We start from the raw sequence: 121,896 nt of genomic DNA, 5'->3' as shown, positions 1-121,896 counted from the left end.
AACACTTTTTTATTTTCTCTTGTTATCACTTCCATCTGTTTCTTGTACAATGACAGGGTGTTCCCCACAATGACGGTCCAAAACTAACTTTGATGATCGTGAGTCACGCAGTTTTTTAACAAACGTATTAGAGGGACAATTGTTTGTGTTGTCCAATCCCACGCACAATGAATCGTTTTTGCTCACACGTTGGGCTTTTTACGCAGCTCTGACGCCCCTCCTAAGAAGCCTCAAAAAATGACATCACGTCCTGAGATTCCCACCGTCAGTGCAACTCCCCTCATAGAACTTTCTTCACTCTCTCTGCTGTTGTTGGGAAGGAGGAACATCAGGCGTTTTTAGTGGAACTATCAGAGTCTGTGATGAGAGCAAAGCTTTGTTAGATCACTTTTGCAAGGACTCGTCATTTTTTATTTAATCTGAACATACTTAAACTTCAAGGCAAGGACTTTTAACATTCCTACTTTTGGAATAATGTACTATTTTTGGATTTATCTACATCTGGAGTTTTAATTCAAAAAAATTAAGTAACCTTTTTTCAAACAACTATGGAGATTTTTTGGCAGATTCGCCTTTTTATTGCTTTTGTTTCCAGCATTAAGGTAAGACCATTTCTGTTTTAGTCCGGAGTCATTGTTGAAGCAGATTCCTTTAAGAAAAACTTCTTGGTTTAATTCACAGGTTATTGCCAAAGTGGTTGAACCTACAAAGCATCCAGGTAGTCCACACAAGTATTTACAGGCTGTGAAATAAACTTAAAATGACTCACATGACTCACAAGCTTGCAGCTGTTTGCTTCATTATCATTCATTTTACATCCTGAAGGCAGTGCCAGGGTTATACTTTCTGAGTTAAGACAGAGCTTGATATGGCGAAAAGCCCTAGTCTGGATGCTTGTTTATCCCACGACTTTCCCTTCAGGGCTGCGGGTGTTGGAATCAGCTTCACATTATTGGCCTCTGGATGCTGTGGATGGGATCCACGAACTGTGGGATCAGATTGGAAACAGACCAGGTTATGTTAATGGAACAAACCTATGTATGTTCGTATAGACAAAGCAGATGCATGCTTTTCTATATCAACCTTGCATGGTCTGTTCTGTGTCACTCCACTTTTCAGGGTGATAAAGTCCTCGTCTCAGAATGATTTTGGTTTGATAAATCGACTTGATTAATTCAGGATATTTGTTGTCATCATTGAAGTTGATGAGGGATCAGGTATAGACTTGAGAACGATGTGAGAAAGTCACACAAACGAATGAACCGCCGCTTCCGTGCACTCAGCTCAGCATCACTCTGTCTCATACCTGCAACACCACGTCCCTCCTTGTGTCTCTCTTTTGTCTCCTTTGTCATGTGTCCACTGTATATGGATGTGTATCACTGTTTCTCTCCATTGTCTTTGTCCAGCTCTCAGAATCCACAACCACACTGTGCTCCCTTCCTCCCATAACTCTTCCTATGTGTATACCAATGACTCTGCCTACACTAACATTTCTGCAACAGTAGGTGAGGATCAATTCCTTCATCCGTGTCCTTACATGTGTTTTCACTGTTCGAAACAGATATATGTTCATCCTCTTTATTCAGAAGAAAATGGAATAGCCATCCAGTCATTACACAAAGTGGGATGGTTGTTGAGGCAACTGATCTTAATATGCACATAAAATATAGATTAGAATCATGGGATTCGTGCATAGATATAAAAGTACTTCCACCCTGAAGTGCCATTACTGAACCACCTTATTAATTTATTATTTCATTAACATACATGTATTTTTTATTTAGTTATAAATAGTGCAAAGGTAATGAGCATGATTAAGGGATACTGCTAACGAAACTATGATAGAAATACAATTAACAAATTCCACATCTCCTGTGAGGGAACATCTCGGACAGTTTCCAGAGATTCATAATTTCATTAACTTATTGTATATTTAATTATAGATCGGTGTGGCCGGAAAGATCCGTTGTGTTGTTTCCATAATGTACTCACTAAGTCTTTTAACAATATCGTAGATAGATAACTAAATACTATTTTTTTTTCTTATTTAAAATGATGGAATTGTTACTGCAATAATATACTCTGACAAAACATTATTTAGGTTTTTTTCATCTGGCCAAACTCAATTCACTGGATTTACATTACATTTTAGAAAACTGAGCATCCCAGCATGCATTGGGGGACTAAAGGTTTCCACTGACCTACTCAGTTAAAAAATGGTTTCAAAATGATTTAAGGGTTATTTAAGTGAAGTAATTTAATCTTTTAAATATGGAGAATCTTTTGTTAAAAAATAATTGCTATTTTTGTGTGTGTGGTGGTTTGAACCATAAGTAAAAGATTTGTTCAAGGAAAGGCGCAAAATATTTGATCTTAAAGTTGATATATTGCATGTTCACGCAACTTTATCTTGTCATATCAAACCTTGCGTAAGCAGAATTTCATTGTGTTTTAATTGAACATATCTGATCAAATTTAATATCATAAAAAAAACTGAAAATGTATTTATTAATATTATATTTTATTCAATACTCAATACTTCTTCCTCGATCTACCAGTCAATCACAAAAATAGTGTGAGTAACAAATCATTTAAAGAAAGAAAAGTTATTCACAATTCATTCACTCATTAGTCTTGTAAAATCTGGCATTTTTAGTCTTTTTTCTTTGTTGAGGTGTTTTTTTATGTTAATTTAAGTACATCTACAGATTATGGCAGAAACCTCAAGAGAGCCAGACTCACAGAGGCCAAAGAACACTACTGTATTTAATATATTTATATATTACAACCTGTCAAAACTTACTATCAACATATCAAAAGTTATATTATATAATGTCACTCATTTTTTATTAAAATATTTTAATCTCTATAGGTAAGTATAATACCAGGGTTCTTAGTTCAAACAGGGCTTTTTGCGATGTAACCTCAGGAAATATGTCTTCCCTATGTTTATGAATACATTTTTGTATGTCTCATACACAAAGCAAACATATAAAGACAAGTTTGTTCGATAATAAAAACATGATTGACGGAGACTCGTCATGTCTATTGTTTTCCTTTCCACACATGTAGAACTACACAAAGACATCTCACCAAACTTTTCTTTCTATCAAGTGGAGTTCAGCTGCTCGTATAAAAAATCCTGTTATTGTTTAATTTAATTATTATTTCATTAATATATTGGAACAAATTGATCTTTCCTAGCAATCAAATTAAATTAATTCTCATGAGCTCCATGTGGCCAAATACAACACATGACTCACTATTTTTAATTAGATTTCTTATGAGCGCAAAGGACCCTTGGTGCCTAAGTACATAATGATGTCAATGACTCTTGCAGACATTGTTGAAGGAATGGTGAACAAGGGCATCTTCCTCAACGGAGATAATGGTGGCACTTTCCTACACTTCGGAAACTACCAGAACTCTTGCATCAGTGACCCGAGCTTATGCGGCCCAGAGGGTGAGTGACTGGCTCGTATCATGACCAACATTTCTTCCACGACTGAATTTCTTTTCCCCTTTCCCTCCGCAGGAATTACCTTCTCTTTTTTTTGGAAGAACCACGAGGTCGCCCAGGCACGCTTTGCTGTTGCCTCTGGAGGAAAAGTCATCTCTAATGGCTTCTCTGTCTACACGAATCCCCAAGGAGGATATGTGGATTTTTACACTCGAGGCAACAACCACAGATGGAAGGCAGAGATTGAAGTACCAGGTAACGTTTTGATGTTTTCACCATGATGGAGAAAAGTGTTCCAATTATCTGCATGATGTTTTGACCAATGAAATGTTCATTTTGTATACCAGAGGAAGGAACAGCTGAGCCCAAAATTACTGCAACAATAGAATCTGGTACTGAAGGCCAAAAAGAAGGGTCTGGCTCTTAGTAAGACAGTTCGAGGAACTTGGTCGTTCAGGAGTGATTAGAACCAGAGCATCTTCTCACTAAGGTGGTGTGTGGTTTTGGATTTTATGCTTTTTGGGCATGTCTTGGACACACTGAAGATGTAGCGTCACTTGGTTGTCCAAGAATAGCATCAGTTTCTGACATTTCTAGCACTGATTAAGAGTGCAATCTTGCTCTAACATTCTTTTTAAAAAGATCATTTTTTTAGGTGAGCATTTTAGGGAAGGTCCTTACCAATACTTGTCCACTAATGTGTACCCACTGCGAGTACAACCATTGTCGTCCCGCCTCTAACTGAAGTATTACTTATTAGGCCAGTTCCTAACTAGCACACATGTACGATCTGCCCTGTTACTTCATCTGCTTGTAAAATCTAGCCACTTGTAGTAAGACTTTACCACTGTCAATCTGCAAGTATAAGTGTGTTATTGTGATTATCTTTTTTCCGTGGGTGCGTGTTTGGTAATTAGAATTTAAAGGAAGAAAACGCTTCTTTAGTCATGAAAGTGTAAGTTATGTCAAGGCTTTATACCTGTAATAAGGGCATTTAAACTAACAATTCCTGAGAGCCAGATTAATGGAAGGATGTCCTGCAAGTGGGTCGGTCAACCCCTCTACTTCCATTCCCTGTAGAATGTTAGCCAACAGATTTAAAATAGATTCAGGAAAGTATAAATAAATTAGCATTAGGGTTGAAATAGGAATAGCTAAGTTCTCCTTGTTGATGGTGAACACATCCTGACACAACAAGCGCATGGAAATTCTTTGGGCATTTGCTTTTCTTGGGCATTTTTCTGTCCATTTGTTGTTAAATCATATTTTTCTGTATCAACTTTGCGTCGCTCTGAGAGGGCGACGTTGCATTATCCAAACTGGCGCTCATCGGCTTACCGTATAAAAGCTGCCTTTGCCGAAAAGTGAGGCAAAGTGGAACTGTTTTTGATAACACGTTTATTTTTTATGGGAGAATGGGCTAAAGGACAGTCCAAATAGCTTGAGGGACCGGATCTGGCCTGCTCGCCTTAAGTGTAATAGCTGTGCTGTTAAAAAACTTAACAAAAGAAATAAAGCTATTGTAGTAAAAGTAATTGTTACTATTTTTGAGGAAGAGATTGGCTGCTTAAGAAACAAATGGAGAAAATGTGGAAAATATAAAAAACCTGATAATCTAGATGCTAGAGTGATTTGATCCATTTTTTTGTGATGATAAATTACACACCATAATGAGAAATAGCTATACTGATTTTCTTCAGAATAAGATTATTAGATTGATTTATTATCTCTGTATGAAGTGAATTTATGATTGCATACAAAGTACTTAATTTACTTGATTGTTGACTGATTTTGAACCATCTTCCCTTCTATTGGATGTGGAAACAACTATTAAATATTGTATTCAAATCAGCCGTGTCCATCTACGCCAACTTCGACCCAGAAATACACAGAATAATGTCCCAAACCAAAGTGTAGATTTAATCTCTCAATATATCCCTGGTCTGCCCAGATGTCTCGTCTTATATGGAAAAAGCATTGTCACGAACAAATATAAAGAAAAATGCTCACAGCTAAAAGGGCTAATAAGGAATGTCTTGGCTTGACGTAGGAAAGCTATCGTGTAAGCTTTGGAGAGACTTGTAATGAGGTTTAAGTAATCCCTGCGCCCTCACAGATCAGACAGGTTTTTCCCTTGCTTTTAAAATATGACTCTGACCCAAACTCCTCTCTGCGCTCTCAGACAGCTACGACCCAAAATCTCTTGTGTTTAATTTAGTCCCTTAACTGCAAGGAGGCTCAATAAATCCTGAAAGAAAGATCATGGACAGAAAAGGAAAGGTTGAATGTTGCAGAAGTTAACTTGACTCTTACTTTCTATTAACACTTAAACGGTGTGTGACTTGAGCAGACTTGTGAGCGCCGTTAACTGTCCAAATAAAACTATAAAACTATATATATATATATATATATATATATATATATATATGTATATATATGTATATATCTTTATTTTTTTATATTATACATTAATAGTAATCTGAATACAACCTTTAAAATTAATTTTGTGTTGCTTTTTTTCTGACTTCATTGACTTATTGTGATTTTTTTTCCTGTCCCACCAAATAATCTTAATTATGTTAAATGTATTTTTGAAAAATGCTGCTTTATTTATACTATTGAAAAATGTATATACAATAAAATGGCAAATTTACCTTTATTCTTAGCTTTATTTTTTAATGCAATGGGATATTTAATGTTTTAATTGAGTACTTTTGATGTAGTGTTTCCTCAATTTCTCATCATATTAAGGCTATTTTACTTCGTCCATTCGTTCCTCTGGCTTGACTCCACCTCACAAGAGACACAGAATAGTACGTTGCCTGACTATAGTCAGATATAATCATAAATATTGAGTACATGACATAGATTTTGTGTTGCAAATATTAACTGTGTAACTAAAGTGTGGAGTCCAATGATTGTAAAGGTTTGGCGTTGATCATTTGTAACTCAAGCAGAGCGAAGATTTACTCTAATGTTCTGCTCACAAATGGTGTGTGTCATGTTCTGTTTTAGCTTTAGCAACTTTAAATTGTGCACTTGGGTGGAGTAACTCAATTTAATTTGCCTGCGCTATGACTTGAGAATAAATGTCATCTGGTTCTCATACTGAAAGAAATTTCAGCTATACATGACAAGATGTCAAAATATGTTTCTATAGGTTCATACATGTGTGTTTTCTCCCACAGGCGTTAATACACTGTGACTGATGTTATAATGGACTCAAACTGTGACTAGTGTTTAGTTCATTCTGAAATTTCAAAGAGTGAAGATATTATGATGTGATGGGAACACTTTGTCACATGTGGTTTAAATTCTAACAACCCGGGCAGAAATATGTGCTCATTGTTTTCGCTCCCTGGCAAATACATTTCTTAGAATGTGTTTTCTTTTTGTCATGTGCACAATGGAGGACCATGTAATGTTAGCTTGTTCATTCAACAGAGGATGTGATGAAATAAGAAGCTGTTTGGTTTGAGATAAGTGGAGAGTAAAAAGACCCAGAAAAATCAAATAAACAAGTTTTTAAAAACACAGCCAAGCGAAAATGGTGCTAATCACATTGTATTTGTTGACTTATTTCTTTTGGAAAAGGGTAGACATCGATCCGGGAGCTGTTATCATGTGATTTCCATTACTATTTGAATTTTCATTTCTCCATGGAGAGCTGCATCATCATTAGGGATGTGTACTGATACCTGTTCGACAGAAAAGGAAGTAGCCTGGTAAACAAGCAACACAGATTTCTGGACCTCATTTTGGTTTCATTTTAGTATCAAAAACATGTACTTACAGATAGAGTCATATTAGTGATTAACAACCATTTCACTCTGGATCAGAAGCATAGACGTGTTCAGACCGCAATGGGAAAAAAAGCTTTCTGTTTCCCTCCCCTGTCTGCTTAGGATTACCTTTTATTCCACTGAGAGTTTTCGGCTCATTTTCAAAGACAGACAACAGAAATCCGCTGAACAGTGTCTATGTTTTTAAATTGTTACTCTGACCATAAATCCTGCACTTTATGTTTATTTAGTTTCACTGTTGTGTTTGAGTGTTTTGTAGCTGTTGCCTTCCTGTTTTTATTCAACTGTGATGTGTGCTGCTGCCTTTCTTGGCCAGGTCGCGCTTGTGTATGAGATCATTATCCTAATGGGTCTTTTATCTGGTTAAATAAAAGTTAAATAAAAAACAAAACAATAATAATATTTTAACATTTTGAACTTGACACACAAATGTACGCCGTCTCAGACACACACAATTAATACTGGTATCATTTTTATTACGATTGACACAAATAAAACCACGCGATATAAAGTGTTTTTTATTTTATTTTAATTTTTCAAAATGATTTAAATATCATTTCAAACTGTTTATGGGTACCCTTTAAGGACTGGCATCGCATACATGAAAAGTATTGGTATACAACATAAATAATCACATATAATTGTTATAGTAATTGATTGGAAGGCTAATGTCATGAGAAACATCCTGAAAAAAAGACTATGATTCTTAATCAGGAATGGCTGAAAGGTTTATGACCTAAAGTTTTTTTAACCCTTGTGTTGTCTCTTGGTCAAAGTAACCCGGTGCTTCGAAAAAACAAATGTATTTGTGGTATGCCTTGTGTTTTCTCTGGGTCAAGGTGAACGACCTTCCTGGCCTCCAGAAATACATATACAGCGGTTTGTTTTCGGGCCTCAGGGTCACATTGACCCAGACATAACACAAAGGTGCAAGGTCTTCTTTGCACACTCCAAAAAAATCAAATCGAAGCTGCACCAGATAATGATTGTAGATTCGACCTAGTTTACTAATTTTAAATTTCTCTTTTGAACAACTACGTAGAGTTTAACATCTGAGAGCTCCCATTGTTCCAAGGCGTGTTGAAGGGATTCCATATTTAAGTTGTCCAGGTGAAACAGTGATTACTCCCCAAATGAATGGGGAACTTTTGAAAGGTCATAAATGTTGCTAAAAATCCGAATACCCAGCCTAAGATAAGCAAAAGGTAAAAGATGGAGGAACTAAGAACCCAAAAGATGACAATTAGGTGAGTAATTGAGACAATTCAAATGACGGCTGCTTAGCTTTCTTTTCCCAGAAGGAAAGGGATTCAGTATAAAATGAAGGTTGGAGCATAATCTGTTTTATGTTTTAGTTACATATAAAATAACTACGAGTTATCTTAAAGAAACAGAAAAAATAATTTTGTGAGTAGTCTACTGAGAGGAGCTTGACTATAAAATGCCTTTGCATCAAAAGGCCTTTTTTGATTTTAGTTCCTATGATGAGATCTGTTTCACCAAGAGATGTTCCAGAAGGTGTTTGCCTCGTGTTAGATGATGGAGATCCAAAGTGAATCATCGATGGTCAATTTCTTCACCTTCAGCGCCGTTCTGGACCCACATCCTGTTCACGTGGAAGAAAGTGGACGGTCTGAAAGTCTACATCAACGGGACCTACACCGCTGGGGACCCGACCGGCAGCATTTCAAAAAGTGAAGGCGACACCAACCGTGATCTGGTCATCGGAACTTCCAACAGCAAAACCTATCGGCGCTACGTTACTGGGGCCTTCGATGAGTTTGTGATCTGGGAGCGGGCCCTTTCACCGCAAGAGATCTGGCTCTACTACAGCGCAGCGATGGGTAAGACATCTTTATTGTTCCCCTTTTTAAAAGGGGAAAATAATCTTCCTCCGTTTTAATCTGAGGAAATGAGGGGTTAAAAAGCAATTTCCCGTCCAAACTACATTCCACCCACAGCATTCGTGCATAACAACAAGATACAACTCCACGTCTCTCCATCAAGCGCTCCTGGCACAAACACCATTCCATGACCTTCCATGAAAAAAGTGCCATAATGCACATAGTTCTCCCTTATAAGTAAATTCTTGGTGTGCTGAGGCACAGATCACTTTGACTGAGTGTGACAGGGCGAAACATACAAATAACAAAACCCTTGACACACACATGTGCCGAAGCCGCCTCACTGGAAAGCGAGCCATAAAAGGGTGTGAATATTGGTGTGCAAGAATGGACAAATACGAAACACAGAGCAGGTCACTATTGTTGGTCACATGTAAAGGTATTAGCACAAAGTGCATCTTTTTAGGATGTCTTGTGCTTTTACCATCCTTATCAAGTTGTTTTTAAATATAAATACAGTCCATTTTTCTTTCTCTGTTGTTTGTTCTGGTAACTGCTGAAAATAGATGTAACATAAGTCCATATAAAGTCATTCCTCTTGTGTTTTTATTAAATGACAACAAGAACATAAATGTATAGTTGTGTTAAACAGAAAGAGTGGTTGACCTTTGATTTTTCTGACAACTTTAAGCTTTCTGTCTCATAAAATACTCGGCTGTCGGTTGATAAAACACAGCTTCGTTCCGCTAAAGATTTTTTGTGTTACTAAATAGTGCTGTTCATTACACCCGCCTCCTGGTTCTCAAGTAGAGGAACAAGGGGCAAGGAACGCAGCCAAATCCAAAAAATATGGGAACATAAATGAAGGGAGGAGCAAAATGTAGATCATGGAATATATTATTATGGGCTATAAGACTATAAAACCGAGCCTCGTAAATTTACAAATGAACTTGTTAGAAAATTCTTATAAGTTTAATACCCATATAATGATGTCCTTTTATGACAGCTATTGGCTTCACTCTAAGTGTATCTATATATATATCAAGTACTTGTTTTTCTGTGTGTATGTCTATCTATTTTTGTGTACTGTGTATGTGTGTGCATGTTTGAGTTTTTGTGTGTGACCGCTTGATCTTAATGTCTTATAGACTCCCAAACAACTCAAAAAATGTACTTAAAAATGGTCATTTAGGCTACTGACTTCTTGGTGAATGTTTTAAGAGGGAGAGCAACTCAATACTCTCAAAGCAATGGGTGCAGAAAGGGGGCTGAAGACCCACATAAAAATTCAAAAAGGCTCAATTTTAATCAAATAAAACCATATTTATTACATGCTTAGTAAGACATATTTCAAGAATTCCACCTACTTTTGGTAATTTTAAGGCCCATGATCCACATTAACTTACTCTCTTCTCCCACTCACATCAGTTTCCATCATCATTGAATTGTGTCAAATTGAATTCTCACAAAGGACTTTTTGACATGCAAAGTCTCGAGGAGAGGATATTTTTAAATTTCATTATCTGTGTTATTGGTAACTGCTGGAGTAGTCATGGTAAACTTAAAAATAAAAATACATCATGGTTGAAGGTTAATCAGAGTCTTTACGCCCTTATTAGTTTTGCGACTTTCATGACTCAAGAGACTAACATTTCAAGATAACACAGCATTTTAAAACAGTCACTGAACAGATTGATGGTTTTGAAATGTTAAGTTTGTCTCGCCAAAGACCACACCTGCTATTGTTCTCCATTTATTAATGCCATTGTTTGGTTAATTTAGTATAAATATTTTGTGGCAAACGCACTGTTACCCTGTGAAATCTTGAACAAAATGGTTGATATTATGACATACAGAGAGGCTTGATTTCACACGGCAATGTCTGAGTTTTTCTAGATTTACTGCTCAAAACTGCTCTTAGATACAACTAATACAAAACAAAAACACATATGCAACATTGGCTCTCCGCTCTTTTCAGGGTGGTCCTAAAATGACTCATTATTCTTCTACTTGTTTAGTCATGTATTTATGTTTCATGTTTCACGTCAATCATTTCCTTCTTGTTTATTCCCACATCAGATGTGAAGATAAATATATTCCCTTCTAATCCTCAAGTAATTATTCAAAAGTTTCGAAAAATCAAACTTTTTTTTTGTTTCTTCTAGGTGAAGCCATCACTTCCTCTACAACGCCCAGCACTTCCAAAGACCCCATTTTGACCACACCGACACTTGTGAGTCTTGTCTTAATCATTAAACATATTTTGTAAATAAGCCTTTTTTTGTGAAATAGTTTTTTCTTAAACCGTGAAAGGTTATTTCCAACCACTGCTGTGTAGGATTTAAGTTGAATGGATATAACGGACCACATGTGAATTCTGCACACGTGAGCTTTGAAGTTTAAAACAGATAAAGACGTAATTGGAGACACATGTCCGACACCTTGTGGAAAATGGCTCCCTGGAGGACATTAGACGGGAACAGTGAATCATTTATCTAGAGTTGCTCTCTTTAAGGCAGACTATCAGTCACCTTAAAACATCCTCCGGGGTAGAAGTCCTTGGTGAAGCGCTCTCCAGATAACAAGCTGATTCTGTTCGTGTTGTTTTGCTTCCATAGAGAGCTGTTGAAGTGAGTCCTCCTTTCATCGGCAGCCAACGAGATGAGGTCCAAAGCCCCCAGGACTCCGAGCCCCTGCCTGTTTTGAGCTTCCTAAAGGCATTGCCCAATAGAACAATACCTCACAACACTGCCAACAACCTGACTCAGGTATCCCACACATGCTTGTGCTTCTGGAGTCAATTTACTTTGGCCACCCCTGCTTAAAAGTTGCATGCGTTGTCACATCCATTTTTCCTCCACACAGGCTTTCCTCAAGAGTGTGGAAGAAGTTTTGTCCTCTCCAGGGTTACAAGAGGTAATGCAGTCCACAGTGTTGTTGTTGTACAATTCTGAAACATGAGCTAATGCTACGTATGCTATTTGGCGTAAAACTGTAATCCAAAGCATTTAAGAAATCCATGAGCTTCAGATTCCACCACCTCTTGGAACAAGTGGCGCCAACAGCAATAACACTCTCTAGCTTTATTATTCACTGTGCGATTAGCTCTGGAGAGCCAAATATAGGAGAACAAAACAGCTTACGATGAATTGTTCTGCAACACAATACCTTTTAGGTATATGTGTTGCATCCTGCCACAAAGGTTCCGGTCAAAGCTTTTGCCCATACAGTAAATTGAGATGATTCTTGGTGAGAAACCAGGTGAGTTAGATTCCGTCAGTGCTTCAAACGAAAAAACTTGCTTAAACAGATCAAATTTAAAGATTGACCAGTAAATCCATCAGTGATGACCTTTATCGAGTTCATTTCCTATACTTGTGTTGTGCTGCGTGAAGGTTGAAGAAAAATCTCTGTTAAGGTCTAAATGTTATTTGAATCAGTTAGTTACTATCAATAGCGATCCAACTCAATTTAGTTTCACCTTCTGGTTCTTTAAAGGTTTCTGCCTCAAGGACACCCCCCTCAGGATATTATAGAAAACTCAACATACAAAAACATATTAGAAATCATTGCAGTATTTTGTTGAACCTTTGATTAATGACAATATACAAAACCTTTACATTTTTCTTCCTTAATGTCCTCTTTTTATGTTCATGTTGTTTCCAAAACTAGTCTTTTATTTAGATCTAATGGACACATCTAATGGGTAAGACCTACTTTATTAACGTAGTTTCTTAAAGGCTAAAGTCTGATCCCAGTTTGCTTGAATTTTGCAAGGGGTATAATTCAAAACAGAAGCAAAGTGTTTAAGATATGCCTATTTAAAGTGTTCCACAGTTTGCAGCTCTTTGGAAGACATGAGGGCATGATGCCAATTTTTCCACCCAGCAAAACACATTTTAGTACCTGCTGCGTTTATGAAAAACAAACCAAAAAAAAAAAATCTGCATTCACCGAAGGCAGCCATAAATGAAACCTTCGTCATTTTCTTTCTCAGATAACAAAAGGTAAACAAATGACACATCTCATCTAGAAACACTAAATGACAAAAATAAATAATGACGATTCATGCTCATAATTATGGAGTTATATGTTTGACATGTTGTAAATATTACGGCAAAAATGCAATTATCCGCTCAGGGTGCGAACATTTGTGGAAGGCTTCTGAGAGTTCTTTCTTGAACTATTGGGTAATAGTACATGTCAAGAGGTCTGACAATGGATTTCAAATATGTGTACTCTGAGTTGAAAATTTGGCTTTTTTGTGTGTTTGGAAGGAACAGTCCACTCCTGTGGTCAGCGGCCTGATTGAGACAGTGGACAGAGTTATGGACCACATGGTGACCAACCTAGAGCCAAGCCCCAAATCCCTTATCTCTGTCAATGGAACATCATTTGTTGCAGGTCAATATTTTGCCTCTCAAGTGTGTTTTCTTAAACCTTTCTGTCATTTGTTCAATAAACACATTAATTCATGATCCATAGACTTTTCTATGATGAAAATACCACAGAACTACAACCTGCCTCACTATCGCTTCCCTACCCTCGGCAAGAACTACATATCCGTTCCCGGGGAGGCTTTCAACGTGCAGTGTAAGTACAAACAAACAAACCTTAAAGACGTTCTGTCCCGTTCCTGAAGTGATGTATATAACTGACCTTTGCATAAGCAGTCTTACTATTTGTGTGGACGCCTCACATTTGCGATGCACTGATTCTGCCAGGAGAAAATTGTCTGGCTGGGAAGCTCTTGTTAGTGGCTGATAATTTACTATTTAAGGATTTAAGACTGCTAACACAGCATAAAGTGTGGGACAAGAGTGCCTCAAGAGCTTTTGTGTTACTTTACTGCTCACTGTTGAAATCCAGCTATGGCTTTAATGTTGGCTGTTACTCTTTTATCAGGAGCCGAAACAGTGAAGAAGAGCGTTTTCCTCAATCATTAAAAAGGAGGTTAAGGAGGGAGAGCTTAATTTCAGTCGGCATTTAAACTATGTTTGACGGTGGGTTACATTCTCCCATTTGACCTGAAGTTTTACATTTTCGTACCACCCAATTAAATTAAAGTCATGCAGTATGCATTAGGGCAAATAGAGCTGTTAGACACAATAAAAAGTCACATTGCTTGTTTTTTGTTTTAAATGCGGCTTTACAGTTAACTCTCCTGTTACCTCAGGGTCAAGGTGACCTGAGGGTCCGAAAAAAAAGAGTTGGTTTTGGCCTCGGGGAACCTTGACCCTGATATAGCACAAGGGTTAAAATACCTTGCTTGATTTTACTCTATTTTTACAGGGGTATTACTTTTGATTGAGATAAGGATTTCTTTTTGAGTGTATTCATAATAATTCATAAGCGTGTAAAGTTTAGGATGTTAGCAGGAAAGGGAGTGTTCCTAGAAGTTATCTAAGCACCCAGAAGAATGTTTTAGGAACATATTTTAAGACGTCACTTGGCATCATGAGGGCTTTTGTTGTTGTAGTCATAGTACGTGGTCCAAAGGCTTTTGAAGAAAAAGGGTCCCACCATTCAGGATTTCCTTCCCTTTCTCTCTTTATCTCGGCGTGCTGATGTGGGAGCAACAAAAAAAAAAAAAGGATCACAGGTCAGATAGAGGCGAAGCCCTCCTGTTCAACTGGTGAAGTTATGTTGAGGTTTTCATAAGATTTCCTGACAACCACATGTTTCACAGCCTTGTCACTTTCACCAAGGTGCAACCGTACGACAGCACTATTAGTCAGCAAAGTGCTGTTAATTAACTTTCCTGCTTTGTGCATTTTGGCAGGAGTGTATGACATTCCCAACCTTCAGCTCATACCTTATCTTTTTTTCTTCTTCTCTTCTTCAGCTCAGACCACAATTGTTGGACTTTTTTATCACAACATGCACAACTACTACAAAGAGATCAGCCCTTTAAAGACCAGGTAACTATTATGTGATAATAATCAAGGCATTGATATGTCATAAGCACCTTTTCCATGACTCTATGAGAACAAGTGATGGGCTGATGAAGCTTCATGAAGCAGTGTTCCTTAAGAGCTCATTAGATGGCGCCCTAAGTTTCCAAAGGCCTGTGCAAAGCAATAGATAGTAGGTCGAAGAGTGCCATCTAGTGTGCTCTAAAAAAAAAAGGATACTGCTTCATTAAGCTTCATTAACACATCACATTGCAAATGCTGTTCCTCAGAGGCACCACTTAAAACTCTCTGCTAAACTGGTACACATCCTGCAATGGAACGTTTTGAGAAAAAAAAATCAAATCTCAAGAACTTACCGAACAAAAAAGTGGTGAATTATTTTGAACAGTCACCACACTATTTTGGTCTCGCCACACTGGAAAGGACATGTAAACAAATACGTTAATTGCGGCTATTAAAAAAGCATCAGGCCTCTGTCCATGTACTTCCTGTGCGGGAATGAGGCTCAGTGACACGAAGGCGCCCCAGTTTCCTCCAGGCTTATCTGTCCATGGGCCTATCTCACATCTCAGCACTCAGCCTCCTCTGACTGATACACCCTGCTATTAGGTCCATTCTCCACCCTTGTTCCCTTTTGATTTCGGACAGGAACTAGCTTGTTCCAGTATAAAAAATTTTAACAAAAAGTAAGAAAACATTCTATTAGTCATCAGCCTACAACTGCAATTATATTGTAACGTGCACTATTGGGAAGTTTTCTAAGGTCTAAGAATATTTTAATTGAATTATAAGAGGGACATGCTGGAAGATATCAGTCCATCAGAGAGTTGCAACTCGAAATTTAATTGACAAGAAAGTAAATATTCGAAAGTAAAATAATTAAAAAGAACTCCACAAACTTCACATGCTGTTCTCAATAGTTTTCTGAACTAAATTACCAGCTTTAATTGCCTGTGACAAATTTCCCCTCAGGATCAACGAGGCGTCTGACTTTAGGGAGCATAACATCCAGGTGGCGAGCTGCCTTATATCTCTAAAAGTTGAGCCGCAGCCAGCCCTGTCCATCAACCTCTCAGGAGAGCCGCTCATCAAAATCGTCCTCACACACGTCCTGGTAAGAACATCATTCCTAAGACTGTCTTCTGTTTGTAATTCTTGGGATATAGAGCATTTATGATTTCCATTCGGTGGGTGGGTTTTTTATCTCAAATAAGAGGAACTTGGTGGATGCTTCAGTCTTCTCACATTAAACCAATCAACCTCTATTTTTGGCCCTGTGTTATGTAAGTACCTATGACCAAGCAGTGCAGCTGGGCACCACTAGTGCTCAGAACAAAACCTGTTTTGGTTTTCATTAGCTTGCTCGGATTTTCCTCCATGGCACATGTGGCTTTCGAAAGCCCACTGATTATGGGCATTTAAAACGAGGGGCTCCAGGTCCTTTGAAGAAAACAATAACTTGCTTTTACGAACTGTTCTTTTTTCTTCTTCGTCCTGGTGAGGGTGTTGTTCCAGCTTTCCATGGGAAAAGAACACTAGAAGACATAATGTTCACTGCTATTTGATATTGATTGATTATTTATTTTTTTTGATTGACACTCGTTGGCGTATTAGTCAATCGTACAATAGCAACTGCTTTGATAAGATTTTTAAAACACCTACAGATGTAGTTTCATTCATTTTACTGCATCTGCAAAGAGAATTATTTTAATAATCGGGCTTTTCTTTCCTTTTATAAGCACATAAATGAAAACCATGCAGCTTTTTTATGAAACCATGGCAATCCTTGGGTCTTTGTTTTCATTTTCCGCGGTGGAATAAATGTTTATGCTTCACTTGTTTGGCTCAAGTTCCCGCGACGATGATGACTTTGTTTGTTTTAGCCGACACCATGGGAGAGTGGCTTTAATCGTCATTGTTGGTGAAGTGCTGGAGATGCTCAGCAGCTCCGCTCTCTGTGCAGTCAAATTGTTTCTATTTTTGTTGGATCCCAGTTACTGCTGATGTAAGGATAAATCAGGTTTCCTACATTCTTTCCTTTCCACCACATTGAAAAATGGGCTATTAGAGTTATTCCTAATGTGTGTTGATCCATGCCAGTGCTATCCCACTGAACTAAATTCGCAGAGCATTAAAATGATTTATACTCTTGAGAATTTGCTGGACATCATTGTTGGATGAGAGGCTATTTTGGGGGATTTTTACGTTTGGCAGCTGGTGAATACTTATCACCTCCCCTCGCGGCTCACCCAGTATGTGGCAGACTTTTCACGTCATAGTTTATGTTTCGCTTAATTACCTACACAAGTTAAACCTCCAGGACTGTTCGAGGACCTGGAGGATGTGATTTGCTACAGGATTCTTTATTTATCCACACAGTGCTATGACTTCATTAGAGGTTAGTGTAAAGACTAAACGTGTCTGAGGGGTAACATTTTTTTACTGGTTGCCATGGCGACAACTAAGTGAAGCAGGGTTAAGGAATTTTGAACTTTGACTTATTAGTTTGAACATTAAAATAATTCACTGCTATCTTTTAGGTGGATCAAGGCCACCCCTGAAATGTCATTCTCGGGTCTGCATGTCAATCAAATAATTTCTTTATCAAAAATTTCCAATATAAGTAAACGGAAAAATAAATCTTTATGGTAGCCTGGTTTTCATGAAAGTTTTGATCTAAGCATGGAACGCTTACTGTAGTAAGAATGTTAAAGTAACATGAATAATATTGATAGGTCTCCTCTTAGTATAACACAGTTCTTAGTTTGAAAATGGTAGTATCTTTTACCAGTTGACCATTTTGACCCTTCAGAGAGTTGAGGAGCTCTAGTATCTTGAAACCATAAAACCAAATAAAGAGTCTTAAAATAAGTTGCATTGATCTTCCCTGGTGAAGAGGTAGATGAGCCTGAGTCCAAATATGGCACTTTCTCCAACTATGGTAAGGACTTTTGCAAAAAGTTAAAAAACAGTTGGATACCAATTGGGAATAAAAGTGTCTGACCTCGTCTTCTTGGATAGTTTAAAGATCTTTAAAATCTATCACTGGTCAAGTCCAACCAGTACTGGTCTCCTCTAACTGTCCACCGAGATCACACAAGATCATGGAGCAACTTAACATGTACCCATAATTGGATGAGGGCACCTTGACTGATCCTGGCAACGAAGGCCCTTATGCAACAACTGCAGTATGTTCTGAATACCTTTCATTATGATAAGGATGATACTGTTTTTGGAATGTCAGTCTCTTATCAGTTGGATTGAACAAAGTGATCCACCCTGTTCTGCTAATCTGTAACCAGTAACCAAAGAGCTGTCTCGCCTGCAGTTGATACAAAACTCTGCAACCATACTTCTGCCCTGCTCTAGTAGAAGAACTCACTTTTCCCTGATTCTTAAAACTCTTCACTGGCTGCCAGTTTCTTTCAGGATCATTTTTTAAATTCAATACATTCAGAGCTTTTTATTTGTGCAGGCTTTTCCCTGATTTTCTGGGACTCCTGTGTTTGTCTCATGTGTCTTGATCTTTTTTAGTATCTATTTGAACTCTGTATTGTTTCTGATTGTTAAAGCGCTTTGTGACCCTGGTCTAGAAAGGCCCTTTACAAATAGCCATTGCTTGCTTACTTACTTACTTACAATTGAAGTGACTGGTCACATTTGTAACATTTAGGGATTCGTCAATCAAAACTGGATCAAGTTTGCTTGCAAATACAATACCTCAGACTCTGTTGTTACATTGTTTCCACTGTAAACTGACAACATTAAAACGACTGAAGATGAGGTCACAGCACCTGGTCCTCTTTATTTAAATGATTATTTTCTTCTAGTCAAATCAAGATGGGCGGAGAAGACAGAAGAGATTGTGGAAGCTGATAATATAACTTTAGATCACTGTAAGTTTTAGGTCTGTGAACTCAACTTTTTAAAGAGAAAAAAAAACAATCTTAAAGCATTGAGAACAGACTATGAAAAACAAGAAGGAATTGTAACGGGTAAGGTAAGGTAAGGTAAGGTAAAACTTTATTGATCCCTCAGGAGGTCTCCTTCGGGAAATTGTTTAAAAAATTGTTTAAGAAATTGGTATTGTGTCAAGTCACACACTGTCCCTTAGTTCTTTATCTGACTCCAAACAAAAGAGTCTGTATTGGATCCTTCATTTATTTCACCACCAACCTTGGCAGTGCTGGGAACAAATCAATGAGACTGTGTACGATGGTGTGGTTTATGTCTCAGAGACCTTGTACACTTGATTAATCGTTCCAAATGAGGTTGGAATCTTGAGGGGCTTCCCAGATCAATGGTTAACCATAAGTGACCTTGTCTGGGATAAATACAGAGGATTTTCAATTTAAAAGTGTTGGGTATGCTTTAAGAAGAGTAGAAGCTAACATGGTCACGCTCACCTATTTTCTTCTGTCTTCACTGATGGTTCGGAGTTTATGACTGATTTTTACGAGGAAAGCAGGTTTATAGGATACAGACGATTTGAAAAACAGACTCTGACCACAGAGACCAACTTTGCTGACTCATGAGTGTGATGGTTGTGTAGACCCATCATAGCTACAGTACTTAGACTTAGGTCAGTCTGTCAAACTGAGCCTGAGAAACCTGGGTGTTGTATTGGACAAAGACATGTCTCTAGTTCAACACTGCAGAAAACTGACCAGAAACTGTTTCCTTCAACTGAGAAAAATCTCTAAACTTAAGAAAAATGTTGTCACAACATGATCTGGAGCTTGTAATCTATGCTTTTGTGTCTTCTCGCCTCGACTATTGCAACAGTTTGTTAACAAGAAGGAGCTGTCTCACCTGCACTTGATTCAGAACTCTGCATCGAGAATTCGGTATTCAAGTAGAACAACTCACATTTCACCGATCCTTAAAACTCTTCACTGGCTTCCAGTTTCTTTCAGGATCAACTTTAAAATACTGGTTCTTACGTTCAGAGCTATTCATGGTCAGGCTCCTCCTTACATTAGTGATCTGATCCAGCCTTACACCCCAGCTCGGGCTCTGAGGTCTGTAAATCAGAATCTACTGATGGTTCCTGAACATGGTTCAGGACCAGAAGAGAGAAATCCTTCCAGGCCGTTGCTCCTAAGCTTTGGAACAATCTTCATCTCTCTTTGCGCTTGATGGATCTACTGACTCCTTCAAGAAACATCTTAAGACATTTTTATTCGTTCAGGATTTTCCCTGATTTTCTGGAACTCCTGTGTTGCTCCGGTGTTATCTTGGACTTTTAAGTATATATTGTATTGAGTATTGTTTTGATTGTTTAAGCGCTTTGTGACCCTGGTCTAGAAAAGCGCTCTATAAATATAATTTACTTACTTACTTACAGTGGAAGAACTTCAGAATTATGCCCTCCTTTTTCCCATTCTTGTAATGGTTGTAAACCATTACCTTTGTCAATTCTTTTGTGATTTATTTTTAAATATTAAATATATTCCACCATAGGAGAGTTTTTTAACAAGTTGTTGTTCTGTTGTTGTTTCTTTTTTCCTGGAATTTTCTAAAAGTTGTAGGGGTGGGCAAATTCATTTAATTTCGAGATGGTGTTTTTAATATATTTTTTTAAGATTTAATTACCAGATAACAGAGCTACAGAATCACTTCTCTAGTTGTCAAGTGTGTTTGTTTACTGTAGGAGACTCTTTTTTGATATATATATTTTTTATTATAAAAAGCCATTTCAGTCTTTCTTCACTCAAGAGAAAAATCCCCTTAAAGTTGTTGCAGCGATTTTCTTTTATTAAGCTGTATAAAATAACTTGTGACTATTTGACAAAGTTGAATAAAATGTAATATATATTCAACAAAAGTGCAATATAAATTGGTGACCTTTATTATGAAACAATACATTAAATTGACTCAAATTTGTGAAAAAAAAAGTTTTTCATAGGACTAACAATAATATATTTTTGTTTTTTACTGTTTCACAATGTTGATTATGTGAATATCAATATACTTTCAATTTTCACACAGTTCTTGTGTGAATGACTTCACAACCCCATTTTTAGTTTCAGCCTATTGAGAACGTCTTGAAAAAACAGAAATCTAACTTACTCATAAGAAAAAATTTTAACCAAACAACCAATAATTGTATTACAGTTACTACCTTTTTACAGATTTGTCATCTGTACCGTAATTTCAGTCATAAAATGTGTTTTTTTGGAGTAGAGTAGCATTCAACAAAATGCCAGTTTCATACTTATTTAGAACTCAATTGGACTGTTTGAGCAAAAGGTTTTCAAAATAAAGAGCACAATGGCTCACACTATCAGACTTCTGCCTGTACAGCACGTCTGAGTCCAGCAATCTTCTCGCTGAAGGGAGAACATAATTCCTCAGCTCCGTTTTACAATCTGGTTTCCGTTCAAGAATATGAAAAGAAAGAGGATGGGGGTTGTAAAACTTTTAACATGTCTAGACTTGTAGTTCCTTAATGAGGGACCAGATGATGGATTAATTGTTCCCAAATGTAAATGTAAACAAGTTAAAGGTTGTGTTAGGCAATAGCGGTTCTTTATCAAGTAGGAAATGGCAAGATTGATTTTTTTTTTCCCTCTCTGACACAATAATAGCTGATCTTTATTGCAAGTCTTTTTATAACTTACAGTATACGCCCAAGTCAGACTGTGTGGGCAAAACGCTTTCTCCTGGATCTCGCCCTCCTTTTCTCTGAGCCACCCACACCCATCCTTACTCCCACATACAAACACAAGTGATGTCAGCCAAAAACACTAATCAATTACAGATGGAGCACTGGCTATTTCTATTTCTCTCTTGCCAAAAGTGTTGGACAGTCTCTTTTTACAACTCCTCCCATTGTAGCCCCTCATTTTACAGACCATTCCATCCTTATGATCGCCACCTCTCGCTGTAAGATCCCCCTTCAACTCCAACAGTTCCTTTCATCGTGCAATAACAATAACTTTCAAAACATGTGGTCATAATTCACCCTGCTTTGGAAATGAAACCAATCAGGATGTTTTAGAAAAGAATGTCAAAATAGAATTAATCAAAAAGTGTGTTTTAAATGGCTGGTGAACAGCTGAGAAGGAAACGGATTAAGTACATTCGAACACGCATTTTGAGGCAGACCAGAAAAAGTCCCCTGACAGATTGTGTAGTTGAAATAGGAGATCCATGTGCGGAGGCTTAAGTAACTATGACCAAAAATTCAGAACAGCTTTACATTATGAACGCGCTTGGTTATTATTTGAATCTCCACAGAGGGGAAACCATACTTTTTATACGGTTTACAAGGGCAAGATGGCAAGTCTGCGTCAGTTTCTTTTCGTTTCATGCATCTACACCAGAAGTTTCAGACCTACAGCCGGCTTTGAGATGATACTCTGGGGCCCTCAATTTAATGTTTCCTTTGTTATGAGTGTGGGCTTAGCAAGGGACTCTATCTCTCTAAACTGTTGGATGGTTAAAAAAGATTAAACATTTTTTTATTTATTTAAAAGGGAAAAAATTCATAGCCCTAATTTGCTGTTACACCCCCAGGCCACCTGGTCAACGAGATATACAGCAAAACCTAAAATGTCCAATGATGTTTCAACAAAAAGTAAAAGTTAAGAAACATGTCAAACTGAAGTCTGTGTGAGACAACTATGTACTTTGAGGCGGATCTTTCATTGGTTTAACTCTCAGACAGTAATCAATTCTAGATTGATGTTTTGTTTTTTTTGTCTAATAAATGTAAATTTAGTAGTTGTGTAAGAAAACACTGATATACTTAAATATATTTATTTTTATTTGATTCGATAGTTATTTCACACTTTATTTTTTTTTTAAAGTCAGGTAATTGAGGACAAGAGGATACAGTAATCTCCAGCAGCTATTAGAGCTGATGCTTTCAGTAACGCTTGTTACCCATGTTATCCTAGGTCTCTAAGGTGACCCCAAGAACTGAAATCAATTGTAAATGTTTTCTCCTTTGTGTTGCTTTTAGACCAAGACGGACGACCCCCTTAGCTTACATATATACTATGCAGTGGTGGAGGTCATTCATCTTGACCCAAAAAAAAATTACATTTATTTTCAAGGCCTTTGGGTCACGTTGACCCTGAGATAACACAAGGGTTAAAACAAAGAAAGCAGTTATGACTTTGTCAAGAGTCTCTAAATACTTCAACACAAGAGTCAATTACTTGGGCATTACTAAAAGACATACAGTAGTTGTTTCAACATTGCAATGTATTGAAATATGTGTTATTGTTGCCCCTGTATCATGGTATGTATCATATTACCAGATTCTTCCCAATACACACCGCTGAAATATAGTGTGTTCACCTTAAGAAGGGTTCATAGAACTGTATTTGGCTAACCTTATTCACTAATCCTACAAATGATTATTGGCTGTGATCATTAAACATTAAACAGTGGACAGTTGACAAGGAAACAATACAATTTCTTTGAGCAAGCTTTAAACTGCTTAAACACCAGTTAATCAGATTTCGATGTTATTCCCAAAATCTAGAGGAAGTAGCTTCTGAAAGAAGAGTTTAAAAAAAAAAACTTTTGGATCTCTCTTGATGATTCAATTTTCTCTGGTTCATCTCTGTAGCATCTTGAGTCATTTTAGAAAACCCTGTGTGCCTTCGGAAAAAAAGCCAGAAACCAGAGAGAAATGGCTCTGACTCCAGATAAATGCTTGTGGGAATAAGTGCATGAACTCATGCCCTAGGAGCTCCCCACATGTAAGAAGATAAAGTTTCTGAGACTTCACCTTACGTTTTGCCTTACAACACGATCTTTAACCGATTGTCCCCAGATCTCGTCACACTCTCCGTGCCTATCAACACGTCTTTCTGTTTTGGAATCCCGCTGCAAAAACCGCAGCTGCACATCTTATTACATTTCCCCTGATGGAATGATCTCACTAGTGCTGTTTTGCTACATGGATTGTTACTTCACGGGGTCTTATGGAAGTTGTTTAACTGATTCCAAGTTCATATTTAAAGGCCACAACAATGACATCTGGGATCCATCTTCCACCGTGTAGTGTTGTGTGTGACGCTCTCGCCTGTCGACCTTAAGGTGATACAGTGGGCAGCTTCTTTCTCTGGGTTCCACGTTGAGCTGTGGTCTGTGTTCTCTGAGGCTTTTCAAATCATTCACTGGACCTCTGCGGGCCTCAGCCAGACACACATACAATGAAGTGTTTCCACATTTTTCTAAATTTAACAGATGACTCTTTACCAGTACTTTGTAAGGGCTTATATGCCTTATGCAGTGTGGCTAACCGTAGACAAGAAGCTTCAACAAATCGCAGAGCTTGTAGAGAGTAGAATTGTCGCTGCTTTAAAAAACTTTGACTCAGTGGTGAAAGAAAAGATCAACCATTGTCTTGTATATTTATAAAAGAAAGTGCCAAATGTGGGGATATAAGTCTTTTTTTTATTAACTAGCTGAAAGTGAAGTGTCCAAGTGGGGTGGGTCCAAGAGGAGTGTCAACAGGTTGATCAGAAAGAAAACAGGAAAAGCCAATAAGGAAAGCTAGGGAGTGATTGTGGTTGACATGAAGCAGGACTCACTGGTGACAGTTGCTGAGAGGAGATCACTGGACAAACTACTGTCCATCATGGATGATGACTGTCATCCTCTGAACACTGTCGTCAGTGAGCAGAGAAGCAGATGAAGTGCACGAATGCTCCTCCCCAGATGCAACACTAATAGACTCAAGGACTCATTCCTCGTGCTATTAGACTGTTTAATTCTGAGTTTGGGGGCAGGAGTGGAGCAAAAAGATGATGATATTCCATGTTAATCTTTGTATCCTTTTCTTTGCGTTATTTCCTTTGATGTATGTTCTTTGTATATGCATTTTGTTATTGTTTGCCCTTAGTTCATTTTATCTGCACCTTGTTCTTGTTCTTGTTTTTATGAAACTATCGCTATGCTTGGAACGTCAAACCCAGTTTCCCCAAGGAGATCTGGAGAGAAATTAATAAAGTCTATCTAATCTAATCTAAATTCGTTGGGTAAATCAGGTAGGTTTGCTCTACTAAAGGTCTGAAAAAATAGAAATAACTGAAATATAATGGATTACATAATGAATTTTAAAAACGGTATAATCCAAAAAAAACCTGAGAAGAATCACATACTGTAAGAATTTAATATATATTAAATATGGAATAAATGTATTGAAATTGAAGCCATTTTAGTTTCTCATGGGGTCTTCTTTCTCGCAATGGACCGTCCTACAATTGGTGAGAGACTGATTTGGAGTTCTAAAAATACAGTTTGTGCCATAGTTATTGGGAACTTTTGACTTTGATTCAGTATTCAGATATAATTAGGGTTTTAATTTTGGGGGTTTATTTTGTGATAGCTCTAAATGTCTAAGCTGTTGCAACTAAATGTTGAAATAGCCGAAATGGGGTCGGAAGATGAAGATGACGCTTGCCTCATCTATCCCTAACTGTCAAAACCTCAGGTTCAAGTTGACTCCTTGTAGCTCTCTGACTAGGGAAGTGAGAAAGACATGTGTTGTTGGATTTGGGAGCAGAAATCTCCACCACAGCCAGGATCGGGCATCAGCTCTGCCAGGACAAGGATTTCTGAGAGACACCGCAGAGCAAGAGAAGAGCTTGGATTTACACAAATTGCTGGGTTCTGTCTGTCATTTAAGATTTTGTGATGCATGAGAGTGTTTATTTTCCTTCCTCATCATTTTACCCAGAAAGCCATTAAACTGCAAAAAGACAAGGTCTGAATTGATTTGCCTGTTTTTTTCTTTTCTTTTTTTATTAAAGCATTAAAACCCATTTATCCACCAAGACAGCTAATCTCCGCGCTGATGGAAAGGTTTGTTTCCATCAGCAAGTCATCGAGAATCACCATCTGAAAAGCATTCACAGATTGTAGAACAAAACCGTCTCACTTCAAGAACTTAACTCCTTCACAGTTTCACATCTTTTCTCAAAGCTTCTTCTCTTTTCCCTTTTACAAGAAAATGTTTTTTATCTGACAGCTAAAATTCAAGATTCAGGACTTTCTTTTGTACAGACAACATTTGAGGAACCCTGCTGAAAAATTTGGATTCCATTCAATTACTAGAATAGAACATGATGATCATTGCGTCAGATCTTCAGATTTTATTGATTTTATTTTTTCTTCAATGTTTTTGTAAAATTAATATCTAAGCTGGCTTTTCCTTGCTGAATTAATTTGTTATTTCTCCATGACCGTCATTGTCCTTTATAACTTAATAATCATGCTTCACTAAAATAATGAAAACAGGAAAAGCCAATAAGGAAAGCTAGGGAGTGATTGTGTACTTTTTATTTATGTTGTTTTTTATTTGAAATTACTGGCTTATGAAGTACTTACCAAGAAGCGATTGTTAGAACAAATAAATTCTAGACAGATGGATGGATGGATGGATGGATGGATGGATGGATGGATGGATGGATGGATGGATGGATGGATGGATGGATGGATGGATGGATGGATGGATGGATGGATGGATGGATGGATGGATGGATGGATGGATGGATGGATGGATGGATGGATGGATGGATGGATGGATTTCTTCAAGAAACTATTATCGATGTTTAAAGCTTTTACTCTTTGGTATATGCATTGTGAAACAAGTCTTTTTCTTTCACTGTACCATTCTATGAGTATTAATATACCCCAACAGTAAGTATAAACTTGTTATTGTCATAATACTTGGCCTCCTCGCATTCGATTTCTAAAAAAGGAGCCAAATGGAAGCCAACACCAAAACAAAGTTTTAAATACACTCTCGATTTATAAATGAATGCTCAAATACTAACGCTTGTCCCCGGAGGCAACATCACTAAACCATAAATAAGGTTTTGTTCCACTTGCATGTGTGGAAAAGTGTTGGATGGAAAATTTTATATTTATAAGTAAGTATTATTCTTAAAAATGGCTTCTTAATATATTCACGGATAAACAAACTATTAATCCACAGTGGTGCGGTGGAACAATGAAGTTTCTGTTCTGCAGAAAAATCATGAGCCAAGATTGTTTTCGACCTGGGAAACACAGAGTTGATGTGAGGAGAGGTTTTAGATTAAAAAAAAGATTCACTGGACACTCAAGTAAACTGAACCATGTTCTATCAAGGTTTCTGCCTCAAGTATATGGGTATTTTTGCTTTGTTTTCAACTTTAAAATAGAGCTGTCACCTTTAAATAAATTGTCATCGATGTGAGTTTTCTGGGTCATTCGCAGCTAACTTTCTATGAGAAGTTTTGTTCTTATTAAAAGCTGATAGTGATCTGCATGCTTTGGCTGAATTTTCAAATGAACCTGGACTATTGTTGGAGTTGGTTCTGCAGATTTAAGAGAAAAAACAAGTCCAACTTTTAGATATTTATCCGACTTCTTCTCTGTCCCCGTGGAATTTACTTCCCTAATGTCATGAGCGTTATCTCTGACCGCGCGTGTCTATTCTCCCACTGAGGCTCAAATTGATTTCCAATGTGGCGTTTTGCTGGCCTTCTGTTGTTAATAAAGACTTGGAACCAGACCCGTTGGCTGGTGAGTCGCTGAGACCCCGGGGCCAGAGGGAACAACGGTGTGTGTGCTCTAAGATTGGCCAGAACTCTGAGTGCATTTTAACACTCTCCAGCGACTTTCAGGTTCCTTCACCTCCGCTTAAACATCCACTTGAAAACACTAACAGGGTGCAACACAAACAGACCCTTGCAAAGGCGAGGGTGGCCCGGCAGCACTTCTCACATGTGTGATTGGTCAGTGTGTATTCTAGCTCGTATCTGGTACATATCAGAGCCCGACGATTGCCGAGTGCTTTCCACAAGGTTTATATATACGTTGCTTAATGTGAACAATTAGTATTTTTTCACAGCACAGCAACAATAAAGAGGAGATCAGACACAAGAAAGGCTGAATTACAGTGTGCCAATTACAGTTTCCCTCATTCCATCTGCTTCTGTTTACACCCAACAAGAAATGTGAGTTGTTAAAGCTCTCGTGGGAGCAGTAAATTCACCAACATGGTGGCTTGTGGCTCCTCAAATTTGGCAGTGGGGCCGCGATGACGGGCTGTGTTCACGCAGTCTCAAAAGCATTTGTTCTGCCGGCTCTTACGGTATGAATTTCTCCATGTAGAGTACGTGACAGAGCGAGCGCGGAGATTCGGTTACACAGCAAAGTCGACATATTGTGCTTTGCTTTGTAATATGAATCAGCGTGTATGTGCCAGGAAAGACAGCCTGACTGTCAGTTTCAGTCTCCCGCTCACTTTTTCCAGAAGGAAATAGCGCAGACACCATCTAATCATGCTCTCTCCCAGTCTAAGAGAAGGAGGGATCGTACAAGAGTCGGTTTACACCCAAATCGCCAATCAAGTTGTTGTTTTCTTCGCTACATAAACAGAGGAATGATTTGACCGTTCTCCGGGGATGATCTCTGGTTACCGACGCTTGCTCTCGAGTTATTAACCCGCTGACCGTAGGGAATGGAAACGACTTGGAAAAGATGATGTGTAATTTAATTAGACTATGAAAAAGAGTTGGGATTCAAACCCAGAGATGGAATCACGGCCACACAGTTTTGTCCTTAAGTATGACCACCGGCTTTTTGAGTTGCCTCGGAAGATAAATGGTTGAAGCGCTTCCTCTTCATTTCTCTTCATTTTCAATTTTCTAGAGTACAGTAGTTTCTAACATCTGAATGCAATGTTGGAGATAGGCTGTGTCTGGGAGGGAAAATGTTGCTCATTAGATTGTAAAACGTCTTCATCTCGATCAAAGAACATTTTTCTTACAGGTTTTACTCTCAAGTCTGGCTAGAACATGAGGTTTTAATGAGCCAAATCAAACCCAGAGCACTAATGTTTTCCTATATCGCATATTTTTCCATCACCGCTAATTCTATCATATATTTCCTCCAACAGACCAGAGAACAACAGGACCAGATATTGAATCAAAGCAACAAAGTCTTCCTCTACTGTGGTTTCCTGGACTACAGGTGAGTCACTGCTCCAGAGATGAAGATCCTGTATGATCCAGAACCAGAGAGGGTTTACCCTGTTTAAAGGATTTGCACCTTCCCTAATCTAAACCAGTGTCATGGATCTGAAGAGCTTCACGGTTCTGACGGCTCATGGTGAATCTCACTCCTGACAAGCAAAGCTACAACAGTTTAAAATACCTCACTGCTGACAAATGCGTCTGTTCTTAACTAAAACATGATTTGATTTGATTTTTTTCCCACACCACCGCTTTTCAGATTTTCAATAACTGTTAAAGGAAATTAATACACTCTTTAAGTGTTGGAAATTGAACTTTCATTATTTTCGAGTATTTAGAAAACTTATTTCATCAACTCCAGATAAGGAGAGGTTATATTTTATTTGTTTATTTTATAAGTTAAATTGCTCAAAATGCAACCCAGAGATAGAAGCTTCCCACGGAATCACCTTAAGGTCAACAAACAAGAGCGTCACACACAACACTATATGGTGGATAATGGATCCCAGATGTCATTGTTGTGGCCTTTACATATAAACTTAGAATAACTTAAACAACTTCCATAACCAATGAAGTAAACATTTAATAAAATTTAAATAAAATAATACATTTTGTTCCAACCAAAACCATATAAACACATGTATGTTTCCTTTGTTTCCTTATTTTTTTGTATTCTTCATATGTAAATATGTATGTAATATTGGGGGATTTAAGTATTAATAAATAAAATTAATTAAATTACAAATTATGAAATAAATAATTTGAAAAAAAGAATAATGTAAATTAATTAAAAGAATACTTTAAATGTTTGAAAATTAAAAAAAAATAATAATTCAAGGGTCTATGGTTTAAGGTTTAGGGTTGGTATAAATTATGTTGTTAATTTGAATGCATCTTTAAAGATATAAATAAATAAATAAAAAACATTTGAAAAAAGCACAATAAGAAATGTTAACAACAACTTGAAAAATACATTAAGTGGCTAGGGTTTAATCTAAAAAAAGTGTGAGAAAATTAATACAAATAAATTGAAATACATTAAAAATAAAAAATGATAAAAGGTATTAAGAACTATTTTTAATAAAAATAACAATGGATTTAGGGTTAGAGTTGCCCTAATATATTCATATTATACATTAAAAAAAAAGTTTATTGATCTTTTTTTCCCCAAAAAGTGTCTGTATTCATTTATTTTTGGCAGTAAAATTGATTTCAATATTGAAATATCTAAACTCATAAAGGTCTCATTCATGTTAAATAAATTATTTTTGCTCGTTTTCTTTTGCGTTTCTTGGCATCTAGTTTTGTCCGTTTGATTACAAGGTAAAATATTTGTTCATGGCTGCTTTAAGAGATTTAGACAGGGCTGAAGGGAGTATGTTTTCTTTGGAATAAACTCTTTCCTCCTTTTTATACTGAAAAAAAATCTAATTTCTATAATTCCCCCGTCAGATTGGCCTGGTACCCTGTCAGCCTGATATGTGGTACATGCAAGTTCAACAGTGGTGCAAGTAATACAGCTTATTGTTCTTTTTTCAGCGCTAAAGAGGGAATATGGTCCAACGAAGGTTGTGTACGCTCGGAGGGAAACATGACATACTCTGTGTGTTTGTGCAACCATCTCACAAACTTTGCCATCCTGATGCAAGTTGTTCCTCTAAAGGTACGCTTTCCAGCTAAAGTCTGGGTTTATTTAAAACAAAAAGGATATGAGGTAATTTTATATATCTTAAAAACATGTCAGAATATATGATGGGGAAAAAAGATTCTTCTGTCGTGGAATGCAAGCCTCCATTCCTCCAGCGTTTAACGCCCTGTGACGAGAAATTAAATTAACAAACAGCATCAATTTTGACAAGAAAGCTGATGTAAATGTCTGCGGAGGAATTCCTGAACTAAGTGACCTCTGAGTGGATCTTATCATACAAACCCATTCCTTATGTAGTATGATCGCATTTGTTACAGTAAAGCAAACTCTAGTTCATCAATTTGACACAGCGAGACGAGAAAATCTAGTTTACAATGATTAAATTATATCTAAAAGTATCTTCATTTAATTGAGGTAAGCTGAAGGTCATCAGAAAGTTAGAGTCTATAAAAAATATATAAATGGTCTGCTTCTTAACAAAATACTGATTTTTTTTCAATCTTTGGATCAAAATAACTGCTTAAATAGCTTAAATGGTTGCAGTGTATTATGGGACGTGGTGTGTGAGTGAAGCAAGAGTTCAATACTTCCATCGCTCAATGCATCACAAGCCATTTATTATTATGTCAGGTACTAGTTTTGGTATTCATTGACTAAGTTTTGCCTCCATTTAAAATAGTCATATATTAAAAAGTATCACATATTGATCCTGCTGATAATTTGCAATATTTATTTTAAATAATCTTAATACGCAAATACAAACTATACAAACTGACAATGTCTTTTTTATTGTTAATATAAATCATGAAGTGATGTAAGCAAGTAAGTAATTTACATTTGTGAAGGCTTTTCCAGACCAGGGTCAAAAGGCGCTAAAACAATCAAAACAATACTCAATAAAATATATGATTAAAATGTCGAGACAAAACCAAGATAAACACAGGAGTTCCAGAAAATCAAGGAAAAGCCTGCACAAATAAAAAGGTCCTAAGAATATTTTTGAAGGAGTCAGTAGATCCATCAAGCGCAGAGAGGGAGGAAGATCGTTCCAAAGCTTAGGAGCAACCTGTTCTTGTTAGATATGTGGCCCAGGGGCCTTGGGTAACTCAATTTTAATTTTGTATATACAGTGGGTACGGAAAGTAATCAGGCCCCTTTCGATTTTTCACTCTTTGTTTCATTGCAGCCATTTGCTGAAATCATTTAAGTTCCTTGTCTTCGTACACTCAGCAGCCCATCTTGACAGAAAGAAAACAGAAATTTAGATTTTTTTGGAAATTGATTTAAAAAGGAAAACTTAAATACTTGCTCAGTATTGAGTAGAATTACTTTTTTCAGTCTTCCTGGGAATGATGCAACAAGTTTTTCACATAGAAAATAATTTTAATAATATAAAGACTCTCTATTACAGTGTGTTTCAACATTCTCAGGCAACAATACAGCGAATCACAGACCACTGTATGCACAACAACATGTTTTCATCTGAAATTTTCCTCAGTTTGGCTGTGTGGTCCACACAAATGTCGGCCCTGGTCCTCATGTGGCCTGCAACCCATCATTTCAATAGCCTCGTAATAAAGACTAATCCCTCGCATCTGCTACTTTGACAGAGCATTGCCGTGACTCAGCCCAATAATACGCTTGTGTTAGTTGTGCGATCATATTCATAAAAAGTGAACAAACACTGCGCCTGGCACAGTTTCACGTTCATTAAAACAATCTATTGAAGGTCAATCCATGAACCTTGTGGACCTGTGGGGTCTGCTACGCAAATGAATCGCAGCTCTTTGTCCTGGCTTCTACGCGGTTTGACTTTTCAAAATCTGTTTATCTAGGACATGACAGCTGACGCAGCTGCAGTTTAATCGCCCCCAGCTGTGTGGTGACTAAAAAATGACACTCTTAGCATCATGGAACTTCACAGCTATTTTAGTGTCACGGAGCAGATTGTTCTGCGCGTCGTGATGCATTGTCTCATTAATCTCAGCACTGCTATTGGCTAGCTACGTTAGCAAATACACAAGACAGATTTTCCGTTTCTGTCATGTGCTATTGTTGTGTGCTATTAGATTGACCTTTTTATAATCCGAAATTCAAACTTCACTAATTTTCTACTCACCCTCCTTTTGACTAATGGTTTGGATTGTTTACAGAGTAATCTGTTGGAAAAATGTATGTTCATTTTAATGTAGCCACTGGCGCTAAATTGTCATTATCTTTATTTCAGTCCAAAAAGACACATAAAAACATCAAAATACCTCCATGTTGCTCATCCGTAACATCCATCTTGTGTTGAAAAAATCGAACGCATCTATATTTTAAGGTACTAGACATTCAGCCTAAATCTTGCAATGTGTTTGAATGAGGATAAACTAGCTTTCGCTAAAACCAACTTAAAATATAGAGAATTATTTAAGTTTTTAGACGTATTAGGATGTTTTTAAATGTCTTATGGGCAAAGAAAACTAAGCTCCAGTCCTACATTAAAATGAACAGATTTGTGCCTATAACAGTGAAAGAGAATGGATTACACTCAAAATAGTCCCAACCCTTAGTCGACATGAGAGTGAGTGTAAAATTAGTGATTTTTTGATATTGAACTATTACTTTTAAGACATTATTGAACCCAAAGAGGAACATAAATCGTATCACATTTTGTGGTTGATTGCCTGCGTATGGCCTTTGCTCCTTCAAGGGTAAAATGTCCTTGATAAAACCTGAAACATTAGTTATTCATTTGAATTGAATCGTTTTTAAGTTATTTTCTGACCCATATTTCATGTTTTTCATGAAACGGTGCCGGAGCAGCTCAGCGTTGTGCCAGACGAATTAGCTGTTTACCGCACAGGAAGCCGCAACTTAAAGCCTTCCGTGTTTTTCATGAACTGGTCACTGTTGTTGACTGACGTCGCTTTCACAGAAGTGCTGGGCAGAACCATGATGAGGTGTGGTTCTGGTTGGACCGCTACTGGGGCCAGCGGTCAAGTCCACAAGAACCCAGAGAGAGACGTAACTTGTCGAAACGGCCTCATGCCGACTTTATATTTATTTTCTCTAGATTTGCAGAAAGTTCTCAGCCAGCTGCCTCCTCTGAAATATGTGCCACTGAGACTGAGACCTCCTGCCGGCTCCTTTAAATAGCAAAGAGGAGGTTGTTTGGCAGCTCAGTGGACCATTTCTGTGTTTGAATCAGAAGCCATTTGAAGCCATACTTTCCTCTGGCAGGTCTCTAATTAGAAAGTGGTGTCGCTCTCCAGCTGCAGAACATCCCAGATGTTGCATTTCTGGAGGATTTCTCTGCCTACATAATGACAAGGCACGGACAAAGACAGTTGACGGAGAATCAAACCCAAACTCTTAGAATAACTTGGGCCATAATGTGCAAATAAACAACCATGAGTTCAGAGTTTTGTGTTCATGGGAAATACAAATACAGTCTCAAGTAATCTGAGCGTTCAATTGACTGGCTTTTTCATTAACTCTGCGTTTAAATAACTTTTGCTCATCCTCATACAGCTCACTACTGGCCACAGGGTGGCGCTGTCAACCATTGGTTACGTCGGCTGCTCCATCTCCATCTTCTGTCTGGCCATAACTCTGGTCACTTTTGCTGTGTTGTCGTAAGTATCAACGTCACTCTTTCTAGAGCTCATAGGAGCCAAAATATAGGTTTTGCTGCAAATGCACTTTTGAAAAAAAAACACGTTTTATCATTTACAGCATGACCCAAAAACTAAACTTTACTTTTTCCACATTACATAGCTAATTCCAAACTGAATTAAAACATTAATTCATCAGAATTCAACACCTTATGTATGATTTTCAAATAAAAAATAAGGTATTTTAAAATATAATATTTAAATCAAATTGGTTATCCAAGGAATCCATACAGATTTAATCAATTAATTTTTTTTTTACAAAAGGAAAAATTGCTACCATGCGAACACAGAATTACACCAGTCAACCTCAACCACATTTGTTCTTGTCAAGTTCTTTTTGGCTCGATTGGTTCACGATGATTTTGCTGAGTTGATAAATCCCGGCCTCTTGTTTACAGATCAGTCAGTACTATCCGTAACCAGCGCTACCACATCCATGCTAACCTATCCTTCGCCATCCTGGTGGCTGAGATTCTGCTGCTCATCAGTGCCAGCTTCGACCCGGGCACGGTAATTCAACACTTCTATACTCGGATCTTTTAAAGTGTATGAAATACCCGAGTACATATAGTGTGAAAAACACATGTTTGACACTGTGAATGTGTGCGTGGAATGGACTAGAAGCATTGCTATGGCTCATGGGAACCGGTTGATAATTCAATTCATTTTAATCCCACCTTGTCCGTTACATCAGTTTACTGTAGGGGTCCCCAATGTTCCCCACTGGACAATGAGAGTAGCCCCTGGGCCTGTTTCATTATTACATTTTTTTTTAATTTACCAAGTTTTAATGTGTGTTTCCAATGTTTCCAATCTGATGAAATCATTAATAATTATTCAAAATAACACATTGAAATGTTATTTTTAGCATTAGAAAAACATTTGAAAGTGACCTTTGTTCCCTGTAGTGTAGCTCGCAGTATCAGAACTGGAGTTGATCCATGGATTACAGTTCACTTACTCTTAGATTATTTACATAATATACGTACAATTGTATCATTTTCAACTACAATCACACATTTTCAATTGTTATCAACAGTAATAAAAACAATTTTCAAACTGCAATCAAACGTTATTTCAGATGATCAAACAAGATTCTTTTTTGGGATCGAAAAGAATCAACGGGAGATTTCTGCCTCTTACTTATACTTTTCTATTTCAATTAATTCAATATTTACCTTAATTTATATTATTTTGTTTATAATTGGTTGATGTTACAGAATGCTGTCCTTTGATCATTCATGTGTCATGTATTCTTGTATTTAACCCAAGTGTATGTATGTAATATTAATTTCGTTGACAATATTATATTGTATAAGGGAGATGATGACAAAGAAAGAAAATAAACAAGGGATTTGCCATTTAGAGAATATATATTTCTTGATTTGTTTTACAAAATATAGTATGTTTATAGTTTTTAATTCTGTAAATACATTAAAAACCAAAAGATTTTAAAGATTTTTTTTATCATAGTTGTATTAACACGATCTCTTACAATCCAGCTTCCATGCAAGGTGATGGCAGTCCTGCTTCACTTCTTCTTCCTGAGCGCCTTCGCCTGGATGCTAGTGGAGGGTCTCCACCTCTACAGCATGGTGGTCAAGGTTTTTGGATCCGAGGACAGCAAACACTTCTACTACTATGGTATTGGTTGGGGTAGGTCAAGTATTTTTTTAATTCTTGAAGCCTATTTATGTGGCGATTAATCACTGTTTGCTTTTTAATCCGGCCCTACACTGACCTGTTGTTCTAATGCCTGGTCCTTCCCCAAAATCTGATTTACCCATTTTCTTAAGTAACCTCACTGGCCGATGATTGTTTCTACTAAAGCGCTTCGACCCTGTTAAGTTAATTTGCTTAAAGTTACATTCCAGAGTAAGAGTTGTCTCCTCTGATCTCGGTGAAGCAGCGCTGAGGGACAGATGAAAAGGTTCTGGCTCGTGTGTGTCTCTGGCTGCACGGGAAAGCACAGTCCCTCCTCCACATGCTGGAGCCATTAGTGGGGAAAAATGATCCAGCTTTTATTACTTCCTTTCTTTCGGCCTTTTTTTTTCATTCAGAGTGACCAAGTGCAAATGATGTTCTTGCATTTTGTTTGACACTCGAGTGTGTACGAGATGCAGATGGAAACTAACTCCTACTCAACTCTAGTTTCACTGTCATCAGATTAATTCAAAATTAAGTCAAGTTTACTTTTGTTGTTTATGAACTGATGATGCCGATGATAAGTGGACATAAGTAGATGAATAATATGTCTCAAAATATGGAGTCTAGTCAAAGTTTGTTTGATAAAACGTTTCTAAATGGTCACTTATATAGAATTATTTTCAACTTATGTGGGCCGTCTTGTTGAGTCAGGGGGTCGTTGTGGCCCAGATCTCGTCCAGCTGAAAATACATATCTTAAGGAAGATAATATTAAAAAAAAGAAAACATTTCAAAAAAGGACACTATAATATTTAATCTATATTAAGACACACACGTTTTACTCTTTATTATTTTATTTTACACACCCTTTATTTCAGTTGAAATCTTAAATAACCAGGGTCAAAACATTTAACATTGAACATTAAAAAGCTTTATTTAAGTTTATTTAAATTTAAATATAATTCAGTTATTTTGAGGGACATAAATTCCCCAAATGTTTCGAGGGTTCAAACTCAAGATTAAAACTGTGATGCACAGACAAGCAGATGGGGAGAAGACCAGGATTGTGTCTGAAACTTAATTTTTTATTAATTCAAACGTTAAGAAAAATTATTCTCTAACTTTTTTTTTTCCAAAGTATTTTTTAAAAGGTAAATGAGTCCATCCATCTCAACAACAATAACAATAAAATGATCTCAACACTCTCATCTTTCCATTTTACATAAAAATGAAAACGCTGCAGAACCGTTTTAGAAAGTTTCCACTGTATTAGTGACCCATTTTTAGGCATTAAGTATTACAGTTGGAAGAATACTTTAGCCGCACACCAAGTCGGAAAGTTGGAAAATAGTTAGCTGTAAACCAACACATCAGTGGTTTTTGCTCTTTTCATGAGATCAGATGATGCGTCAAGCATATTTGAAAATATTATGTAGACTAAATTCCTGTTGAACGATATAATGAAAAGCAGTTTTCGAAAAGGGAATAATACGTTATATTTATAACATGTGATGTCTTGTTTTATCAGGTTCTCCTCTGGTGATCTGTGTCGTGTCCATGACCTCAGCTCTGGATAGCTACGGAGAAGTTGACAAGTATGTTCAAATCTGAAAGCTGTATCAAGTTTTACTGCATCAAAGCTTTGGTGGCATTTCACAACCATTACATCAACAATGGAAAGGAATTGAAAAACACTTAATAATAAATGCAGATGTCTTTTTCTTATTTACAAAGTTATGAGACTATAATATATGTTTTTATTTCTGCTTGGCTGTATTTTTGCTTTTTCAGCTGTTGGCTGTCACTGAAGAATGGAGCCATCTGGGCGTTCGTGGCGCCCGCTCTCTTTGTCATCGTGGTGAGGAATTCAGTGTGATTTTTTACTAAGGGTGGTCTTTGTCCATAACTTTGGCAATGATTTTATAATAATGAATTTTACCTAATAACAGGCTAATTGTATGATTGTCTGGTGAGTGAATTAGCCTCCATTTCAAGTTAGTTTGCTCTAAAAAATATCTTGAAAGTGAACTTAAGTAACATATTTCCTGCAATTATTACCTCAAGGGACCAGCTTGTTTCAAAAGAACAAAATATATTTTGTAACTATTAATGAGTGTTAAAAAAAAACATGTGTAACGTAGTGTTATGATGATGCTTAAGAACATTGTAATCAAGGAGATAAGAAAAGAAAATAATCTCAAACTTTATATTTTTTATATAATAAATAAATGTAGAAAAAAAAGTGTCCATAATAAATGTTGATTGTTTTTTGTTATTATTTTGTATTGGTTGATATTTAATTTGCAAAAAAAGTAAATGGAAAAAAATTGATGCAAAGAATAAAATATTTCATTTATTATTTATTTATATTTATTATATTTTATTGTTGCTACAGACATTATCTTGGATTTTATATTTTTATTATTTTATACTTTTACAGGTAAAAACAACTTGTTCTCAATTTTGAAAATGATGACATAGTAATTTAAGTTTAGCATGTAACATAATAAATAAAGTTTTGTAATTTAATACTGTTGGCTGCTTTACTTGATTTTCCCCAAAATCTGTGTCCAATATTTGTTAATCACAATCTGTTGAACAAAAAATTGTGGTTTTTGTTTGTTGGTTAAGTCATTTGTTCCTGCGACAATTATCTAGATTTTTTCCAATGTTTTCAATTTTAATGACTCATACAATAGTGATACATGTGTCCTCAATTTAGAATAAAAAAAACGTAATCAACCATGTTTAGAGTATCAGTAAATAAAGGTACAGGCGTCAAAGATGGTTGATTAAATACATTTATTTTGGTATCTTGATATCAAACACGCCCACAATCTGTCTATTATTGTATCGTCTTATTTGGTTTCCTTTTAATTCAGATTAAGATGAAATTCAAGTGTCATTATTGAACAATTCTTCAAGGTTCATTTTCTTTTCCATTATTGCGAAACACTTGTCTATTTTCATCCACAGGTCAACATTGGCATTCTGATATCTGTCACCCGAATTATTTCTCGTATCAGTGGAGAGAATTACAAGGTTCATGGAGATTCCAACGCAGTCAAGTAAGTGTTTGTGATCAAGTGGAGCAATTAAATAAGTTAAGTTAATTTAATATTTTGATCCAGGCTCACTGCGAAGGCTGTCGCTGTGCTGCTCCCTATACTTGGCATCTCGTGGATCTTTGGAGTTTTGGCAGTAAACCATTACTCTTTGCCATTTCTATACATCTTTGCAATATTCAACTCATTGCAGGTGAGAACATCTGAATCCGATTTACATTTTAAATAACCTGTCTAAGCTCTTGTCTCTTGTCTCCAGGGTTTTTTTGTCTTCTTGTTCCACTGCCTTCTGAACTCTGAGGTAACATTTTCTTTCCTTCTTCTCACCACATAACATAATTATAAACCTTTTTTTTATAATCATTGATTCTGCAGGTCAGAGCTGCTTTCAAACACAAAACCAAAGTGTGGTCCCTCACCAGCAGCTCCATCCGGAACGTCAATGTGAAACCCTTCAACTCTGATATTGTGAGTTAATAAACTCGCCACAAGGTGACGCTGTGTTAGCATGAATATCACCAACCAGGTCAGTTAGGTTCCTCAAAGCAGGATGATTGGTGTGAATCTGGATTTGAAATGTGTCATAAATCAGTGCACGTTAAAAATTGATCCCAGAATGAGAAAATCAGATGTTTTGCAGACAAAGAAGGAGATTGAAATGTTGAGTAGATTACCTTTGATTTTCTGGGAACTACTAAGAGGAAACTAAGGATCACTGATGGATGAATAAACAGGAGTTAATACAAGTGTTCTATGCTGAAACAGGATATTCTAATAATGTGAAAACAAAGGGTGACTCGGAATAATTAGCATCTGAAATGGGCTAATGCTGTTTCCCACCTGCCTTCTTAACTCAACAACACCCCTCCCCTCCTCCTGTGTTGCAGATGAATGGAAACAAGGAAGAAGGAGCAACCCCCACTAAGATGAACACTTGGGACAAAAGCACCAACTCGGCAAATCGCATCGACCTCTCAGCTGTATAGAACATCAACTACGAGACAAAAATAACTTTAAGAAGTTCTCCTCCACATGATTGATTTAAAAGAACAAACATTATCGCAGCTGGAACATTTTAAAGACAAGCAGAATCCAAAAAACTGTGCATTACGAAGTTTAGACCAATTTCTGTTCTCCTATAATTTTTGTCAATCGATTCCAAAGTTGTTTTTTCTTCCCTCATCCGTGTATTTGTGTTTTGTCACATGTAATTCTTATTTTTGTATTTATTGGTGATGTTAAGCTTAAGCTCTGTGCTATAGAGAATTGTGAGAGGATTCAGGATACAGACATTTTGTTTCCCAATAAAGTTTTCCACATTTAAAAGTAAACAAAAATGTTCAATAACTTGATGACAACTTATATTTTGTGAATGTTATCGTTTTAAGTATACAATTAAATAATAAATTCAATCCTTTTATTAAGAGAACCAACAAAAATAATTGATCGTTCATAATCTCAGTACAGTCTGTAAAAGGTAAATACAATGAAATGTTTATTTATTTTGTTTGTAATTTCTGCAAATATTTCAGCGGAACCTTCTTTTCCTTCATCAAAATTAACTTTTTTAAACATCATATCTGATATACTATGTCTGTGTTGTTTGCTTCATCTTTTTTTTACTCCTCTTTTCTGGGAATCTGTATTGTGAAGTAATGAAGTGTGACTTGGTGTGGGAAAGGACTTCTTTTTTTTCCTTTTTTTTTCAATCATACTGTGAGAAGAAGGGCGATGACGACTTTTAACTGTCAATGATGTCATTGATCTTACACTGTACCAAAATAAGGTTTCAACATTTACTGTGCTTCATTGTATGTTTTTGTTTTTTTATGTGACAGACCAGTGTTTAGGGTTTTTGTAAAAAACAGGATTGATGACTCACATTTTGTATTGGTTGATATTTGACCTTAAAATGTTTCCAAATTTGTTTTTTTTGTGTGTGTTTACCGTGCACCACCCATGACGGAAAAGGTGAAAATCCTACACACTGGTCTTCTAGAAGTTAATATTGCAGTATGTCAAACATGTGTATGGACTATATAGATTGTTGTTTTGTGGTACTATTTTGCTCTCCATGATCTTTAATTAAAGAGGTCAAACTTTATCTGTTGTTATGTGTTCTTTGGATATTTAATTTCATTTAATTGAAATGAGACTAATTCTAATGTGTTTCTAGGAAAGGAACACGTCTGGGCTTGTTTATTACAAATAAACCTGCTCTCTAATTTCATGTATTACGATAGAATGGTGCGTTTGCGTTCCAAAAATTTTTTTTAAAAAAGGTTACATGCGTATTTGCGACTGTTTGCTTGATCTGATGGTTTTTTTTAGAAACTGGATTTGGTGTCTGGTCCCAGCCAAAAAATATCCACATCAATTTCCTTAATAAAATATCGTTTTAACGCTAGACAATCCGGTCTGTTCAGAAATGTACGAGGTGGCCCTGAAGGCAGCGCCTGTGAACAGCTGGTTGTGTCTCTGCGCATGCTCAGTGCGCGCATGAATAACAGGGACAGTAAAAGGTGAAGAAGCAACTGTTTTTTTTACTACAGCTCAATGAAAACAAGCGCTCGGCAGCGCCAATGCGCCTTGACTATCGATTTAAAGTTGCTTGAACAGCGACTGAGGGTTATTTTATCACAACACGCGGATTTCATTTTGGCTAACGCGTTTGTTTACGTTTTGTATTTCTACTGTCGGTCCGAATTCTTCCTTTTATTGAAGGCAAAATGCGGATTTATAGAGTTTGGTGAGTGAAGATGATGTTTTTGAACCCTCATATTGGATTTCCCCGTACAAGAACTGGAACACAGAGAGACAGTGCGGCTGTTTCACTTGGGAATTCATCCTCCTGAACCTGCTCCTGCACTTCAGTCTGTTTTTATCATTTTTTTTATGATCCATGGAGTCTGTTGGGAGATTTGAGTTCAACAGGAGAGACCTGATTGGTCATGGAGCCTTTGCTATTGTTTTCAAAGGAAGACATAAGGAGGTAACTTCTATTTTTCCTCACCACTAACTGCTTGTGTTGACTGCTTAAATGTCTTAAAGTGTGTGTTTGCTTTTCAAGAAACGTGACTTGGAAGTCGCCATAAAATGCATCAACAAGAAAAACCTGGCCAAAACACACTCTCTTCTGGCAAAAGAAATCAAAATATTAAAGGTATCATTTGACTCGTATTTGTTGGGTTGGATATTTGCTTCATGGTGCTTTTAAAACAGTTTTTTTCCTTCTATTATAGGAACTCAAGCATGAGAAAATTGTGAGGTTGTTGGACTATCAGGTGGGTCTCAACTTAAACATGTTTCTTTGCCTATAAAACTGATGAAAATCTTTAACTATTACCAAGCTGTCTTTATATTTCTGCTTTCTGTAGCCATACATATTTGCTTTATAATGTGTATCAGAAGAAAATACTGGAATATGTTATCATTAAAATGACTTAACATTCATTTATATAGTCTATCTAATCTAATTTAATTACGATTATAATTCTTAGATGCAGATTCATCATTAGATATATATGTACTATGTTGTAGTTCTACAGTTATAGAATCCATGCGTTCTATACTTGCACTCTTGCGCTCTGACACTGAGGTGTGTTCACGTTAACAGTAAAAATAACCCCATTGAGTATTTTTTATGTAATATTCACATCACTAGTTGTGACTTTTCAATCATTGCATCATTTACTTGTATTTTCAAATACTTGGGAATATCATTGACCATGTCATGTATATTTAGTGCTACCAAGCTGGCTGCACTTATGAACACCTGTTGGGATGTTTGTTTGGAGTGAATGAGTTTCTCACCTTACCGTCACCTGGCTAGCACGCAGAAGTGAGTGAGCTGATACCTCCCTGCGGGTGACAGATGGCAGAAGCAGCAGCTTAAACAATAGCTTAAAAACTCAGAGTAGACACACAACAGCATGTGTTCTTAATGACACTAGATTATAACTTGTGATGCCAAACCAGGTGGAGCCATGTGTTTCTCCGTTAAGTTTGGATCTTATCGGAATATATACTTGCCTTTACAGTTCTGCTGTTGACACCCTAAACTGTAAACCCCATCACCTCACATCTCTGTCTAGTAGTAATAAACCCAGCAGCTAAAGTAAGATCGAGCAGTGACAAGTTCAGACCCAGGATATTTCGAGGCATCATCAAGTGGATGACGGAATGTTTTGTTCATTTTGATGTCAGAAATATGTAACTAGACACTTGTACCTAAGACTGGGGCCATATATTGATTTTTTTCAAAGTAATAAAATCATGTCGATTCCATGTAATAATTATGTTAGTGTTTTGTCTAAAATATCTTTATTTTCATCTGTATCTAAGGTCTGACAACTGTATCACCTTTATATCATTTTAAAACAGTACAAAATATTACACTTATACATTGACTATATATTTTTCTGAATTGCCAAATACATATGATGAATTTATGATGTCAAAATTACACTTGATTTAAAAAGACACACAACTATTCTCCTAATTTAACCAAAATGGATAATGTTGTTTAAGTAGAATGTAGAATAAAAACTAAACTTTTCTTTTAACTCCATTCAATGAATTAGAAGTATATCTGTTCAGAATTACAGTTATTTTGTAATGCTTGGCAAACCACTCATAACCTATAAAAAATATATTTTACTATAAACACATGGGATTTATAGCAATAAAATAACTTAACAAAGGTGGATATGCTCAACTTGAGTCAGGAATAACTTTTGGTATCATGTTATTTTTTACGTTAGTGCTAAATTTAATCACGTGGATATGATCCAGCAATTGTTTTGGCATTTAGGTTGTTTTTTCTTACGTTTTAATGGCAAGAGACTCTTTTCAGGTTAACGTCATAATTAGTTGTTGCATAACCTTAATGCATTCAATAAAAACTGTTTTAGGCGGAGCTATTGTTACCCTTTTAACATGGGAATCATTTTACAATCTGCTGCTGGCTAATTGGCTTTTTCTCAAAATCTAGTTAGTACTTGATGATACTTGTTTCAGGCTTGTAAGGCGTGTATAGCAACTGTCAACATCAGAGCCCTTTTGAAAGTGAAGGTGATAAGAACCGCTTATCTTCCTGCTTTTACATCATAATACAGTTTTTTTCTGGGCTAACCTTTGACCGGTATCTTTGCTATTCTGGTACACTGTCTAAACGTGGCTTTTCATAGCACACACTTTACCTTTGTTATTGTTATAACAAACTGCTACTTGTGTATATAAATAAATACTCATCAGTAAATGCATCACTGTTGCATCGTGTTAAAACTGTTGTGTGCTTCTTCCAGGAAATAGGAGGATGTGTGTATCTCATCATGGAGGTAAGAGACTCTAAAAAAAACAACCTGTCTGTTGTTGTAAATCTCATGTAAGTTAATTGCCTTCTTTTGTTTGTTTTAGTACTGCAATGGCGGCGACCTGGCAGACTATCTTCAGAGTAAGTGTTGTTTTGGTCCCTGACATGTACAATTAAACGGGTTGTTGCTAACAAGAGCAGACTGTTGTTGTGTGTCAGTGTGTTTGGACCCGCTTAAGGTTGGGGTAGTAAGAGGATTTTTTTCCCCTGTGTTTTAGTGGAATAATAGGATTTTAATCTTGGCAGGTGCTGGTGAGGTCAGGAGGTCAGTTCCCACGGTTAGTTAGGCAAATCGTCTGTTAGGCACTTGAAGTTAACCCTACAGACTAGTTAGATAATATGGAAAAAATACCTTTTTCGTTTCTGTTACCTCACCTCGTCCTCGCATTTTAATTTCACAATGTAATCTCTGAGGGCACGGTTACTCTCAGCATGTGTTCTCATCCTTAATATGAATCATGGTCAACAGTATATGCCAAATATTTTAATGTTGGTTTAGTGTGTTGGTGTATTTTTGCGACAGTGCCAGCATCTCTTATCTTGCAGACGCTTGGGTCACTGCCACCCGGCTATTTGCAGCAAGTAACACTTGGCAGGGCTAATGTTGTGCCCAAATGACCTCACCCATCTGTCGCTCACTTAACCCTTGTCTATGTCATGGAAAACTACTGCCCAAAGTCATAGTGGATGGGGAATATTTGGTTGAAATGTAAATTATTGACATGTAAGAATTTGTAAAAAATACATTGTTGAACAGTGTCAATTCTTAAAACTACAATGTGTTTTTACTGACAAAAACTTAACAATAATACACTAATAATACAGGATCTGGAAATGCAAATATATTGTTTTTAAAAAAAAATCAGCCAATCATCCAGAAATAGGTCACTGGGGGCTTTTCAGTGGTTTGTATCAGCAGTCTTGTCTTGACACTGAGGGCTAATTTTAGGAAGAAATAGCAAGAAGCCTTCAAGGTACATTTTTAGCTTGTGGGAAATGGGTTTCATTCCTTTCTGAGTGAGTTTTGTAAGTCCTCCCTGCTCTTGCTTGGGGTGTTACTGAGTGTTCCGTTGTCAAAGAACAAACCATTGTAAATGGTAGGATAGCCCAAATTGTGAGTTTTTTGTCTCTTTTTATATGTGCTGCATTAAGTGGCGTTCAGGGTTTTCTTCGGGTCTTTGCCCTTTGCAGCCAAAATTTTTCTTCACTGACCCTGTTTTCTTTGTGAACTCGTCTTTTTGTTAAGGGTCTGATACCATTGGACCTTCCTCTGATTGATGGTATCAGGATTAAATTAGTTCATTATACCTGCTACACATACAGGCACAAATTGTTCTTGTCGCGATTGAATCTCATTTCTGGACAAAATATCATAAACACCAATCATCATTCGAACATTTTCCTGTCCTTAGATTGATAGTTGGAGAAGTGCATTTTTTCAATTTGGATTTTTATGAAAGAGATAATGTTTAATGGGGATAAAACTAAATTAGTACAGCATAGCACAACTTGTACCCTGGGAGTACAAAGATGGTCATTTTGTAGAATGTCCTAGATCAGGAAAGCACAGTTCAATGTACCCTTTATATTTGGAGACTGATTTCTTAAAACTGTATCAAAACACTGAGCACAAAGCCAACTTTGAAACTTGGCCCACGAGACACTTGTGCAAAACGAATCAATCGGTTGCTGTTAACAGAGCCAGCACGCATAAGTCAGTAGTAAAAGAAATCGAAAACACAGTCATTATAAAATTGAGTGTTTAATAAAGATGGAAAATATGTACAAAAAATCTTGTAAAAAGTCAAATATTGGTAATTATTCTCCCTGTGACAGAAAGTTGTTTCAGTTGCTTGTGTTCAAGTAAATTAAAAAACCTGCTGGGGTTGATCAGACCTGATACATCTACTATCAGGTCACAATTATGAAATGATCAATACCATACAAGGTTTGTTTGTTGTGCATGTTTATGACTGTGAACAAACTTTGCTGCTTAGTTTGTGGTATAGAAAGTGTGTTCCAGCAAATGAATAACTAGGTCATCGTAACTGACTGTGACCATTTTTTTTTCTGTAGACAGATTGATGAGCAAGGCATGGATAAAGTCGATTTCCATTGCAGGCATTAATAATTTATCTGAATCAATCCCAGACTTTAAGGTTGAAGATGCAATTTAGAAGTGTAATTTCCGTCTTCACCGAATAAGAGCATGAAAAAAAGATGGAAGTGACATTGACTCTGCTAGTAGTAAACCCAATGATCAGTTATTATCTTGATTTCTTGTCAAAAGTATCAACTCTTATGGTGTTCATCTGCTCTACAGTGAAGGGGACATTGAGTGAGGACACGATCCGAGTATTCCTTCAGCAAATTGGAGAGGCCATGAAGGTTCTACAGAGCAAGGGCATCGTCCACAGAGACCTGAAACCCCAGAACATCTTGCTCTGCCACCCACAGGGACGCAGGTCCAGTTTCCACAACACCAGCATCAAATTAGGTAATGAACTTGAACTGATTCAATTTAGCCGATTCATCAATGATGGCCAGTATACTCTTTATATAGGCATCTTTTTGGTCACCAAAGGTCATTATTTCTTCTGGTTTCTCTTTTGTACCAGCTGATTTCGGTTTTGCGCGTCACCTTCAAACAAACACCATGGCGGCAACTCTGTGTGGCTCACCCATGTACATGGTGAGTTGTTTACTTGCTTGTATTGCTTCATGAGCTTTTAATGTTCGAGTGTTTGTAAGCAGAGTTGTGTGTTTGTGTCGATGCAGGCTCCCGAGGTCATCATGTCCCAGAACTATGATGCCAAAGCAGATCTTTGGAGTCTAGGCACCATTGTTTACCAGTGTCTGACTGGCAAAGCCCCGTTTCAGGTGAGTAAGAATCCCACTAAATCTGTGACAAAAGACTCAAAAGGTTTCCTGAAAAACACATTACATAATAACTGATGGATCTGTTTTGTACATGGGTTCTAAGAAAGGGCCCCACTCATTAGCAACACTATGTTGTGCATGATGCATCCTTTTCAGAATTTAGAAACATGGTCACAGAATTAAATGCCACCTGCTTTTCCAAGTGACGCGCGTCATCCCTGGTGTTGTTATTGCAAAACCACGTGGCTATCTGAGCGCACGAAAATAGCTGCGTAAATATTGCTCCAGAAATAAGATTTCAGCTTGAGATGAGTTCCAATCAAGTTGTCTATTACGTACAAGCAGTATTCTCTGTTTTTATTTATGGGATCCAAATGATTATGTTTATTTAGTGAAGGAGTGAATAAACATTGTACCGGTTAGGGCTATTTCAAGTGCAGTTTCTTAGAATGTTATTTCCTGGACGGCATAAAAGATCAGCGAGTTTAACAGGTCCAGGGGACAAAGTGTGCTGCCGAGCATGTAGATTATGATCCTGATGTTTAAGCATTTCCCTTGTCACATGTATTCTGCAAACAAAACGTTCTCATTTTGTCCTCTTTTGTGTGTTTTGGTGTGTGTACAGGCCAGAACTCCACAAGAGCTCAGACGCTTCTATGAATGCAACAGGACCCTCTTGCCACGGTTGGTGAACATTGAAAAAAAAAAAAACATGAGCAAACACACACACACACATGAGACATGCGCAGGTGGTGGCAAGTGTTTGCGTGAGCCCTGTTTGCAGTTTCAGCTTTCAGTGGAGTGAAGTAGTCTCTGTCCTGGACTCTCTTTCACTGACAGTTGCGTGAATCATGTTGACTCTGGACACGTTTCCAATGATGCAACCACACAGACAAACACATGTTTTTCGACTGACACTTTTAGACCCCAGTGTTAAAACAGAAGACATTGATATGGCGGCAACAGCCGTGTGGAACTTTCTAGATGAACATCATGATGAAGATTTATCCCAAGTGTAGCTTAAATGAAATCTATCCTAGCACCACATGGTTTAATCTACTTAAGTAATACCAATTTTAAAAAGTGTGATAACTCAACAAAGTGTGTTCGACACATGGCTTGTTGTTTTCTTGTCATTCTATATTAAGCCTGAGCGGCTCCAACCGGACACTACGATCATTTTTCACATAACCCACATAACTCAGCAATCGTACCTACAGAGGTACATATGGTGAAATTCAAAAGATGATTCAGAGTGACAGTGTTTTTTATTTCTGTGGATTTCATAATTGCCCTGCTCTCTGGATTCACAAACAAAAACCTGTGGGTGGGCATTTATTGGTCACTCTATTGAGAGTAGATACCTGAATGTCAAATTGTTCCACAGTGTAAACAAAGAAAGTGTCTGGTCCTTGGAGTTTGGACAGACACCCACAACGCCAAGAGCATCAATAAAACTTTTTTTAATGTGCTTTTGGAAAGGCTAAACAACGATACTTTGGTAGTGATGAAAATAATTATATGGCAAAACGTATATAATAATGATCCAGGAGTAGATCTGTCAGGAATCTATTGATATCTATATTTTGGAAGACAATGATAAATAATTGTTTTAAAAAATAATAAATGGTTCTTTCTGGAAAAACTCAATTCTCATTCCACCATGCAACCTGGAACTTTTTTTCAGCCAATGCTGGACATATTGTTGAAAATGACTATGAGTTTTTGATGATTAATTAATCACAAATTAGTTTTATGTACTGTAATACCCAAGATGAAAAACTAACAATGAAAAGAAAAAAACAATAAATGAATATACCTAAACATGACCAGATGGAAGGTTGTAAAAATCTAATTGTTATGAAATGTTTTTAATGTAATGTAACTGTTGATACCCCCTGCTACACACACACAAAACAAATTAAAAGAATCAGGGATAGTGTCAGTAGTGTGAGTTTTGTGCAACTAGATATATGCATACATATGTATCTATACAGTTTGAAAATGTTTAGATTACCGAATCACAAATAATGAATTTGATATGCAGCGACAGCGAAACTTTAACACCCCATTTGGTGTTTTGCAATATGGCTTTTCATTTAAATAACACTTTTTACATACAATGGTTAAAGTTCAATTTAGGTTTAAGTTTCACAGCTTTTTGATCACATAGTTAAATACTGGCAGATTGTTTTTGTTTTTGCACTTCAAACCAATTTTACAATTCCATGAAAGAGTCTGTGTCATTATTAAAAGAAAAAGTTTTTCTGTTTGACTTGTTTCTAAACCTTCACGGACTTCAGCCCACATGCCTTAAGTAAATCTTTTGTGTACTGTAGTCTAATGATGGAGTGAGTCATAGTTTTCCACTGCGCTGTCTACACATAATGATCATCGATGTTTCCAACCAGGATTAAGGATTAGTGCTGTTTTGTTGGGAGTTCATTTTTAAACCAATTTTCTTTTAACAGCATCCCCAAAGAGACATCCAGCAACCTCAGACATCTCCTCCTCGGACTTCTACAAAGAAACCCCGAAGATCGGATCAGCTTTGGTAAACATCCTCCTGCGGTCTCCATTCAACTCCTCTGAAGTGATTCAAGATTCAAGCTTTTCTTTTTTCAGATGAGCTTTTCGACCATCCTTTCTTGACGACAACTTTGAGCTCAAAGAAATGTATGTAGCTGTAAATCTTATTTTTTTGGTTAAGCCTTTTTAAACACAGATGTATGTTTCCACAGCTGCTTCAGCTCCCGTGGTGCTCTACCCAGACTCGGCTTCAGGAAGCTCCTCCAGTGGCTCGTCCACATCCAACCAGGCCTCCCCTCAAGTGAGCACCACATACCCCTTAGATTAACAAAGTTATCTAGCATTTTAAAGCTGCACGTAAAAGTGTCAATTTTGAGTTTGTCTCATCAAACTTTTCTCCACTTCAGCATTCCGAAGGAGAGCTCCAGTGTACTCAGCCGACCATAGTGGAGCCGTGCAGAGATGACACTCCTGAACTTAAAGGGAACGCTGCTGAGCAGATCAGTTCAATTTCAACTGAGGATTTTGTTATGATACCAGCTAGAGTCCGATGTAAGGCTGCATCTACAGCTCAAGTGTCATCATTGAGCTTTTTACGAGCCTTGAACATGTGTTTCTATGTTTGTAGGCAACTACACGTGTGAAGGAACTGGGTCGCCAATTGACAGCTGCATGATATACAGTGGGTGAGTCTAAACAAGACATTACTTCAGATAGAGAATGCAAGAGGAAGGAAACATCCTTTTTCCTCTTTATTCTGTCCCAAAAACATGCACATGCTTGACTCATTAAACTCTTAGCAGATGCAAACAGGTATAAGATATTTGTTTTTAAAAATGTAGTACTTTGCACGGTCGAAAGATTCCTGAGACAGAGAATATTAACTACCGAACCCAATATTTTAACTTAACTTTCCTTTACAGTTCCACCTAAAGCCCTGGCCACAGATGAGTTAACACATAGATTATAAGTACCACAATTTATTAAGTGACATCTTAAACAAATAAAATTCGTTTTTTAATGATTAATTTGCTTTGCTTTTTTGTAATTTCAACTTATTTTGATGTAACATGACCCATTCAATTTTGTCAGACTATATTGAACTAATATAAATGCCTATATGCTAGAATGGTTTTGCATAAAAATCTATAAATTTAGGAATCCTTCATTTAACACTCAATAAATCAAATAGTTTTTTTAGTTTAACTATTACAGTCAAAACTGTTTTTATGATAGACAGCTTTCATTATTGACTTAAGGGTCTGATGAAGCTGTATACAGAAGAAATAGAGCTCAACTTGGATACATTGATCAACTACATGTGTAGGTAAAGATGTGAGATGAAATAAATAGAACTTTAATGTCTTTGAATCCTCCATCAGGTGCTCACCAGTGGCTGAGAAACTTGCTGTAGGTGCTCGTAGAGTTCTGCCACCCTCTCCAAGACTGCACTGTCCTGCTAAACTGGCCTGGTAAGGGAGATGAAACTGAACACACACACGTCAGTTATATCCTGTAAGAAGATGCTTATCTTAACCCTTCATGTTTCACTTTTTCCGACAGCAAGCCGGCGGAATTTGGCGATCAAAACCGCAGCAGCTCGCAGGCTATTCCTGTGCCTACTCAGATTCAGAACTACCGACGTATGGAAGAGAACCTCAACGGCTCCCCCAGGTCATTTGAGCTACTCATCGACCAGACTGACTATTTTAACTGTTTCCAAACTGACACTTCTTCCCCTGTTTCAGGGTCAGGCTGTGTGAGAACTCCCCACAATATGGAAGTGAGGGGGGTCAAGTCTTTGGAAGAGCTGGACTTCAAAGTTTATCTCCACTTGGTCAGTGTTAGAATAAAAGGTTGATATCAAACATTCACAGTAAAATGTGATATTGGGGATACAACACAAACTGCTAGTTTGGGTAGTTCATCTATTAAGCATGTTCGCTGGTTTTATTGTTGTTAAATAACAAAGTCCCAATGAACAACAATACATTTTTAAATTGTGTAATGCAGAGTATTACTGATATTACTCCTCTGCATTTCACATCCTCTTAAAAGAAATTTGCTGATTTTAAGTTGCATTTTTTTGTAAAGAACAAAAAATTATAGAACTAGCTATGGCAATTAAATTTACTAAAGGATGGGTAAAAAAAAATGAAAGAAGAGAAGCAAGGATCGGTTAATATGATGGGAAAATGTAAACATTTTTATAAACTAAGATAAAGTTGTCATTTAATTGCATTTTATTTATTTTTATATCCATTTGATTTAATTATCCTTAATGGAATTCGAAAATAAAAAATATTGTTGATATTATTTCAAAGTAATTTATTTCTAAAAGGAACTTTCTTTCAATTTGTTTTGATGGAAAAAAAACAACGACTTACAAATACTTACGTCTTTTATTGTCTGCTGGAAACCTTGTACATCATTTTAGATTTGTATTCTAACCTCACTTTTGTTGTGCCTTTCATATTGCATGGAATCCTTGAATGAGGGCCACATAAATACAGTCAAATGGCCATATCTGGCCCCTGAGCCAATATTTACTACACAGGCCTGCAGGCTGTTTGATTTACTTTCCTGTTTATTTTTAGCAAAAACGATCCACCGGCCGTGTCTTGGTTTAATTAGCAGGTGTCCACTTCTATTTGTGCTGATTTCTAATCCGTCTCCACCCTCTGTTCTCTGAAGGAGGCGCCACACCGAAGACCCCGGAGCAAAGTCTACCATTCGATACAAGGACTGGACAGATCACAAGCCATGATGACGTTGAGAATATTTCCAAGGTTAGATTTCCCCCAGGGCTGCCAGTGCTGTTTTAAGGCTTTGGGGGTCTGCAGGGGTTAACATACATTTAAAGTTTTGCTAGAAATAAAAGACTGCCACAGATTAATGCTCACCCAATGTGGACATCTAATAAACAAGCTCCTGTACCATTCTAGGGGCAGAAAAATGCTGTCACAAAAGTGCCAATTTGTAGTCCTCGTTGAATTTGATCAGTTTTAGAATATTCTTAAAATGTTTTAAGCATAAGCCATCTTATTCTCAGTTTGTTTCTTAATGATTTGTAATCAGTAAACTTGGCACCGCAGCAGAACACATACCAGTGACACCAACAGGTTTGGTTAATCTAAAATTGTATTACGTAAGAGAGAGAAACATATTTTTGCTTTTTTGTGTGTGTGTGTTTTTTATGGCATTATTTTAGCCTCTTTTATAATTTATATTTAATATTTACCACACTTGCTAGCTACACAGACTTGCATTTTTAAATGTGTATTGATGTTTGGTGTTATGTAATTGCCGCCCCAACGACCCATTTTCCCCAGTTGCATAACCGTGTTATGAATTCAAAGGTGAATAACTCTCACTCTCAAAACAGGTTCAAGCCAGGAAGATCAATAGAACCAAGACGGTTCCCAATCTGCAATCTCCAGAGTTGACTCTTGCAGTCCAAACTAAAGTGAACAGGACGCCAGGCAATAAGAAAGGGTCATTCAAAAGGTAGGTTTATCATTTAATATTCCATTACTGCCTTGTAGTGCCTTGTGGTCTGTGCTGAGATGAATAAACAGTCGGCTCAATATCTTCTGCTGTATCCGATGACAGGTCAGTGAGCACTGGGAAGCTGTCGGAGACGGTTCTCAAGGCTGCGTATGAAGCTGGTTTCCTTCATTATGGAAGTAATGACAGTCTAAAGTACGAGAAAAGCATGGACACTACAGGTATGTTTCACCTTGTTTGCCTGAATTTGTAGAGAATAAAAACTTATTAAGATCGAAATTTCAGCACTTAGAATTGTATTTTTTGCATACATTAAATTAAACGCATGAACAATTAAGATTATGCTTGTCAGGATTATTCAATCTTTCACTAATGTTCATCTTGGTGCCGCAGAATGGTTGCCTTGGTGCTTGGTTCTGTTTTTCTATTGCTTATTTTCTGTGTTATCATATTTCATTCTTTTATTCTTTGTTGCCACCACACAAAAATATTATTTTGTGTTTCCAACACTCGCAATAAAATATTCTGATTGTGATTTCTAAGCTCAGTTACGTCTATTTTTACGTTAAAGTTTACCAACAGCACCACCTGCTGGCTGTGATGCAGTATTTTTTTTTCGACAGAGTCCCCGTCTCCTACCACCTTCACTGTTGGCTCTCCGTGTGTAGGAAGCTCTCCTCCTGATAGAAGGCTACTCAATGGTATGTTTTTGTATCTGGAAAACGGTGTATCTTTAGAAATGAGGCTCATAAGCAACATTGTAAAAAATGAAACATGTTTTTCTTTTTGTAAAAAGTAACTTTACACATGGTTGTCTGTGTCTCACATGAAGGGTCACCCAACTTCTACAGCTCGGCGTGGCTGCTCAACAGTTTACAGAGAGGAAGTCGAAGGAACAGTGAGACCGAATCTATGGAGGCTGCGTCGCACTGCAGCCTGGTCTTCCTCCCTCCAGAGCTTCCTGAAGATACTCTGATGGAGGTAATTACGAACAATGCCACATTATGAGAGTGACTTGTTCCAGGCTTCTGCTGGTTATTATTAACAAACGTGTTGACATTTTCAGCAGGCGCATTCAGACGCCCTGAGTGACCTTCATTTCACCCTGGCTTTCGTCCAATGCGTCATGGAAGTGGCTGCCTCGAAAGACTCGGGGCAGGAGAAAACCTGCAGTCCTGACGTTTCTTTCTTGGAACAAAGTTTAGTGACTGATCAGATCAGTCTTCTTAGCAAAGAGTGGAGGTGAGAATCTGGAGAATAACATTTAAAATGTGCTATTTATTTACCTTACTTTAACTTATAACCATATGTCTTCTGATAGCACTGCAGAGCAGCTGGTCCTCTACATGAAGGCAGTGGAGTTTCTCTCAGAAGCTCTGAATGCTGCCAAAGAGAACATCAAGGAAGGTCTACTATGCCCCTCCTCCACCGTCAAGCAAGGTGAGATAACAAAATATTTAGAATCATTAGTTAAGTATTCTACCAAAAAGTAGGTCTAGAGCGGTTCAAAACATTATTCTACTGACCTCAGGGCCACATTTGGACACGCTATAGAAGATGAATGATCTATGTCTCTGACTCCCTCTAGTGTTATTACAGTGTAATCTCATTGTCGACTAAAAGTTGTGTCTCTTGCCCTCCTGCGACTCCCTGCATCATAAAAACGAAAAGAGACCGGCTTTTGTGTTGGTTTTTGTGTTGAAATGTTCATGTACTTCGGCCTAAATTGGAAATGCATGCAACCACCATCTTTAACTTATACTAGCAGTAATGTAGTGAAGTGTATCACTAAAATAATAGAAAGGATTGTTAAAAATAAAAACCAATTATTTCATGAAAATACAGATAAATGCTACATAGTGCTGCTTTAATGGCCTTAATTAAACAAAAAATATGTCTGTAACAAATTATTTTATTGTAAAAAGAAAACTTTAATGATTCTGAAAAATCTAATCAACTTTAAACTGTATTGTTATTAAATAGTACTTATTTAATGTCTCATGTGTGGTTCGCAGTCATCAGGAAGCTGAACGATTCCTACAAAAGCTGTGTGATGTACTGTCGCTCCCTCACTGACCGGCTGCAGACTTTCTTCGTGGACAAGCAGAAACTCATGGATCGTTTCATTGGCCTTACAGCGGAGAAACTCATCTACACCCACACGGTGCACATGGTGAGTTCAGCAGATTATTCGTTTTCTTTATAATATATTTGAGATTTGCAAAACGTCACCTAACGTGAATCTTGTAGGTTCAAAGTGCAGCGTTGGATGAGATGTTCCATTGTGGAGCAGCGTCTTTCCAGCGTTACAATAAAGCCCTTCTGCTTATGGAAGGTCTTTCTCGCATGGTCACCGAAGAAAAAGACATTAGGGGCATCGATAAATGTGAGTTCATCTATTTCATTTGGTTTTATTTATTGCACTTGTAAAACTCTCCTGATACAAAGTTTTAAAACTACAGCTAAAAACATTTTTTGATGTCTGCAGGCAAACATTGCATTGAGCGACGCCTTGCTGCTCTCCAGGCTTTACACAACCTGTGAGAGTCTCTTCGTCCGTCTCCCTCCAATGCACAGGAGGATACAAACAAGCACTTTGATGTTTTGGGGAAAGACCACTGGAGTCTCGGCTCATGTCCCAACACCCTGTCTACTTGACACAGCTGCACAGAAAAAAGGCTGGAGCTTCTGTTTGAGATGTTTAGCTCTCAAGACTTTTAATTAACATCTTATCATAAATGTCAGTATTTGATTTATTGTGTTACATGTGTTACACTCAGAAATATCTGATCAAATTGCAACTCATTTGTTTTTTACTTGAAACTAGAATTGTGTGGATTTAATGGCTTTTTCTCAAATATTTCAAGATTAGGATTTTAGACAAAAATCCAGCCAGCAAGGTTCAAATGATAACGACCAAATATCATCCATGTGTAGCAAACATAGTGAAACTTCGCCGGCTTTAGGGGTTTTGTCATCATCTTTGATCATTCTTAGCACAAAGAAAACAACATTTGACACGTGAATGTTCTGATGTTTGAATGAAAAAATGTCGTCCTCTGGGAGTCAGGTCCTCAGTATGAGACACTGTAAGTGATGAGCAATCACATGTTTTTTTTCTTCAAAAAATGTTTTTTTTTAACGAGTGTGAGTGTAAGGCAGGAATTTGCTTTTATTGTCTTGACAAGCCTTCCTTTAAAGATGATTGTAGTGAATTTGTAGTTAAGTTAATAAGTCAATCGTTAATGTTTATTAGACACAACACGTTATTTTTTAACTGCACATTTGTGTTGTTTGATTGACATCAATTGACTGCCTTTTTCCAATCGTATCGCCAAACTATTTTGCCATGCTGTGTTTTACACTGAATTTTAATAAAATCTTTGGTTGGCACATGTTATATTTTCTTTTTTAGTAGATGTTATTCAAAAAGTAATTAAGTAAATTACTTTTTGGATTCAAAACCCCCCTCTGTGCAGTAAGTCATGATTAACTAGTAGGTAATGAGCATCTTCACCTTCACCTTTAACAATGGATCACAGACTCAATTGTGTCCACAGCTATGAGGCTTTAACAGTGAAGCTTCTACCCGTCCTTTTTTTGCACAAAAAAGTAAAATGCATGAAATGTATATCTCACTATAACACTGATTTGGGGAAAGCCCCGTGCTGGTTTCGCTGTAACAAGATAATCTTATAGAATCTGTGTTTACTCATTTTCATTAGTTTATAGGGTTATTTTTAGTAAACTTGACCAAAACAAGCATCTTGACTTGATGATTCAGAGGCTAATGTTCCTTAAGAGAAAATTGTTAAATTATTTTCTAAATAAAGCACCTTTCAGACAATAATAATAAATCCAACAGAAAAAAAATTGCAGTATTGGTGGTTGAGAACCACCACTTTTTATTTTTTGTATGAAGCAACACATGTATATCTTACAATATCTGGATTGAAACACACATACATTTATTGAGACAGACTTGCTTAAATATGTGTCTCTAAAAAATTAATAATGTGCAACTGAACCTCTTTGTAACACACAAACTTTACTTCATGCTTTGTGATCTTTGACAATTATCTTTCCTGGCAAGAGGGCAGTACAGTCTTGTCTTTATTTATGCAGCACTTTTCAAAAAGAATGCAGCACATGGTGTTTTACAGGAAAATACAAATAAGTTTGGGATGCGTGGTTATCTATAAAGTGTCCATACACAAATAATTGCTTTACGTATTATATCACAAGTTGAAGCTCTTTTGTATATTTTGACTTTCCATTATTCTGTGTATAGTTCACTTTTGTTTGCCTCATTATTGTATAGTTCACTAGAATGAGATCTGTCAACCTGCCTTGAATAATTAATTAAATCAATGTAAACTCTGACATACACCTTCCTAGGCTGTTGATGTTATTCATCACCATATATCACTTCAAGTATCTTCAATTAAGCATTTGTAGTTTTATTCTCATACTTGAATAGTATAGAAAGTGAAACAATAATCATTTATATTTTGAACAAACAACATTTTTTTATTTAGATTTTAGTATAAAGTATTGTGTTTTGTTTTGATGGTTTAAATGAATTATTTTGGCTTTTCAAAATTAATTCAGTCGAGTTTCTATTCTAAAGTGTTGACCTGCAGGTGGCAGAAGCGAGCCACGGGAGCTCTAGATTGCTTGGAAATAATGACACAAAGAAGGTGACGGCCGATCCACTACCGGGTCACACAAGAGGTCGACTCTGACGCCATGTTGCTGAATGAAATTAGCTCTAAACATTAACCATCCGCTAGCTATATTGAAATGTTTTTTTTCAGCCTGTAGACTTTATTACAGCCCGAAAATGTATTTCAATATGACATAGGAATTACTACGCACCGACCGAGGTCCGCTTTCCAGTAAGTAACTGACATTAACTATTATAATAGCTTTATTCGGGGAAATCTGGCCTGGTGGTGTTTTTGTGCTAACAATATTAGCATCAGCTAGCTGGCGTAACGTTTTAACTGGTTAAATGACACCTGCAATCTTATTTTGGATAAGTATTTGCTAATCGGAAGGCATTTGTTTTGCCTAAGCTCGCTCGTGTGTATATTTTGTCACAACGCTGTGTTGGATTTTAGGCGCATTATTATAAAAAGCTGTAACGAACGTTAGCTGATGCTGCGCCCCTAAGTGATAACGAAGAGGGAGCGCACAATTGAACACAAAGATGACAACAGGCACAGCATTAATGCGCATTCTTGGTGTTAGGCGATATATTCTTATATTAGCAACCCGCATTAATAAGGCGGTGTGCATCTCTGATGTATTTCTGATGTGAGATGTTATTGACATTATATGTTAACGTACATTTAAATGTACATATTTAAGCTGTCAACAGACAGTAATATTGAATGCGTTTGTTATTTTGTTTCGATCTCATGTCGACCAATTCTCCGTTTAACGGAAAGTTATTACTGTTCGTTTAATGATAGCGTTTTTATTGTGATATAAACACCTGTATAATTGATGGAATAAAGAATACGAGTTTAACAAGGGGAGAAAAATTCAGTTTGATTTTTTTTTCTTCTTTATTTTGGCTTGCAGGCTCATCCCGTTTGTTATTTTATTTTTATTAATAGTTATTTTACTTCTAATTTCAAAAAAATATATACATAAATATTAATAATGTATAAATATCCCACTATTATCAATGACATTATATAAACAATAATTTATTATTTATTATACCCCATTCTGCAGTGTGTTCTTGCTTTCAAAGTAAACATTGCAAGTTGTGCGTTCATGCTCAATATCATCATGGCACATTTGTAATATTATGTTAAAACAAACTTCATCACAGCTGCTGAAGTTAAGCAGTGATTCACGTTTTGCTGAAATTAGAATAAAATCAAAATGATGCAGTGAATATGTCTTCCTAACCCTAACCCTAACATCTGCTTTCGAAAATTATGAAGTGGTAGAACATTACTTTCATACATTTAAAAAAAGACACTTAACAGGCTTAATTATTATGTTAAATCAAAACAAACGCACTATCACAGTATAATGTTTGGGTGACATGCTTTTTTTCACAATCTGTGTTCATAAGCACTGTCATTGATGTATAAATTATTTAACACCATGTAACATGTAAAGGTAATTGTAAAGAAATGTTGAAACTTCTTGTTTCTAAAACATTGCATTCCGATTTTTAAGTACTTTATGATTGTTTTTGTTGTTGTTTTTTTGACTTTATGAAGTCTGGTTGATCTCTGATGATGACTGAGAGTGATGATTTCCAACAACATAACAATGTTAAAGTCTAACATCTGACCAAGGCTGTAACCATTGGACCTGTACATAAAGTAAGATTCAAGTAAAACAAAAGCCTACATTCTTTTTGATTGCAGTTATTTACATGCATTTGATTTTAAACATAAGTCATCACAGGGTATTAAAGGACCTTGAGACAAGTTTGTTTTCAATTAAATTTACTGTATATAACTGAATTTCAATGTTCCACATAATTATTTGTTATTTATGCAGCTGCTTATATCCAACATAATTCAATCTTTTGTGTTGAATCTTCTACTGTGTCTTAAAGATACCATTTTATTAATTTATATCATATTTTTGTTTTTAAATTTTCAAACCACCACGTATAAAGTTTCTTCGTATTTTATGACGTCTATCAATCTTTTACTGGTCCTTAAGTGATTTAATGTTTTGTTGCATCTGTCCCTCTCTTGTATTACCAAGAAAATAATGCTATATTTGGCATTATTGTGTGAAAGAAAAGCTATATCAAAATAGCATGAGTCTCAAAGTATAACACATTTTCTTCTTACTCATACCTGTGATCATTTAAAAAAATATATTATTTCTGAAATTCATTAAAATATTTTAATGTCATAGAAAACATGGTCCTTCATAGATGCACTGATAAATATTGTTATTGCTGTGACTAAGTATTCTCTTATAATTATAACAATTACTCGCTAACCTGTGTTGTATTTAGACTTTTAGTGTTGGCTCTGTGTTGACATTGAGTAACCATGATTTGTATTTCTTTTTCCCTTTTCTGCAGACCATTGTGTTCTCACGTTGCACTAGTGTCACGCAATGCACCATGGAAATGGATCACAAAACATGCAGCGGCAACTACAGAGATCCAAGTCTGGATCAGAAGCAGACGAGCAGCAGCAACCCACCATGGCAGTTACACAGCAGCAAGCTACCATTAACCAGTCTCTTTCACCTGTAACAACATTTTCTTCAGCTGCCAGCCCCTCTGGCCCGCAATCACCAAATTATCAGATAATCATGAGCCGTAGCCCAGTTACTGGTCAGAACATGAACATCACTTTGCAAAATGTGGGACAAATGGTGACTGGCAACCAGCAAATAACACTTACTCCAGTTCCGATCCAGAACCCTGCATCACCTGGCTTCCAGCATACCACATCCCAGTGGAGGTTTGACCATGCTCCATCTTCCTACATTCAAGTTACCTCACCTGTCCCTCAACCTATGCAGCCCCAAAGTCCAACGCAGCACAGCCCTCTTCAAGGTGTTACCAGGCCAGGAGCTCCAACTACAGCACTAGGTGTCTGTGCACAGAGTCCAACCCGATTTGTTGAAGCCGGCATGTTGGTAAGGCAAATAAATTTGAGCAGTCCACCTGGAAGTGGCCATTTTGTGTACCAGGACGCGACAGCGTTGGCTCAGATTGCCCAAGCGACACCTGGTCAGGTCCAACTAACAACTGGAACCCCAGGCTCAGTGAGGGAAAGACGTCTTTCCCAGCCTCACTCACAGACTGGAGGCACTATCCATCATCTTGGGCCTCAAAGTCCTGCTGCCACCAGCGCAGCGCTTTCCACACTTGGCAGCCCTGGTCACATCACCACATCAAATTTACCTCCCCAGATTAGCAGTATCATCCAGGGACAGTTGTCACGCCCTGGTATGTTTGACAAAACTGCACAGGGTGTTGTCGCAGGGCTTGGAACAACTCCCACAGCATCGTTTACCATGCCCATCTCTATTCCTACGTCTAGTTCATCCCTTTCCAGTCAAACCCAAGTGACTTCTAACAATTGTCTTTCAAGCACTGGAATGGTAGGAGGTACATTGAAGAAGCAACCTCCCAAAAAGTTGGAAGACATTGCTCCTTCTAGTCCAGAGATTGCCCAGTTAAGGAAACATTGCTTGGAGCATCATGCCAAGAAGATGGAGAGTCTAAAGGAAGTGTACAAAGAATACCTGATAGAGCTGTTCTTCCTGCAGCAACTGCAAGGTAACATGATGGACTACATCTCTTTTAAGAAGAAACCTTGTGTTCCTTTGTATACCTACTTGAGACAAAATGACTTGGACCTTGACGAAGAAGAAGAGGAGGAAGAACAGTCAGAAGTCATTAATGATGAGGTATTAATTAAAGTAGGCCATGGGATTCATTAAAAGTAACCGTTCTATCCATGCGTTGTTGATTTAAAATTATTTCTTCTTTTTTGTGCAATTTGCAGGTGAAGGTTGTCACTGGAAAAGATGGCCAAGCTGTAACACCGGTTGCTATAGCAACACAGCTTCCACCCAATGTTTCAGCAGCTTTTTCTACCCAGCAGCAATTCCAGGTAATCAGGTGCTATTCTAATTATCATCACCGAGTAAAGTAAATTATTTGCCATCGAAAGTAATGACTAAAGAGCTGAATGTACTTTTGAAATGCCAGTAATTTTACCACTGAGTTGTTTATAGGGACATCAGGGGGTTGCTCCTGGCACTATTTCAAACCCTGCAGACATGGATGCATTTAAGAGGCAACAGGCTATGGTGCAAGCAGGTAGGCCAAGGTTCAAAGTCCTGTGTGTACTTTCTGTTGCTTTTGTTTCCTACCCCTTTGCTTTGGTTTTTGTTACTTTTCCTTTCTCCCTCTAATTGCTTCTGCTTTTAGACATTTGGCTTCCTGTACTAGCGCTGTGTGTGTGAAGTCTTAACCCAGGGAAGGAGAGATGACCTTATGGTCCTCAGGAGGCCATTCCTCTGTGTCGAGTGTTTTTGTTGCGTTACGAGGGTATTGTGTGTTTTGAATCCCAGATCAGGCTAAGCGATCCCGGATTGACGTTGGTCGCCATGGGCTGATTTTCCAGCATCCTGGTGTAGCATCTTTAGGATCACCGGGCGTTCCGCTCCAGCAGCTTATGCCAACTGCCCAAGGTAGGATTGCTACTACCAGACCCCTTTGTGGTCTACTCTGTAAGATGCGGCTGGATGTGCCCCTTCCTTTAAACAAGAAGATTTACAAATGGAACCAACACATTTACCTTCGGCAACCAAGCCGCATCCAAACATACTCTCAATGTTGGAATTCTGAGCAGTCCACAAGAAGTTCAAGAAATGTTTCATCAGCATCACCTTTCTCATCCCGATTACTGGGAAAGAAGAGAGGGTCCAAGTCGGAATGCAGGATGCCATGTCTTATCGTTTTCCTTTTTGTCATCCGTCATTCACCTCTTCCTTTCTGAACATTGTTCAGACATTCTTATTCGGATGGATTTATCATTCAATTCTGAACGGGATCGCAATGTGGAAATCCTGCAGCATCATCCTTACTCATCTGTGGATTGTTTTTCCCCATTTGTTCTTTATTTTGGTTTTTCATCACCATTCCTTTGTGATGCCCTCTTCAATTGTCTGTCAACATGGATTCAGAACCATCAATCCTCAAATCCAACGCCACATCCTTGAGTGTGTCTTGTTTCACATCCATTTTTTAGTTGATTTACTTGGATTTTTTTTCTGACGTGGCCTCTTTCTGCTCAATCCAAGTAGGCGGGGTAACTTATGGAAAAGGTGTGTGTTCAATACACAGGTTTAAGCGAGTGTGGTGTTGTGGGTCTATCAGGGCCAGGTGTTGATGCCGTCTAGACAAGGTGGTGTGACGTTCAGGGAGGTAAGGCAGGCGCTGCTTTAGTGTGCACAGCTCCGCTCAGACCTGCTGTTTGTAAAACCCCATGTGCGTCTTTTTGCTCACCTTTGTGCTTTGCTGCGAAAAAGGCATTCAGATGCCTTGGTAAAAGCTATAAAGCCATTGCTCCATGCATGCCAAACATGGTGTTTTTTGTGTCTGTCTGTCTGCTGTGTATTTTTTATACTCCCTTTCCTTTCCCTGTCTTTCCGAGACTTGTATTTTATTTCAAACATTTTTCTTCTTTCTAAAAAAAACTCTTGTTGCATGTGAATTTTGATGTTTTAACCACATTCTCTCAACATCGGAAATGCAATGTTTTGATTTTGCATTAATCAAAGTAGTGTTTAATTTGAGAGACATGTAGAAGATCATATTAATTTCATTTCTTCTGTACTCATTTTGCCATAAAAAATCCATTAGTTTCTGCTCAGATCATCAAAATAGTATACTAGTAACATGCAATACAATAAGGCAAGGTTCTGAGGAGCAAAGCTCAGCCACTTAGAACTAAACATTTAAGTCAATAATCTACCTATTCAATCTAAATTGGCAGGGCAAATATGAAAAGACTGCATACAAAGTAATTCTGAGTGCAAAAGTACTTTTTGATATTCTTACATGAGATATTAACTATTGCCCTGTCTGGCTTCTTGTACTACCGCTTTGTCTCATAATTTGTCACGTATATAGGTGGGATGCCTCCCAACCCAACAACAGTGCAAATCGCAGGGCAGAAGCCGAACCAGCCACAATATGACCCTTCCAAAGGACCTCCAGTGCAGAACGCCGCCCGCCTACACACTCCACCGCCACAGCTTCCTGGAAGGCTGCCTCAAAGCTCCCTCCCCATGGCAGGAATGCCCGTGACCCTCTCTCAACAGGCTCAGATAGTGGATGGTACCGTCCAGCCTGGTCAACTTCAAGCACAGGTTAAGGTGCAGGCAGGTGGTGCCATCCTGGCAACTGTTAATCCTCACACACAGCTTCAGGCGCAACTCCAACAACAGATGCAGTCAGGACTTCATCTCCAGTTGCAGGCTCAGCCGCAACAGTCGCAGGCCGTGCTTCAGTCAGGACAGGCGGTCAGTCTTTTTCCTTAATACCATATGCTTAATAATAGAAAGTCCACCGGTTTCAGATTATAACTAAATTATTTAATCATTAGAATTATTTTTTTTGATCAACTTCAACGATGCTTACAAGAAGTCCATGTTTTTGTGTAATTTGAAAAGTGCATTGTTATTGTATGAGTTGAGCTTTGAGTTCATTTGAAAACGACTCTAATGAATTCAAAGATGTATTACTTTGCAACTTTTTACATGTGTGGTATATATGTGCTGTTTATCAGGATTTAATAAATTGCCCGATACCAGATAATGTGGTGTCATAATGTTGACATTTAATACTTCTGGTTTGTAAGTCAAATGAGTTCCTTCCAAAATAATATTCTTATTAATGTCACAAATGTAAACATTTTGCTTTTTACAGACTGTTGCCCTCGGTCGGCCAGGTGCAGAGTTGAACCAACCAGTTCAGAGGATACTGACCAATTCAATAGCGATAACTTCCATGTCCCCTGCTCCTCTCTCCATTCCCAACAATGTTTCTACGCCCAACACAACAAGTCCCCTCCACCCTCTTTGTTCCAACTCCAACACCACTTCTCAGTCCAAACTGACTGCAACCAACGGTGTCCCCGCAGTCAAGACTGTTGGCTTAGCTCAGGGTGGAACTATGCAGGAGAGCACACAAGATAAGCAAGATGAGCAAGCAAAATTGGTTAGTCTCTATCTTTTACCTCCCAGCAACAGTGTCTGCTTAAATGAAAATGTATTTATTCACATAATTGAATTATGCTTGTCGTCATAATACAATGTTGATGCAGTGATGAATAATTGTTTTCTCCATAGTACTGCCAATCCAGACTAAAGACCGTTAATAATAATCACACATTTATGTTTAGTATGAAAAAACGTTTCACTTTCCAGATGCTGGACAAGGAAGTTGTTGTTTCATCTATTTAATAATACAATAGATATATATATATATAATATATTCTATATATGTATTTATCGTATTTAACACAATTCCTAGTAGACTGTAAGACTTCTCATTGTGGGTCTAAACTAAACCTGTAGAACAAGGGTCTGCAACCTCCCTCACACCCCTAATGTGGCTCCTGCATTTTTCGAGGGGAAGAAATTAAGGGATAAAAATGTATCATTTGAATCTATTAGGCCTATTGAAATTTAAATGATTTTACGATCTGAAGTTCATTGTTTACAAGTATAGTTGGATTCCTACGGGGAAATTTAAATAAAGCAGAAAATACTATATTTTAGTTTAATTAAATAGTTTAAAAGCTTCAGCTCTGAGTGAGCTTTAATTTAATGGGAAACCCTACTTTAATGGCTCTTTACTTGAAAAAGGTGGCTGAGCCCTGCTTTCCAATTCTGATATGAAAACGGCATCAACTCTCAACTCTAGATGTTTTAGTGTGAATCAGATAAAATAAAATGACACAACTTGACAAATCAATATGAGCTAAAAAAAAAAAACTGCTCTGTCTCGACTTTGAAGGAGAGTCAACTGCATCAACGCATCTCTGAGCTTCGAAAAGAGGGACAGTGGTCAGCAAGTAGACTTCCAAAACTTGTTGAAGCATCACGTCCTAAGTCACAATGGGACTACCTGCTGGAGGAGATGCAGTGGATGGCGGCAGACTTTGCTCAGGAAAGAAGATGGAAAGAGGCAGCTGCTAAGAAGGTGTGTGACTTATTTCTAGAATACTGTTACAACAAGACATTGATTGAACCAAGTTTAAACTTTTCTGCAGCTTGTTCGGACTTGTGCCAGACATCATCAGGAACAAATCAAAAATGAAGAACGATCAAAGAAAGAAAGTGAATGTCGTCAGCGTCACATTGCCAGCACAATTGCTCGAGAGGTGGAATTCTTTTGGTCTAATATTGAGCAGGTGCGTATTTTTTTAAATCCTATTTAAATATTTATCTATTTACTAAATTTGGTTTATTTAGCTTAACCTACTATTTTCTCTCTTTTATGGTGTTTTTTCAGGTTGTGGAAATCAAGCTTCATTTTGAAATTTACGAGAAGAGACACAAAACACTTAGTCTACAGATGGCCTCAGCAAAAGGTTTGTGTTTTTTCATTTTCACTATTATCACAAACATATTATTGTGCTGTGACTAATAGGGGTGTAAGAAATTATCGATGTAACGATATATCACAATATTAAAAAAAAAAATCACACCACAAGATTCAACACCACTAACTTTATAAAGTATCTAAAGATCCATCACAAAAAAAGAAGATGAGATTCAATTCAAGATTCAAAGTGTTTATTGTCATATACATCGAGAAACACGTTTCCCTATGCAATGAAATTCTTTCTTTGCCGTCCCTCCACAAATATCGGCGTAACAAAAAAAAAATAAAAATAAATATAAATATACATAGCAAAAAAGTCAAGATGAAATGACAATAAAAAAAATAAATAAATTAAAAAAAAATAATAATATAAGAAAGGGAGGGGAACTGTACATGAGATGGATTTAAAGTGACAACAGTGCAGTGTTCAGCTGTTCATGATTCTTATTGCAGTGGGGTAGAAAGAGTTTCTCAGGCGTGTGGTCCTGCATTTTGCACTCCTGTACCTGCGTCCCGAGGGCAGGAGTGTAAACAGTCCATGTTGTGGGTGGGAACTGTCCTTGATGATGGTGGATGAGAGATCGAAGAAACAAGAAAGGCGAAACAAAACAAATCAGTTGGACTAGATACATTTTACGTTGTGCCTCTATCCAATAACTAAAGAGTTTGCGCTGTCGGCCTTAAATGAAACACTGACCGATACTGGATATTGTATGTTGTTCCAAGTTGTTTGAGACTGTTAATGTACTTTATTGTGCGTATTTAGTTTACTTTTTGAGAAGCACTTTCCTCCAACCCCTTTACATTTGATGAGAGAAAATATATGCTTATTTATTTAATATTTATATTAAATAAATTAATTAATTATTATTAATTATTAATTAAATTAATATTTAATATTTAATATTTAATGATCTTTTCACAAGAGTTAATTTGGATTTATTATGTCTTTCTGAGACTTGGCAGAGAGAGGAAGAGTTTATTCATCTGAACGAACTCTGTCCAGTAGGGAGCGCTGTCCTGGGGAAGCCTCGCCTCTCTGGTCGTGGAGGAGGTCTTGCTACTGTTTTTAGGGAGAGTTGTTCTTGCAAAGTGATTCAGACACAGGAATTCACTTCTTTTGAGTCTCAGATGATCTTGGTTGGTTCTACAAGACCTTTCTATTGTGTGTCAATCTACCGTCCGCCTGGTCCTGCGGCGATGTTCTTGAAAGACTTTAGTGACTTCTTATCTTCCATTATTCAGATGGAATCTGTTCTTATTCTTGGAGACTTTAATCTTCATGTTGATGACGTCACATCTTGTTCTGCTAAAGAACTTTTAACTTTAACTGAAGCCTTTAATTTTGAGCAACATGTTTCTGAACCCACTCATCAAAAAGGCCACATTTTAGACTTAGTTTTTACTCTTGGCCTGAACATTTCTAATGTATCTGTACATGATGTCCATCTGAGTGATCATTCTCTTGTCTTGTTCAACCTGGACTTCATCCCTGAACCTAAGCCTTTGAAAGTTAGGTCTCAGAGGCGTGTCATCTCAGCCGATACTGCAGACAGTTTTTCTGCTATGTTTGACCGTCTTTCCTTTGATGACTGTCCAGATGTGGACAGTTTGATTCACTGTTTTACTGATCATTGTGTTGAAATACTGGATCAAGTGGCACCTGTTAAATCGAACTTGAAAATTCAGAAAAAACGGTGCCCTTGGACAAATGAAGATCTCCTGAGTCTGAGGAGACTTTGTCGAAAGACTGAGCGTCTCTGGAAGTCTACTAAACTTGAGGTGCACAGACTTCACCTCAGGGATCTGTTGACTTCTTACAATGAGATGGTAGAAACTGCTAGATCTGATTACATCAGAAAACTGGTAGCAGCAAATAGGAAAAACCCCAAAGTTTTGTTTGACACGATTAATTGTCTCGTGTCTCCTGCTCCTCAAATCACGCCGGTCTTCTGTGAAGCTGACAGCAATGCATTGTTGAGATTTTTCATTGACAAAATTAAATTGATCAAAGAGAAAATCTCTCCCCCTTTGTTGGGAACCCCTACTGTCTCTGAGCCCTTCTCCTCCTCTTGGTCATCCTTCTCTGCTGTATCTTTGGGTGATATTTCAGCACTAGTGAACAAGATGAAACCCTCCTCTTGCTCAGATGACGTCCTTCCTTGTAGGCTTTTTATCAAAGTATTTGATGTAATTGGCCCCTGGGTTACCAATATGGTGAACCTCTCCCTTTCCACAGGGGTTTTTCCCAATGCATTTAAACATGCCATTGTGGAGCCTCTGCTCAAAAAACCAGGCTTAGACCCAACTGACCTCAGTAATTTCAGGCCTATTTCTAAGCTCCCTTTCTTGTCCAAGATCTTGGAGAAGGTGGTGTCCGAGCAGCTGTCTTTGTTCTTGGATCAGAGCGACATCCATGAGAAGTTTCAGTCTGGCTTCCGTAAACATCACTCTACGGAGACAGCTTTACTGAAAGTGTCCAGTGACATCATGATGTCGGCTGACTCTGGTAAATTCACTGTTCTGGTTCTCTTGGATCTGTCGTCAGCCTTTGACACAGTTGATCACCAGATCCTGCTGAGAAGACTAAGGGATGAAGTGGGACTGTCTGGGTCTGTGTTAGAATGGTTCTCATCTTACCTTTCTGGGCGCAGTTTTAGTGTATCTGCCAATCAAATGAGGTCTGAATCGGCAGATCTGTTGTGTGGAGTCCCTCAAGGTTCTGTTCTGGGTCCTTTATTGTTTTTGCTGTACTTGATTCCCCTTGGTAAAATCATTCAGAGATTTCCAGATGTTTCTTATCACATTTTTGCTGATGACATCCAGCTCTACTGCTCTTTTGACCCAACTGAGCCCCAAAGGCTGAACAGCTTAGTCAATTGTTTGCTAGAAATCAAACAATGGCTGAGTGAAAACACTTTACAGCTTAATGTGGACAAAACTGAAACTCTGGTGATTGCTCCTGATGATACGATTCCAGGGTTGAGTCAGTACTTGGGTGACTTAGGTCAGTCTGTCAAACTGAGCCTGAGAAACCTGGGTGTTGTATTTGATAAAGACATGTCTCTTGTTCAACACTGTAGAAAACTGACCAGAAACTGTTTCCTTCAACTGAGAAAAATCTCTAAACTTAGGAAAATGCTGTCACAACATGATCTGGAGCTTGTAATCCATGCGTTTGTTTCTTCTCGTCTGGACTATTGTAACAGTTTGTTTTCATGTCTTAACAAGAAGGAGCTGTCTCGTCTGCAGTTGATTCAGAACTCTGCAGCGAGAATTCTGACCCGCTCTAGTAGAAGAACTCACATTTCTCCGGTCCTTAAAACTCTTCACTGGCTTCCAGTTTCTTTCAGGATCAACTTTAAAATTCTGGTTCTTACTTTCAGAGCTATTCATGGTCAGGCTCCTCCTTACATCACTGATCTGATCCAGCCTTACACCCCAGCTCGGGCTCTGAGGTCTGTGGATCAGAATCTACTTATGGTTCCACGCACACGGCTCAAGACCAGAGGAGAGAAATCTTTTCAGGCTGTTGCTCCTAAGCTTTGGAACAATCTTCCTCTCTCTTTGCGCTTGATGGAGTCTACTGACTCCTTTAAGAAACATCTTAAGACGTTTCTATTTGTGCAGGCTTTTCCTTGAATTTCTCGAACTCCTGTGTTGTTCTCGGTGTTGTCTTGATCTTTGAAGTATGTACTGTTTTGAGTATTGTTTTGATTGTTAAAGCGCTTTGTGACCCTGGTCTCGAAAAGCGCTATATAAATATATATTACTTACTTACTTACTTACTTATTTGTTATTCCTACAGTATTGCAATATATTGCGACATATCTGTCATCACACATGTATCGTATCGCCAAATTGTTGCCAATACACAGCCCTAGTGATTGTGTATTAATCTATTGTAATCTTTCTTTTTTCCAGATCCAAGGCACTCAATAGGAGAGAGATCTGACAAAGTAGTAAGGACTACACATGCTTTTTAGGTCACTCGTGAAAAGAATACTATTTTAAACATATTTTGTATTTTTCAGGAGGTTTCAACAAGAAAAAGGAAGTCAAGTTTTTCAAAGTCAGAAGATGTTGGTATGTGATTACGTGAAATAACATAATGTCAATTTGCAGTTTAATTCTTTGTATTTCCTTATGACTGTTTAGACTTCTTGATTTATTATTCTATATTATAGATGAGGAGGGAACCATAGAGGAACAAGAGGCTATGGAAGCTGAAGCAGACCATAAAGCAGAGTTGGTTGACCTTGCCAAAGAGGGTAATTGCTCAGTTTTCAATTCATACAGTATTGTCAAACATGACTTGGTCTGTGTATCGTAATACTATTTAAAATTGTTAAAGATTGATTTAGCTGTTTCTTTTGTTTTACTCTCAGCTGAGAAGCCTCTTGATGCACTAAGGAAACAGTATGCTGGTGCTTATGTTGATGGATTTGAGTGGCCCCAGCCAAGTCCTCAGAGTGATGAGGAGGATTTTGAGGAGACTGAAGGTGCCAGTGCTGAATATGACATTTGAATGACTTTCTCCCCTGCAAATGATCTGACATAAAATCAAATTATTTCTTTGTAGGAATGGAAATTACAAAAAGCACTCCACCCGAGGCAGTACTGATTGACTCGTTGCTCATAGTGGATCAGTATAGGGGTCCTGACAAGTCAACTTCATCAGGCTCTGACGGGAAAACTGGCCGAGACATATCAGAGGTGGCTGCTGCTGCAACTGAGCTTGTCCTTCCAAAGGGTGCTTTGAGGACAAGTTCATTGGTAAGATACCAGAAATAATGGTGTTGAAAGTGTCCATCCATGATTTTATTAAGGAATTAACATTATTTGTCTGCAGAAACGCAGCCCTGCTCCTTTTTTACTACATGGTGCACTGAGAGAATATCAGCAAAACGGTGTGGACTGGCTGGCAAACCTTCACAAAAAGCATCTGAATGGCATCTTGGCTGACGAGGCTGGACTTGGAAAGACTGTACAGACTGTTGCATACATGGCTCACTTGGCTGGTCAAGAGGGTATGATATATTTTTCTTAGTCAAATTGGTTTACTAGGAAGTTAAATTGGTAGTAACGTGTTTACCCTACACTTGCAACAGGCATCTGGGGACCCCATCTTGTTGTAGTCAGAACTTGCAAGTTGTTAAGTTGGGAGCTGGAGTTCAAGCGCTGGTGTCCTGGCTTGAAAATCCTTCTCTACCTGGGAAACCGAAAGGAAAGGAGATTAAAGAGAACGGTAGTTGCTTATTGACTTATCAATATTGCTGTTGTTTAGTGATAATGAATTGTTTTTTGAATTAACACTTTTTAATTTACCTCCTTTAGTGGTGGAGAGAATCCAATAGTTTCCATGTGTGTGTGACATCCTACAAGCTGCTCATGAAGGATCAGGATCACTTTCTAAAGCGCAATTGGAGTCACTTGGTGTTGGATGAGGTTCAGCTCATCAGGAACATGACTGAAAAACACTGGGAAACGATATTTGCCCTCAAAAGGTGTGTATTTTTTTCAGTATTCCATTTGAACCATCCAGTGGATTTTATGATGATGTTAATTTTCTCCCATTCTTCAGTGAACAAAGAATCATTCTTATCAACAATCCGCTACAAAATACCTTAAAGGAGCTGTGGACCATGATTCACTTCCTAATGCCGGGCATCACCAGACCCTACTCTGACTTCCCTGTCAAGGCGGGCACCGACCAAAATCAGGACTACTGCCACAAACTAGTCATCCGTCTACATCGGGTGAATAAAGATTTTTTAATATATGTATAGCTATAATGAGATGAAGGTATGGCTCCAATACATATATTTACATTGAACACCATATTCACAGATGATCCAGCCTTTCATTCTGAGGCGCTCCAAGAGGGACGTTGAAAAGCAGTTGCCCAAGAAATATGAGCACATCCTTAAATGTCGACTTTCCAGCAGGCAGAAAAGCCTCTATGAGGACATTCTTACCAAGTCTGGGTATGTTTTCTGTGACACAAAATTTAAAAATGAGATTAAAGCAGTGATATTGAAAAAAAAAACTTTATGCTAATCATACAAAATGTATAAAACTGAATAGAAATATATATTTTTTTAATCCATCGCAATCTTGCCCTATTTTCGCCTCACAATGTTACTTTTTCCTCTAGAACTCAAGATGCTCTGAAATCAGGGCACTTTGTGAGTGTGCTCCAGGTCTTGATGCAACTGCAGCAAGTTTGCAACCACCCTGATCTGCTAGAGTCCAGAGTGATGCGTAGCCCCTTCGTCTCCACTGCTCTTGAGTATCACGTCCCTTCACTGGTTCTGGAAGGTCTGAGCAATAACTTTCGCAAGGTATGTTGGACTACTAAAGTTATCCGGAAAAATAAATATATGTATATATATATATATCTATATATCTATATATATGTGTATATATATGTATATGTGTGTGTGTGTATGTATATATAATCACTTGTTTAATCAAATGTATCTATCCTTTAAATTAAAGGATGCGGTTGGCTCGATATTTGATCTGATCAACCATGAGAATGTACTAAGCCATTATCAGACGGAAGTGGCAATACCCAAACTAAAAGTGACGCAGCAGCTCATTGAAGAAATCTACACTGGACCAGAACCGGCACCACGACCTAAAAACTGCCCTATCAACCCCATGAGGTAATCATTTTGCATTCATGCAGTTGTCGTCCAGCAACCCTCTAATCTAACTTTTTGACTTTCAAGGTTGTTTCAACCAGTACAGTATGGAACTAAACCAGAAGGTCGTTTAGCGACCTTCTCAAGTACAACAAGTCAAAATCCTCTAGCGTCCTCGTCTGCTGGTGTCACCCCCGTTTCCACACCTAACCAGTCCACGCAGAACAGGGGCAAGTCCCCTGTCTCCACTGCAACTACGACAGCAACTTCTCATGGTAAGCCGATAATTGTCAGTCAGATGCACAGACAATTAATTTAGTCTTAAAATGTATTTGTTTTTTGTTGCTATGTAGTAAACATAATGTATTTTATTTTCCTACCACTTGTTTGAAGACAACACCATGTTTACTTACTTATCTATATTTAATGTATAGAGCTTATCCATTGGCATTGTTGCATATATTTTTCCTAATGAGAGTGGAGGACATATATTTTTCGACTACATTCGTTCAATTAAATTACTTTTTTTATGACATTAATCAGGAATGCAACCTTTCACATTGCAGCTTCCAGGTCAAGACCTGGACACATTCTTAGTTATCTAGAATTCAGTACTTTAGAGTTTTATAATATTCCTTGCAGACGTGCCAACTAATAACTGATTGTCTATGACGTGATTTTTGATGTTAAATTCATGAGCACCAACTTTATCCATGACTGTGAGTATTGCATTTTCATCAGTTAATTTTCAGTGAAAACTAATATTTCATACCACTAATGTTGCCCACTGCTATTCCTGAATGTCAGGATAAACAAGAGTTTATTTTGCAAACTAATTAAAGTATTGGGTGACCCCTGACATGTAGTCCCATCCCCCCATTACCCTTTGATTCACAGCAGTTGGAACACCTACTCAGAGAACCCAGACTTCCCTTCCTGTCAGCAACCACAACAATGCCACATCCACTGTAAACCCCCCTGGGAGTACTGGTGTTGGACAGCATGTGCTGAGGGCTGCCCCTGTGGCCTTGAGCCAGAATGTAGCTGTGGCAGCAGTGGGACCATTAGCTTCCATAAGCCAGACCGGTTTAGCACAAGTCCCAAGGGTGACTCTAGCCCCCAACCATGCCATCCAGCCCAGCTTATTATCCCAGAGGCTGGTTCTCACATCCCAGGCCCAGGCTCGGTTGCCTAGTAAGTGGCCCCTGTTTCCCTCCCCCATAGCATTCTCCCTTCCTCCTCTGCCACCACAGCCCAGGCTTTTCCAAGCAGAGGCTCGTATTTGGGGAACTGCTGATATGTGTGTAAATTATGTCCTTTTTTTATTCCGACATGATCAATGTACCTGTTGCAACACTTCAATCACTTCATCAACACAAGTTCCTGTCCTAATGTAATTTGATTACACCTGTTGCCATATCAGCAGACTCTAGCAGCCTCCAAGCTTCTTTTTAAACCTGCATGAACTGTAAGCTGCCCATTTTTGTTTAATCCATGCACCACTTTACCTCATTTTTCACCCCCCTCTGTCTTCCCAATTCAAGTAAACTAATATTTATTTGTTCCCTCTTGCTCCAGTTGAGATGCTGGACAAATAAACCCCAACGTCTCATTTATTTCTCTCAATTTATTTTACAAATGTATATCTTGTATTGGTAGTCACTGCAATGCATGTGTGTTTTTACAGCCATTTCAGCCTTACACGTGAACAGAGAAACCTTCCATGTTATACTCAAACCATCTGTCCTGTTTGTCATTTGAAAAAGCTTAACTTACAAAAAAGAACAACTTTAAAAATTGTTTTTCCAAAAAGCTCTATGCTCAGTGAACATGTTTGTCTTGGGTTCTCTGTCTCATGTCCAAGGTTCTGTGAGAAATGTATAGGTAGAGATGTTCTCTTCCTTCCAGGGAGTTGTGCCATTATTGAAGCGGCTCTGGCTCTCTAATGAAGGGCAGATATATGATTAACCCACTTTTGTTATTATGCATGTCTTATCTCTTTCACGTTCAAACTAACTGGTGCAGGATAATAAGCATTGGTATGGGGAATTTCTTCAACATATTTTTGTTTTAATCATGCCGTTTCCTGCCATTGTAGGTGGAGATGTGGTGAAGATCGCTCAGTTAGCCAACATTGCTGGCAATCAGAACCGTATCGCTCAACCCGAGACTCCAGTTACGCTTCAGTTTCAAGGGAACAAGTTCACGCTCTCTCCCAGTCAGCTCCGTCAGTTGACCACTGGACAGCCATTGCAGCTTCAAGGTACATTTGTCGAATCAATTGACGGTGTAATCCTGTTTTGGAAATGGGGAAAAAAAAAGCCTTAATCTTGTTGTTTCTCTTTATTCAGGAAATATTTTGCAAATAGTTTCAGCTCCAGGCCAGCAAATAATCAGACCTCAGGGCTCCATGGTGATGCAAACTATTCCCCAGGCTGTCCCTACAGCCAACGCATCCGCTCCACCTGTAACCCCTCATCAGGCTTTGACAAATTCTCAACCAGGTAGCATGGGTGACTATGATGACTTTAATGATACTTGTTCCAATTTCTGACTAGCTATAGTGTCTGACATAAAAAAAACTTTTTTATTAGCTCATGGCCTTTCCACAAACTCTATAGCGACTCCATCAAAACCAGCATCCTCTGCTAACGCTGCTTCACAGGTGTGTATTATTCACTAAACCTAAACAAAATCACATTAGATACTTTGTACTCAATATTTCTTGCTCATTTTAATAACTATATATTCATGGTTCCGACCCTCGCTGCTAACAGGAGTCGTCCGAGGAAAAGCTCCAGCAGATAAAGCAGCGCTTGAGTCGTCTTTTTGAAGCGAATGAGCGGCGCTGTGGTCGCCGCGTCATGTATGGCTCTGACCTACTACAGGCATGCACTGTTGGCACAGAGCGCGGTCACTCTGCTCTTACTGCTGGAAGCTGGAGGTGGGTGGGAAGAGAAAGCTGCTTAAGGGCACAGAGCACCCGTGTAGGGACCACTTCTACACTGCAGGCATCTCTACTCACTGTTGAAGACCACCTTGAGGCGGCCAAGGGACTCCACAAAAGGTCCTTTTCGATTTGACCAAGTCTATACGTACATAAATGGTTGGATAATACTTAACATTTTTGGATCATAGGCTGGAATGTGTGGTACCTGCTGCCGCAGCCCCGTCACCTTATATGTATGCGGCCAATCCACCCATTTCCTATCGCCTCGAGCTGAAGTCATTTCATCGTCAGCTGCAAGACGTCTTTACGCCTCACAGTTCTGATATTCACCAGCTGTTTCCCAGGCAGCTCCTTCATTTTCCTGAACTTCAACTAACGCAGTTGGACTCAGGTAACTTACTACTAAATATCAGCTCACACTAACATGCTTTGAGTGGTCAATAATTAAACACTTTCCTTATTCCATTCTAAAGGGAAGTTGGAAGCTCTTGCCATTCTGCTTCAGAAGCTTAGATCAGAGAAGCGTCGAGTCCTCATCTTTACTCAGATGGTGAAGATGCTGGACATCTTGGAAACCTTTCTAGATTACCGGCAGCTAACTTACGTGAGAGTGGATGAAAGTCTGACTCCAAGTGAACGACAGGTAAAGTTGGATATGAAGGGCAACAGCTCACATTCATGATAATTCGAATCGTTTATTGTAGTCACAACACAGGATTTAGTTTGTGGTGTTCACAGTATAGAAAAGAAGGAATGAATACATTTAAATTGGAACAAATCAAATACAATGAGATTTGTGGGAATAAATCATGATGATTTGTGGATCTGATGTTCTTAAATTCCTTAGTTGAATATGTGTATTAACAAATGAATCAAATGTATTGTATGCATTAACAGACTTTTCCATGAACATTTTTACAGCCTACTTTGATTTATATGCAATGAAAATCTTTTATAAACATTGTGAGAAACATTGCTGCTTTAAGTTAGTTTAGGTTATTTAGAACTTTATTGATGAAATAGTTTTTTTCCAATTAAATGCGGAGCTACTGGAGAGGCAGCCGTCCTCGTCGGTGCCTTTGTTCTATTTTTTGTAATATTTTTGTATTCTAAAATTGTGCAACAATTTTCACAGCAAAAAATACTTTGTTTCGATATCAAATCCTGACTCAAATTCTTCCAATTAATCAACCAAACTGTCTATCACGCAGGGTAACATGAGGAACTTCAACAGAAACAGGCAGGTGTTCTGCAGCATCCTGACCAACCGTTGCTGCTCCGCCGTCGGGACGGTGTTTGACGCCGACACCATCATTTTCTATGACACAGACCTCAACCCTAGCATGGACGCACGCGCTCAGGAGTGGTGTGACAAAATTGGCCGCTCAAAGGATATACACATCTATAGGTAAAGTAATTAATAATGTTTGTTGTGTGTTGCTAGTTTTTACCTTAATATCAATCATTGAACAATACTATGTACCAGAGGTACTAGCAACATTGTGTATTTGCACTTCAATGAGATGTCAAATGATATATTATATTGTATTTATTGGGGAGAAAGATACAAATGCATGAAATAAAAATTAAGATGCCGTTGAGGGATTGTCAATACTCTTGTTTGTTGGTAGATTGGAAAGTGGAAACTCTATTGAAGAAAAGCTGCTGAAGAACGGAACAAAGGATCTAATCAGAGAAGTTGCTGCTCAGGGCAACGACTACACTTTGGCCTTCCTCACACAAGTATGGCAAATACTTTGTCTTTACATCATTCTACAATATATTCCACTGACTCAAAATAACCTTTTGAATGTTTTATGAACTGTTTGCTTGCAGCGAACGATACAAGATCTGTTTGAAGTGGAGGCAGGGTCCGGCGAGAAGGTGCAAGAGTTTGTGGTGCTTCACCAGGAGCCGTCAGCTTCTGAAACCATCTCGCCAAGGGTGGCCAGACCTTACATCCAGGCTCTGCAGAGTATAAACCTGGACTCTGAGTCAGAAGCAGCAGGGGACATGAAGGAAAACAAACCTGTGGAGGAAGAAGAGTCGGAGAGCCAAGAGCAGGAAGACTCGGCACAGATGGAAGAGCTAAGCGCAGTAATGGAGCAGGTACTGGTGCTATTTCATGCAATATGTGAAAAAACTGTGAAATCATTATACCTCTTTTATTGCAGCTAACACCCATAGAACGATATGCCCTGCACTACCTCGAGTATCTCCACATAGGTGATGATGAAACTGTTCTCAAGGTTAGTTGAGTTTTCACAGACCAAAGCTAGCATAATGAGGTCATAAAAAGAAATGTGGATGTATATAGATTTTTTTTTTCATGATTCTCAGGAGCGGCTTGAGTGCTCAAAGAAAAGCTGGGAGGTGAAGCAGCTGCAGAAGCTGAAGTTGGAGGAACAAGAGCAGCAGCCGACGGAAAAGGATGAAGATCTTTTCACCTACACCAGAGAGGATGCCTACAACATGGTGGGCAGCAGTAACAACGTATAAATGAATGTTCTCGCCAATTTGTTCACGCTCATTTTCTGTACACCAGGAGTACGTGTATGATGCTGAGAACGGTCATACGGAAATCATGCCAGTAAGAAATTACTTCATTAGCAATTAATCCATTTTTAAAGGTATTTATTTAATTGATGGTCGTTTCTTTGCAGCTTTGGACGCCGCCTACACCACCACAGGACGACAACGACATCTACATCGACTCAGTCATGTGCCTCATGTACGACACCACACCAATGCCAGAGTCCAAACTGCCCCCCATTTATGTCCGCAAAGAACACAAAAGACTGAAGATGGATCCCACGGGTAAATTCTACTCCAAATCTCATAAACTGTTTGTAACTAAGAGTGTTTTTCCCCCTTAATTGTTTTCTTCACATTGTTTGCAAACAACAATGACAATAAACAGAAATATATATATTAAAAAAAAATACAGCTAACTAAATCATAATATCAATAAAGATATAGATCAATGTCATCCACAAATTTATTCCAACAACAATGAGTTTCGCTTTTTTTTAATATAGGTTTAATGACTGGTTTAGGATGTGATGTGGTGTCATTGACGAACATAATAATTGAGGATTTCTCTCATGATTGTCTTTGTCTCGCATTGAATTCTTGTGCAGCCGCTAGAAAGAAAAAGAAGGGTCACGGAGAGACGGTCATACCTCCTCGCTCGCTCTTTGTGAAGGACCACATCATGAAGGTGCGACGGGAAGGCAAGGATCAGAAGAAGAATTTCTCCCTCAAGCAACAGGCGCCATTTGCCAAACCCCTCCCTTCGCTGGTTAAACCTGCCATGGAGGCTGGACAGGACAATCCTGAGTGGCTCATCAGTGAGGACTGGGCCCTGCTACAAGTATTAATCCATTTTACTCCTCTGACTAGATTAGGTCTGTGTACACCAGGATCCTAAATCTGATATTTGTTTTCCACTAGGCTGTAAAGCAGCTGCTGGAGCTTCCCCTCAACTTAACCATAGTTTCTCCTGCCCACACTCCCAACTGGGATCTTGTGAGTGACGTTGTGAACTCCGTCAGCCGCATCTACCGCTCCCCGAAACAGTGTCGCAACCGTTATGAGAATGTCCTCATTCCGAGAGAAGAGGGCAAGGTCAGTCCTCGCTTTCACGCGTAAAATGTAATAAAATATTCAATTTTCTAATCATCTTTTTTTTTCAAATTTCCAGTTGATCTATGAGGCCAATCCCAAGAAGAAAACCAAGAGCATATACAAAGTACTTGTTTCCTTACAAGACTTATACCATCTCCATGTTTTAGTGTCTTCTTTAACGTTTCCTTCGCTTGTCCTTGTCAGTCTAAGAATAGCCGTCCACTGAGGACCTGTCAGATCTACACGCAGGACGACAACGCCACTCACATTCAGCTTTACAACAGTCGCTTTGAGCTCATGAAGATAATCGCCAGCAAGAGGAGCCCACCAATCAAACCATTGTACGTATACTCATCCAGCTGTCCTCCGAGTTATATACCCCGTTATCCACCTGCAGCCATTAAACCCAATTAGCTCACTTGGTAGAGCACCTGGCTCTCATTCATGTGGCTTCAAACCCGCATCTGCCATTCAACACCTGTCGGTAAACAACACACACGCCTGTGTCCCTGGCATTTTTTTTCCATACCTCCTCTCAAAACCTGTAATTATTTTTATCGTAATGTACTATTTGATTGTAAAATGTAATGTAATTTTTTTTATATATCATTTATTGTTCTCACCTCGTTTGGATTTATTTACTTACAGTCTCCAAACATAAAATGGCTAAATAAACTACTACACACTGGTTATGAGTGAAAGAATCTGAAGTCTCATCTTTGTTTTCTCTTCTTACAGACTGGGCATGAACCCGTTCCAGAAGAATCCAAAACATGCGTCCGTCTTAGCAGAAAGGTACGTTTTTTGTCTTGCTCACATGTTGACCATCAAAACAGTTGTTCTACACGGAGTCCTTAATATTTTTTCTTACAGTGGAATAAGCTACGACAAGCCATTGCTGCCAATCCAGATTGCGACTCAACGGGCCGAGAGAATAGCAAAGGAGAAGAAGGTAGCTAATTCTCTAACCATGATTCTCCATCTTAAGGCTCTGACAAACACAGTTGGCCTATGTTTAGGGATCCCCTTGGCAAAACACAGCAAATGCATCAACTTTTAAAGTGAATTTCATGCTAATATTTATTTGTTGCGCATATGAAAATATTACCAGATGTGTTTTCAGATGTGTTTATTCCTATTGAATAACTTTTCAGTTTCAATCTTTTTTTTTTGGCAGTATCCTCACTAAACAATTCGCATACAATTTTTTTGGTAGCGGGTAGAACCAAATCCCCCAACTGTGTGATTATATATTTTTTTAATTAAATGTTGTTTGTTAACTCGAGCAGTGTGGGAAAAAAAGGATAGAAATTATTCTTTCAGGTACTGTAGCCCACTCTGTAAATGCAACAAATTGCCGGACCAAATGCTCTTCTTTACGGTCTTTATAAAATCTTTTTCTGGCCTTTGTTGGATGTTTTTGCATTATGTGAGGCTGAAGTTTTGAAGGCTTCAAAAACTCCTTCCTCCAATTTTCAGAGGCCATGTCAAGCTTGGTTGGTTCTTGGAAAAGCATCTATATTATGTTTTTGTGTTGCAGGCTCTAGCGGAGCAGCAAAAGGCTCAGCAGCAACAAGCCGGAGTTCCACAGGGACAAGCAGCACCCGGCCAAGCCCAGACGCCGACGGCTGCCGGTCAGGCTCAGCTCCCTCAGGGAGCCGCCGTGGCCGGAGCTACAGCTGTGCCGAACGCTGCTGTTCTGGTGAGGATCACAAACCACTTGTTAGTGTCTTCCTGTGCTCTTGAGTAACTGTCACTGTTTTTTTTCAGGCCGGCGCCATCAAAAACGCCACCGTTGGCACGACCATCCAGGCTGGTAAGTTGTAACCGAGTCTCTTCACCAGCTGCTGGTGTGTCGGTGTTTAATCTCACTCTTTGTGTCACAGCTACTGTAGGAGGGAATGTTATTGTGAACACAGTCGCTGGAGTTGCTCAAAGTCCCTTCCAAGTCAACAAACGTCTGGCAACCCCAGTCATACCTGGCACCCTCACTGTGAGTCCACTTGATTTATCTTCTACACCTTTTTTTTTTTTACAGGAAATTTGACACACAAGCTTTTTTCTTGAGTCTGTAAACTTTCAAGTTACAATCAAAGATGTTGTTTCAGACGGTGGGAGCAGCTGGAGCTCAGGTGGTGCACACGCAACAGAGAGCAGTGGCAGCTGCTGCTGCTCCCGCAGAGGTGGTCGCCATCGCAACAGGACAGGGAGTTCGCGCTGTTACCCCGGTGACTGCATCTGCAGTGGTTTCTACCACCCTCAGCCCCGCCCAGTCTCAGACTCGCTCACTCGTCAGCCAGGTCACACCAGGTAATTTACCTCAAGGTTGTCTGTGGAGCTCCACGCCGCCTCACACCTTCTAATGTGCCCGACTTCACCCAGCTCAAGGCATGCAACTGCAACAAGGAAAGCCTCTCACCCCGGCTCACCTTCAGATGCTCAGACAACAACAGCTGCAGCAACAACAACAGGCAGCTTCTCCACAGATCAAAGCGGTCGGAAAACCCCAGGTAAATCACAACTGCTCCCAACTCTGATTATGTCGTCCTCGATCCTCGACTCGGTTTGAGGATTTACTGCTGTGTTTAGACGCTCTGAAGTCAAAGGTGCTCCTTTGAAGAGTTTAATCCAATTCAAAAATATTTTCTAAACATTTCTAAACAAGTCTGCAGCTCAGATGGTTTGTGCTTTTCCCTAGACCACCATTTTATGCAAAACATTTTTGGTTGGAACCAGATCAATTTTGAAAACTCTCAGGCTATTTTAAGAAAACCTTTTTCAGTCCAGCTCCATAAATAATGTGTTGAATGATATCTTTCTTTATAAAGATGTATAAAATTTTGTGTTCATATTCAGTGACATAATTGAGCCATTCTTAGAGTAGTACTACGAAGCATTAATGATGATGATGATAATTTAAGTTTCTGTGTTTGATACGGGTCATTCAAGGGCATCTCGGGTTCAAACTACTTTTACTAATCACTATCTGCCCACTATAATTTTTATTATGCCCTTTGTCGATTTTAGACTTTTTAATTGCTGCAAGCAAACAGATGGACATTTATTTTTCTTACTCCCTCTGCTCTAAGATGTGTAATTACATCATAAAAATTGCAACAGTCTCCAGCCCTGCTCTTACACTCTGCGTGTATGTTTGTTTATCTATCCAGACTGTGTGTTGGTTCACTCTTCCTGGAACCTTCAAAATGTATTTTTAGTACTTAAGGCATGAGGTTTGAGGCATGAATGCAACTGCCATATCCAAGTAGTTGGTGGTCATATGGTGAGCAGGTGGGCGTCCCAGTCAAAGATAGATGGAACACTTTGTGATCTGCTCTACAAATATTACTTACTTATTTACAATATAGAAAAAAGTTTACTGAGATTTGCTTTAAAACCTGTTAACCTCATTTTTTCTCGTGTTATCTGGAGGAACTTCTGCATAATTATCTGCTGTCTAATGTTAATCTTTAATTTTTAAATATTGTATTCAAGCATTAATCAGAAATCCTGTGGAAAACATGCAAATCTTCACTGTTAAAAACAACATCAACTACACTTTATAATAAGTATTTCTATGTATTAAGAGGATAACCCATCTTTACAGTTTGTTGCTGCAAAAATGTTTGCCTTTGATGTCAGTGTGTACATGTACTTTGTGTGGTTAAACTTTTACATTTAAAAACACAATTTATTTATTATTAAGAGAAAATAACTTCTTACCTTTGTTTGTCAAATCCTCCCTGAGGGAAACCGCTGACATCAGCTTGTGGTTTGTGTGTTTCTTCCAGGAGCTCAAGATGCACAAGCATAAGTTGCAGCAGCAGCAAGTGGCCGCAGCAGTGGCCGCAGCAGCCGCAGCTCAGGGTCAGCAGGCGAGCGGATCCCAGCAGACCACGCAGGTCCAGGCGGCCCAAGCCAACGCTCAGTTGACTGCCGTGGCTGCACCCAGACCGGGAGCAGTTCTGACAGGAACCACCGTCGCCAACTTGCAGGTGGCTCGAATGGTAAGAGGGCGGAGATACAATCTGCACTTTTGATGAGAAGTGGAGCTTTTTTCTTCTTTTTTTTACCTCATTTTATTGACCTCTTCCTACTTTTAAAAATGTAATCGAAGAGCGTATTGTCTGGCACAACACATGCAGCAAGAACATACGAGTCACTTGAGTGCTCTCTCCAAAGAGTCTAAACAAAATGTTGTAGATCCAGATGATAATCTGGAAGGAGAAAGTCATTTAATTAGTCATTTTGTGTCTTGTTGTCTCATTTGTTTCTTTGATTCCATGACAGACTCGGTTGCCAACACAGGGACTGACTCAGGCGGGACAGACTCAAGTCACCCTCACCAAACCTCCTGTGGTCTCAGTGCCGGCGGTGGTGTCATCAGCCGGCGTCACGACGCTGCCAGTCACCGTGGCGGGCATCAGCGTGGCCATCGGCCAGGCTCAGAAAACCGGTCAGTGTCATGAGCGAGAACAAGTTAAATGGAGAAAGAAACTCACTTGTCACTCCTATAACACCCCTGTCTCTCTCTCAGGTGGCCCCGTGCTGACCCCGTCCTTCCCCCAGATGCAGGTCCAGCAGCTCCTTCAGATGAAGAAGCAGCACCAGCAGGTGGCGGGACAACAAAAGGCAGGACAGCCACAGCAGACACAGGCCACTTTACAGCAGAAGGTTAACTGTTAACTTGGCTTCTTCGCCAACATACCGTATTTTACGCACTATGAGGAGCACTTAAAAGCCTTTTAATTTCTCAAAAAACGACAGTGTGCCTTATATATGAACATTACCTGGTGGGTGACTTGTTTACAAAAACTCTGCACCGACACGCCATCGGCATTGCATCATCACAGGGTGGGATTTACTATGCAAAAGAGATCATGGGGACGTCTATGGAGTGATATTACTGCCACCGGTTTGAGCGAGTGTGTCTTGGTTGTTGTACACTCAAAATCACACTGCTGCGCGCTCAGCCAGTCATACACATGTGTTCCACATGTCATACAGGCACACTCTAGCTGTCATATTCAGGCTCAACTTCACTGTCTGCTCACAACCCCAGTCTCACGCGGTGCTGCTTGAAGACATTTAAACATCATTTGAACATCGTTACCATGGGAGGGAACAGAGTTGTCAGAACGCTAAAAACAGTTTGACTTTTATCTGACTGTTTTGTTGACATTCCCTTTATCACAGTTTTATCTAGCGGATGCATAACGCAACCCCAGTCAAACGTTTGACCGTATCTTTTATTCTATGCGCCTTATAATCCGGTGCGTCCTATTTATGAAAACCGTTCTAAAACAAGCCATTCATTGAAGGTGCGCCTTATAATCCGGTGTGCCTACTAGTGCAGAAAATACGGTATTTTTAGAGTCACAAACATGCTCTTATGTTCCTCATGTCATTAATTCTTGGGTCACTACAATCCTTGCATTTGATGCTAACTCATCTTTGACACCTTCACCTCGATCATCTCCTCTGAAATGCTGATGTAGCACATTTGACCTGAGAAAAAGCCAAACCTTCGTTGATAAACTTCTTGTCTACAGATCGGCGCCCAGCAGGTGACGGTCCAGACGGGCCAGCCGGCTCAGCAGCAGCAGAAGGTGACCTACACGACGACCGCGCAGCTGCAGCCCGGCATCAAGACCCAGTTCTTCACCACGTCTCTGGCCCAGACGCAGAAAGCTGGCGGAGCTCAACAGATCCAGGTGGCCAAGCTCCCTCAGATGGTGCAGCCCACCGTGGCCAACATCCAGCAGATCGTGTCGTCTCCTCAGCAGGTACGTGATGATTGTGGCGATGCATTGTCTCGCTGGAACTTATGACGCCGTTGTTTCTGCAGATCCAGACTCAAACCGTGGCGCTGACGCAGGCCACCACATCCACGCCCACTCAGGTCCAGATGATTCCCGCGGGAAGCGCCACCGCGCAGGTGCTCCAGCAGAAGATCCTCCAGCAGCAGGTGGTCACCGCGGCCGCTTCACCACAGATCCAAACCCCTCCTCCTCACAGCCCCGCCCAACAGAACACGGCGCCCTCTGCTGCCGAGGCGCCGGCCCAGCAGACGGCTAAGGGTCAGGCCAGGCAAGCTGGAATCAGAGCAAAGGCTCCTGGGAAACCCAGCGGAGGAGGAAGTTAAGTCTCACCCGGATGTGATTGTACTGAAGAAGGGATGGACGGAGGCTAAGGAGAAGGCGGCGTTGATCCAGTACCTCACCCCCTCCATCTCCTGGTCAGACGTGTCAACACTCCTCCAGTGCTTGAACCAGGACCAGAATCAACTTTCTTACCTCTTTTTTTATTTGTCAAAATGTGGAATAACGTTAAAAAAAAAAAAAAAGCTGCAAGAAAACACAGTGGCCCGTCTCCCAGCGCGGAGCAGACAGACGTCTTTCTGCAAGAGACGACTAATTAGTGACTTTACAGACGTGAAGCTTTTCAGGTGAAGAGCTGTTCTTTCAGTGTATTCATCTATGTTCCCCCTGCATGTGGTTCCCCTGTTGTCTGTAGGTTCTAAATGGAGAGTAATGCACGTTCCTTTAGTCTTTTTTTATTGCAGCAAACACACTGTAAACATGTATTTTAGTATTTTGTGTTTTCTCATAAATTCTTTTTTTATTGATGTCGATGGAAAAAAAGTGTAAATATCAAACAAAAAAACATTTGTACTTGTAAAGTAGTCGTGTATCCCTTGGGTTTTTTCGACCTAATTGTAATAAAGTGTTTTTGTTTTTTATACACATTCATCCTGGTTTCATTGATTTACTGCCGTGTGATCCTGTGAGAGGTTGGGCTGCGAGAAGAAGTGTGGTCTTAATGGAAGGATGACTGCTGTGGTGACGCAACAGTCGACACCTTTGCTCTTCAAAAACTACTGCAGGCAATAATGCAGCAGCAGAGTTATAATGTACTAATTACACCTATTAAATACTGTAATACAAGAAATATTATGTCACATTTATTAATTCTAAAAGATTACACAAGTAGAATAATGTAATCAATCTGGAGTTTAAAGGGTTTAAATCCTATTATTCATTATCTGTAAACGTTTAAATAACAGCTGGATAATACATGTTTCCTAAAATAAAGTGGATTTTGAATGGTTGAACTGACTGAACTGAACTGAACCTCTTGGTTTATAAATAAATCTTGAATTTTCCCATAAATGACGGCATCGTTTGTTAGTCAACTTGGAATTTAAAAAGTAAACGTGATAAGGTCCATGTGTTAAATATGTATTAATTTTATAAATCTTAAACCAGAAGTGAGGACATAGTTTAATAAAGCCTCATCCCTTAATGTCACTGATGTGAAACTGAATCACTTATTCATAATAAAGTTATTTACAGCAGAATAATTGAATAAACATATTTGGTTAAAAAGTGTTTCTAGCTTAAGTTGGAACAATCTTATAACAGTTTAGAACCAAAGATTTAATCAAATGGCTATTTCTTATCAACATGATCAGATTCTTTTTTTGTGCGTGTGTGTGTGTGTTCCCTCGCACAATGTAGGAACTGGATAAGCCAGCTGTAGGTCGGGCTCATAAGTTGAGCAACACCATGAGTCGAAACAATTAGCCTCATCTTAGCTCAGAAAATGGGTGTATTTTCTTCCAACCTGTGGTCATTTGTGCTACAGAGCTTTTCCGAGGCTCAAAATGAGCGCCAAGAACCGCTCCGTGTCTGAGCCGGATTTTTCGTTTTGGTCTTGTTCGTCCACTATGGCCAAAAATGCCTTTTAAAAAGTTGCAATTTCTCCAACGGTTTAGTCCTTCTCCTAACCCTCTTAGCCATATTCTGCATTGTTTTTCAAAATCTGTCACAATCGACCGTAAAATGACACATATGAGCACCATAACTCCAAGCATTCATGTTAAAGGTAAAATATGATCAGCCTTTGCATTTTTCATTTAAAGTATTTTTTGTGGTTTTATGTCTTATAAGAATCACGGGGCAATGTCAGCTACTTCATCTAGTTTACTATATATTGCTTAAATGTATATAATTGTACACTGTATTCTGACATTTGATCACTGTTATATTCTTGATTTTACAACTAAATGTATCATGCAAAGCAAATACAAACAGAAGACACACGTACGTCAGGTTGGGAAAGTGATGAAGATCCTCAGGATGATTGTAAAAAGGTTATTTGTAGTATATATATTTGTATAAGTAGAAAAAAAAAGAAGTAACAGGATATGTGTGAACAGCTGCCGCTCAACAAGTCTTCAACGAGACCATGGATCAAGAGCTTGTTAAGACACTTGCAGCGTCATGTCATAGTAGAAATGAAACTTGCTTTTTCGTTCACACAAAGAATAAAATAATGAAATGCCAGCAGGACCTGAGAAAAAGCAGGTTAGGGCGAGATGATTAGAAGCTAATTTTGGAACGTATTGGATGTGCCCATGTGGCCTTGTTAAAGAAAACTTGCCTTTTTTGTTGTGAACTTTCTTTATATTAACCAACAAAACTTGGTGGTACAAAGGGGAGGTTGATATTTCCCTGCAGCTTTGAGAACCAGAATGTTCATTTGGAACGCAAGAGTCAATTAGATGTCCGTGTCCATTTGATGATGTAAAAACTTGAAAAAAACAAACATTAAATTAGTCATTTGTATTGCTTTATAATAATGATGATTGTCCAAAAACATACAGATGTTGTTTGGGAACTTGGGGAAAATGTCCGTAGGTATAGTGTTGGTCAAAAAAGTATTTAGTCAGTCACCAATTGTGCAAGTTCTCCGCATTTAATCAGATGAGGGAGGCCTGTATTTTTTATAATGGGTATACCTCAACTATTAGAGAAAAAATTTGAAAATAATTGATTCGCAAAATATGATGGAAAATGAGTTTATTCACCTACAAACAGGCAAGATTTCTGGCTTTCACAGACCTGTAAGTTCCTCTTTAAGAGGCTCCTCTGTCCTCCACTCGTAACCTGTATTAACTGCACCTGTTTGGCCTTGTTATTAGTATAAAAGACACTCGTCCACAACCTCAAACACTCACACTCCTAACTCCACTATGGCCAAAGAGATGTCAAAGGTCACCAGAAACAAAACTGTAGACCTGCTGCAACTGTGGGAGTAATTATTAAAAAATGGAAGACATACAAAGAATGCTGTGTTGCATCCAAAGAACACAATACCTACCGTGAAACAAGTGACCAGGACGACTATTCCGTGTGAAGGAAAGAATGAATGCTGTCATGTTTCGTGGGATTTTGAGTGAAAACCTCCATCAGCATTGGAGATGAAACGTGTCCGGGTCTTTCGGCATGATACAAAGACAATGATCTTAAACACACCGGCCCCGGGCAACGAAAGAGTGGCTACTTAAGAAGCATTTCAAGGTCCTGGAGTGGCCTCGCCAGTGTCCAGATCTGAAGCCACTTGAAAATCTTAGGAGTGAGTTGAAAGTCTGTGTTGCCCGGCGACAGCATCAAACTATCACTGCTCTAGAGGAGAGAAGTACTGAGATAAACTTTTGTTATTCCACCATAATTCTTTAAAAATCAGATAATGTTATTTTCTGGATTTTTTTTTCTTATCATTTTGTCTCATGTTAATAAAAAATACAGGCTTCTCTCCTCTTTTTAAGTGGGAGACTAAATACTTTCTTGCCCCCACTTTATGTGTGTGTGAATGGTCTGTGACAGCCTGGCGTCCTGTCCAGGGTGTCCCCTGCTTCATGCCCGAAGAACCTGGAATAGGCTCCACCCACAACCCCAATAATGAATTAAACGGGACAGAAAATGAAAATGAAAATGTTTTATTGTTGCGGGTCAACTTCCGGTACAAACGTGAGGTTTCCTTTAAGTCTGCGCTCCCCCAGCTTGACGCTGTCCTCGCCTGTATCTGTGACATGTTTGGCTTCTGTGAGCAAAAGATACAAAGATCTATAACTTTGTTTAAAGTGCGCTTTAAGAAATCTCTTCAAGGTGAGCCTTTTGCCAACTTGTTAGCAGCATTAAATATATTATTGGTGCACTATGGTTCTGATTTAAAACACATTATTTATTCATTATTAAGGTGCGTCTGATGTGCTGGAAATTACCTTTTTTGTTTGATCCCTTTTGGATCCACACAATAATAACACGTACTTGTTCTCACGTTCAAGTACCAAACATTGAATTGCACTACATTATGTCATGTCTGCAGCTATTTGTACTGACTTTTGAATGCTTTATTGACTGCTTGTATTTAAATATTTTGAATGTTTCTATTGAATGTTGAATTGAGTATTTAAATTGAATTTGAGATGGTGTTTCATCTTTATTAGATTATATGATTTTCGGGTATCTTGCATCTTATAGATACATTGAATTTAAGTTAAGAGTTAACACTTAAGAGCTTTGATTTCCTTGAAATTCATTTGTCTTTTTGATCTCCTGATAGTTCCTGGGTTTTGTTTTTAGTGTCCTTCCTGTCCTGTTCCACTTCACTGAGATCCACGTTGACTCTACATGTTTCACTGCCGTTGAGAACCTGAGATCCTGGTGGGACAAGTTTTTGTTCAATTCTTGATCACACACGTTTTCCCACAGAGAACTCTTGACTCTTTCCTGGACTAGAACTAAAGAAGTTTGCGTCAGATTGTTTTTCTTTGCACACAGCTTGTCCTTATTATTATTGTTTTTTTTGTCAGTGTCCTACTGTCAAAATATTTTGTACTTCATTTTGCAATACATTCACAAAACCTAATTCACTGTTTCATGTCATTCATTCACCTCTACACAATCCAGGCTTACCTTATCGGACCAATCTTCTGAATAGTTGAATAAACTCGCAGTCACATCTTGCCTAATAGACCTGTTGTTACATATGCTACGACAAACTTTGTGGTTTATATAGCAATATATAATCATTATTGACTCACAGGACTCACTGGTGACAGTTGCTGAGAGGAGATCTCTTGACAAACTACTGTCCATCATGGACAATGACAGTCATCCTCTCAACACTGTCATCAGTGAACAGAGAAGCAGATGGAGCACGAATGCTCCTCCCATGATGCAAGACTAATAGACTCAGGGACTCATTAATTCCTTGTGTTATTAGAATGTTTAATTCCGAGTTTGGGGGCAGTAGTGCAGAAAAAAAGATTATGATATTCCATGTTATCTAGCCATCTATCTATCTATTAAAATGTAATTATTATTTTACATTGTACTAATGTTCAGATTATAGCGTAGTTTGTGGGATGAAATGTATCTGTTACACTTCAACTTCAATTCGAGGCACAATCTATCTACCCTTTAAGTTGTTTTTTTTTTTAAAGCTATATTCATCAATATATTAAATATATTGTTTTAGATCAAACGTGGATGAACAGTCTTAGTTGGAGACATCGGTGGCATCTTCTTGCTTAAAAGGCACTTTAAGTAAAACTTGGAACTTCTCACCCAACGTTTCTCTTTTCTGCCTGAGATTATTGTGAAACAGTGACTCAACTATTGGCAGCTAAAAAAGAAAACTAAGAAGTTAAAGGATAAATGAGGATGTGGAAAAGAAAACCACGAAGTTGCCAGGAATCAAACTTCAATGAAACAATAGTAATATTGTGGAAGTGAGTCTTTTTAAAAACAGGAACCAGCTGCAGAAAAGAAACACAACAGACAAAGACACACAATTGTGTCAAAGGTAAGCGCTGGGCTACAGGCGTCCTCTGGGGGGCGCTGTTGCTTCGCGGGATGAACCCAGTTATCCGGCTCATTGATATGTCCCATCTGCGAGGCGAGGGGGGAACACAAGATGGACAGAACCGGGTCCAGACATGTCTCTGCCTCTTTACGGACGTCAGGGTGTGGGTGAGACTCGAGCAGAGCTGGACTCGGAGGCAGGAGAACAGAAGATGAATGAAGAATTCATGCTTTCAGCAGAAGGACAAATAGAACGTCCTCAGTTTTGATGTCAGTCTGAACCACACGACTCCATTTCTGGACCTGATTATTTTCTAAAGAGCAACTAAAGTGTTCATTTAAGTGTCTTTAATAGATGTTGGACCTCTATTGTACTCATCAGTATGTTTCTGTTTCAACAGAACTCGCTTGTTTTTCTGGAGATTAAATCTTGTTTACCATAACCACACCCACTCTGCTCCAAGGGACTCGTTGTATAAAAAAAGGTGGGATGTGATCACAGCTGGCTGGAGGAGGAGTGAAGCCCATTGTTACGTCATAATGGATTCTGCTCTCGTAACCTCTCGTTCGCTGAGATTTCATACTGGGGAGTACTTTATAAAGTAATAACTTCAAAACATCGTCACATAACTTGCTCTTTAAGAATATATATAATAATATAATATAATTGTATATTTTTAAGATCTTTTTTATTTTATTTTGTATTATCTCTTTTATTTTTATTTTTTTCCTTGCACTTTATTTTTTTTAAACTGCGCTGTTGTAAAAGTGTGTTTCCCCTCTGGGGATGAATAAAGCTTTTCTATTCTATTCTATTCTATTCTAAAATAAAGGATGAAAATAACCCAAATAACAAGTAGGGAAACATGAAGAAAAATCTTGGAAAATAATAAATGAACACATTTGTGTAGAGGACATAAAGAAACCAACATGTCTCTTTAGGTGGAATCAATTTTAAAAGGTTTGACATACTTGTCTAACCTCTTGTATTCATTTTCCACTTTACTTTGGAGTGACAACTTCTCCATCCTGTAGATATGGTAAACATTATCTATACATTCCTCTGTTGTGGGGGATTTAACTTTTGACCACTTACTTGCGATACATTTTGTTACGTCTGCTCACAATACTCAAAGCAATTTCTTGCCTTCCTTGTTCCAGTTCTCCATAGGCTAGTCATTGTGATATTTGTTAACATAATATTGTTGACATTGACCTTAAAACAAGTGTTAGCATTTGAACTATACTTGATATCACAATAAGCTTCTACAACAGGTGCTAGAGTTACAACGTTTGCTTGCACAACACCGAGAATGGCACATCATCAAAAATGTATCATGTTTTTGAAATCATCCAAATATAGTCGCTAACATTTATATTTGAATGGTTGCACGTTTGTTTGCAGAACAAAAGGCTAATGCTTTTTTCTCATGTTGCATTTTTTTATTTTATGTTAAGTTGTAATTTGGTTTGTGCTTGTGTTTTATCACAAGAGTCTTTGTTCTAGATATCGCAGCTACAAATATTTTGGTTTAAATTTGTTTTGTTTTTAGGTTTTTTTTGTGGAGGAACTTTTATTTTGATTTCTGGTTCCACTGGGACGCTTAAGTTGCACGGACTCAGTTAGCATGTTATAGCTAATATGTTTGTCTCTGTTTCAAAGGTATTCTGAATCCTGCTTTACAAAAAGGTAAATACTTTTGTCTGATATTACTTTTTTGGTTATGTTGGTATTGGTTTAATATTAAATTATTTATTTGTGAATGGCAATGAAGTCATCCAACGTTAAGCTAACTTGCTAATTTAACATTTAAATTTGAATTGTTTTGTTTGTTTTGAGGAGGAACTATTATTTTGACTCGCGTTTTCACTGGGAAGCTTTAGTAGTCTGTTGTTTTAAAGTCAAGCAGAAAAAAGGTAAATATTTTTGGGGATTTTTATTGTGTTACATTGTTATTTGGTCTTATGTTTCAATATATTTTTGTTTTTTATCACATTGGATTTGTTAGATACGCAAACACAGAAACCCGTAACAGATGTTCCCTAATAATTGTATTAAAACCTGATTTACAGATTTGACACAAACATAACCTCCTTGGCAGAAGGAATTTGTTTTGGATTATTTCACACCCACAGACGCACACGCATACATGGATCATGGTTACGTGGATCTGGAAGAACTCACTAAACCCCCGATAAACCAGCTGAAGGAGCTTCTTCAAAGATGCTGACGATTGCTACAACTAGAAAAAAAGCAGGCAATTTCTGCGGAAAGGTTTCCATGGCAACCTTGCCCTTTCGCTCAAATCACACAGTGCTGGCGTTGGAACAATGGCCTATAAGCCTCAGGTATTGTGTCCTGCTTGATGAATGGTATTTACCACACAAATGCTATGATACATCTTTAATTGATTCGATTCATTTCTACTCTGGAGACGCGTAAATAATTACGGAAACTCGCCAAATATATGATCATATATCCGCAAACATGGGCAGCCGTAGATGTTTAAATGACAAAACGTGTAAGATTAGTCGCAGAATTATACATAAAGCTGGTGTTGAATGGATTCAAGTGTGAATGAATATGGAATCATCCACGATGTTGATCTTTCTAAAGGTGTGCAGCTTCACACTGAGCGCCTGAAGCGTGTGAAAGCAGCATAATTGAGTTTTCCTCTGGTCCCCAACAGTCACAGCATAATTATGGCTCCATCGACCGCTTGAATACAAATCACACTCTGAGCACTTCCTGTGCCTTCCCGAGGTGTAAGACCGGAGACTAATAACACAGCTGTGGCCGGAAAATTGCGGCAAATAATGTGAAAAAATACAATAACTACTCGTTCATACTGTTTTATTCTGGTCATGAATCCATGCTGCGATCGTTTCAAGGCCCAGTGCCTTCAGTGCACAATGCAAATACATCGTTTATAGTCGAGACATGGAAAACAAATGAATGGAAATACATGTAAATGTATGTACTGGGAATATATATGTATTAATGTTGTACTATGTATTGGCTATAGGTTGAAATATAGGTAGTGGAGACCATGTGCAGGTTGGTAGTCTTTTCACACATATTGTTTATTTTTATTATTACATTTTATCAAAAGAGTGTCTGGACAGTAGGAGGAAAAGTGTGCGGCAAGAATTCACACAACATATAAACAAACTGAAATGTTGCCCAACGCATGATAGTATACTTTATAAATACATTTTATAAACTTTTAAAGCACTCAGAGGGACCAAGCTGGACATTTAAACCCATTCTTTTTGCTTAGATTGTTTGCTCTACATTTATTTTATTCATATAAAGTCCACCTTTTTATTCAATGTTTTTTGATATTGTTGATCGCAATACATTAAATGGGACAACAGGTGGCAGTTGCAGTTAAATTCATGCAGTGTCCACGAAGAAGAAGTAAGCATGGGTAGGTTGCTCGCTGTGGCTCCTTCTGCACCACCAAATCGTCAAATGATTCGAAGATCCAGATGGTTATTTGGAACTCCAAAATGCGGTCGTTAGTGGAAGGCACTAATAACCGCACCCACCTTACTTATGGTGCCAACAAAACAATGAATTATAATGATGCCTTTCTACACACTGCTCTGTTTAGTGACGTCTGATTGTTACAATACTGTATTTAAATTCAACGTCTAAGTCGCTATGTTAAAATTGATCGGCAGCTAAGATTGGTTGGCTGGGCGGCAAAGCAGTACGAGAGCTGTTCAGATCCCTGTTACAGTGAGGGCTGTTGATTTACACCATGTCCATTTTTCATCTACTTGACCTAATGTCATGTTTTTAAAATGATATAGTTTTTTCACAGGGTATAAACTATGGAATGATATAATATAATGTTATAATTATAAGGCTTCAACATGTATTTTTATTGTGAATAATTACTGTCGCTATTTGGTGGTCTTTTTGGCAACTTTTGTTTTCAAACCTTTATTAAATCCATTCATGTTTTTTAGTTATTTTGCTAACAGACAGACGGATTATTGCCCTTCATCACGTAATGTCCTTGGCAAAGGTTTAAAAAAAATGTCTCAATGATTTCAATTTCATTTATCAGTAGAAATGCAGTGAAAAAATCACATGATGGAGAAGATTCCACACAAAGAAAAGTGGTGTAATATTGAGCGGTCTCAGGTGTGCCAGGACAGGTAAAATCTGCTCCGACATCTCTTCATGCTCTTGCTTTAATACACCTGTGATGCTGAGTTTGTTTGTGCGTTGACGGGGCGTCAGGCTGACCAGCTCCTGAGGCTGTGGAGGCCTATTACTCAAACTGATGACTCACAAGTCTGCTGGGCCAATTCACAGAACTGCAGGAGGATGATGTTGCTGGAGGAGGGGGGGGGGGGTGTCAGGGGTAATTGCTCTGCATGCTAGAAGGAGTGAGAGAGCACAGGAGCTGACACGCTCCACTTCCCTCCACATCGTAATAGGAAGTGTCATTTAACGCACCACAGAGATAAACAGTATAAGTCTGCCAAGGCCTCTGTGACCCACTCTTTTTTTTTTCTTTCTGTGACTCTCTCTCTCTCTCTCTCTCTCTCTCAGTGTGTGTCTCCTCTGCTTCTCTTTCTTTCCTCTCCACATGCTTCCTCCTATTCACTTCCTCTCTGCTGCTGCTGTCAGATCACTGCGCTCCACTGCTCTCGTCTCCTACACCAGAGTCTCTGACATGACAGTCATGTAAGCGAGCGACTGTGAACCACAAAAGACCATCTCCCAGACCCCGACCCGCAGCACCACCGACTGATGGCATGCATGTCCTTATTTGAGGCCAGTCTGGCTAAAGTTCAGTCCTTCACCTGGTTAAAAGAGCGGTCGGTAGTTATTCGTCCGTGATTTATGAAGGTGAGTTTGAGTTTTCTTTTGTTTTATTATCAGATAAATTATCCCTTCTTATCTGTGACGAGGTCAGCGCTGACACTTGGCCTCTCGTCGGGAGAGAGGAGCCGGATTTTTGTAGCCCAGGTTATCAAACTCAAGGCCTGTGAATCCACCATTCACAGTCCAGTCCCAATTAGGTTTCTTTTATTCACGGAGAAAAAAATTTGGGTGAGAAATAATATCATTATACTGTCTTATAGTTACATTTTTTTGAAAAATTGAGATTTTATTTTTTATAATTCAGATCTGGCAACCCTTCATCTTGCAATCTTCATGCTCTACTCCTCTGATCATACTAGTAACATGTATTGGCAAGAATCAGGCGATACCATACGTATCATGATACAAGGGCAACGATACAATATATATTGTGATACTGTAGGAACAAGGATATATGTTGTAGTATTGTTCGAAAAGTTGACTCTGGTGTTGCAGTATTTACAGACCACATGACTCTTGATGAAGTCGTAACTACTTTTATTTCTTTTGAAATCGAAATATGTTAAAATATCAGCTTTAAAAGCTCCTGGAGTCGTCTGTATCCTCTTGTCCTCAGTCAACAGTCGAGAATGTAATGACAAAATGCATTTTAATTGAAAAATAAAAACATTTCATAATTGTATTTCACACAAACTTTATTTGATATAAACCATTTAATAACTAAGGTAAAAAAAGAAATGAGATTTGGAAGTCAATCGAAAACAAAAATCAATCCAGTGCTGTCTAATATCAAAACAGTATATTTAACAAACAAATATCTGTCAATATCAAATATTAATATATGGTGATATTGTTTTTAACAGCCCTACTTCATACTGTGACATTGAAGAACCTATAACGTATTTTCTTCCAGTAAACATGGAAACACATAATCAGTTAAAAAAACAAATTCAGAATTATCTGTAATGATCATTTTTATTCAAAAACAAAACCAAAAAGCATAACATTTGTTGGGGGGTTTTCACTTGTGAAAACGGCATCAGACTATTTTTTTTGTCCTGGAGTTTTATTCGGTGGTATTAATGCAAAACTAATGTGGCACATTTGTCTTCACCGACTTTAAGTTCATTCAAAAATAAATCGTTCTTTAGATTATTTTTTTTCTAAATACGATGCACGTCATTCCATTGCTCACACACTTATGGACTCATGGTTCTGCAGACAAATGATCTGTCACAGACGGTAATGATACTGATTTTTGATGATTGATCGAACACTAAATTTACTCTCGACATTTTCTTTCTCATCATCTCTTTTTTAAGTTACATCCTGTTCAACTAGTAATAAAAAAAGAGTTGATTTCTCCACATGAACACATACAAACACACTTAAAGGAAGTAACAAAGCAATGATTTTGGAACCAGAACCATCATGTGTGCAGGAGACAAGGAGCAGAACGTTCATCATCAGCAGAAGAGATAATGCTTGAACAAACCACCGACTGTTTCCTCTCACGGTACTGTATGGACTCAAAATGAATAGGAGGAAAATCTATCTAAAAAAAAAGAAAATATATAAATCTTGTAACAGTAATTTATTGTATTCACTGAACGTATATTTCGCCTCTATGTTGACATAAAGTTTATTAAAACATTGACCTGTTATCAGCCACATTTTTTACCTGTCATCTTGTAGAGATATCACAACATTGCTCCCATTTCAGTGAGTAAAAGATGGAAGGATTGTCAGCGAAAGACTTCTATAGCAACTCCTGAAAGCGTGAGATAAAATCAGTGGACATACAGTATGATCTCTTGTTTCATATAGCAGGATATTCTCACAAATGTAGAATATAGTTTAAAAAGTGCCAGGTTTTATATTTAACTGTACATTGTTTCAAGTCAGCACAATCATTTTATCAAATATATTCCGTTACAGAGTCTCATTATTGGATAGTAAAACACGAAGATAATAAGAAAGAAAAGAAAATGCTAATTTTCAGTGCTCATCTGTTGCAACAATTACCTAATTAGCGTCTCAACGTGCAATTATAAATGTGAAAACCCTTTAGAAATGTCCTCTTTTCTGAGAATGGTTTAATGTTTGTGTAAATAGAAGTAGTTACTCAGCAGGAATATTCCAAAAGGCAGGTTTTCATCCTCTTTTTTCTTTTCGAAAAAAAAGTTTTTATTGTTAAATTGACACAAACTATGGATTGTTTGTCTGATTTTTTCTTTGAAGAAGTTGATCTGTTTCTGTGTATATTTTGCCTCAGTGATAATTGTTATAGCGAGGATAGATGCTTGGATAAGAACGAGATTAGGATGGTGACCGTCAAGAAAAGGAGGATTAACTGTCCTTTTTTTTCTCACTTATCACCATCGCATTTAAGAAGTGCTTTTCGAGGTCCTTACTTTCGATGAATCAAGGTTTATTAAATTAGCTCAAGGTACTTCTAGAAGGAGATACCGGACATTTAAACACAACAAGATAAAAAAAACATTTTCGTACGCCTGGGAGTTAAAACCATAACTTTCCCTGATTAAAACGCCCCCCAATATTGCATATATATTTATATTAACATATTATAAGTTACCTCTATTCTTGTCTTATTTATATATTTTTATCTTTTTTTGTTGTATTTATCTATCATAATATTTACATTTATTTGATGTTGTACTGTGTGCTGCCAATGCAACAGAGCAACTTAACTGAGTTTCACGGTACAGCACAGTTGTTGATAATAAAGGAACTCCACATGTTAAAAACCATGACACAACAATCTCTGGTCATAATGGGGCGTGACCCCGACATTTTTGCTCCAGTTTTAGGAAATAGAATCTGAGCAGTCGACAAACAGTTCTGTAGCTCTCTGTGCAACATTCTCACATGGAATCAGTGGACGATGTAGAATAAACATTGAGGACACACGTGCAAAAACACATTTCTGGTCCAACCCTCCACAGCAGTCACCACCAGTGTCTGCCCCCCCGCCCCCCCTCGCACCACACCCCCCAACCCCCTAAACAAACTCACACACATGTTGAAAGATGAATGTCCAACAAATGGAGGAGAGAGGTGAGTGAGGACCCCATGTGAGAGGTGTATTGTGCATTTCGGGGGGCCCTCCTGCCCCCACTTGGAGGCCGGCAATCAAGGGGGCCCGGTCTGCCCAGGCCTAGCCAGGGGGGTCAGGGAGGTGGACGTGGGTGTTAGTGGCTGAAGGGGAGGCAGTTGCTGTCTCACCAGGATGTTATTTATTGGCCTATTTGAGTCTCTCGCTGCCTCCTGCACTCACTGTCACTCCCATTGATCTTGTCCTGATCCGCCCTCGCTGATGGCTCTGTGGACCCTCCACCGCCTCCTTCCTCTCCTGAGAGCAGAGTCTAAAGAGCTGCCTGTTCCCCCTGGAATCAGAATGTATTAAAAGTGTTTTTGTCACAGCTGACCGCTCGGTTTGTGGCGACCAAAGGTTGATGTCTTTACGTTTGTCAACATTCTTTAGCAAACAGTTGCTGAGATAAATGCTTGTTTTTTTTTCTTCTGAGCAGAGCGTTGTGAGGTGATGATGGCGATAGAAACTGGTTTTCATTTAAAAAGGATAGATTTTTTAAATTCAAAAATAAAACTATAAAAAGCAGATTGTGTATCAAATGTATCTGCACTCATTCCTTGTTAAACCTGGCGTTTTAAATATTGTGATCATTTATTATCAAGATTAATTTCTTGAATCCCGTTTTGGATTCAACATGTATATTATTGTATGTCGACCATTTATTTCTGATGGTTTTACGTATAATTTGAATGACCACCATATAAAATAATCACATGTTGTTTGCAGTTACTGTGTCTGTTTACAAACAACACACATGATTAAATAAAATACTTAAGAAATTGGGACAAATTTGGGTTGTGTTACCAAAATCTATCTGGAATTCAAAGTTCTTGAAGGCGTCTTTATTCACTTGTATGGCTTCAAACTGCTCACGTGTTACTCTGTAAAAAGTATAAAATAAAATCACGGAAATAAATCAATTTCTTTTTGACGGTAGGGACGAATCGTGTTCATTTAAGGTTGCTAGGTAACACATTAGGATGTGAAGGGGGGGCGTTTTCACCACCTCAGGTTTTTAGGTTTGAGTCCCAACACATTTATTTTCTGTATGTTTTAATTTTATGATGTCATGTGTTATGAGCTCTTTGGCTGAGGTATTTATCAGGGACATGACAACGAAAGAAGCACAAACTTTGAACTCAATAAAATACCGTAATACCATTGATGAAGGAGCAACAAACTTAAGCAGCGGTTGGCTAATGATATTAATCATCATCATCTGGAAAATTCAACTTTTGTGCTTCACGGCAAAATATTTTTCAGTATCAGTTGGCTTTTGGAAGACAGATGAACAAAGACAAAACATTTCCTTTTTTAAAGAATATTCTATTTTCTGTGTGTTTTTTCTTTAAAGCAAATACCATCTTTTTATCATTGTTTTACATTTTTATTATTATCCATTTCTCCATTTTTTATTTTTTATTTAATTTTTTAAGAATGACAAAAAACATGTGACATCAAACGTTGTTGTGACATTTTATTGACGTGAGAAAAAAACACTACCTTTAGAGTATGCTTAGGTTCAGCATGCTGATTTATTGAACTATAAATATGCCAGTGTTTAAGATAAGATAAGGGACAGAGTAAAAAGGTTTAAACAATTGGCGTAAAACCGATGTTGAAAGATAGGTATTGGTTTGGTGAAGGAGGATAAATTGAGCCTCAACTAATAAGAAAATAATATCAAAATCATTCTTCTTGTTGGGTAAATATACCTTTTTTTTCGACCCATAGACCCAGACTCTTTTTTAGTGCTTTTTCCTTTACCATATTTTTCTTTTATCGTGATCATTTCATGTTCTTGTACAGCACTTTGTATCAACTGCTGCTGTTTTAATGTGCTATAAAAATAAAGCTGTGTTGAGTTCAGATAAAATGAGACCAATTGACATGGTTTCAGTTCTTCAACACTTCATTTAATAATATCTTTATTTAGCAGAAGCGATGTTGCCTTTTTTTAAACTGGGAGCCAAATAACAAAACTCTCAGTGTTTGCACTTTTCCACTAATACCTTGGACTTTTTATTTATTGCGTCCTAATTGGAAACAGAGAGACATGTTTCATCTGCACTGCTGTTTTAGGAACAAGTGCAGAAATCCCAGTGGGATAATCCGGCGTGGTTTATTTCTCCGTGGGTTGTAGACATGCTCAGTACATGATAGATTTTTCCCTGGAATGCCGGGTAACGCCTGGAATGTCCCGAGCATGATAGGAAACATGTGTGTTGGATGAGGAAGGTCGGCTGGTTCGGAGATAATGGAATTCACTGTCACATGTTTGCCTCGGGGGCCCCGGGCAGACGTCTCAGGTACAACACATGGATCGCAGTCCTGCACTCAAGCTGCCTTCATGGCACTGGCGTGTAAATGCAGGCAGGTATACAAACACACACACACACACAAGAGCGAAGACGCTCTGCTCACAAATCCTGATGAAAAACAACATTGATCGCGAGCGTTGCAGAGGCATCAGAGGTCATTAATCTCACTGTTATTATTTCTGCTCCAAACACCGTCACAAACACCAGCCCTCGTCCACCTCATGCTACCGTCCCGAGGATTCAGACATCAGACAAATGATCTAATAACATCTCTGATTGAATAGACATGAACAGATTCAAGTGCTTCAGGCTGAGCAGGAAGAGTGTGTGTGTGTGTGTGTGTGTGTGTGTGTGTGTGTGTGTGTGTGTGTGTGTGTGTGTGTGTGTGTGTGTGTGTGTGTGTGTGTGTGTGTGTGTGTGTGTGTGTGTGTGTGTGTGTGTGTGTGTGTGTGTGTGTGTGCAGCAGCCATTAAGAATAAATTATTTGCTACTTTGACGTATGCCGGCCTCACATCACAGCCCACAAGATGGTTCTGACAAAGCATCTGTTGATAATCACCTCGAATCACATCTGCACTTCCCAGAAGACCACCAAGCCTTTCTTTTAGTTTTGTTTCTCTTGAGTTTTCGTTCGTTTTAACCACATCAACTGATAAAGTTGCTGGAAGAGTTGAAAGGGCATTTTCCCTTTTCCTTGAAAATTAGATCATTGGAATGGTCCTTGTAGCTCTGTGTGCAAGTCTTCTTATCTCTACAGAAATGTCATAAGATTCAAAACCTTCAATGACTTCCAAATAAGGAACATGTTGTTGTAGAATATCTGTTGGCAAAGACCTCCTGTTAGTAAGTCGGCCTGGGGCTCTCTAGAAATTGATAAAGATCTCTTTAAAAAAAAGATTTTAAAAAATGGGGAAAAGATACAAAAACATTCTACATTTATGTAGAAACATTTGGAGACATTTAATAAATAAATATGCAGAACATTAATATTGATTTGCATTCAAAAATAATTAAAAAATAAAAACGGAAACTATACATTAATAAACATTATTAAATCAAAACACATACAATGAAAATAGATAAGGGTATTCTATATAAGAATTAAAAATAATAATTGAAATAATGTTTTATTATAATGAACAAGAATATTATGCTATATTACCGCAAAATGGATGCAAAACTATATCCTCTTGCTATGCATTTTAAGTTTATATCTACTTATAGATGTAAGGAAACCAAAAATACAGATAAAATGTTAAATTAAATTTAAAAAAGGCAAAAGAAATAAAACAGAAGATGATACAATAATAGTAAATAAACCCTTTTGAATATTAAAGAGGCTATTATAACGACCATAATTGTATTAATATTTGAAAGACAAATTTAAATAATAATAATAAATTGGAAATCAGTCAATATTACAACAGACATTTGCAACTGTCAGGACACAGTGGAGCAGCAGTGGTACATTGTTCAATGAAGCTTCTAATAAATAAATAAAAATATCCCATAACGATGCTGGTGGTTGTAAATCTGTCATTTATAAGTGAGGAACAACAATCTGTGGATGCCTGTGAACTTAATGTGTCTGTATGCAAATTAGTTCTATAGAAAAGGTCACACACAAATAAATGAAAATGTCATCTTATAATTAGCAACATTGTCGTTTGGTCCAAGATGCAATGAAATAAATGTTGTCTTCATGTACACTTACCTTCCATCCAGATGTGTTGTTTTCACTTTATTCAATTGATAAATTCCAGCGTTGTGTACTCGAGGTAGTCTTATCTTAAGAGGTCGTGTTATCTTGGGGGTGTAGATGGTGAGTGAGTGGACCGTAGACTCTGAGTTGACACTTCCTCATTGTTCAAGCTTCTTCGGACACATTTTGTTCCTTCCTTTAGTGAATGGATGTCATGGGTGATGGTTGTGGGTCACATCTGACCCACAATATAATATATGATCAAAGGCTACATTTCGTAATGCTTATACAAACAAACACTTGTCCTATAAGATCAATTATGTACACATGGTTGAATCAGAACAAAATGTTACTTGTATTTGACTCATGTATGTTGTTGTTTCATGTTGTCCATCTTGTGCAAACCATAATATATGAGACCGTTTTCAAATCAATAACATTGACCCACTTACAATGAAATCTGGGCAAAAGAAATATTGACTTAAACTGACTAAGATCAGACTTTAAACACCATAGTCATACCCGGTTTACAATTTGCTTATAGTTGTACTAAGCTAGAAAGTAAATCCTGTTAATATCCTGATTGTGATGGCATCTTACAGTTTTTATGTGTAGTTGTTTTATAAATTGTATACCATTCTATCTAATGTAGTTTGGTTGTTTGTTATTTATTAGCAAAATATTGTGATGATTTATTGGCCATATGACCCTTTTTCCACCAGCTCATCTTAGTCCTACTCTTCTAGTCTTGACTATACCTGGTTTGTGTTACGTTTCCACTAGTATACTACGCTGGAACAGATACTCCTTTTAGGGTCGGCACTTAAATAACACAAATCCAGAAATGTACAATAAAAACTTCAGGCAGGTTGGTTGGACAGAGCAACCCTTAATGAAAAGGTATTCCAGGACGTTTTCGTAATTTATCCATTGTTGTTGTTGCAGATCTTTGTGTCCCTACATTATGACATAAGTGCTAATTCGCAGCGGTATGTTATGACGGCATTACCCACCGTGAGTAAGTAGCAGGGTCTAGTGTTATGGAAACATAACACCAGACAGTAGAGTCAAGTCGAATGTGTAAGAAATCCTTCGAAAATGTTCCATTGAGGTGTCAAAGATGACTTCACCTTTTCTATAGAAGTCCACCTCAAGCTCTTTGGTCATGCTGGTCTTGAGTAGGAACCTGTGACCTGATATAAGTATAGGAACCAAACGGAAAAAGGGTCGAGAATATAGCCTAGAGGTACCCCAGTGTTGGAGTTTGGAGTCCTAATTTTATCCAATAAGATCATTTGAGTTTTTATTAGAAAGGCCGTTCGACAGAGACCTAAGAAACATGGATGTAATCTCTAGATTCCAACAAGGAGATTTATATAACTGGAAATATTTGAATTCTATATTATGGTAAAAATAAACCTAACACACTCATCTCTACTTCAAAAGACCAACGCAACATAAAGTCCTTTGGTCATACTTGGTATATTTGACAGCGTGCTGTATAATACCGAGATATTTTTCCACGGACGATCCAGGGGGCATTCAATGGTCTGTGCTGCTGTGCCACAAGTTCTAATACGCCGAGCCGACCACCTCTGGCCGCCTGTGAACACGTCGATAACGAGCAGCAGCCCCTCTGACCGAATCGTTTACTGCCTGTAGGGCTCAGAGACCAAAGTGGAGTGTGCATGCCGGTCTCTAACCTACTTAAGCCTGACGCTGCCCAAATGGAAGTGTTGATATGCAACATGAGATCTCCGGGTGGATTCCCGCCTGCAATCGTGTGAGCAGAATAAATGTGCGAGATCAATGCCAGAGGAAGTGCAGATGCTTTTGCTGCGTGCGCATTCATGGATGTGTTTGGCTTACGAATTGCTTTACCTTCGAGATTTCAGCCCCAAAAAACGTGTATCGCGTTACAACTAGGACGTTATTGGGATGTTTAGTCTGGACAAGTATTCAAAACAGTGATCTAATCATCAGAGTGTGTTGTTTAATCTTAGATTTGACATTAGATTTGTTGGAAGGCAAGTGAATTTTTTTTTTCCTCTCAGCTGAGCTCCAAAGGCATTCTTCCAGTTACTGGACTTCTTCTTCTTAACACTGTTTTCCTCTACAGGGATCCTCCCCCCCGAAAACCCCTCGCACACATTTTTAGGAAAGCTTTGTCAAGCAAGTGGGGGAGGTGGGGAAGTCCATATTCCCAGCTCCCATCCAGTCTGGACAAGACACATAAATCACAGACACACAAGTAGTGCCGTGTCAAGGGGTGATGGGGTTCACTATGTGGGCCGGGGGCCTCTTCCCTGGACTTAAATGTCGGTGGGGGCTTTAAGGAAAAAGGAAGATGTGGGGGTACAAAAGAAGAAGATAGGAAAGAAGGGGTGATTTATGGTTGGACTGGGTCTCTGCTGTCCACACTGGTGAACTATTTATATCCTTAATATCACCGGGGCCCCTCGAGTGAGCATGTTCCCCACATACAGTAACTATGTTCGCCTCCTCCAGGTGGTCTGGAAATATATCCATAAAACATCTGTGTTTTAATCACTTTCATGCAAATATGAGTTCCAGACTATGTTTGCAATGGTAGACAAAAAAAAAAAAAGACACTCCATCAGTTATTTACAAACGCTTGCATGCTTTTTTTTCCGGAGTTTAGACAAATTGAAGTAATTCACAAAGGTTTCTTGGCTAAGATCTGAAGCATTGAATCATCTTTACTGCAAAAAGGTTATTTATCATTTAGCAAATGTATAGTTTATACAATGTTCCCTTGATTATAGTGGGTGTTAGGTTCCAGGACCACCTTCAACATGGGAAAGTGGCACTATATTTATTTAGTCATTTACAAAAAATGTAAACCCTGTATGAGTTACAATAAACACTTATTTACGAATCCAAATGTTGTACTTATCATGGAAGACGGCGATGAAACTTTAACGACGATGAATTTGCTTCGCAGAAACGACTGCGAAGATGATGACGATAAAGTTAAATTAGAGCATCTTGTGACAGCAGCGTTACATGAAGCGAGCTCAGAATGTTTTGGATGCCATTGTAGTGCTTGACATACAGGTTAAGAAAATAATATCCCACATAAACAAACTTTCACACCCAAGGTACAGAATTCATGCTCTGAGTAGTCGACAAAGGTCTGTTAGCCAATAGCATACCGTGTTATGTATACGTCATCAACATCCGCGGAGATGTGGAGACGCACATTTTGAACTGTGAGGCAACACTTTAATGGTGATTTTACATCGAGAGCTTACCCACCATGAGTAAGTAGCAGGGTCTAGTGTTATGGAGGTAGGTTTGTCGTTGCTTTGTCATTCAGGCTTGGGTTTGTAGGTAATCATGGTTCTGTGGATTGCAAGAAATGCCTGCTTTTTACGTAGGTTTAATTTTGGATTTCAGAAATTCAACAGTGAATTCACTGAAAGGTAATGCTGTAGATTTTAGCCTCTAGGTATTGTCCAATCAGTAGCGATCATATAGCGATATATTCTTGATATTTTATGTAAGTCAGGAACCAGGAAGCAACTTTAATTGGAAGCTATGACTCCTTGGTAAGAAAGGAATGTTCGCATTCCCTGAACAAACATACATACACAAATAAGACCAAGGACAACAGAGCTGGTCTACTTAACCACTTGACTCTTGTTTTTTTTCCACTGACTAGAAATAACTGTCAACTGTTCCCGGACTATATTGAACATATGTTTGCAAACTTGATGATAATTCAGTGGAAAGAATTTGATGCCAATTAGACATCCTATTCTCGGAGGTATTTGTTAACATTTGCAAATAAACATCACAAACATTCTAAATAAAGCTGGCTTTATAGACGACAACACAACATTAGCAGACATAACAGCAACACCTTTTAACTGCTTATTGTCTAACAACATGTATTTAAATCTTCTACAAAGCAACAAAAATGTCGGGATTCTCAAAGTGAAGGAAGTAAAACTTGGTTACTTTGTTTGCTTTAAACCATCAGTGAATGTAAATGGTTAACCTTAGTGCCATTGAATTCCCAGACCCTCAGCAAAATTGGACCACACACCGAAAAACAAACAAACGCAAAAACCTGATTCTCTGCTCTTAGCATTTTTATTATTTTAGTATATGTATGGAAAACCACATCAAGATTTCACGGCTTCCCCAGAGTCGGTTCAGTCTCCAGATACGTCATCCTCTGTGTCATCTGGTTCCTGGACTAAATCTGGAGCTAATTTCTGCATAACTGAACCTTCCAGGAAGCAGCGAGGGAGCCAAGCAAAATAAGAAAACTTCGGGAAATCATTAAAAAGAAATAAGTAAAATGGTGACAATTCGTTCGGTAATGAATTTATTACAATCTGTTGTGTTAATTTAAAGTGGTGAGCAAAACCATTTCGCATGTCATCGCACGTTGCGTAAGATGATTCAATCCAGTTGTGAGCCTTTTTCCACATTTGTGTCAAGAAATGTTCTTATATCTTTGTCATTATATCCATTACTGAAATAAGTGATCGGTGAAAGCCTTTAGATTCCTGACTGATTTAAAGTGCACCAACAATCAGTGTTTTGCAGTTTGAAATAAGGTCACAAAAGCAAGAAAATATTGGAAGTAAAAAGCTTTTTTTTTGTGGGTAATGAGTCTGTCGTGAAGGAGACAAAACAAGACTATGACTCATATTTTCTGGTTACTTGGTTATGCTTGCTGCCCCCAACAAGAATTAAAGGACAATTGGGGCAACAATACCAGGGACATTATCGCTAGTGAATGGACACGAGGCAATCGACAAAATCTGGGGCATTACCTTTTAGCAAGATATTTCGATTGCAGAAAGGTATAGAAGCGAACAGACCAGATCATCAGGCTGTTACCGATGATGATTTTCTTGAAATTCTACTTAACTGACAATTGCTTTCTCTGCAATATTTATTTGAACAGAAGATGGAATCCAATAATGAATGTTTTTCAGATGTTGTATAAACAATTTCCCTCATGATCCATTTACAAAAAGGTTTCTAGAATTGACTGAATATTATCCTCCATCAGATTGTGGAACACTCTTCCTGGACCTTTTTTGTTCTTTATCCAACCTAATATCTTTCTCTTTGTGGCGTGACAAGTAAATCAGGTCACTGGCTCTCATGGCCCCACAAGGCTCAAACTAACAATGTTACACTTTGATGATATTGTTTTGCACGTCTTCACTTCTGGACACAAATATCAAAGCGGGTTTGCAAGTGGATTTTTATAGCTGTTAGACAATCAACACTGTTGCTGTTGCTAAGGCCCCAGTCATCAGAGTGGGGGGATGGGAGGTAATGGCAGTCATGCAGACTCACACACACACTGACTCGCATTCTCTATTCTGGTCTGCCCCAAAGGCACCTAGATCCATAAATCCTGTCACTCCTCCTAGACAGTGACAGGCCTGGCCTTTGCTTCTCCTCCCTATCAGCCTGAGTCAGCCACTGTAAACAAAAGTCCAGCTCTCTGCAGCAGCTGCAGCCAGAAAAAAAAGCCAACAATTCAATGTAAATATGCAGTTAAATATACATGAAAGTGAGAAAGTAATTCTGCTGATTCATGCTACAGATTACATTTGTGTGATTGGTTCCCAAAGTGGGAAAATCATTCGACATTATCATTGTATTTTACCACTTAGTATATTTGTTATTTGTGAAAGATAATTGGTCGAATCGATTTCTTCTGTAACTCTTTTTCTTAGGGTTTAACTGTTTTCTAATATATAATTACTCATTTCACATTTTCAATTTTTCGACATTTATATTTAGGCATCATTCATATTGTTCATATTGCCCCCTCCCCAAAGAAATATATAACATTTAATCACCCAATAATAAGTTTAACATGTATTTAAAGGTTTAATCTTTTCATTAAACCTTACCTTACATTTTCAGAAAAAGGAAATGGAATTTTAAAAAATGGGGAATTTGAGTGTAACAAAACATGCAATGTGGCGTAATTAAAAAAAATGTTTGTATGCAGCCAACATTTTTCATTTCAGATTAGTAGAATAATATATGTTAAATCCAACATAAATTCTATTATGTATAATTTCACTCGCAAATAATGTGTATTTTTGAAGTATAATATATGTTTAATGAAAAGGGGTAATTACGTTTTAAAATAAATTGTGAAACTATTCTTGTGTCGTAACATTCAATGTCCGTAAGTGTAACACTGCTTTTTATTTAAAGTGTACAATTACTGTTGTGCTGAGGGAACTTTGATGGTTTCATTTCCGTAAATAGATGAGTTAAACAAGGCTCTTTGAGAATCGTGGAGGAAGAAGAGATTCTCTGCGGTTTCCTCTTGTGTTGTTGTGTTGACATCATGCAGTAGATGTAGCCACAGAGGCTCTTAAGACACTTACAGACATCGAAGCGTGACAAGGTCATCTAGGAAAGGGAGGGGCAGGGATTTTATAATGACACCCTGATCTCACTGAGTCAGCAAGGTTGTGACCAAATCGTGAAGGTCCTCCATATCACACTTTCACACGACTAGATTTTTTTTGTTGTACTGATTCTATCCCCGTCTGATATGACAATGTTTGAAGAACATGTGCGAGATGTTAACCAGCAGTGCCAGCTGACACCATCTCAAAGAGAAAAAAAAAAAATCATTAGTTTACATGTCATCTTCAGAGCCAAAGGTTGGCGGAGCTAGATTAATGCTCCGAGGAGGCGCTAGTGGAAGAAAAGGTCACATCCTGCCTGTTAATCGCCTGAAAACCCCTGACCTCTAGAAGGAAACATGGTAGAATGGGCACATTAGTGCCATCTGGCTGGGCAACCATCTCCACCAGCTCCAAACTGAGCTGGGTCATGTGAGGAGATGGATGTGGAAGGGAACAGAAACAACAGTAGGTTAATTCATTAAGATAATAATGCTGATATAAAAACCTCACTTTATTACTTCCAGTCAAATCAGTGTTGATTGGATCTTCATATAATTTGTTTGAGCTTTTGTTTCCCCTTTTGACTCTGGCTTTGTTCACCATTGCTATATAACAACCATACGCTGAATGTTTTGCTATTAAATCATCTGTATCATCATTATTATTAATGGTGTTGGTAGAAGTATTGCTTTTTGCTTTTTTTTCTGATTTTTTTTTTTAATGGGTTTATATTTTTGAGTAAATACAGAAAGGTGCTTTAGAAATAACCATTACTTACTAACTTACTTACACTTAATAAGTAAACAGGTTATGTAACTACTTTCCAAGAAACCAATGCATTTTGTGTTTGTTCTGTTGCAAAAGCCCTCAAAAACATATATGTATATATAAAAAATAGTTGATTGTTAAACTTTTTAAAATATAAGTTTAGGTATGAATGACAAAGAAAATATCATCTTGTAAAACACAAGTTCAATGTTCAAATTGAATGTTGTTTCTTTTTCATAGAAATGTGTTTATTGATTTGACCAATAGAAAAATCAAAATGGCTCAGCATTCAAGAAATGATATACCAAAATCAGACAGGAGAAAATGTGAGAAAGAAGATAGGTGTATTTAAATGTTATTTTTCTAAACTGGAAATGTAAAGTTAAATATTTTTCTAACTGAATGCTTTAATTGCTAGCTTAAGACTTCTAGCTGCAGTCATAGAGGCTGTAGGTCACATTTGTACGTGTCATACCCAAATCTAGCCCTTTGAGTCATTTCATGTACCGTCAGAAGGTTGGCTCAAAATAGTAGTTAAATGTTCAAGTTGATATGGTTTCCATAAAGATTACATTGTAATGATAAGATTAGAAACTCTTTCAATAATGGTACAACTTTTTTTCCGAATGAAGTGAATTGGTTTTGTTTGATGGAGCACAAACACAAATAAAATAAGCAGAGATAGATTTTTCAAGAATCAAAAGGCAATATCTTAATCATACTTCCAGTTGGTTTATATAAATTTTGTTTTCAACATAATTCTGTTAATATATCTCAGCTACTTGTGTCATTGAGTGTGACACGCCTGCTGTAGGTGAATCCCTGTAACACTTTGTTAAATCAAAATGATTAAAAAGTCTCCAAATAAATACTGGACCCATAACTTCTAATGTTTAATTAACATTTTCTATGTTGTTACATTTACTGTCCTAATTTATTCATTATTATTAGTGCATTAGCTATTTGTGTTTAAGGTTAATTTCCTGAAAAGTGCACGCTAATGTTTATTCTCCGAGGACAAAATATACGCCATGTTCTGCTTTTATTTTTGTTGCTTACGTCCTGTGTTCTGGTATGCACTCGGATCTATTCAAGCAATCAAGATACCTGAGGTTCCAATGCCGCATGCCAGGTCGCCTTCACTCCCTTTCTGGTAAATGTACTTCCTTCCTGGTATTCTCACCTGTTTCCTCGTGTTCGTTTTTTCTGGTGCTTACGCTTGATATTTGTTTCCCTGAGCCATGTTAGTCTCTCGCCTTCTGTTTTGACTTTAGTCACTGTCCTGTTACTTTTATGTTCTCTCACTTCCACAAATGTACTCGGCAAACTGTTGTTATCTGTGTCCCGCTCCACTCTCACAACAACATCTTTTTAGTGTATTTAGGTGAGGATTTGGGGAAACAAAACATAATTTCTACTCAATTCCGGCTCACTTGTTGTCAATATCAGGACTCATTGATAAAAGTATAAACGAACACATCAGCTTCAAACGCTTCATGTGTGATGGATGGAAGACTCATGTACAAGAGCGTCTCACCAAAGATGTTGCTGTCACTTATCTTATCTCAAACTTGCAGGATACTTTCACCGTCCCTTTTGTCTGCTGGCTCGATGTCAGAAAAAGACAAATACATCGCACAAATCCCTTCATTTCAAATGAACTGTATGATGTGAAACGCCTTGAGGACTCGACGCTGGATGGATTCACGGGTGTTAAGGAGAAAAACGCTTGCAGGCTGGATCAGCGCTCGGGTATCATATTTCCACGGCCCACACACACACACACACACACACACACACACACACCTCCCTCGCTACCACATCTGACAGGAATGTCTCAGATCGGATGTGACTCACCAGCTTTGGCAGTACAGAGCTAAATTCTTCTTCTGTTGATCTCTGACGATGACCACTCAGCTCTTCCCACCACCTATATTCCTGCCGCGAACAACAAAGAGCGAGCGTTCGCGCTGCAGTGCCGTGGTGTTGATGAAAGCGGGGCTTGTGTTTGTCACATACGTGAATTCAAATATGGGATTATAATTAGACTCCTCTGAAGTCTTGCCACCTTATTCTTCTGTGACGGTTCACAACGATGATGTTGGCTTCCTCTGCTCCATGGCGTCTATCCTCAAAGGAGCGGCGGAGCGCTGCATCAACACTTTCCTGGATGCAGACGCCTGGTTCAGCACTCACTTGATGGACTATTTTCCTTCTCCCTGAGCCGAGCTGTGTACTTTCTGACCTTGGTGTCAGCAAAGGCAGACAGAAGCAGCTGAACAGGAAATGTCCCTCTCCCTCGTAAACGCAGACACTTTCTTTGTGGGCTTTTACAGGGATGGAGCACAGGGGTCTGAAATATATATATATATATATATATATATATAATATAATATAATAGTAGTTTGTTTCCTCCGCTAAGGATTGGGAGATGTTATGATGTGTTTGTTTCTAAACAGATGTCACCCATTACAGTCACCGCGTAATGAATGTGAATTAGCAGTATATCATTTTGTAATATCTATTATTAGGTAATTACTAGCATGCTGTTCCACATGTCTATTCTACTCATTCTACTGTGAAGATAGCAAGTTAACTGTAATTATTAACAGCAAATAAGGAAGTAATGAGTTATTATTAATTAACATGTTGATTAATAAAGTCAACGTAGTAAGCATGAATGAGCCCTGAACCATAGACAGTTATATAAATACAAATTACTTACTTACTTACTTACAGTTGGTTAACAACAAGTATATTCTCCCAGCAACACACGTCACAGCTGGATTTCTAATGTAACCAAAGCAATTGCAACATGACTGTTGTGTCATCGGTTTTGAAAAAGCATGCATGGAGATTTTTAACTTGTGTCCAGCCTTACTACACTTCATCATTTTTAACAGCTTTTAAATATTACTTTATACTAGCAAAAATTCCCCAGCATTATCCTGGTATTAAAAAATTAAATGGAAACTTAAAACCTTTCGAAAATAGAGTGTGGGAAATGATTAAGAGTACATTCGGGCAAAGTATGACTCTTACAATAGCAGGAAGGAGCTGAACTGTATGTCATGAATTAAATCCTTTTATTGAAAATGGACTAATGCCCAGTGGTTTAAAAGAACCGGGATGTTTATAAACAATACCATGCTTCTCTGTGAGGATTATTCAATGTATAATATAATGTCAATGCTTATTATAATAATATTCTTTTAATGTTGAACTTCATAATTTCAAACCAGGTTAGAGACAATCCTTTCCACATTCGCTTCAACCCATCCCTATGTTTGTTTTGGTTTCCTTCAGGTACTCCAGTTTCAAATTGGTATCTGATTACATCCAGATTAAACCTCAGGATAAGCCTAAAGATCATCAATTTTATTTCTACTTGAGGGCTCTGAACTAACCTGGTGTCATACACTTCCATTCACCTGCTGTAGATAATAATCTTGTAAACAGTTGAAGCAAACGTTCAGGACTAAAGAGTGATTTGTGATCCCTCATTTTCTTTCCTTTTTTCTACTGTGGAATCGATTTAAAAACCACTCATGGCGGTGTTGCTATGGCAAAAGGGAATTCAACTTTTGAAAAGCTTTGGTATTTCATGAATGTTGATCTTCCATCTCTAAGAAAACTCTTTTACTCGTGCCACTTCCTCAGCCTTCCTGGCTCTATCTTGTGATCGCACATAAAAGATAATCACACACACATTTCCATGCTCACACATAAGTGGTGTGTGACAGAGACGGCTTCACTCCACTGCTCGCTATTCTTGTCTCCGTGCTATTACCTACTCCCACCCGAGCGTAAAGCTCTGTTGACATTTCACCTCATTTCGGTGTAAAACATTTCTAAGTACTTTTTTATCTGCGTCACATGGCTTGTGTTCACTCTGCTTTCACTGTAAATAGCTTTTCCCTCACATTTTTTTCACTTCCTCCCCTCGGGGATAATTTATGCGTTTTAAATGGATCCTTTAATAATAATCGTTTGTTTGTCGCACTCTTCAGTCAGGTATTAGAGAAGAATTTCCATTCCTCAACACACGTGTTTTATACTATTTGGCCACATTGTCAAGATATGAGCGGTCTAACAGGTTTTATGCATCAATTACCGGCAACTTTGACTACCAAAGGCTTTCATGTGTGTGTTTAAAATTTAACACAAAGTGTTTTTTAATATACAAACGGATTTGTGAGGTAGAAAAATGACTCAAACATTAACGTTTAGGAAGAGATGATAAGTTTAAAAAAAAGCTTGTTCAGCTAAACATGATTGCCGTCGTCTAGACTCTGGACTTGTGGGCGGCAAGGAAAGAAGGATTTTAAATATAGGCATAATGAATATATGTGTGTGTGTTGTTGTTTTTTAACATAATCTAAACCCGTCTGTTTCTTGACTCTTGGTGAGACTGGCTGAGTCTGTGCCTTTTTTTTTAAATACCTTTAAAAAAACACACTTTTATAGAATGGCATTCACATGATATCATCTTTCTCTTTAACTGGATTCACACGATTGGTTTTGACTGTCTTTTAATCATTATCAAGATTTCCTCTAACATGCTTCCTTTTTTTTACTACTGTATATGGAATTTACCGTGTCTTTAATCTCATGGTTATTTCTACTGTGCTGTTTGTAATGTACGGGGCCGAAACATCTTGTGTGTGTTTTGAATTTGCTGAATAAATAAAAGTTTATTTTATGGATTTCTAACAGGTATAATATTATGTTATACTAGCTGAAATTCCCAATAATGATCCATGTTTTAAAAATAAAATGAAACTCAAAAACCTTCGTATAGAGAGTTGTGGAAGAGAAGAGTGTATTCAGGAAGAAAATGAGTCTTAAAATAACTGAAAGTAGAATAAATTTAATCTATATTACTATTATCATTATTGTATTACTTTTTTTCAGTCACTAACAAGCACTTATCCATACTTCAGATATGTTTTCTAAACTCTTGACACAATTACCACAGCATCAGTGTTTTTGGCCGAACCATTTTTTTTTAATGTCGTTTTCATGTAATATGCGTTGACAGAATACATTTCCACAAAGCTTACATTTTCTTGACAGAGAAGTTGTACCTGCCAACAAAACTATGGATTGTTTTATACATTTTTACACGTTAACGTTAACACGCAACATTCCAGCAAAAACAATATTTAAAACAAACAATTTAATAATTGACAAACAGCTGTTCTTTCTTAGTCAACCAGTATTTTATAACCCAGTGTACTTTGAGTCACTGCATGTACGTTGTGATTTGAAAAAAACATTTATTCTTTGACAGAACAATTTCATTTTGAGTCGGATTTCCAGTGTTTTTTGTGAATTAAGTCTGTGTAGAGAATTATGTTTTCTATTTTGAAATGCAGAGTTAGTATATATTTAACAAAAACGTGTTTTTGAGAAGAGAATTTTCAATTTGGCCAACTGTGTTTTGTAGCTGTGAGTCTGTTTGGAGTTTGGATAAGTGCTTGTTAGCAACTGAAAAAAACTGTATTATCATTGAAATAATATTTTATTTACTATTCATTCTGTTTCCACTACTGCTGGAATTTGCTCGAAAAAAAGGAATTTGATAGGTCACCTTTAAAAAATATATATTTTGAGAACAATCTGTGCTATACAGACATTCAAGTCTTGGATCTCTTCAGTGTATTCTTTTGATCATCCAGCATAAATCACGTCTATGTTCTTCATACATTCTTCGTCTATGACAGCTTATGAAACTGCGAGCAACAATACAACCAAACAAACCACAGATAAACCACTTTCAACAGTTTCTTTCTGCAGCCATCTCACCTGGAACCAGATGTATTTTGTGGTCGTCTTTTTAATGTTGGTGCAAATGCCCATTTGTTGCATGTGTCGACCTCTGATGGTTATTTCCTAGTCGTATATATTTCATGTTTATTTTAATTAAACTCCACTATAAATCGTGCAAATAAAAGTGTCTTGCTTGGTAACATGTGTGCATCAATGTGCTAGAGGTACTGTTAAGCTACCCCCCTGCACCGCTCCCCCAAAAGTAGCCCATCCCCCCCCCCCCATCTCTATACGTGCCTACATTACACCCATCCCCCACTGAGCGTGTCATCATGGCTGGACCCTAGGGTGGGTGTCTCTGTGCCTTTTGCCCTGTCCATGGGATGTTATTGATGAGGTGAAGTAATGGATCTACCCGCTGTGCTCGCAGGGGCTCTGAGGATAAATCAGACAGTGGGTAAGACCCGAGCAGCCAGTCCTGCTCTTTGCAGACTCAACTGCCATTTCATTAGCCTTATTTATGGGGGTTCTGCACTTCTCGGAACCCCTCTCCTTTAGTCCTCCCGCAGAAAATGTCACTTTTTCTAGCTACCCCTCCTTTACATAGCGTAACCATGGCCTATATTCAGCCTCCTTTCCAGGAAACCGTTGCATTTTCCCACCCACTCCCCTTCAGCGAGGCTCATTTCTGCCTAGCTCTTGCTAATGGAGAAGTGAAGATGTGTGCAGCCTACAGACTCTTATCAAGCGACGGACAAAGGGCCGGACAGATAACATTGTGACGAAAGCCTCGGCGCTTGCTGGGCTTTTATGGACACAGCAAGAACATCAAACTCAGCGTTTCCTGCAGAGCTGCATTTCAGTCACTGAAGCAATTCACCTCTGGGCTTATGGCTCAGCCACTTAGCAGGCGAACTGCTGCCAAAAAAAGATTTGTCCTTGAGGGGGAGAGATGGGAACTCCTTATATGTATCTGCTGGAAAGCACTAATTGAACTATTATCCACGCCACAAGTTCAAGAGTCAATTTTCATCCATCAGATATATGTGCCGTACGCCCATTATGGATTGGCAATTCCCATTCCGCATGAGAAAGCTGAACAAGCTATCACCTCAGCCGCCATGTAAACGCCTGGAGAATACTGCTAAGATTCGCTTCAGCACTTTCAGCACTTTGTGTCTTTCACCTGCCAAGGTTTTCCAAACGGCTCAGCATCAGAAAGTGTGAGAGGAAATTCCTCTGTTAAAGGCATTAGTTATTCCTGCTACACTTGCCGGTGGATCGTGGTGTAGCATCAAAGAGCGGACCAGCTAGTTCGTTCTCTCTGAGTGGAATACCGACGACATGATTAACTCTCTGTGCAAATGTTGATAAATCTGGTATAATTTATGCTCCACCATGTCTCTGCATCTAATCTATCAAAGGCGCTGAGACATGGATTAGACATGAAAGGTAGTGAATCATACTCTCCATGCATGCTTTTTCCATTAGAAAAGCTGGAATTGGGGGAGTTGTTTCTTCTCATAGTGAACGCTGATGTCATGACAGTCGTGCTGGAGCACGTCCAAACAAGGTCCACTCCACATTATGGCCTCACTCTGCATGGATTCATGCAAGCAGATGGCTGATGATTCGTGGCTGCCAGGTTCATTACCGAGCGGCCACTGACACAGAAGACATTGGCAGGATCTGAACGAGAGATACAGCGAGCATATTTTACCATCAAACGCATCATGTTGCATCACCAACTGATGCACATTCATCACCCCTGGGATGTGTTGATAGGCTTTTTAAAAATGTGAAACAATGACCTGCCACGATAGCAACTCCGGCAGGATCTCTGCAGAGCGACAGTTGTTTACTTGAAGAAGCAACGGTCGGATTCTGAAGAGAGAAAATTAAAGCATGAAGGCTGGAGCAAATGCAATATCCTGAATTAATCGCTTGAAAATTGATATGCTTTTGAACCCTGAGAACTTTCAAGCTGTTCAAATTTGGATGCACTGTTACAGCTACACTTCGAGTCCGTGGATTACAGTGGAATAAATTTGATATTTTTCTTCAAATCACTTGATTTTAACCAGGAACCTCTTAGAAAAAAACTCCACTTCCATTCATGTAATAGTAACGTGTAATTTTCAATTCTCTTATTGAATGATTTCAATGAATTCTCAAGACAACACTGGAAAATATGAAATCAAATATTGTTATAATCATGTGAACCACATACGTCAAACTCAATCGGGCCCTCCAAGTCATTTAAAAGTACATTAATGTTCATGCTGATATGGTGACCGAAAAAGATAAGATAAGGAACATGAATGTCAACAATGGCAAATGGTAAATGATGACCTAGTTATTTTCTTTGCTTATTCAGCATCCAAAGCGCTTTACACTAAGTTACACATTCACCCATTGAGAAAAACAACCACATACTGATGGGAGTAGGCTGGGACGGCAACTCAACCATCAGAAGCACTCAGGGTAAAGTGTCTTGACACTCTTCCGGAGCTGGGATTGAACACGCAACTTGTCAGACCACAAGCCAACCACTCTAGCATCTGAGCTATGACACCCTCAATAACAATAAGGCCCCATACATAACAAACACTACAATAACAATAAAACTTCAAATAATAGCGAAACCGATGTTTAGGTCATTACTCACAAAAGATTACGCCTCTAAGATTGACAATATTCCGATGAGACTCTCACTTCCTGTAACAAACAGTTAGGAAAATAAACAAATTTTCCCCCCTGCGACACAAACGGTTGAAAATTGTTTGCCCCTAGCGTGATTGAGTTTGACACCCCTGGAGTAAATTACTGTGGTAAACCTACTTTCTATTTTGAAAACTTGAAAAGACCGACGTCATATAGTAGTAAAAGAAGGGAAGCCATTGAGATAAGATGACACATTTAATAAAAAGTTTTGCATATAACGGGAAAATTAAAATAAAAAAAAATTGTCTTGTAGAATTTAAGTCTAAAGAAATTACAATTTTGGTTGCGATAAGCTGTAGGATAACTTTTTTATGGGCTATTTTATGCACAGGATTTTGATTAATGCGTCTCAGGAGGTGCCCTTAGTTCTTCTTATTTATATACACTGTTTGTTTTCAGGTACATGAACAAGCTGGAAGAACAAAATGACGAACTAAAATGAACAATGCGTGTTACAATCGAGCTCTGATGAGTTCTGTGTTGTACTAATGGATCCCATTCTAGTAATGGAAATCTCACTGTCTGAAATGCTCCTTGATGACAAGCCACAAGTGTGATCCTAAAAACTCTATACCATTAGTAAGGAGACAGATGCAGGTCTGACATATTGGACAAATTGCTTTGCCTCTCTATTAAGACAGAAAACGGAGTTGGTTCAATCTTGCGAGCAGCCGTATGATTCAGAGGGTTTGCTTTCTGTATAATGGTGTTCAATGGGGCAGAGATGGCAGTTTCATGGGAACAAAGACTCTCGGCTCATAGCTTTTGGCTTCATCACACATATTTTCTGATGCCTGGCAAGTTTTCCCACATTTGGTTATGTCCTTCGGCCACAAAATGTGGCCGTGGCAACGAGTTATAAAAAATGCCTTGATGTCCAGAATCTGTTGCAATTCCACTCTAGCCATTTTTATGGCTGCCAACAAATTTAAAACCATTCCAATTCCAAAAAGAGTCCAACTGCATAAAATATTCAGATGTTTTGCTTTTGAAAAAGTAACAGCTTTGTTAACATTACTTTTTCGTATTACTACCTCTTTGTTAAAGTACAAGTTAGACATTCACCCTATAACATGATTGGCATGCATGTTTTAATATGCTTTATTTGAAGGATGGTTGGATGTTTTGATTTATAATTTTGTCTCTATAATAATAATAATAATAAATTAAAGTCAGTTAATGGTATTACACGCAGTGGGCGAGCAACCAGATTGTTAAATTCCCAATTCTTTTTTATTCCCTTCTCATTTTAAGACCTGTTTTACTGCCACACACGCCATGGGTGTTGCTCGGCTTGTGAGTGTCGTCACCGAGTAGTAATACTTGCCACAGTGCTCGAGGAAGAAGGCACATAATTACTAAAATAAATCATAACATTCAAATAACATCACTAGAAAAGAATCTGAATAAACACTCAACACACAATTTAACACTAACTTCACGTGTTCCCCCAAAACTCAATTTTCGGTAGATGAGAAGTACAGGAAATCAAAACCTACACTTTGGATTGACCATCGTCAGCTCTATTTCATTAAAACGCTGATGATTTCTGCCAAAAATACCCACAATGCAACATTAAAACCTTAACGACCAATTGAAATAGGCAGTATATTACAGTGGAGAATTCCATACATATATCCTTGATCTCAATAACGTGTAAGTGCTTGAGCGTATGATGTAATAAAAGCCCTAACAGCATTTTAATTTAAGTGTGTTAGCCAGAATGGACTGGCTTTTATTACGTCCATACAGCAATTCCAGGCAACATATGATCCTGATGAAAAGAGTAAAAACATGTGCTGGCGTTGGTCCCAGGTGTGGACAGGCTCAGGAAGTTAAGCCGGAATTCCAACCATGCCAGCAGTTGTGCGACTCCTCTCTGAGACTTGCTGCTGGCATTGTCTTTCTGGAAGTCGAGCAGTCGAGCCAGCTCTCTGAATACATATCAGTCTGGCTTTGAATTGCTAATATTGACTGAGTTGTGAGTGATAGAGTGTCAGAAAGATGATTGGAGGAGGCGAAGAAAAAAAAAACATCCGGGCTTGCTCATGTCTGTTCTGTCACCTCCAATATCTATCCAGGGAAAGATTACTTGTTTGACGTGAGACCAGTCGTGACAGTTATAAATGCCAGCGAAGGCGCAGTGAATTATGTGTCAGCTAAAAATGTACATCACAGCCAAAGGAGGAACCTGGCTTGTAATTATACCAACAATATAAATAGCCGCTGCCACATATCATTCATCAACCGTCCATTTGCAGATCACATAACATATGGAGCACATAAGTCTGAGCGGTTTAATGTGCATTAACACCAGCATGTATTGGGTTTCTTCTTAAATTGAACCGAACCAGCAGACACAAGAAAGACTGTGTGACAGTATTTGAACGTGTAATCAGAGCTGATCCCAAAAAAGGAGCTCCATTAATCAAACCTACCGAACCCTCCTCTTTTAAGATTCCTGGTTTAATCACAATATTCGCTGTAGACTACGTCCTTGTGTTGTGAAGAGATTTCCCCGCTCTTTATCTGTTATTGCAGACCCATAACGACTTTCTGCAGAGCATCTATCAACTCGATGCCTTTGAAATCTCTGACGTCGTCGGTGCTGTGATTCTCTGCGGTCCCTTTCATGCAAGTTCCATCGAAACATTCCGCAAAGTGCTTCAGGTCTTTTCCCTTAATGTGGGCTGCAATCACAAGGCTGTCGTTTGCTTTCAAATAATTTAGTCGGTCTGCACATTTCACCAATATATCTTTGGGTTACGTTTGGATTCAAATTCATTGAGCGACAAGGTTGTTTTCATTTCATCAGGCAGTTGGAGGTAGATTACCCAGACTTTGGTGCAGATTCAACAAACTGTTCTTTTCCGGGCTTTTTGGTGGCTG

The 121,896-nt window shown here is 38.2% G+C and overlaps 3 protein-coding genes across 12 annotated transcripts; all 3 read left to right on the top strand.

Annotated features, from left to right (window-relative positions):
* Positions 1 to 294: 294 nt before the first annotated feature.
* Positions 295 to 41,135, top strand: adgrd1 (adhesion G protein-coupled receptor D1). 5 transcript variants are annotated; one of them, XM_087795746.1, is made up of 26 exons: positions 295 to 602; positions 682 to 718; positions 922 to 1,038; positions 1,410 to 1,508; positions 3,344 to 3,466; positions 3,539 to 3,718; positions 8,853 to 9,110; positions 11,276 to 11,343; positions 11,729 to 11,878; positions 11,976 to 12,026; positions 13,394 to 13,514; positions 13,596 to 13,703; positions 14,956 to 15,031; positions 15,998 to 16,139; positions 28,938 to 29,011; positions 30,553 to 30,676; positions 34,178 to 34,281; positions 34,719 to 34,830; positions 35,823 to 35,976; positions 37,495 to 37,561; positions 37,758 to 37,824; positions 38,943 to 39,034; positions 39,098 to 39,224; positions 39,291 to 39,332; positions 39,407 to 39,499; positions 39,919 to 41,135. In XM_087795746.1, exons 1-26 carry the CDS (start codon positions 549 to 551, stop codon positions 40,015 to 40,017), a joined length of 2,739 nt encoding a protein of 912 aa, XP_087651872.1. In that variant the 5' UTR covers positions 295 to 548; the 3' UTR covers positions 40,018 to 41,135. The 5 variants fall into 5 exon arrangements, with proteins under 5 accessions (XP_087651872.1, XP_087651863.1, XP_087651888.1 ...); XM_087795737.1 differs by having other exon boundaries at positions 13,388 to 13,514; XM_087795762.1 differs by lacking the exon at positions 1,410 to 1,508 and having other exon boundaries at positions 922 to 1,014; positions 13,388 to 13,514.
* A 431-nt stretch (positions 41,136 to 41,566) lies between these two features.
* On the top strand, positions 41,567 to 56,691 carry ulk1a (unc-51 like autophagy activating kinase 1a). Its single transcript, XM_087795724.1, has 27 exons — positions 41,567 to 42,023; positions 42,102 to 42,194; positions 42,274 to 42,315; positions 44,338 to 44,370; positions 44,450 to 44,486; positions 46,729 to 46,902; positions 47,024 to 47,097; positions 47,184 to 47,285; positions 47,911 to 47,969; positions 49,757 to 49,839; positions 49,911 to 49,961; positions 50,027 to 50,115; positions 50,222 to 50,366; positions 50,443 to 50,500; positions 51,197 to 51,286; positions 51,378 to 51,488; positions 51,563 to 51,651; positions 52,509 to 52,603; positions 53,200 to 53,321; positions 53,427 to 53,542; positions 53,945 to 54,022; positions 54,154 to 54,302; positions 54,388 to 54,563; positions 54,643 to 54,761; positions 55,337 to 55,494; positions 55,572 to 55,707; positions 55,810 to 56,691. Exons 1-27 carry the CDS (start codon positions 41,934 to 41,936, stop codon positions 55,863 to 55,865), a joined length of 2,625 nt encoding a protein of 874 aa, XP_087651850.1. The 5' UTR covers positions 41,567 to 41,933; the 3' UTR covers positions 55,866 to 56,691.
* Positions 56,692 to 58,026: 1,335 nt separating this feature from the next.
* ep400 (E1A binding protein p400) lies at positions 58,027 to 86,421 on the top strand. 6 transcript variants are annotated; one of them, XM_087795676.1, is made up of 53 exons: positions 58,027 to 58,219; positions 60,394 to 61,736; positions 61,835 to 61,942; positions 62,067 to 62,151; positions 62,406 to 62,525; positions 63,970 to 64,361; positions 64,768 to 65,058; positions 65,860 to 66,045; positions 66,116 to 66,256; positions 66,358 to 66,436; positions 70,375 to 70,412; positions 70,488 to 70,536; positions 70,638 to 70,721; positions 70,839 to 70,952; positions 71,033 to 71,226; positions 71,303 to 71,480; positions 71,562 to 71,698; positions 71,788 to 71,957; positions 72,035 to 72,209; positions 72,301 to 72,437; positions 72,608 to 72,794; positions 72,952 to 73,121; positions 73,188 to 73,375; positions 73,998 to 74,294; positions 75,199 to 75,363; positions 75,452 to 75,604; positions 75,695 to 75,765; positions 75,878 to 76,167; positions 76,239 to 76,441; positions 76,524 to 76,693; positions 77,262 to 77,458; positions 77,682 to 77,793; positions 77,887 to 78,159; positions 78,225 to 78,299; positions 78,391 to 78,525; positions 78,596 to 78,640; positions 78,714 to 78,867; positions 79,191 to 79,423; positions 79,504 to 79,677; positions 79,754 to 79,801; positions 79,882 to 80,018; positions 80,416 to 80,472; positions 80,551 to 80,629; positions 81,218 to 81,379; positions 81,448 to 81,493; positions 81,564 to 81,670; positions 81,786 to 81,987; positions 82,060 to 82,187; positions 83,469 to 83,684; positions 83,968 to 84,133; positions 84,215 to 84,351; positions 85,230 to 85,463; positions 85,526 to 86,421. In XM_087795676.1, exons 2-53 carry the CDS (start codon positions 60,429 to 60,431, stop codon positions 85,820 to 85,822), a joined length of 9,294 nt encoding a protein of 3,097 aa, XP_087651802.1. In that variant the 5' UTR covers positions 58,027 to 58,219; positions 60,394 to 60,428; the 3' UTR covers positions 85,823 to 86,421. The 6 variants fall into 6 exon arrangements, with proteins under 6 accessions (XP_087651802.1, XP_087651809.1, XP_087651794.1 ...); XM_087795683.1 differs by having other exon boundaries at positions 70,485 to 70,536; positions 84,215 to 84,309; XM_087795668.1 differs by having other exon boundaries at positions 70,485 to 70,536.
* Positions 86,422 to 121,896: the final 35,475 nt, after the last annotated feature.

This window comes from Callionymus lyra, chromosome 1 (genome assembly GCF_982586985.1).
Source record: "Callionymus lyra chromosome 1, fCalLyr1.hap1.1, whole genome shotgun sequence".
Lineage (NCBI taxonomy): Eukaryota > Metazoa > Chordata > Actinopteri > Syngnathiformes > Callionymidae > Callionymus > Callionymus lyra.
This window is presented reverse-complemented; position numbering and strand designations above follow the sequence as displayed.

What these genes read in the sequence shown, in the direction of transcription:
- ep400 (XM_087795668.1), top strand. Translation starts at nt 60,429, where the DNA reads ATGCACCATGGAAATGGATCACAAAACATGCAGCGGCAACTACAGAGA. An exon ending in AAACCAAGAGCATATACAAA is followed by an intron (nt 79,802 to 79,881) that starts GTACTTGTTTCC and finishes TGTCCTTGTCAG; the next exon opens with TCTAAGAATAGCCGTCCACT. An exon ending in TGGCACGACCATCCAGGCTG is followed by an intron (nt 81,494 to 81,563) that starts GTAAGTTGTAAC and finishes TTTGTGTCACAG; the next exon opens with CTACTGTAGGAGGGAATGTT.
- adgrd1 (XM_087795737.1), top strand. Translation starts at nt 549, where the DNA reads ATGGAGATTTTTTGGCAGATTCGCCTTTTTATTGCTTTTGTTTCCAGC. An exon ending in GAGCTTATGCGGCCCAGAGG is followed by an intron (nt 3,467 to 3,538) that starts GTGAGTGACTGG and finishes TTCCCTCCGCAG; the next exon opens with GAATTACCTTCTCTTTTTTT. An exon ending in CTACTACAGCGCAGCGATGG is followed by an intron (nt 9,111 to 11,275) that starts GTAAGACATCTT and finishes TGTTTCTTCTAG; the next exon opens with GTGAAGCCATCACTTCCTCT.
- ulk1a (XM_087795724.1), top strand. Translation starts at nt 41,934, where the DNA reads ATGGAGTCTGTTGGGAGATTTGAGTTCAACAGGAGAGACCTGATTGGT. An exon ending in AAGAAATCAAAATATTAAAG is followed by an intron (nt 42,195 to 42,273) that starts GTATCATTTGAC and finishes CTTCTATTATAG; the next exon opens with GAACTCAAGCATGAGAAAAT. An exon ending in TGATAGAAGGCTACTCAATG is followed by an intron (nt 54,023 to 54,153) that starts GTATGTTTTTGT and finishes TCTCACATGAAG; the next exon opens with GGTCACCCAACTTCTACAGC.